Source organism: Pseudophryne corroboree, chromosome 2, assembly GCF_028390025.1.
Source record: "Pseudophryne corroboree isolate aPseCor3 chromosome 2, aPseCor3.hap2, whole genome shotgun sequence".
NCBI classification, from domain to species: Eukaryota; Metazoa; Chordata; class Amphibia; order Anura; family Myobatrachidae; genus Pseudophryne; species Pseudophryne corroboree.
The window spans coordinates 410,987,679-411,094,559 of NC_086445.1; the positions used below are offsets into that span (position 1 = coordinate 410,987,679).

Below are 106,881 nucleotides of genomic sequence, written 5' to 3' on the forward strand. Positions count from 1 at the left end.
AGGAAATGGAGGGTTGGGGTGACACAGTAAGAAGAGGGCCAGGGACCTGCACCCCTGACGATTACCAATGAGTCCCTTGTTGTGTCCTTACCTCCCTGAATCCAAATGATTCCGCTGCTACTGCCTCATGCATGCTGGAGGACACAGACGCCACAGACTGGGGAGGTATCAGCCGGGTACCGCAAAACCTCTGGAGTGTTGTCCACATTCCCTCTCTCTGCCCAGAGACCTGACCTGCTCTGCTGTGCAGCACAGCACTTAGAGCCATGACCGCCCGCTCTGGATCTGGCTCCTGTGTGTGCGCACGGCGGCCACAAGAGCGCGTTTCCTGAGTGAGCTGACGAGGTTTCTGTGGGCTTTCTGGCAGCCAGCCGCAGCAGCGAGATGAGGCACTGTGGCGTGATAGAGTGTGGAGCTTGCTGCTATCGCATGGGGGGAGTGTTGGGCAGGCAGGATTGAGACCACTGTGTTGGGACCACTGGATTGATTTTGTTAAAAAATATGTCGGATTGCTGCCGGCGCCGCTGCCTGTGTGATAGGCGCAGGGGTAGCTGGCAGGAGCAGTCATGTATAGAAGAAGGGATACGGAGCAGGAAGAGCGCCTCTCCAGGCCGGCGCCTACCTGCTCTGCATCCCTTTGCTGAGCGGTTAGCGCCGGCTCTGCCCTGAGGTAACAGAACCGGACCAAACTGCCATAGAGTTCTGTAAAACTTGAGTTGCACACTCATTTTGTGCAACTCTAGTAGAAATCTGAGAGATCATAGTTTTAATAGAGGCTAACCACTCAGGCTCCCTTGCTGGGACCTGCGCTAACACAGTGCAATCCTGATTACATGGAATGGGATCATCCTGAGAGGACATATCCTCTGCAGCATATGGACATAGCTTAATGGAGACCACACGCACACACACAGGGAAGGGCAGACAGAGTTTCCCCACTAAGTTTCCCCACTAAGAATGGCAAGAGAGACACAGAGATTAGAGCCAAACGCGGCTGTTATTTCATAGAATACGGGCATTCACTATTCATTCGTATTTGGGTGTTAGTTTCTAAGTGCTCAAGTGCGGGTCTGTTTTTTTTCGATTCGTTAAAAAAAGCAGCAATAAAATAGACCTGCTTTTTCCAGTTGAGTTTGGATAACCATGCACGGATCAGTGAGATCTGTGCATGGTTATCTATGGGAAAGGGTCTGTTTAGTGTAAAATCTGAAAAAAAAATTGCGTGGGGTCCCCCCTCCTAAGCACAACCAGCCTCTGGCTCTTTGAGCCGGTCCTGGTTGAAAAAATATGGGTAAAAAAATGACAGGGGTTCCCCCATATTTAATCAACCAGCACCGGGCTCTGCGCCTGGTCCTGGTTCCAAAAATACGGGGGACAAAAAGCGTAGGGGTCCCCCGTATTTTTGAAACCAGCACCGGGCTCCACTAGCTGGGGAGATAATGCCACAGCCGGGGGACACTTTGATATCGGTCCCTGCGGCCGTGCCATTAAAATCCCAACTAGTCACCCCTGGCCGGGGTACCCTGGAGGAGTGGGGACCCCTTCAATCAAGGGGTCCCCCCCTCCAGCCACCCAAGGGCCAGGGGTGAAGCTCGAGGCTGTCCCCCCCATCCAAGGGCGGCGGATGGGGGGCTGATAGCCTTGTGAGAAATTGTGAATATTGTTTTTAGTAGCAGTACTACAAGTCCCAGCAAGCCTCCCCCGCATGCTGGTACTTGGAGAACCACAAGTACCAGCATGCGGTGGAAAACCGGGCCCGCTGGTACCTGTAGTACTACTACTAAAAAAATACCCCAATAAAAACAGGACACACACACCGTGACAGTACAACTTTATTACATACATGCACACCAACATACACACATACTTACCTATGTTCCCACGAGGCTCAGTCCTCTTCTCCATGTAGAATCCTAGGGGTACCTGTGAAAAAATTATACTCACATAATCCAGTGTACCTTCTGTTCTTTGTATAATCCACGTACTTGGCAAAATAATAAAACGGAAACCCGACCACGCACTGAAAGGGGCCCCATGTTTACACATGGGACCCCTTTCCCCGACTGCCAAGACCCCCCCTGACTCCTGTGAAAGAGGGTCCCTTCAGCCAATCAGGGAGCGCCACGTCGTGGCACTCTCCTGATTGGCTGTGTGCTCCTGTAGTGTCTGTGAGGCAGCACACGGCACAGATACAATGTAGCGCCTATGCGCTCCATTGTAGCCAATGGTGGGAACTTTGCGGTCAGCGGTTGACCGAAAGTAACCTCACCGCTGACCGCAAAGTACCCACCATTGGCTACAATGGAGCGCATAGGCGCTACATTGTATCTGTGCCGTGTGCTGCCTGACAGACACTACAGGAGCACAAGCCAATCAGGAGAGTGCCACGACGTGGCGCTCCCTGATTGGCTGAAGGGACCCTCTTTGACAGGAGTCAGGGGGGGTCCTGGCAGTCGGGGAAAGGGGTCCCATGTGTAAACATGGGGCCCCTTTCAGTGCGTGGTCGGGTTTCCGTTTTATTATTTTGCCAAGTACGTGGATTATACAAAGAACAGAAGGTACACTGGATTATGTGAGTATAATTTTTTTCACAGGTACCCCTAGGATTCTACATGGAGAAGAGGACCGAGCCTCGTGGGAACATAGGTAAGTATGTGTGTATGTTGGTGTGTATGTATGTAATAAAGTTGTACTGTCACGGTGTGTGTGTCCTGTTTTTATTGGGGTATTTTTTTAGTAGTACTACAGGTACCAGCGGGCCCGGTTTTCCACCGCATGCTGGTACTTGTGGTTCTCCAAGTACCAGCATGCGGGGGAGGCTTGCTGGGACTTGTAGTACTGCTACTAAGAACAATATTCACAATTTCTCACAAGGCTATCAGCCCCCCATCCGCCGCCCTTGGATGGGGGGGACAGCCTCGGCTTCACCCCTGGCCCTTGGGTGGCTGGAGGGGGGGGGACCCCTTGATTGAAGGGGTCCCCACTCATCCAGGGTACCCCGGCCAGTGGTGACTAGTTGGGGTTTTAATGGCACGACCGCAGGGACCGATATCAAAGTGTCCCCCGGCTGTGGCATTATCTCCCCAGCTAGTGGAGCCCGGTGCTGGTTTAAAAAATACGGGGGATCCCTACGCTTTTTGTCCCCCGTATTTTTGGAACCAGGACCAGGCGCAGAGCCCGGTGCTGGTTGATTAAATATGGGGGTACCCCTGTCATTTCCCCCCCCATATTTTTTCAACCAGGACCGGCTCAAAGAGCCCGAGGCTGGTTGTGCTTAGGAGGGGGGACCCCACGCAATTTTTTTCTGATTTTTTAAGACTTTAATCAACTTTTTAAGGTACACAATGAAGCCCTGCACGGATCTCACAGATCCGGCCGGGATTCCTTGTGTTTTGTCAGGCAGTGTTTTACTCATCACTCCCGTAAAACACTGCCTGATATTACGAATCACATCGACATCGGAAAAAACGATTGTGCAAAACTCGGCAGCTTAGTGAATGATCGTATCAGGATTCAAAAAGTTGCAGTAAAATGCACCCGATACCATTCGAGTTCAAACACCCTTAAAAACGGCAAAAACACGAATATTAGTAAATAAACCCCCATGTGCTATAACGTGAATTACGGCTCATACCATGTGCTATAACGTGAATTCCGGCTCATACCATGTGCTATAGCGTGAATTTCAGCTCATACCGTGTGCTATAATGTGAAAGGGGCACTAGTACTAGATAGTATAAGGGGTCCTACTACACTGAATGACATGCCCCCTTTTGTGTGACCTTGCCCCCTTTTCCGGAGCACACGAGCATAATTGCTACCTTCACTTTTTCATTCATTCAAAAATTCCACTTCGACCACTGCGTAGCTATGTCGCAGAGTTTATGTCGTGCCAAATTGAGCCATATTGCTAGATTTTAGGGAAGGATTATGTGGACACATATGTATCCACCACCTGTTATATTATTGAGCTGGGCCACAACTGGGGTGGAGTGGGGCTAGGGGGGCATGTGCTCTGGGCGCCAGATTTGAGGGGGCACGGCTGTAACAGCAAGATGATTATTGCTGGGTCACAACCGCCGCCTGGATGATACCCCATATCCCTGGGAGCAGTGTGTGTGCAGGAGTAGGGGTGTGAGCGCAGCTGCAGGGAGCAGCAATGGGAGCACTGGCCGGGAGATGAGGAGAAGCTGTGACTGGGAATGCAGCAGCAGTGTGGTGCTGGATCGGTGGTGACACTGCAGCACTGTGTCACGTGGCTTCTGTATGCGGACTGTCTCTGTCAGCACTGTGTATTCTGTAGTATAGATCCTGCACCTGCCACACACCCCAAATCTCTCCCACCCGCACAGCCTACTCCCTGTTGCCTTACACTAATCACCCCCAATCTTCTGGGCTCCCCACCCACTGCTACCATACATATAATTGGGGGGTATGTACCATGGTCTCGGCCACTGCCGACCTCAGCGATGGGGTTCCTGGCATTGGGGAGGGGGGGTTCAGGTGTTGGGGAGAGGGGATCCTGTCAATATTGAAAGGGTGCAGGTATTTAGTGGGAACTGCATCATCATGGCCCCATACCGCTAGAAATCAAAGCATTGTAAAGCAGAGGGTGGGGCCATGATGGCACAATCAGACCATCACGGCCCCCCACACTGTCCACTTCTGCTGCTCCAGGTTCCTTGCCTCAATTACCTGGCTATCCCCAGTAATTCAAGTATGCACTGATTTTTGAATAGGTTTATTGATAGGTATCCGGTTGATAGATAGACAGTGTCTAGTTAGACAGTCAATAGATAGACACCATATGTTAGACAGACATTAGGTTGACAGGGTCAAAAAGTTGACAGTGTCAAATGGTCGACAGTGTCAAAAGGTCGACATGTTTTTAAAAAAGTTAAGTTTTTGGACTATTTCATACCTTCTCTATCCATGTTGGCATAGAGTTGGTTATAAACCTTGTGGCGAGCGCAGCGAGCCACCGAGCCTGAAGCGTAGTGAGCGGAGTGAGCCCTGTGAGCGTATGCCTTTCAACAATTGGGGTCTGTCGAAGTCAAAAATATTACATAGAAAGAACATACAGACTACACACATTATGAGTCGCTATGCTTGCAAATACGCGCAGCGAGCACAGCAATATATGGTAACACACGCATTTACACGGACATGCCACAGAGATGGATTCGACACTTATTTCATACAGTACATAATTATAATAATATCAAGCGCCAGACATCATAATGATTTAACATTATATAATGGAGTAATGTCATGTATGTGTATTATTGGAACGAAGCAAGTTAGGCCTGTCATATTTGGTATTAAAGCAAGCAGATTAATGTGTAGATTCATTTGATACTTGTTATTAAGTTGTAGGACATTGCAACAAATAGTTATGATTAAATGTATGAAAGCTAAAGTCATTTTTATTAGAACAATAGACATTTACAGAAACATGTAGTGGACAGGAAGCTCAGGCCAGCCCCTTTTGATGTCCTCAAGGCTGAACCTGTTTAGCATACGAACAGACTAGTGACTCATCATGAATGAGAAAGTTCCCTCCCCCAAAACTAGATAACACATTACAGAGACACACAGTTCCCAGTTGCTGTTTTGTGCCAGACGATGATGGCGGTGCTTCTAGATCAGTTCCTGTATTTATTTGCTGAGAGAGAGAGATATATTAAGAGGAGGATGCATTGAAAGATATGGTAATTGTATGCTGGCCTGTAACTGTATTTATTAACTGCTTACTGTATGAATTGTAACCATGTATACTGTACCTTGTAATATATTGAATCCATATATAACAAATATATACATCAATGAGCTTTGGAACTCAGATAATGTGTGGGTGTATTCTTTTCTCTTAAGGGATGTAGTGTTTTGAGATGTACAGCGCACTTTTATCGTATATGGTAATAAGATGCGTCTGGCGTCTGCAGTATATATTAGAGTGGGCATTTTAAATATTTGTTAGAAAGCAATTTGGTATTTACAGGTCCCAGATGACAAAACTATCCACACAAACCACAAAAATGCAAAAAACATGGTGTCTAAAAAAATTTGTGTCGACCATTTTCATGTCGACCTTTTGACCCTGTCGACCTAATGTCTGTCTAACATATGGTGTCTATCTATTGACTGTCTAACTAGATACTGTCTATCAACCCACACCCTTGTTGATAATGCATGTAGACTTCCCTCCTGCGGCAGGCAGCTCTGTCTCTGTGGCACTTCAAGCAGCGCTCTCTTTCTAGCACATAGCCATCCTCTCACGGTTATGGCTAAAACCAAGTTGGAGAAAGGACCTCTAACGTCATCAGGGGAGGAGCCAGGGGCGCTTCTAGAGAGGAGGAGGCCCATGTGCAGGATCCGTATGGGCCCCCTCCTCTCTGACCAGTAGCGCTATACAGCTCTGGGCAATAGGGTCCCTAGGGGACCCTAGCGCTGTCCCAGAACCTAGAGCGTGTGCTCAAATAACTGGGAAAATGGCGCGGCAGCCATTTTCCCAGTGATTTTCCTACTGCGCATGTGCGAATCACTGGGAAAATGGTGCAGCTGTTGCTGCACTGCAGGACGCTGGAGGGCAGGGGGTGAATGGGCGGGGCTTCAGGTGGCAGGGGTGGGGCATTGAGCACCTGCTGTGATGCGCAGAGCTTCAGGTGTCGAGAACATGATTGGGCAGGGATTCGGTAGTCCACAGGGAATGTGTGGGTGATTTGATAGCTGGGGTAGGACTTTGAGTAACTGGATCTAAGGGTCTGAGCTTTTAGTGGCACTTTGAGTGGCTGGGGGCGGAGCTTTGGGTGGCTGGGACAGATCTTTCAGCAACCAGTTTGGGTAGAGCTTCCGCAGTGCAGGGGAATGGGTGAGTCTACTGGTTGCTGGGAGTGGAACGTTGAATCTGTTTGACAGCACAAATGTTTGTGTTTTGGGGGTCCAGGTGGGATGGTCGGAGCTTTTTCTTTTTTTTTTTAAATGCCGGGAGTGAATGGGCTGGGGTTCTTTTGATGGCTGCTGGCAGTGACAGGGGAAAAAAATCCTATCAACACTGTATTCAGTGAATCATTTCATTGGGGGCCTGGAGCTGCAGCTCCACCCCCCCCATTGTTACTCCGATCCTGGCCACACAGCAGACATACAGACAGGACCGGGCACACTGACACATATACAGACAGGACCGGGCACACCGACACATATACAGACAGGACCGGCCACACCGACACATATACACACAGGACCTGCCACACAGACAGTACATGGATCAGCACTTTCATTTTCCTGAATTTATTAAATTTGTATTTGCACTAATGTAACACTTGTATCTATTTTTATATATAGTATCTTTACATATATAATGCTAACAGAGTTTTCTGCTAAAAGATTGTAAAGCTGTGTATTTCTTTTTCATTTAATACACATGTAAAATATGAAATGTTATATATAAAATTCATTGGTCTGTCTGTCTGGTTATGCATATGAAATAGCCCTGCACCGATTGGGATGAAACCAACGCGATGTGGTCTAGTTGGATCCTGGCCAGGTTTTAGGGGGGATAGGCTCCTGGTCAGACCTCCTGTTGGTGTACGCTGGGCAGAACTTTGACCCAGGGAGCCTGTTCTGAGCCTCCCACTGGATGGATTTGGACAAAAACTTTACAGAGTGGTAACACTGGATCCCAGAAGACATGCTAAAGAGTTGAGGTCCCGGTCAGACCCCCCATTGGTGAATGCTGGACAGAACTTTGACACGGGGGGCCTGTTTTGGACCTTCCACTGGATGGATCTGGATGAAAACTTTAATGAACTGTAATAACAGACAGAAATAACCATAATTCAGTTACCTGTAATAACTGACTGAAATAAACATAAATCAATAAACAGGGCCGGTGCTAGGGTATTCGGCGCCCCCCTGCAAACTATAAATTTGCGCCCTCCCTCTCATACTTTACAAAGGAACTAAGCAATAAAGCGTGAGCGGAAAAGGAAGCGGCCACCCAGTAGTAATCCTAGTTCAAATTATGTCACACTATCTGATTCAATCTTATTCACAAAGTGCCCCCAAATCATATTACACCATATAGTCGTGCCCCTTATACACATTACGCTACACAGTATTGCCCCTTATACACATTACACCACACAGTAGTGCCCCTTATACACATTACGCTACACAGTAGTGCCCTTTATACAGGGTGACAATGCACATTCTCCCTGTGCCTCCCCCCACCCCTTACAATCCAGTTTTGTCAGTCCCCATATTACTTTTCTTTTCACCTTATTAGCTACTGACCTGGCCTGCTGCCACTGCTGTTTTAACTGGCTGCACTTGGTCCTATCCTTTGTGTGCCGATCTGGCTGCGGTTTCTTACTGTTAGAAGTAGGCAGTGCCACACATGAACAGATGATGATGTTGGGGGTTAAGCAAGCCTGCAGGGAGGTGGTAGTAGCTGTTCCTCTCAGGGACATGACAGTACATGGCACAGGGGGAGGCAGTTACAGGGAGCAGGGGGAAGTTACAGGATGTCGGGGAGGGGTAGTTACAGGATGTGGGGGTGCAGTTGCAGGAGGGTGCCTTTATAGCATGTGGGGGTGTAGTTGCATGGGGATGTGGGGGTGTCACTTGCATGGGTGATAGTTACAAGGTGCACCAGTAGGAATTACGGGGGGGAAGGGGTAGGAGGTCACGGTGCAGTGGTAGGCGTCAAAGGGTGCAGGGAGAGAAAGTACAGAGTGCAGTTACAGGGTGAATGGGTGTCATTTGCATGAGGGCAATTACAGAGTGCAAAAGTGATAGTTACAGGGATACAGAATATACAGTGTGCAGTGGGGCACTTGCATGGTGCAGTTACAGAGGGGGGTAAATGGGTGCAAAGGAGGAAGTTATAGGATACAGGGGTCTATTTACTAAGCCTTGGACGGAGATAAAGTGGACGGAGATAAAATACCAGCCAATCAGCTCCTAACTGTCATTTTTCAAACCCAGCCTGTGACATGGAAGTTAGAAGCCGATTGGCTGGTACTTTATCTCCGTTGACTTTATCTCAACCCAAGCCTTAGTAAATAGACCCCTAAGGGGTGACACTTGCATGAGGTGAGGGGCATTTATAGGGTATGGGGAAGCAATTACAGTGTGCAGAGAAGGACTAGGGGGTGGGGGGTTGATGTCATAGTTGCAGGGGAGGTGCAGTGGTGTAAGGTAAAGGGTACAGGGTGTCCCTTGCATGGGGAGGAGTTACAGGTGCAAGGGTGGCATGGGTAAAGGGTGTAGTTACAGTGTTTAGTGAGAGCAGGAGCATGGTGCAGGTAGGTAGTTGCAGGGTGCAGGGATGGCAGGTGCATATAACAGGGGCTAAATGCACCTGTCACTCGGTAATCTCAGCAGCAACCCCCCCAGCCCTGCACTAAACTACTCCATCTCCTCTATGCTCCTTCACTGTATATGTTTGGGAACTAGGGGAGAAGGAGATATTTTTGCCCTACACTGCGCTGATCAGGAGGAGAGGGACAAAGCCAGAGATGCAGTCCGTCACCCGAGTGTGACCTGCAGAGCTAGTTTGTCTCGCCTGTAGAGTTCCTTCACTCTGCAGGCTGCAGTAAGAAAGAGATGGTGACGAGTGACTGGGGGCGGGACCACATACGGCAATTGGCCCTGCTAATTTATTGGCTAATGTGTGACTGGCTCTGGGTCCCCTCCGGCTGAACTGCGTACCTGCCCTCCGCCTTGTATCCGGGTGAGTACAGCCTCGATTCACACTGCCGGCTCCGCTGCCTGTTACAGACATGTGACAGGCGCAGCGGTGACGGCAGCAGCACAGACAGCAAGGGAATGCAAAGCAGGGTAGCCGAGCAGGGAGAGCGCCTCTCCTGGCCGGCGCCTGCCTGCTTTGCATCCCCTTGCTGAGCGGGCAGCACCGGGCCTGTCAATAAACTTAATTAACTGACAGAAATGGAGATGGGAATAAGAAATGTTGTGTACCCAAAAGCCTTGGAATAACAACATTTATAACAGAGGGAAAACTTTAAACCCATCACGCAATGTAAAAGGGATTATAAAACTGAACAAAACAGAAAGCTGGGGATCAGGGCTACTAGCGACACCTCAAAAAAAAAAAAACTAAAAAAAAAAACCCACGACACTGGGCAGCCACCTCATGGGTGTGTTGGAAGAGCTACTAATCTGATAATTATTTTTAAAATGTTGACAGTTACATCCAACTCATTAATCCCACGCAACGCCAAGTACTTCAGCTATCTAATACATAAAAGTGAAAAATTGTCCTGTCTTTCTATACAAATCCACAGTTTACAAGCGAAGACCATGACATTTTACATACAAGCGTATTAAAACATGGCGGAGGCAACTAAAACAATTTCAAATCCCTAGCACCCCTGGGGGGGCAGACAGCAGCACAGAGTATATCAGGAGACAGCATAACGCCGGAATTCCAGGAGCAATGTACTAAAAATTGGTACACATATGCCTTACAATCTGGCAACAAACACTGTGGGAGGAAGACACCCCTAGCACCCTTAGGGGTGAGGCAGCAGCACATAATATTTAAGCAGACAGCATAACTCTGGAATGCCTACAGCAATTTACAACAAACTTAGTACACATATTTATTTATTTATTTATTAACAGTTTCTTATATAGCGCAGCATATTCCGTTGCGCTTTACAATTAGAACAACAGTAATAGAACAAAACTGGGTAAAAACAGACAGACATAGAGGTAGGAAGGCCCTGCTCGCAAGCTTACAATCTATAGGGGCTTACACTCTGGAAACAAACACTGTGGGGGTCAGACACCTCTAGGGGTGGGACAGCAGCACAGAGTATGTCAGCAGACAGCAAAACTGTGGAAGGCCTGGAGCAATTTACACCAAACTTGGTACACATCTGACTTACAATCTGGGAACTACTGTAACTCTATGGGGGTTAGACACCCCTAGCACCCCTAGGGGTGGGACAGCGGCACAGTATTTCAGGAGCCAGCATAACTCCTGAATGGCTAGACCAATTTACAACAAACTTGGTACACATATGACTTACACTCGGGAAACAAACACTGTGGGGGTCAGACACCCCTAGCACCCATAGGGGTGGGACAGCAGCACAGATTATTTCAGGAGACTGCATAACTCCAGAATGCCTAAACCAATTTACAAAAAACTTGGTACACATATGACTTACAAGCTGGGAACAAACACTGTGGGGGTAAGACACCCCTAGCACCCCTAGGGTTGAGGCAGCAAAGAGTTTTTCAGCAGACAGCATAACTCTGGAATGCCTGAAGCAACTTACACCAAACTTGCTACACATATTGAAAAAGTGACAATCCAAACTGCGCTCACAATGTGAGGTTGCAGCCAGTGATACCACAAAGATAGCCTTCACCAACAAACTCATAGACATATGTTGCTACACATATTACTCAGGGCCGTTTCTAGCCAATTTGGCTCCCAGTGCGAGATTTAAAAATGCCCCCCCCCCCCCCCGTTCACATTTAAAAAAAAAATGCGCCCCCCCCCATAGATATAAAGAGTAAAAGCATGGGGGCGTGGCCTCATTAAAATGGGCATGGCTTTGTTAAGATGGGCGTGGCCTCATCTGATCTCATCATCACGGCCACCACAGGATAAAAAAATAAAAAGTCCTCATTTTACACATTACAGCAGGCACGCGAACCCATTTTACACAGCACGGCAGGCAGGTGTCCCCATTTTACACAGCACGGCAGGCAAGTGTCTCCATTTTACACATTGCGGCAGGAAAGTGTCCCCATTTTACACATTGCGGCAGGCACGTGCCCCCATTTTACACATTGCGGCAGGAAAGTGTCCCCATTTTACACATTGCGGCAGGCACGTGCCTCCATTTTACACAGTACAACAGGCAAGTGTCCCCATTTTACACATTGTGGCAGGCACGTGCCCCGATTTTACACATTGCGGCAGGCATGTGCCCCCATTTTACACATTGCGGCAGGAAAGTGTCCCCATTTTACACATTGCGGCAGGCACGTGCCCCCATTTCACACAGTACGGCAGGAAAGTGTCCCCATTTTACACACTGCGGCAGGCACGTGCCCCCATTTTACACACTGCGGCAGGCACGTGCCCCCATTTTACACAGTACGGCAGGAAAGTGTCCCCATTTTACACAGTGCGGCAGGCACGTGCCCCCATTTTACACATTGCGGCAGGCACGTGCCCCCATTTTACACATTGCGGCAGGAAAGTGTCCCCATTTTACACATTGCGGCAGACAGGTGTCCCCATTTTACACAGTACGGCAGACAGGTGTCCCCATTTTACACATTCCGGCAGACAGGTGTCCCCATTTTACACAGTACGGCAGGTGGGGGGGGGGGGGGGGGAGGGAGAGAGAGAGGAAGAGGGTCTGACTTACATTTGAAGCGGTTCTTCCCGCTCTTCAGCCGCCTCTCCCTCGTCTGTGCGGCGCCACCGCCGGCCGGCTTGGCTCCCCCTTCTCCCTCCTCCCGAGTGCCCAGCTCGGGGGGCGGGGGTTTCGTGGAATGACGCGATTGCGTCGTGACGTCACGACGCAATCGCGTCATTCCGCGAACCCCGCCGCCCAAGCTGGGCACTCGGGAGGAGAGGGAAGTCCTCAAGAAGTGCCGCGGCGGGCGCCCCGTGCGGTTGCACGGCTCGCCCGCCGCAAGAAACGGCACTGATATTACTTACACTCTGGGAACAAACACTGTGGGGGTAACACCACTAGCACCCCTAGGGGTGGGCCAGCAGCACAGACTATATCAGGACATGCATGATATGTCAGTGATGACAGGGCTGCATGTGACGGGGCCAGTGACATGATGTGAGGAGGGGAATGGAGGGAGCACGAACCCACACACTGAGAGTTATATAGTGGAAGTAGCACGGTCCCCCAGCAGCACAGAGTGTATCAGGAGATACATAATGTGCTGTGCTATTTTTAAATTGGGTTTTCATTTTATTGATGTGTATAACATTTGACATGCTTTTTTTATACTATGTTATTTATACTGTGTGTTTAATATTGAAATTAATTTTTGTAAACAAACATTCTTAAAATCCCGGGCAACGCTGGGTACTCCAGCTAGTAAATAATAAAACCAAACCACTGCTATGTATTTTTTATTAGGCATATATATTATCGGTATCCGTATGAATTGCCGGCGCAGGGGATCCCGGCTGTCATAATACAGACGCCGGGTTCCCGCTGATGAAAAGACAGACAGGGGTGAGTAAGGGGTTTTCTGCCCTCTCCCCACCCCCTAACCCACCCTTCCTGCAGTTTAACCCTAATCTCCCCCCTTAGTGCCTAACCTCCCTCCAGTGCCTAATCCTAATTAGGCGCTGCCTAATCCTAATCCCCATCCCCGCTGCCTAAACCTTAACCTTCCCCGGGGGTGCCTAACCCTAACGCCCCCTCACTGCAGCCTAACCTTAACCTTCCCCTCCACCCCCTCGCACCCTAACCCCCCTGCTTGACGGCTAAACCTAACCCCCCTCCCCCGGCCATAAACCTAAAATTGCAGGGATACTTAGGGTTGGGAAGGCGGCTGTCGGGATTCTGATTGGTATTGGTGTTTCAACTGCCAGGATCTCGACAGCATGCATTTTGACCGCATCCCATATTATCAGCACCACTAAGAATGAGAAGTTTATAATAGATTAAAAAAAAATAAAAAAATTATGCTTTGCATTTTTAACACGTTTAATTTTCCCCAATTACTCGATGGATTGCTGATCATCACTGGTCGTCGATCAGCGGTGCAAGTGGATTAGGGAATCTGGGAAATGGGCAGCAGATGTATTGGGGGTCTCTACTTGAAAGCATTTTCTTTGTCTTGCAGTTGCTTAAATTTTGCCTTAAGAAACTTTAATATAATTTAATATACTCCGATTAGAAAATCTAAAACAAAAGGCACATAGGGTATTGTCACTTCAATCATTTTTAGACTTATCATCTAAAAAAAATGAAAAATTATTTAGGACTGAGCAGCAGACAATTTGCATTTGATGCACAGAATAAAGAAGAACCTGCTGACCGATGCAGGTGAGTGTAAGGTAGCATATGTTGGGGACGCATTGAATTTACACCAGTTTGTTTCCTTTTCAAAGTACCTAGTACCTACAAGCACAAGCATTATCAAATAATGGATTTGCTTGTCTACCATTACAGTGATAAATAACAGTACACCTTTCATTTTCCAGAGATTAAACAATGAAATGAGCTGTGAAATCGTTAATAAAATATGAATCTTGGCACACTCAAAAATGTACTTTGTCCTGAGAACACTGTGTTTGATCTTTTATAGGCATTACAATAATAATGGTTTTCATTGTGAAACTATAAAGCAGAACAATGTGATCTGATCGCTGAAAATACTAAAATCAATGGGCTGTTTTCCATGAGGGGAGCCAAAGGAAACACACCCTGAGCATATATACATTGTATCGCTGTCCGCAGTGCTCATCTTCATACACTTGAGCGGTGAGGCTAGTTGGAAAATAGGTGTGACCCCAAAAAATGGATTTGGATTTGGTGAATTGCGTGTGGTTTATGTGAATCTGTAGCTTCATATGATGGCTTAAGTTATTCCATTTTTTCAATCGTAATGCCGGTCCCCCCTTCTGCAACATTTATGCAAATGGACTCCTATGTGAGCAGTTGAGTGTCTATGTATGCAACCACTTTCAGCGACACTCCATAACAAGCCCAGACGCCGCACTATCTCTGTGTGTGTACCCAATGATTTAAATCCCTCCACCTCTAAATCAGACCCTCAGTGATGTCAAAGTCGAAAAATATCACGCTACACGTTGCCATATATTCACCCCATGCGCTTGCCCGCTGCACGTGCACATTCTCTCCCGTGCGTGCGGATACTCGCAGCTGCGTGATGGCACTTCCTCGGCCATGCGCTCGAGCGCGTGGTATGTGCATTTACGGTAGAGTTTGTGTGCGTCTAGTCGGCGACTCAATCGTTACATAGTAAAACCAAATAGTATGTTTTATAGGTAATGTTCCCCTTAATAATAACTGTAAGCCTGTTTAGTGTAACTGGTCGCTGGACAGAGGAATTCCTCTTTGTATGATACGAAGGGTCAGACAGGGTTTGAGCAGTTGTGTTTGGTACCTAACTAAAGAACATTTTATTAGAAACAATCCGGTGCTGGTTAGGTAAAGATTAATCGCTCCTGCGTATAGTTATGTCTATTAGTAGTTTCTGGACATTTACTATATTTGCGGTTCATTATCCATGCGGCGGGAATCCTGAGATTCCCTCCCACCTGAGCAGTTTGATATAGTCACAGCCCACCTGTTCAAACTAACCTATGACCTTTTGTTATGGTGCGAGGAGACATTCCTGTGTCCAATGAACAATGAGATTATAGGTCCCTTTGTAGCGTACTGTACGCAGTGTATATAAGGACAGCCAGCCTGGCCAGCTCAGTCTTCTCTCCACAAACGGTTTTCATCTTGACTAACTCGGAGCTGGTACCAGGACTGCGCAGCGAATCATTCCCCAGTGTGTGTAAGTTATTCTCTGTGACCATTCTAAAACTCTGACTGTATTTTGCCACGTTCTCTCTCTCTCTCTCATTGTATGTTATTGTTAGCGATTGTGCCGCTATTGTATAATTATGTGTAGTTATTCTGCTTAGATATTGATGTTAGCCTGTAGTGTATGAACTGTTAACTGTTTTCCCCTTTTTACATAGCTAGATATTGTTAGTAAAGGTGTTGGAACCTTAGCAAGGTATTGTGTGTTTATTACATTGCAGAGGGTAATCGGAGCGTCTCAATCGCTCAAGCAGCTTTAGTGTTAACAAGGTTAAGCAGCGTTATATCGCTACAGTATGTCAGTAGTAAGGTTTACAGTACAAACTCAATCATTCAGTGTGTTGCATACAAGGTTTACTGAGTGTCATCCCGTGAGCGTCTGCGCCGCTCGTGTTCCCCTCGTGGTCACGAGCGTCCGCTACGCTGGTAGCGTAGCATTACGGTAGTCGGCCGCCTATAGCGTGCTCGTCACCAAGCGTTAAGCTGTGAGCGAGCGTGTCGCATGTGCGTCTCGACCACGGATAAGCATCTGCTACGCTAAGTGCGTACCCTTACGGTACCCCATACGCCAATTGCGTACTGAGTCTCTTACCCATTTATAGTGAATGTTATAAGGTAATCAATCGGCATTATCAATTGGGGGCTCGTCCGTCCTCCACATATCCGCACTAGCGAACACAGACTTTATCTATCAGCAAAGGGCGGGAAAGTAGTATCCCTTCGTATCCGTATTAGTGGTGAGGGATACAGCAGTGCTGGCTAGATAAGCGTCTGTTTCGCTACGCTGTAGGAGTGCTGGTGGAATCCGGAACCGGAAGGTAAGAACAGTACGCTATTGTCTTTTAAAACTGTTTATTTCTGTTTTGCGTACGCACACACGCACGCACACACCTGTATTTCTTTTTCCATCCGTGTAATTTCACATCTCGCCTTCCTGTTTGCCATTTATCATTGATAACGTGCTGAGAAAGATTTGTTGCTGTTGGTAATTAAAAGTCAAAAAAAAATAATAATACATTAAAGGGTAATTTGTAAAACACGCACACGGCTTTGCCTAAAGATACAAGGAAAGACCTGTGTGGTGGTCGGTAGATGATTACAGTTAAAGATCATCTACATTGATATAAACGTGTTAGTTGTATTTCTGTGGATATACCTGGCTTGCGTACACGTGTCTCTAACAAAGGGTGGGACTAGCGTACGCGACGCAAGGGCCGACGCACGAAGCATATATTACGCAACGGAGCATCTGGGTACGCCCACGTGATACAAATCACACGATAGTATTGTTTTAGTTAGGCGATAAGGAGGCAACGCGATAATAGCGCAAGTCAAATCTCAGTGTCCTAAATTTTAAGCTAATAGATCCTTCTCTAGTTGTAACTCCTTTCGGGATTAGCCTGCGATACTGAATGAAAGGGATTTCTGCGCAGAAACGAAAGTAAAGAGTATATGAGGTGAAAGTGTGTGTATACATATATATAAGTTTCTAATTTTGGGTGGAACCACAGAAAATCATCGAGTTCTCGTGAGGTACATACGTGTAAGTGACGGCACTGTGGCTTGGGAGGCATCCCTTGTTAAACATATTAAAAGAAGAGCATTAGAGTATAGCAGACCAAGAGGTCTACTGTAGTACAGACCAGGAGGTCACGGACCAGGAGGTCCAGGTACAGCAGACTAGGAAGTCCGCTATATAAGAGTCAAGAAGCACAACACCAGGAAGGGTTGGTGCGGAACCCATATAGGCCATTAAGCTCCGGCTGAAGGAATTCACAGCCACAATTTTCGATTCCACTGGTCGCTCCGCACATAAGATTAGTTGCTTATGTGCAGAACGATTGTACCGCATGTAATTGTGTGCATTAGTTAGTAACTTGATTCAGTACCATTTGCGTACGCTAAAGGGGTCATAAACGCTATTTGTACATTCTAACGTGATTTGTGTAATTTTTTATTTTATTTTAAGGGAGGTTCGCTGGTCACTCGGGAATTCTCTAACAACCAATAGTTACTGGAAAGGGTTAAGTGCTCTTCGGATCACACCCACATGTTCCAGTAAGTAAAGGTTTATAGGGGCCCTAGGTTGGGTACAGCAGCTCTGAGTCAGTGATTGCAGTACTGGCCAACGTGGGCGAGAAGTGAGTGGAGGTACTCGGTAAACTTTCACCGTCAGTCTACCCCGGACATCTTGGTTTTTGTAAGGGTTCGCTGAAGACCCTTATTTGAAGGTCAAAGGTAGCAAAAGCAACACCTGCAAAGATGGGGGCCAGTTGTTCAGGTAGGGGGCGATCAACCCTGGTCCAAGTTGAATCAGTAAACCGACCAATCGGGTCGGCAAGGTATATCATGTGTGAGAAATACGGTTCACACACAGAGGTTTTGTGCGATGAATGAGAAAGAATGACTGTGCATGACGGGGAAAAGTTCCCACGGGTAGGCAGTTTTAGTCCCGAGGTGTTACAAAATCTAAGGAGAAGGATATGTCTCATTAAATCTGCAAAGAGACGGATCAAACATTATGATTATTTACAGTTATGGCAACAGGAAGGTGAAATACAAAGAGGATTGGCTCAAGCGGCTGGATCTAACCCTGTCAGAAAACTGTAAAGAGTAAATAGAAACTGGCGCTAGATGTTTCCCCAACAATAAAGACTGTGGATGAATTCCGATAAACTAACATATATTTATTAATTAACTAGACATCACATATTAAAAAAATAGGAAATAATTCCAATAAAAACATATATTGAAGGGCATTGATGGAGCTCAAAAATGATTGATAATAGCTGCTAACAAGTGTCCACAAAGGATCCCGGACTGAGAATATGCAAGGTTCCCAGGGGAGAAGAAATGCAAACAGCTGGTGTTACCCTTAGCGATGGAGACTTCCAGAGAAATGTAATTGCCAGCAGGCAAGCTGTGCAGTTCGTATGAGCACTGGGTCTCTCCAATCGGTGCTGTATAATGGAATCCCACAGGGAAAAGTTCCAAGGTAGCTGATTCAAAAGTCCATATCTGGATCCGTTTGAAATGCAGGACACTGATGTGATGGCAGCATGCCATCACATCAGTGTCCTGCATTTCAAACAGATCCAGATATGGACTTTTGAATCAGCTACCTTGGAACTTTTCCCTGTGGGATTCCATTATACAGCACCGATTGGAGAGACCCAGTGCTCATACGAACTGCACAGCTTGCCTGCTGGCAATTACATTTCTCTGGAAGTCTCCATCGCTAAGGGTAACACCAGCTGTTTGCATTTCTTCTCCCCAGGGAACCTTGCATATTCTCAGTCCGGGATCCTTTGTGGACACTTGTTAGCAGCTATTATCAATCATTTTTGAGCTCCATCAAAGCCATTCAATATATGTTTTTATTGGAATTATTTCCTATTTTTTTAATATGTGATGTCTAGTTAATTAATAAATATATGTTATTTTATCGGAATTCATCCACAGTCTTTATTGTTGGGGAAACATCTAGCGCCAGTTTCTATTTACTCTTTACAGTTTTCATTGGGACTGACAATTCCTACTGGCAGCTTTGACAGCGCGTCTGGGTGTGTTTTTCTGTTCCTGTCAGAAAACTGATAGCCACTGCTCCCCCACCACCATACATAACAGGAGAGAAAGTGGTCACAGAGAAAGGCACACTGGTGTATGATAAACAAGCACTTAGTAACTGTATAGATGTTAAGAATAATGTAACTAAGATTGTTGATGCTAATACTAACCCGTGCAAGCTGTCCCCTATTTTAAACTTTCCCCAGGATTGTGACCAAGAGGATGAGCCCACAACAATATCGGCACTCTCTCTAGCAGCCACCATAGCAGAAACAACAGTGGGCACGGCCCAACCAGTAAGAGCAGTATCAAAGGCCCCTAGTGGAGGGACAGGTGAGGTCGTATCAACTGGTAAGTACGGCACTGTACACTATGCTGAAACCATTACACCACATGTTATAGAATCTACTCAGAATGATGTTATTGAACTTAATCCCGTTAGGGTAATTGCAGTACCAAATGGGAAAACTGACACTTCAGGAGTCACTCCTGTCAGAAACATCGCCATGCACTGCCCCTTTTCCCGAACGGAATTAAGATCAATGGTGTCTGAATTCCCTGATCCTAGGATAGATCTAGTTGCAAGCCAGAAGTACATTAGAGAGCTAGGACATACTGTAGAGCCCAATAACAAAGATTGGCGGACATTGCTGAGGGCATGTTTACCCTCCAATGTCGACTCAGCGAGTTTTATAACTGACTGTAGGCTAGATGAAGAAGTACCCCTTACTGAGGAGTACAATCAAGATAATGTGAAAAGAATTAATTTGCAGCTGGGAGTATATTTCCCAGCTGTTGCTAAATGGAACAAAATTTTCTCCATCAAGCAAAAGGAGGGAGAAACAGCGGCTGATTATTTTCATCGGGCACTACAAGAAATGGCTAAGTATACAGGCATAGAAGACATTAAGACAAATGTGAATCATAGAGAAGTAGCAGTATCTGTGTTAATGGATGGTTTAAAGGAAGTATTGAGGACGAGGGTACAGACCACCCAACCATGTTGGCGAGGTCTGTCGGTGGCTACTTTGGGAGAGGCCGCTATTGATCATGATAGGAACATCACCAGACACAGGGAGTCACAGAGTGATAAGTTAATGGCCGTAAGTATACAGGCCCTGACCACAAGGCCACCTCAGTATAAATCTCCGACCCCTGTGGGTAAGTCAAATGTGGTAACTTGTTATTACTGTCATAAAGAGGGACATTTTGCACGAGACTGTAGATTGAAAAATGCACAAAAATCATATCAACCCCCTAGACAACGACATGACACACGAAATTGGGATCAAGGACCGCAGAGACGGAGTTATGAACCACACGCAGGGGAAACAAAAAGGTATCCCCCAAAAAGAGACTGGCAAGTTTCTGATAGTTCCCATTTACCCCCTTCACAGGTAATAGCTGCCAGCGCAATACAGGGAGGTCACCACATACAATAGGGGTGGGGCCACACCTGTAATCTGCAGCCAGTGAAATTAATTGCGAGCCTTGGAAGTGAACCCGAGGTCACAATTGATGTAGCTGGTAAATCTCTAAATTTCCTTGTAGATACGGGGGCGGCCAAGTCAGTGATAAATTCGACCGTGGGCATGAGAACCACTGGTAAAACAATTCCAGCCATGGGAGTAACAGGAGTAGTACAGCACTACCCTTTAAGCAAACCTGCAGAGATTACGATAGGGCATTTGCATACCAAGCATTCTTTTCTGCTGGCTGCATCGGCTCCGACTAATCTCCTAGGGAGAGATTTACTGTGCAAAATGGGATGTGTCATATATTGTACTCCTGAAGGTGTGTTCTTGGACATACCCGAAAACCACGCTCAGGAAGTGCAGGATATGCTAGACTCCCCAACAAGATTAATGTCCCACACTGTTGTTGTAAATAGGTGTCCGTCCAAGGTAGAGGAAATGATTTCCCAGATACCGGAATCACTTTGGACCAAGGATGGACAAGACACTGGATTAATGGCAAACGTAGCCCCAGTAGTTGTACAAGTAAAAGATGGTAGGATAGCTCCAAAAATCCCACAATACCCTCTGAAGCCAGAGGTGGAGTTAAGAGTTTACCCTGTAATAGAGCGTTTGCTACAACAGGGCATTCTGGTAAGAACGTCCAGCACTGCCAATAGTCACATCTTCCCTGTTAAAAAGAGTGGGGGGATAGGTTACAGATTAGTGCAGGATCTAAGAGGGATCAACAAAATAGTTGAGAGTCAATTCCCCGTAGTGCCAAATCCAGCTGTCATCCTTATGCAAATCCCTCCCACTGCCAAATTTTTCACTGTGATTGACCTCTGCTCCGCTTTCTTCTCGGTACCTCTGCACCCTGACAGTCAATACTTATTCGCATTTACATACAGAGGAGTTCAGTACACCTGGACTCGCTTACCACAAGGTTTCATTGACAGCCCAAGTATTTTCTCTCAGGCCTTGCATGATTGTTTACAGTCTTTCCAACCTGAGAGTGGATCAGTATTAATACAGTACGTGGATGATTTATTGCTGTGTTCTGATTCACTAGAAGCGTCCCTGAGAGATACGAAACAACTCCTGTTTCATCTTTCAGGCACAGGACACAAGGTTTCCAAAGATAAGTTACAATTATGCCAGACCAGGGTGAAGTATTTGGGACACTGCCTAACACAAGGACTGAGACACCTTACCGCTGATAGAATTCAAGCAATTCGTGACATGACCCTGCCGCAAACCCAGCAACAGATTAGAACGTTCTTAGGAATGTGTGGGTATTGCCGTAACTGGATCCCAGGTTTTTCCATACTAGCCCTACCTTTACAGGAGATGGTCTCATCAAGCAAACCTGATCGGATTTCGCACACAGACGAGTCTGAGATGGCATTTAAAAGACTTAAACAGTGCCTAACACAGGCACCAGCATTAGGTATGCCAGATTATGGAAAACCCTTTGAACTGTACGGAACAGAGAGTGCTGGGTGCGCAGCAGGTGTCTTAACCCAGAAGCATGGTGATGCCAGCAGGCCGGTAGCCTACTATAGCGCTCAGCTAGATACGGTAGCGTGATCCCTCCCCACATGCTTGCGAAGTGTTGCAGCAATAGCATTGCTAGTAAGTAAAAGCGAAGATGTAGTGCTAGGACACAATCTCACAATTCATACACCACATGCAGTGTCAGCCTTACTGAATTCGGCCCAAACCAGACACGTCTCATCAGCGCGGTTTACAAGATGGGAATTGGCATTGATGGCCCCCGTAAACATCACCATAAGGAGATGCAGCACATTAAATCCTGCAACGTATCTCCCAGGTGTGCCTGGACAGGCACAAAGGGTGGAGGATGAGAGTGATGGTGAAGGAGGATTTAATACAGGGGATGACACGCATGATTGTATGGAATATTTGACCCAAAATTTCACGGCAAGGCCTGACATCAGTGACAACCCACTGGAAGATATAGACTTTACTTTCTACACTGACGGTAGTTGTCACAGACAGACGGACTCGGGAGACTTGTGTACTGGATACTCAGTCGTAGATGACCAAGGTACCATAGAAGCAGAACCGCTAGGCCCACCACACTCAGCACAAGTTGCTGAACTGGTTGCCCTAACCAGAGCATGCGAATTGGCTAAAGGCAAGTCAGCCAATATCTACACAGATTCTAGGTACGCCTTCGGAGTAGTCCATGATTTCGGGGCCCTATGGCGCCTCAGAAATTTCATGACGGCAGCTGGCACACCCGTAGCGCATGCAGCCCACATCAAAAGACTTCTAACAGCGATACAGGAACCCGACAGAGTGGCTGTTATCAAGTGTAAAGCTCACACATATAGCCAAGACCCGGTATCACTTGGTAACAGCCGAGCAGACGAAGCTGCTAAATCAGCAGCCGGTAACCCCATACAGACAGACAGCACACAACTGATGGTATTTAATACTGTAAACACACAGAAATTATATGAAATGCAAAATTTGTGTTCACCACAAGAAAAGGCAGTTTGGAGGTCAAAAGGATATGGCCAGGATTCCTCAGGACTCTGGACAGATGGACAGGGTAAGCCAGTGGCACCCAGAGCATACCTTCCAAGTCTAGCGGAAGCGGCACATGGGCTGACTCATCTAGGTAAAGAAGGAATGTGTAAATTGGTAAGAGCTTATTGGTGCGCCCCAGGATTTTCTTCTCATGCGGGTAAAAGAGCAATGACATGTCTCACCTGCTTGAGGAAGAATATCGGAAAGGCAATACCAACAGAGCCATCCCACATCCCTCCTACAGATGGCCCTTTTCAGGTAATACAAATTGATTTCATACAATTGCCACCTTGTAGAAATTTAAAGTATGTATTGGTTTGTATTGACGTGTTCTCAAATTGGGTTGAAGCATTTCCCGCGGCCACAAATACCGCTGTATTTACTGCAAAGAAAATTGTGCAGGAATTTGTGTGTAGGTATGGTATTCCTAGAATCATTGAAAGTGATAGGGGTACCCATTTTACAGGTGAAGTCTTTCAAACAATGTGTAAGTTGATGGGAATTAATAGTAAGCTGCACACTCCGTACCGCCCCCAGGCGAGTGCGAAGGTGGAAAGAGTAAACAGCACTATTAAAAATAAATTGAGCAAGGTTATGACTGAAACAGGACTGTTATGGCCTGAAGCTTTGCCAATCGTATTATACAGCATCAGAACCACTCCCAGGTTCCCTCTTAATCTGTCTCCTTTTGAAATCTTGTTTGGTCGACAACCCCATGTTATGATTAACCCCCAGGATGATTTGAAATGTAACAATGAAGTAACTGTAAAGTACTTGGTTAAGATGAGTAAGCAATTGAGGAATCAAAATGATAATCTAAAGTTGGTGATTCCTGATTTGCCAGACAGTAATTGTCATGACATTGAACCTGGGGATTATGTAATGATACGGAATTTTCTACGCTCAGGTTGCCTTATTGACAGATGTGAAGGACCATATCAAGTCCTATTGACCAGCACAACAGCATTGAAGGTTGCCGAGAGAGAGACTTGGGTCCATTCGTCTCATTGTAAAAAGGTTGCTGACCCAGAGAGGTCCCGTGATAAAGAACAGACGGTAGAGGTTGTATCACTAGATTGTCTGTTCAGGGAGGATTGAGACGACACCTGAGCGCTGAGAATAATAAGACCAGAGGCGTTTGTCGAGCCGGATTTCTTTTTCCCATTTGTTATTTTCTCCAGTTCCCATCTCCCTCCTATTTCCCTTCCCCCTTCTTATTTTTCTCCTTTTACTCCTCTAAGATGGACTTGCCCCAAGAGACTGTGATACGGATTTTCCTGTTGACCATGATGTTGACCAGAACAGTCTGTTTCGGTGAGAGTACCATGGAGGTCGAGAGAGGATCTGGAATGGGTTCTGATGACCAGGATGGAGGCGTAAATTTCCAAGAGCAACATAATCACCAAGTATAAAGACATCCGCTTGGAAGAAGAATTTGACAACCTCTTTTATACAGACCATTGATGGACTATGCCACAGACCCCCAATATCCCTAGTGACTTTAACTTTTACGATAGCCCAATACTTTAGAGACTGTAATTTTATGGACAATGGAACAACTTTTGCTCGCTATTTATAGCAAAAGCACCGAGAGACATCAGACAACATGTACATCAAGACAAGACATCAGACAAGACCTCAATCGGCGACTGTTTATTTAAACTCACATAGTTTACGACTGCATTTATAACGATTGTTTCTTATCTTCATCTCTACAACCTTCAGGTAATGACACACATAGTCGATAGGGAATATAGACACATATATATCAGCATTCACATGTTCCCCCCATTCATGTATCATCAACTAAAATGTGCTCCCCATTTGTTGCAACCAAAAGCCGAAAAGAGCTCGGTAAAGTTTGACAGCCCATCCACAGACCCTTAATACGGGATAAGAAGGATTCAAATGTATACTTCGCAATACCTCGAAGCTTGATTTTAAACACGTACGGCACGATGATACATGACCCCTCAGACATGGATTCATACACACATGCTTCTACTATTTCACTAGGTCATACTTTTCCCACCTTCTCCTCTCCTCCCTTTACCCAATCATAAAATGGTATTTACATGATGACATATATTTTTCTTTTTTGAACTGTTTTAGGAAGTGGCAGTTATTGATGACTGCCAAAGGGTGGACTGTCAAAGTCGAAAAATATCACGCTACACGTTGCCATATATTCACCCCATGCGCTTGCCCGCTGCACGTGCACATTCTCTCCCGTGCGTGCGGATACTCGCAGCTGCGTGATGGCACTTCCTCGGCCATGCGCTCGAGCGCGTGGTATGTGCATTTACGGTAGAGTTTGTGTGCGTCTAGTCAGCGACTCAATCGTTACATAGTAAAACCAAATAGTATGTTTTAAAGGTAATGTTCCCCTTAATAATAACTGTAAGTCTGTTTAGTGTAACTGGTCGCTGGACAGAGGAATTCCTCTTTGTATGATATGAAGGGTCAGACAGGGTTTGAGCAGTTGTGTTTGGTACCTAACTAAAGAACATTTTATTAGAAACAATCCGGTGCTGGTTAGGTAAAGATTAATCGCTCCTGCGTATAGTTATGTCTATTAGTAGTTTCTGGACATTTACTATATTTGCGGTTCATTATCCATGCGGCGGGAATCCTGAGATTCCCTCCCACCTGAGCAGTTTGATATAGTCACAGCCCACCTGTTCAAACTAACCTATGACCTTTTGTTATGGTGCGAGGAGACATTCCTGTGTCCAATGAACAATGAGATTATAGGTCCCTTTGTAGCGTACTGTACGCAGTGTATATAAGGACAGCCAGCCTGGCCAGCTCAGTCTTCTCTCCACAAACGGTTTTCATCTTGACTAACTCGGAGCTGGTACCAGGACTGCGCAGCGAATCATTCCCCAGTGTGTGTAAGTTATTCTCTGTGACCATTCTAAAACTCTGACTGTATTTTGCCACGTTCTCTCTCTCTCTCTCTCATTGTATGTTATTGTTAGCGACTGTGCCGCTATTGTATATTTATGTGTAGTTATTCTGCTTAGATATTGATGTTAGCCTGTAGTGTATGAACTGTTAACTGTTTTCCCCTTTTTACATAGCTAGATATTGTTAGTAAAGGTGTTGGAACCTTAGCAAGGTATTGTGTGTTTATTACATTGCAGAGGGTAATCGGAGCGTCTCAATCGCTCAAGCAGCTTTAGTGTTAACAAGGTTAAGCAGCGTTATATCGCTACAGTATTTCAGTAGTAAGGTTTACAGTACAAACTCAATCATTCAGTGTGTTGCATACAAGGTTTACTGAGTGTCATCCCGTGAGCGTCTGCGCCGCTCGTGTTCCCCTCGTGGTCACGAGCGTCCGCTACGCTGGTAGCGTAGCATTACGGTAGTCGGCCGCCTATAGCGTGCTCGTCACCAAGCGTTAAGCTGTGAGCGAGCGTGTCGCATGTGCGTCTCGACCACGGATAAGCGTCTGCTACGCTAAGTGCGTACCCTTACGGTACCCCATACGCCAATTGCGTACTGAGTCTCTTACCCATTTATAGTGAATGTTATAAGGTAATCAATCGGCATTATCAGTGATATAGTATGGCTTGAGGTTTATGGACAAAAGACCTCATACAGAGTTGGATACACATACCTTCCCCATAGCCACACACGCACACGTTGCCCCAGAGCCGCATACACACACACACACACACACACACACACACACTTCCCCATAGCCCACAGAGGCATAACTATACCTTGCAGCTCTTGATTGGCTCACGGCTGTCCCTCATACTCGTCTGCCAGTGGTCCCAGTCAATCAACACTCCTGCCACCCGGGCCCCCTCACAGTTCAGGCCCGGGACAGAAGTACCAGCTACCCCCCACTTGATGGTGGCCCTTTTAGCAGCAACTAACCCTTAGCTATGCCGTAGAAAAGATTAAGCAGCTACAGTACTAACATCATATAAAGATCAGTAGATAATGAAAATTTTAAACACAAAAAAATATATGTAATACATACATTATGAGACAATACTCCACCGTAATAATGTCTAACACCAATATGATGTCTATGTTGTGTGAACATAAATGTGAACATTCTTGTACTGGAGCCTTAGTTTTTGTTTTTTTATTATTACATACAGACATAAAATGGTACATACAATATTCCAATGACTAAAAACAACAACATGGATTTATACTACAGTTGTAAACCCTAGTATCCAAGTAGTCTCTAAATGAAAGTAAAGGCCCAAACACACTAGAAGATATTTTCCAAAGTTATGAGCGATAACGACGATTGTGAACAATCAAATCATTCTAGTGTGTACACAGCAAACGATTAACGATGCGCGCACCCGTGGACGTTGGAAGCAGGTTGTTAAGTGGGATACACATGGAGAGATCAGTGCTTAAATTCTAAGCAGTCTGACTAGATTTCTTAGAAGTTAAGCACTGATCTCTCCGTGTGTACCCCCCGCAGCAATAGCGTCGCTATCACCGGTGCTAGATTGACCTGCATGCAGGCTCAATCTAGCACATCGCTCATTTCACCCGCTGGTTGAAATGAGTGGCCCCCCCGTCCATCCCCCTCGCTCAGCACACATCGCGCTGTGGTGAGCAGGGGGAGAGATGTGTGCTGAGCGGTCTGTGTTAAGATTGCTCAGCATACATCTCTCCCATCAGTACTGGCCTTTAGTCATCCATGCAGGCAGCTCAATCCCAGCAGAGCATATTGTTTGTTGTTCAGATCATTTGTAAAGGGCCATACTGATGGGGAGATTTCCCCAGAGATGTGTGCTGAGCGATCTAGCACAGACCACTCAGCACACATCTCTCCCCGCTCAGCACAGCGCGATGTGCTGTGGGAGGGGGGGGGGGGGGGGGGGGGGGGAAGCGTACACGGGGGGGGGGGGGGCACTAATTTCACCCAGTGGTGAAATGAGCAACCTGCTAAATTTTGCATGCATGCAGGCCAATCTAGCACCGGCAATAGCGACACGCGGGACCACGCATCGCTGTCGCCGGCACCCCTACACACGTAGCGATGTTCAGCTAATTTCTAAGCAATCTAACCAGATTGCTTAGAAATTAAGTGGACATCGCTCCGTGTGTACACTCAATCTCATTTGTCAGGGAGTTCAAAGAAAATTGCTTATCTTCCACATTGTTTATCTTTCACATTGTTCAAGTCTTCTAGCATGTATATGGGCCTTTAATTTGTTTTCTAGATGTTTACTTTACATTGCATATGTAACTACTCTATTTATAGGCCCCTTTCAATATTTTATAAGATTGTTTTGCTTTTCGAAGAAACTTGTCCCTTGGCAAATGCAATACTGTGTGACCAGATTGTTAAAAAGACAGTCACACTCTACTAACTGCAGGGATGTAGCTCCATCACCTGTCTATTTGTTGAAATTACTACAGTCCAAAAACATATTTAGACTAATTTAGAGTTTTAAAATGCTACTACTTTATGTTACTGCACACACAGAAAAGCAAGAGGGAATTTATATGTAAGAGAAATTTTCACTTCATGATACACGGGCATACAGGCAGAGGTTATTCCAGGTGGCATGAAAATAGCAGAATCAGGGTATACAGAGAGTTTGAACGGGCCAGGTGGAAAGTAAGAAGCAGAGACTGAGGGCCTAATTAAGGCCTCATCGCTGTCGCACGAAATTGCAAGCGGACGATTATCGAACAACTGCGCATGCGTACGGATTGTAATGTGCACGTGCGGGGCCAAACTGCAAAAGAAATCAGCATCTTTTTTGATAGCTAGGCGAACGCAGGAAGTGGACGTTAGGGGATGGTAACTGCCCGTTTTCTGGGTGTTAGAATTAAATGTTAGGAATCACCAGCCATAATGGTTAGCAGGTGCATTGTAAGACAGGGTTAAATGCTGGAGTAATTACTGCAGAGTAGACAATCTAATAATCACTGGATACGAAGTGTCCTGGTTCTGGAACAGAATAGCTGGGAACAACCAGAATTATGATATGCAGGCTATGAATGTGTGGCTGTACCAAGGACATAAATGAGAGTTCTATAATGCTGCACAGCACTAAAACACAGGCGACTGCAGCTGGGGAATTAGTGCGCATCTCTGAATTAGAATATGGATGCAGCACAAAAGTAAAGACAAAGGGGGTCATTCCGACCTGATCGTAGCGGTGCTAAATTTAGCACCGCTACGATCACTGACACAGACATGCGGGGGGACGCCCAGCCAGGGACGGATCTAGACTTTTCTTTAGGGGGGGCGATTTACTGTTTAATCTTGACTCCTCCCTCTACAGTCCCAACTCCTCCCATCTGCAATCCTAACTCCTCCTCCTGTCAATTCTGACTGAACTTTTTGAGTGAGACTGAGATAGTGCTTTGTGATTGTTCTATGTATATGTGACTGTGCTATGGGGTAATTGTATTTATTAGCCCTAGTACCCACACACCAGCAAGAGAGGGGCAAATGCTCTGTAACCCTTGCTTTCCTGGCTCCTCTATGCTGCTGTGGTATAAGCTGCAGCACATCGTTCTGCCTCAGGCTCTCCCCGAAGAGCTCTCTTCTGCTCAAAAGTGGGCGTGGCTATGACTGTGTTAGGGGGGGGCGGTCGCCCCCTTCGCCCCCCCCTAGATCCGGCCCTGCGCCCAGCACAGGGCTAATCTGCCCCGCACGTCTGGCCCAGCTCCACCGCACAAGTACAAAAGCATTGCCTCTTTAGTACTTGTAGAGTAACTCCCAGGCAGTGCAGCTCCAGCGGCTGGCCGGGAGTTACTTGTCCCTGCCAGGGTCGCACGCAGCTGCTGCGGTCCCCCTTCCCCCGCACAGTCCGGCCACGCCCCCAAAACAGCTGCCAAACATCGCTGTGCCGCCCCTACCACCCAGCGACCGCCTCTGCCTGTCAATCAGGCAGAGGCAATCGCTAGGCAATGACAGCTGTCGGCCATCTGGCATGCACTGGCACACTGCGGCACCAGCGCATGCACAGTTCTGACCCGATCGCACTGCTGCGAAAAACTGCAGCGTGTGATCGGGATGGAATGATCCCCTATATCCCTTGCTCTAAATAGTGACCCTCCACAGGAATGATGAAGTTTGTGATGATTTAATTAACTGCAGAATCTATTTCCAAGTAGTGATCCTTCATATCATGGCAAAAACAAATAAAGCACAAAAGTAAGATGAGAGCTTGCAGAGGTTAATAACTTGAGAATCCACAGAGCATAGTTTAAGTCCACAGTAACCAAATAAATGCAGTGTTCTCAGCATAGAGGAAGTTCTTGAAAAAATCCTCAAGGCATAGGTAAAGTTCGCAAGACTTAACTAACATAGTCCTTGAAACATGATCAGACAAATACAGGAGGGCATTGACCGGCAACCCAGACTTTCAGTATGAACTAGAGCTTGGACTCAAAGAACCAGGCAATCCAGGTTGCTCTTGGCAGAAAGTAATTCTAATCATATAACCGGCATGGGAGATCTACACTGGCTGGTTTATAACAGCTACACTAACCAATCAAAAAAGCCAGGCTGGGAGTGTTAACTCTAAATTACAAACCCTGTGCACCTGTAGAGCTGCATGTACACAGAGAGCCTAAGTAACAGAAACCACAGGAAGACACAGATGGATCAGCTGACACCGGGGGCAGAGGCAGATTGGCCATAGGGCTTACAGGGAAGATTACCGGTGGGCCGACACACCCGCGGGGCCTGTTTTGTTTGAGGACATGTGGTCCTATTTATAGACATAATGAATAAGATGCAAAATAATTTGCATATATGAAAATGACTTTGCCACTTAGCCTGTGATTGCAGATGATCTAGTGCATAGGTTCTCAAACTCAGTCCTCAGGACCCCACACAGTGCATGTTTTGCAGGTAACCCAGCAGGTGCACAGGTGAATTAATTACTCACAGACACATTTTTAAAGGTCCACAGGTGGAGTTAATTATTTCACTTGTCATTCTGTGAGGAGACCTGCAAAACATGCACTGTGTGGGGTCCTGAGGACCGAGTTTGAGAACCACTGATCTAGTGTATGCTATGTCTGCCTGCTTGGCTGACATATAAGATTGAGTGAATAGTGATTGGGATACTGTTGGTGTAATAAGCAAGAAAATATACCTTTCTAAAGTATTTTATATCGTTTCCTAAATTCTAAAGGTGTATCATATAATGTGCTCATAATATTTAATTTTATTTCCTTTTAACTTCCCCCTTGATGCTGGACATGCCCACTATCTGGAAAGTCTTGGGGGGAGGGTGCTGCTGCCATGGCCCATGGCTAGACCTTACACCTCTGGTGCTGCCCACGTGGGGCCACTAGTACAAATTTTTCCAGGGCTGCTTTTTGTTCCCAATCCGCCCCTGACCGGGGGCCTACTGAATAGTTAGTCATCTGACACCAGGTGCTTTCTGAACAGAATTATAACACTGGGAGAGTCAGGAAAAATGCAGGCATGGCCAAGCTTTTTCAGGAAGGGTCTGTGACGTCAGCTCCGGCCCCGATCAGCCTGTTTCTTTCGCACTGTAGGAGTAAGTCCTGGGTTATGCACAGAGTGGAAAAATCATTCGATGGTGAGTGAGTTGCAAACGGATTTGGCAGCCGTGTGCAAAGCTTTTCGTGCGGCGTACGCAAACTTGCACAGGGCGGATTTTCACTCTGTCTGGTTGGTGACTATCCGATCGTATACCTCTGCAAATTCATAGCATTCAGTTCTGAATTAGGACCCGAGTTCAGTCAGCAGTCAGTTCAGGCAGCATACAAATGTGTATCACAGTAGCTATTAGGAATCAATTACACCTGTAGTAAACAAATAACTATAATGCATAGTGATAAATGGGAACTTTGATTACATTCCACCCAGATTCCCAGACACTATGTTAATGGCACATGCACAACTTTTAGCTTTTTCTATCAATGTACTGTGTAGAGCAGCTAGAAACTTGCAACAATATACACAATTTATTTGCTTCTGAATGTGAAAAAAATCGGGTGCAAGAGCAGTTATTTATTATATTTTATATAAAGTACTGTATATAGCACTGCAAATTGTTCACATCACTGGACAAAGGGCTAAATATAGAAACATTGCAAAATAACAGTAACAGCGCAAAAGTACAATACACAACAGCAAACCATAACATAGTAGCATTACAACCCAGACTGGGAAGGACAAGAAACAAGACAGGGGTAGTGCACACTCTGTTGTTAGAAGGAACATGCAGTGGTGTGTCAAAGGGGGAAGTAAATTCAGCACTTGATAATACTGTACCCAACATATGGGTGAGCAGTGTCAGAGTCATTGAAGGGGATATGTTCTAGGGTGAAGATAACAGGACACTGCCCATAAGCGCTTCCATACTAAGGGGTTAACAGTTGAAGGTTGACGTTGGAAAAATACATGGTGTATGGGTATAGGAGATGAAAGAGGATTATTAGGAGCAGGGTCATCGTAACATATAGGGTAGCTGTCCAGGGCCCCACAATTCTGGGGGCTTTCCAGCAGGTGCAGGTAGGAGTCAAACAAATGGCAGTACGGATGGTGTAATGGTTAGCATTACTGCCTCACAGCACTGAGGTCATGGGTTTGATTCCCACTACGGCCCTAACTGTGTGGAGTTTGTATATTCTCCCCATGCTTGCGTGGGTTTCCTCTGGGTACTCTGGTTCCCTCCCACAATCCAAAAATATACTGGTAGGTTAATTGGCTCCCAGCAAAAATTAACCCTAGTTTGTATGTATGTGCATGTACATGTGGTAGGGAATATAGATTGTAAGCTTCACTGAGGCAGGGACTAATGTGAATGGCCAAATATTCTCTGTAAAGCGCTGCGGAATATGCACTATATAAATAATTGATGCTACTACTACTACTAACAATCAGAGCAGTGAGGCAGCATTCTCTACCTGCCTTACAGCCTGCAGCCACACAGTGAATGGCTAGAGCTATCCCCCAATCACAGTGCTGACAGCCATTCACTGTATAGAAACACATGGAGATACGGCGTAGGACTGCAGGAGGGGCATGTTATGATTTTTTGAAATTAGTTCCAGTGATTGGGTGGTCAGGGGCCCCAGTGCATTGCTTTGTCCAGGGCCTACAATGCTGTTAAGACGGCCCTGATGAGACTCGCTGGGAAGCTTTAACAAAAACTGCATCTTTAGGGCGCGTTTAAAGGTGGAGAGACAGGTAGAGAATTTGACTAAGCAAGGGAGTGAGTTCCAAAGGAGGAGGCATAACAGGTGAAATTTTGGAGTTGAGTGTGGGACGAAGTAACCAGGGTGGAAGAGAGGTGACAGTCGGAGTGGATAGGGAGAGATCGTGGACAACACTGAGGTTGGGTGGGCCTGTAGGATTCTGAGGGAAGTGGGGAGATGATGAAGCAGGGGGAGGCCAATGCCGTACATTTTCTGCACTAAAAGGTGCCTTTCTCTCCTTCACTTGTTTTATGTATAAACTATGCTGACTTCACATGCATTTATAACACTTTATTGATAGCATCAATTTAGTTTAAAATACCTGAATACTCAATTGAGACAGAGGGCATGTTTAACCTATTTAAAAAAAAATATACACTGCTCAAAAAAATAAAGGGAACACTAAAATAACACATCCTATATCTGAATGAATGAAATATTCTTATTAAATACTCTGTTCTTTACATAGTTGAATGTGCGGACAACAAAATCACACACAAATTATCAATGGAAATCAAATTTATTAACCCATGGAGGTCTGGATTTGGAGTCACACTCAAAATTAAAGAGGAAAAACACACTATAGGCTGATCCAACTTTGATGTAATGTCCTTAAAACAAGTCAAAATGAGGCTCAGTAGTGTGTGTGGCCTCCATGTGCCCAGGCTTGGACTGGCCCACAGGGGTACAGGGGAAACCACCGGTGGGCCCCACTGCCTGGGGGCCCACCTCCTGCTCTAAGGATTAGGTTCCAGACTGTGCACTTGAATTATACATTATACATATCTTACCTTATACTGGGCTATGGTATATTTTCTACAGTGCATTGCTGTTATTAATCTGGTTCATTATCATGCATTAAGCAGCTGAATTTACTGTATATATTTATGAAGGGTCCAAGATGTTGCACTCTCTAATGGTTAGTCAAACCAATGAGGTGGCAGGCCACACCCCCTCCGCGGACTTACCACACCCGTAAACATGGGCCCCTACCACCGCATTCCCCAGTGGGCCCTACATGCCCCAGTCTGACACTGCACGTGCCTGTATGACCTCCCTACAACGCCTAGGCATGCTCCTGATGAGGTGGCGGATGGTCTCCTGAGGGATCTCCTCCCAGACCTGAACTAAAGCATCCGCCAACTCCTGGACAGTCTGTGGTGCAACGTGGTGTTGGTGGATGGAGCGAGACATGAAGACCCAGATGTGCTCAATTGGATTCAGGTCTGGAGAACGGGCGGGCCAGTCCATAGCATCAATGCCTTCGTCTTGCAGGAACTGCTGACACACTCCAGCTACATGAGGTCTAGCATTGTCTTGCATTAGGAGGAACGCAGGGCCAACCGCACCAGCATATGGTCTCACAAGGGGTCTGAGGATCTCATCTCGGTACCTAATGGCAGTCAGACTACCTCTGGCGAGCACACAGAGGGCTGTGCGGCCCCCCAAAGAAATGCCACCCCACACCATTACTAACCCACTGCCAAACCGGTCATGCTGGACGATGTTGCAGGCAGCAGAACGTTCTCCTTGGCGTCTCCAGACTGTCACGTCTGTCACGTGCTCATTGAGAACCTGCTTTCATCTGTGAAGAGCACAGGGCGCCAGTGGCGAATTTGCCAATCTTGGTGTTCTCTGGCAAATGCCAAACATCCTGCAGGGTGTTGGGCTGTAAGCACAACCCCCACCTGTGCACTGTCAAAGTCGAAAAATATCATGCTTCACATTGCTATATATTAACTCCATGCACATGCCCGCTGCTCGTGCATATAGTCTGCCGTACGTGCACATGTCCGCAAATTGCGTACGCTCGCTCCAGCAAGTACGCGCGGTATATGCGTATTTTCAGTAGAGTTTATGAGCTTGTAGCGGGCGACTCGGTTATAGTATATTTAACCCACATAGCGTGTTTTGTAGGTAATATTCCCTTTAATAATATCTGTAAGTATGGTTAATGTAAATGGTTCAGGGACTTGGGAATTCCTCTTTTCATGATACGAAGGGTCTGACACAGGTTGAACAGTGGTGTCTGGTACCTAACTGAAGAGTATTTTATTAGGCACAATCCGGTGCTGGTTAGGTAACGATTGATCGCTCCTGCGTATAGTTATGTCTATGAGTAGTTTATGGACATTTACTGTATTTGCGGTTCATTATCCATGCGGCGGGAATCCTAAGGACACCTCCCATCTGAGCAGTTTGAAATAGTCACAGCCCACCTGTTCGAATCCACCTATGACCTTTTGTTATAATGCAGAGAGACATTCCTGTGCCCAATGAACAATAAGATTGTAGGGCCCTTTGTAGTGTACTGTATGTTGTGTATATAAGGCAGCCAGCCTGGGCCAGCTCACTCACTTCTCTCCACAAGGTTTTCATCATTGACTAACTGAGAGCTGGTTTCCAGGACTGCTCTAGCGATCATTCCCACGTGTGTAAGTTTCTCTGTGACCATCTTTGTTCTCAGTCTGTGTTAGCCATTTACTCTTTCTCTTTGTATGTTCTTGTTTGCGATTGTGCCGCTATTGTATATTTATGTATAGTTATTCTGTTTAGGTATTAATGTTAGTTTTGTAGTGTATAAGCTGTAACTGTTTTCCCCTTTTTGCATTCTAATTATTGTCAGTAAAGGTTTTGGAACCTTACAAGGTATCGTGTGTTTATAATTACATTACTAAGGGTATACTGAGCGTCTCAGTCGCTCAAGCAGCTTTTATATTAACAAAGGTTAATCAGCGTTACATTGTGATATTACAGTACTAAGGTTTACAGTATAAGCATATTCTGTGTTTAAAGTTTATAAAAGTACTGTCTGTGTGTACGCTCGCTGTGTGTATTCCGTACACTCAGCGCAGCGTGTGTACGTAACTTGCGTACCACGTGCAAGGTCTTTGTACGCAAATAGCGTACGGAGTGCGTAGCACGTGCACGTGGTTTAGCGGCCATTACGGCTTAAAGGTATTAGTAAATAGCTTGTGTTATAAGATAAATAATTAGCTTTATCAATTGAGGGCTCGTCCGTCCTCCACATATCCGCACTAGCGAACACAAGCAGACTTTATCTGTCAGCAAAGGGCGGGAAGGTAGTATCCCTTTGTATCCGTGTTGGTGGTTGGGGATACGGTAGTGCTGATCAGATAAGTGTCTGCTTCGCTTAGTTGTAGGAGTGCTGGTGGAATCCGGAACCGGAAGGTAAGAACAGTACGCTATTGTCTTTTAAAACTGTTTATTTCTGTTTGATATACATTGCGTATGAAATACACGCACACACCTGCATTTTCATTTGTGTACGTTCACATATCTCACTTTCCTGTTTGCCATTTATCATTGATAACGTGCTGAGAAAGATTTGTTGCTATTGGTAGTTAAAAGTAAAACTAATACGTAAGGGAGTCATTTGTAAAAACACGCACACGGCCTTGCCTAAGATACAAGGGAGATCTGTGTGGTGCTCGGTAAATGATTACAGTTAAATATCATTTGCATTGATAGAAACGTGTTACTTGTGTTCCTGTGGACGTGTCTGGCCTGTGTACACGTGTCCCTAACAAAGGGCAGGACAAGCGTACGCGACGTAAGGGTCGACACACGTAGCGTATATTACGCAACGAAGCGTATGGGTTCGCCCACTTAATACAAATCACACGATAGTATTGTTTTAGTAGGCGATACGGAAGCAACGCGATAATAGCGCAAGTTAATCTCAGTGTCCAAAATTTAAAATCCTTCTCTAGTTGCAACTCCTCTGGGACTAGCCTGTGTTACTGCATGAAAGGAATTTTCTGTACAGAAAAGAAAGTAAAGAGTATATGAGGTGAAAGAGTGTGTGCATATATATATAAGTTTCTCATTTTGGTTGGAACCTAGGAAATCGAGTTCTCATAGAGGTACATCCGTGCGAGTGATAGCACGTGGTGGCTTGGGAGGCATCCCTTGTTAGTCTTGTAATAAGAGCATTAGTGTATAGCAGATTAGGAGGTCTACTGTAGACATAGACCAGGAGGTCACAGACCAGGAGGTCCAGAGATACAGACCAGGAGGTCCAGGTACAGCAGACTAGGAAGTCCGCTAGAGATAGAGTCAAGAGGCACAACCCCGGGAGGGTTGGTGCAATACCCATATAGGCCATCAAGCTCAAGCTGAAAGGAATTCGCAGCCGCAATTATCGATTCCGCTGGTCGTAAGGCGTATAAATAAGTTATTTATACACAGTGCGACTGTACCGCATGTAATTGTGTGCATTAGTTTGTAACTTGACCCAGTACCATTTGCGTACGCTAGTGGGGTCATAAACGCTATTTGTACATTCTAACGTGATTTGTGTAATTTTTTTTATTATTTTAAGGGAGGTTTGCTGATCACTCAGAAATTCTCCAGCAACTGATATTTACTGGGAAGGGTAAGTGCTCTGCGGATCACACCCACATGTTCCAGTAAATAGAGGTTCAGGTCGCAGGGGCCCTGGGTTGAGTACGCCAGCGCTAAGGCAGTGTGTGGGCGTATTGGTCGACGTGGGCGAGTGTGTGAAGGTACTCGGTAAACTTTCACCGTCGGCCTACCCCGGACATCTTGGTTTTTGTAAGGGTTCGCTGAAGACCCTGATTTGAAGGTCAGAGGTAGTGAAAGCAACACCTGCAAAGATGGGGGCCAGTTGTTCAGGTAGGGGGCGATCAACCCTGGTTCAGGTTGATTTAGTAAACCGGCCAATAGGGTCGGCAAGGTATATCATGTGTGAAAAATACGGGTCACACACAGAGGTTTTGTGCGATGAATGGGAAAGAATGACTGTGCATGATGGGGAAAAGTTCCCACGAGTAGGCAGTTTTAGTCCTGAGGTGTTACAAAATCTAAGGAGAAGGATATGTCTAATTAAGTCTGCGAAGAGACGGATCAGACATTATGATTATTTACAATTATGGCAACAGGAGGGTGAAATACAAAGAGGATTGGCTCAAGCGGCTGGTTCAAACCCTATCAGGAAACTGATAGCCACCGCACCACCACCATACATAACAGGCGAGAAAGTGGTTACAGAGAATGGCACACTGGTGTATGATAAACATGCACTTAGTAAATGTATAGATGTTAAGAGTAACGTAAATAAGGTTATTGATGCTAATGTTAACCCGTGCAAGCTGTACCCTGTTTTAAACTTTCCACCAGGATTGCGACCAGGAAGATGAGCCCACCACAATATCGGCACTCTCTCTAGCAGCCACCATACAAGAGACTACAGTGGGCACGGCCCAACCAGTAAGAGTAGTATCAAAGGCCCCTAGTGGAGGGACAGGTGAAGTCGTATCAACTGGTAAGTACGGCACTGTACACTATGCAGAAACCATTACACCACATGCTGTAGAATCTACTCAGAATGACGTTATTGAACTTAATCCTGTCAGGGTAATTGCGGTCCCAAATGGGAAAACTGACGCATCAGGAGCCACTCCCGTCAGGAACATCGCCATGCACTGCCCTTTTTCCCGAACAGAATTAAGATCAATGATGTCTGAATTCCCTGATCCTAGGAAAGATCTAGTTGCAAGCCAGAGATACATTAGAGAGCTAGGTAATTCTGCAGAGCCCAATAACAAAGATTGGCGGACACTGCTGAGGGCATGTTTACCCTCCAATGTCGACTCAGGGAAATTTATCGCTGACTGTAAATTAAATGAAGAGGTACCCCTTACGGATGAGTACAACCAAGATAATGTAAAAAGAATCAATCTGCAGTTAGGAGTATATTTCCCAGCTGTTGTTAAGTGGAACAAAATTTTCTCCATCAAGCAAAAAGAGGGAGAAATAGCTGCTGATTATTTTCATCGGGCACTGCAGGAAATGGCTAAGTATACAGGGATAGAAGACATTAAGACAAATGTGAATCATAGGGAAGTAGCAGTTTCTGTGTTAATGGATGGTTTAAAGGAAGTATTGAGGACGAGGGTACAGACCACCCAACCATGTTGGCGAGGTTTGTCGGTGGCTACTTTGAGAGAGGCCGCTATTGATCATGATCGGAACATCACCAAACACAGGGAGTCGCAGAGTGATAAGCTGATGGCCGTAAGTATTCAGGCCCTTACCACAAGGCCAACTCAGCATAAGTCTCAGACCCCTGTGGGTAAGTCAAATGTGGTAGTTTGTTATCATTGTCACAAAGAGGGACATTTTGCACGGGAATGTAGATCAAGAAATACACAAAAATCATATCAAACCCCTAGACAACGACATGACATACGAGATTGGGATCAAGGACCGCAGAGACGGAGTTATGAGCCACACGCAGGGGAAATAAGAAGGTATCCCCCGAGAAGAGACTGGCAAGTCTCTGATAATTCCCACTTACCCCCTTCACAGGTAATAGCTGCCAGTGCGATGCAGGGAGGTCACCACACACCATAGGGGTGGGGCCACACCTGTAATCTGCAGCCAGTGAAATTAATTGCGAGCCTTGGAAGTGAACCCGAGGTCACAATTGATGTAGCTGGTAGATCTCTAAATTTCCTTGTAGATACGGGGGCGGCCAAGTTAGTGATAAATTCGACCGTGGGCATGAGAACCACTGGTAAAACAATTCCAGCCATGGGAGTAACAGGAGTAGTACAACACTATCCTTTAAGCAAACCTGCAGAGATTACGATAGGGCCTTTGCATACCAAGAATTCTTTTCTGCTGGCTGCATCGGCTCCGACTAATCTCCTTGGGAGAGATTTACTGTGCAAAATGGGATGTGTCATATATTGTACTCCTGAAGGTGTGTTCTTGGACATACCCGAGAGCCGCGCTCAGGAAGTACAGGATATACTAGATTCCCCAACGAGATTAATGTCACACACTGTTGTTGTAAATAGGTGTCCGTCCAAGGTAGAGGAAATGATTTCCCAGATACCGGAATCACTTTGGACAAAAGATGGACAAGACACTGGATTGATGGCAAATGTAGCTCCTGTAGTAGTACAAGTAAAAGATGGTAGGATAGCTCCAAAAATCCCACAATACCCTCTGAAGCCAGAGGTGGAGTTAGGAGTTTACCCTGCAATAGAGCGCTTGCTACAACAGGGCATTCTGGTAAGGACGTCCAGCACTGCCAATAGTCCCATCTTCCCTGTTAAAAAGAGTGGGGGGAGGGGTTACAGACTAGTGCAGGATCTAAGAGGGATCAACAAAATAGTTGAGAGTCAATTGCCCGTAGTGCCAAATCCAGCTGTCATCCTTATGCAAATCCCTCCCACTGCAAAATTTTTCACTGTGATTGACCTCTGCTCCGCCTTCTTCTCGGTACCTCTGCACCCTGACAGTGAATACTTATTCGCATTCACATACAGAGGAGTTCAGTACACCTGGACTCGTTTACCACAAGGTATTATCTCACAGGCCTTGCATGATTGTTTACAGTCTTTTCAACCTGAGAGCGGATCAATATTAATACAGTATGTAGATGACCTACTGCTGTGTTCGGATTCGCTCGAATCGTCCCTGAGAGATACGAAACAACTCCTGTTTCATCTTTCAGACACCGGACACAAGGTTTCCAAAGATAAGTTACAATTATGCCAGACCAGGGTAAAATATTTGGGACACTGTCTGACACAAGGACTGAGACACCTCACCGCTGATAGAATTCAAGCAATTCGTGACATGACCCTGCCACAAACCCAGCAACAGATTAGAACATTTTTAGGAATGTGTGGGTATTGCCGTAACTGGATCCCAGGTTTTTCCATACTGGCTTTGCCTTTGCAGGAGATGGTCTCATCAAACAAACCAGATCGGATTTCGCACACAGACGAGTCTGAGATGGCATTTGAAAGACTTAAACAGTGCCTAACGCAGGCACCAGCATTAGGTATGCCAGATTATGGGAAACCCTTTGAGCTGTACGGAACGGAGAATGCTGGGTGTGCGGCAGGTGTCTTAACCCAGAAGCATGGTGATGCCTGCAGGCCGGTAGCCTACTACAGCGCTCAGCTAGACACGGCGATCTCTCCCCACATGTTTGCGAAGTGTTGCAGCGATAGCATTGCTAGTAGGTAAAAGCGAAGATGTAGTCCTAGGACATAACCTCACAATTCATACACCACATGCAGTGTCAGCTTTACTGAATTCTGCCCAAACCAGACACGTCTCATCAGCGCGGTTTACAAGATGGGAATTGGCATTAATGGCCCCGGTAAACATCACCATAAGGAGATGCAGCGCATTAAACCCTGCAACATATCTCCCAGGTGTGCCTGGACAGGCACAAAGGGTGGAGGATGAGAGTGATGGTGAAGGAGGATTTAGTACAGGAGATGACACACATGATTGTATGGAATATTTGACCCAAAATTTCACGGCAAGGCCTGACATCAGTAACAACCCACTGGAAGATGTAGATTTTACTTTCTACACTGACGGTAGTTGTCACAGACAGACGGACTCGGGAGACTTGTGTACTGGATACGCAGTCGTAGATGACCAAGGTACCATAGAAGCTGAACCCCTAGGCCCACCACACTCAGCACAAGTTGCTGAGCTGGTTGCCCTAACCAGAGCATGCGAATTGGCTAAAGGCAAGTCAGCCAATATCTACACGGATTCTAGGTACGCCTTCGGAGTAGTCCATGATTTCGGGGCCCTATGGCGCCTCAGAAATTTCATGACGGCAGCTGGCACACCCATAGCGCATGCAGCCCACATCAAAAGACTCCTAACAGCGATACAGGAACCCGACAGAGTGGCTGTTATCAAGTGTAAAGCTCACACGTATAGCCAAGACCCGGTGTCACTTGGTAACAGCCGAGCAGACGAAGCTGCTAAATCAGCAGCCGGTACCCCCATACAGACAAACATCACACAACTGATGGTATTCAGTACCGTCAATACACAGAAATTGTGTGAAATGCAAAATTTGTGTTCCCCACAGGAAAAGGCAGTTTGGAGGTCAAAAGGATATGGCCAGGAGTCCTCAGGACTCTGGACAGATGAACAGGGTAAGCCAGTGGCACCCAGAGCATACCTTCCAAGTCTAGCGGAAGCGGCACATGGGCTGACTCATCTAGGCAAAGAAGGAATGTGTAAATTGGTAAGAGCTTATTGGTGCGCCCCAGGATTTTCTTCCCATGCGGGTAAAAGAGCGATGACATGTCTCACCTGCTTGAGGAAGAATATCGGAAAGGCAATACCAACAGAGCCATCCCATATCCCTCCTACAGATGGCCCTTTCCAGGTAATACAAATCGATTTCATACAATTGCCACCTTGTAGAAATTTAAAGTATGTATTGGTTTGTATTGACGTGTTTTCAAATTGGGTTGAAGCATTTCCCGCGGCCACAAATACCGCTGTGTTTACTGCAAAGAAAATTGTGCAGGAATTTGTGTGCAGGTATGGTATCCCTAGAATCATTAAAAGTGATAGGGGTACCCACTTTACAGGTGAAGTTTTTCAAGCAATGTGTAAGTTAATGGGAATTAATAGTAAGCTGCATACTCCGTACCGCCCCCAGGCGAGTGCGAAAGTGGAAAAAGTAAACAGCACTATTAAAAACAAATTAAGCAAGGTAATGGCTGAAACAGGATTGTTGTGGCCCGAAGCTTTACCAATCGTATTATACAGCATCAGAACCACTCCCAGGTCCCCTCTTAATCTGTCTCCTTTTGAAATTCTGTTTGGTCAACAACCCCATGTTATGATTAACCCCCAGGATGATTTGAAGTGTAACAATGAAGTAACCGTAAAATATTTGGTTAAGATGAGTAAGCAATTGAGGAATCAGAATGATAATCTGAAGTTGGTGATTCCTGATCTGCCAGACAGTAATTGTCATGACATTGAACCTGGGGATTATGTAATGATACGGCATTTTCTACGCTCAGGTTGCCTTATTGACAGATGGGAAGGACCATATCAAGTCTTATTTACCAGCACAACAGCATTGAAGGTTGCCGAGAGGGAGACTTGGGTCCATTCGTCTCATTGTAAGAAGGTTGCTGATCCAGAGAGGTCCCGCGACAAAGAACAGACGGTAGAGGAAATTGTATCGTTAGAGTGTCTGTTTCAGGAAGGTTGAGATGGCACCTGAGCACTGAGAATAATAAGATCAGAGGCGGTTGTCGAGCTAGATTTCTTTTTCCCTTTTGTTGTTTTCTCCACTTCCCATCTCCCTCATTTTTCTACCTCCCCCCTTCTCATTCTTCTCCTTTTCCTCCTATAAGATGGACTTACCCAAAGAGACTGTGATCCGGATTTTCCTGTTGATCCTGTTGTTGACCAGAGCAGTCTGTTTCGGTGAGAGTACCATGGAGGTCGAGAAAGGGTCTGGAATGGGTTCTGATGATCAGGATGGAGGCGTAGATTTCCAAGAGCAACACAATCACCGAGTAAAGGCGAGTATCAGAAAACGATCTGGTAGCATTGACAATAGAAGGAATTGTGAAGGATTGTTAGCTGAAGAGAACTGCATCTGCAGGCATTGTGACAATATAGTTGAGGATGGGTGCATCAAGAAATGTCAGTCCAGTTTTAATATCAACATGGACCGGCATCCATTGGGTGACTATCACTCCTTAGTGGGTAAAGTGTTAAACCAGACAGACTGTTGGGTATGCTCTCAAGTACCTCAAGGTCATAGCAAATCAGGACTAGTACCATTCCCTTTAATTGTAGGAGAGGTACTTGAGTTAAGTGGTGGGAGGCCGGTGGACAAGAGGTTTAATATCTCTAGTCCTCCTAGTTTGAAGCTCCACCAATATCATGTGGATAGGTCCTTAGTATGTTGTAACATTTCCAATCCCCGAAAGCCGGGAAATTGGGAAGTGTCATGGAGTAATCAAACCATGACATTTTCACATAGAGCCAATAGAATGCCCATAGATTCAAAGCTTATACGCCAGATAGCCGACAGTGTAAATTTTTTCCGGTATAGATATACTCTAGGAAGTAGGACCATGCGAGTTGGAGAAGTATCACCAGGATACTGTGCACATGTCATACAGCCTGATACGTGTACTAGACAGATGGGAGAGTTAGGGTTAGGAGATTTCACATGGAAAATTTGTAACATGGTTATGTCATACTCCGTCCCATATGTTCTCCCCGATGATGCATATTTCATATGCGGGAGGAAGGCGTATAAGTGGCTTGCCCCAAACTCAGAGGGATTGTGTTACATTGGAAAAGTACTGCCTGAAGTAATGACTGTATCCCATATCAAAATGAAGGACATTCACCGCGGGGCCCAAGCTCCTTATACTCACTCTCATTATGAGCACGTCGTTAAAAGGCATCTGATAGAGAGGACAGAGCATCCGGCCTCTGATCTGATCCATGAATCCACCGGGATTCAATTCCTACTCGCGTTAGATATCACTCGTACCGCCAGAGGAGTGATAAATTATAGATATATATCTGCGCTAGCGAACTTGTTAGACAATATCACCGAAATGTATGACGACACGTTCAGGTATACTGGGAGAGAGTTACAAGCTTACAAAACAGAGCTGGTTCAGCATAGGATGATTCTCAATTATCTCACAGCAGTGACAGGCAGGTATTGTGTTACCCTAGCAACTCAATATGGTGTAAAGTGCTGCACGTATATTACAAACAGCACTGAGGACCCGGCCGAGGTCATAGACCAAAAGATGGATGACATTTTGCAATTGAAGTGGGAGTTTCGAAGGAGGCATAATCTCACTCTCGCTGCTGTGGGTAATGAGCTGACCGGTTGGGTGTCATGGTTGAACCCACGAAATTGGTTCTCTGGTTTAGGAGAATGGGCCCAAGGCATTATAATGGATGTAGGGAAATTTCTCTTGTATATTCTGGGAGTCGTCATATTGGTTGGTCTGATATTTAGATGCGTTTGGACTTTAACGAAGTGTAAACGTAGTACCAGAGTGATGAGTCTGAGGAGCGAGGACCCTGTAATAACAACAACTAATTTAATTTATGACCCAACGATAGAGACAATGTTGTGATGAAAATGTGATTCCACGGTCCGTTTCTTTCACCCGTTTGTACCTTGGAGGAAAACAAAGGAGAAAGACATCCGCTTGGAAGAAAAATTTGACAACCTCTTTTATACAGACCATTGATGAACTGTGTCACAGACACCCAATACTTTTAGTGACTTTAACTATCTACGGGAAACCCAATACTTTAGAGACTGTAATTTTATGGACACTGGAACAGCTTTTGTTCGCCACTTACAGCAAAAGCACCGAGAGACATCAGACAACACGTACATCAGACAAGACATCAACAAGACCCCAATCGGCGATTGTCTACTAAAACTCACATAGTTATATGACTGCATTTATAACGCTTGTTTCTTATCTTCATCTCTACACCCTCCAGGTAGTATCCCACATAGTCGACAGGCGATTCTCACATATTAGCATCCACATACTCTCCCCCTTCATGTATCATCAACTAATGTGCACCCCATTTGTTGCAACCAAAAGCCGAAAATAGCTCGGTAGAGTTTGACAGCCCATCCACAGACCCTTAATACGGGATAAGAAGGATTCAAATGTATACTTCGCAATACCTTGAAGCTTGATTTAGAACACGTACGGCACGATGATACATGACCCCTCAGACACGGATTCATACACACATGCTTTACTATCTCACTAGGTCATATTTTTCCCACCTTCTACTCTCCTCCCTTTACCCAATCATAAAAAGGTATTTACATGATGACATATATTTTTCTGTTTGAATTGTTTAGGAAGTGGCAGTTTTTGATGACTGCCAAAAGGTGGACTGTCAAAGTCGAAAAATATCATGCTTCACATTGCCATATATTAACCCCATGCACATGCCCGCTGCTCGTGCATATAGTCTGCCGTACGTGCACATGTCCGCAAATTGCGTACGCTCGCTCCAGCGAGTACGCGCGGTATATGCGTATTTACGGTAGAGTTTATGAGCTTGTAGCGGGCGACTCGGTTATAGTATATTTAACCCACATAGCGTGTTTTGTAGGTAATATTCCCTTTAATAATATCTGTAAGTATGGTTAATGTAAATGGTTCAGGGACTTGGGAATTCCTCTTTTCATGATACGAAGGGTCTGACACAGGTTGAACAGTGGTGTCTGGTACCTAACTGAAGAGTATTTTATTAGGCACAATCCGGTGCTGGTTAGGTAACGATTGATCGCTCCTGCGTATAGTTATGTCTATGAGTAGTTTATGGACATTTACTGTATTTGCGGTTCATTATCCATGCGGCGGGAATCCTAAGGACACCTCCCATCTGAGCAGTTTGAAATAGTCACAGCCCACCTGTTCGAATCCACCTATGACCTTTTGTTATAATGCAGAGAGACATTCCTGTGTCCAATGAACAATAAGATTGTAGGGCCCTTTGTAGTGTACTGTATGTTGTGTATATAAGGCAGCCAGCCCACTCACTTCTCTCCACAAGGTTTTCATCATTGACTAACTGAGAGCTGGTTTCCAGGACTGCGCTAGCGATCATTCCCACGTGTGTAAGTTTCTCTGTGACCATCTTTGTTCTCCGCCTTTGTTAGCCATTTACTCTTTCTCTTTGTATGTTCTTGTTTGCGATTGTGCCACTATTGTATGTTTATGTATAGTTATTCTGTTTAGGTATTAATGTTAGTTTTGTAGTGTATAAGCTGTAACTGTTTTCCCCTTTTTGCATTCTAATTATCGTCAGTAAAGGTTTTGGAACCTTACAAGGTATTGTGTGTTTATAATTACATTACTAAGGGTATACTGAGCGTCTCAGTCGCTCAAGCAGCTTTTATATTAACAAAGGTTAATCAGCGTTACATTGTGATAATATTACAGTACTAAGGTTTACAGTATAAGCATATTCTGTGTTTAAAGTTTATAAAAGTACTGTCTGTGTGTACGCTCGCTGTGTATTCCGTACACTCAGCGCAGCGTGTGTACGTGCGAGGTCTTTGTACGCAAATAGCGTACGGAGTGCGTAGCACGTGCACGTGGTTTAGCGGCCATTACGGCTTGAAGGTATTAGTAAATAGCTTGTGTTATAAGATAAATAATTAGCTTTATCAGCACGTTGGGCCCTCATACCACGCTCATGGAGTCTGTTTCTGATCGTATGAGTAGACACATGCACATTTGTGGCTTGCTGGAGGTCATTTTGCAGGGCTCTGGCAGTGCTTCTCCTGTTCCTCCTTGCACAAAGGCGGAGGTAGCGGTCCTGCTGCTGGGTTGTTGCCCTCCTACGGCCTCCTCCACGTCTCCTGGTAGCGCCTCCATGCTCTGGACACTACGCTGACAGACACAGCAAACCTTCTTGCCACAGCTCGCATTGATGTGCCATCCTGAATGAGCTGCACTACCTGAGCCACTTGTGTGGGTTGTAGACTCCGTCTCATGCTACTACTAGAGTGAAAGCACCGCCAGCTTTCAAAAAGTGACCAAAACATCAGCCAGAAAGCATAGGAGCTGAGAAGTGGTCTGTGGTCACCACCTGCAGAACAATTCCTTTATTGGGGGTGTCTATTCCATTTGCACAACAGCATGTGAAATTGATTGTCAATCAGTGTTGCTTCCTAAGTGGACAGTTTGATCCCACAGAAGTGTGATTGACTTGGAGTTACATTGTGTTGTTTAAGTGTTCCCTTTATTTTTTTGGGCAGTGTATGTGTGTGTGTGTGTGTGTGTGTATATATATATATATATATATATATATATATATATATATATATATATATATGATAGTTTTCAATTAGTGCCCTTTTTTCGACCAGTAGAAAAAAACGGCACTTGACTGAATACCCCCCATAGGCTACTTTTAGTGTCTTAAATTACTAGCTGGTTGTGGGAAAATTTTAGATGGTGCTCTTAACCGATAGGTTTATTGAGCATGGGATCTGTCAAGGCTCCCATGCATCAGCGAAATATTGCCGCAACGTCCCAATCCCCAGACAGCCAGGTCGGAGAAATGGGAATATTAAATGTTTACAAATGTTGATTCCCGGTTTGGATCTGTAAATTAGGGGTTTTTAATATGAAGAATTTCCCTGATGGGTCGCTGTTCATCGATCAGTGGCTCTGGTTGAGACAGAGAATCCGGTTTTGGATGCATGGGGGACTTAGTTACATAGCCACAGGAAGGTGAAGATCCTCCCTCTGGTCAAAAAGCTCTAGTTTTGACTCATCTGTCCAAAGAACATTCTTCAAGAATCATTGTGGCTTGTAAATATGCATTTTAGCAAATTCCAGCCTGGCTTTTTTTGTGTGTTTTTTCAAATGTGGAGTCCAGTTACTCAAAAGCATCAGATCTTGTGATAAGACACAGACATAGCCTTTACCTTGGGTATAATTTTCAACCAAACAGCAGAGTGATTACTTTTCTCCATTTAAATATGCTAAATCAGGGATGGAGAAACTTTGGCCCTCCAGCTGCTGTTGAACTACACATACCAGAATGCCTTGCTACCGTTTTACTATTTGGCTATGCTAAAGCTGTTGCAGGGAATGCTGGGATGTGTAGTTTAACAACAGTTGGAGGGCCGCAGGTTCCCCACCCCTGGCCTAAATGATTGATTAGAAGATTGAAGATGTGCGATTCTAAAAACAGGTCTGAAATAATAGGATTTTAATTACCTACCGGTAAATACTTTTCTCATGGTCCGTAGGGGATACTGGGAATCCATTTAGTACCATGGGGTAGAGACGGGTCCACTTGGATCCATGGGCACTATAGAAGTTTGATAACGTGTGCTGGCTCCTCCCTCTATGTCCCTCCTACTAGACTCAGTCTAGGAAACTGTGCCTGAGGAGACGGACATACTTTGAGAGGAGGAAATAGACAAGGAAAGTGGTGAGATTTCGAACCAGCACAACCAGAACAAGAGGAAAGCCATGCTAACCAAACTTGAAAACAGGAACAGCAACAGCTGAACCAAACAGTGAAACAAGTAACCGTGCAGGAAGAATGAAGCACCGGGCAGGCGCCCAGTATCCCCTACGGACTACGAGAAAAAGGATAAGGTAATTAAAATCCTATTTTCTCTTACGTCCTAGGGGATACTGGGAATCCATTTAGTACCATGGGGAAGTACCAAAAGCTCCCAAACTGGGTGGGAGAGTGCTGAGGTTCCTGCAGAACTGATCGACCAAACTGAAGGTCCTCAGAGACCAAGGTATTAAACTTGTAAAACTTGGCAAACGTGTTTGAACCTGACCAAGTAGCTGCTCGGCAGAGCTGTTATGCTGAGACACCCCGGGCCGCTGCCCAAGAGGAACCCACCGACCTAGTAGAGTGGGCCTGTACAGATTTCAGAATCGGCAAACCTGCCGTGGAATAAGCATGCTGGATAGTGACCCTGATCAGCAATTAACTGCTTTGAAGCAGGACATCCAATCTTGTTGGCATCATAGAGAACGAAAAGAGAGTCCGACTTCCTGTGACAGGCAGTTCGCTTTACATTAACCTTCAAAGCCCTTACAATGTCCAAGGACTTCAAAGTAGCAGAGGTGTCAGTAACAACAGGAACCACAATTGCCTGGTTGATGTGAAACGCCAACACCACCTTAGGAAGGAATTGCTTATGAGTCCTGAGTTCAGCTCTGTCCTCATGGAAAATCTAATAGCGGCTCTTGTAAGACAACGCCCCAAGCTCTGATACGCGCCTTGCCGAAGCCAAGGCCAACAGTGTGACGGTCTTCCACGTAAGATACTTTACTTCTACCTCCTGTAATGGCTCAAACCAGTCCGACTGGAGGAATTGTAGAACCAAATTGAGATCCCAAGGTGCCGTGGGAGGCTGGATATAAAGGACACGTTTGAAAAACGTCTGGACCTCAGGGAGAGAAGCCAATTGTTTCTGGGAGAAAATAGACAAGGCCGAAATCTGAACTTTTATGGTACCTAGGCGTAGGCCCAAATCCACTAGCGACTGCAGAAAATGCAGGAAGCGTCCCAGATGAAATTCCACCGTAAAATATGGTCTGCTGTCACACCAAGAGACATATTTCTTCCAGATACGATGGTAATGTTTAGACGTTACCCCCTTCCTGGCTTGGATCATAGTCGGGATGACCTTGTCAGGAATCCCTCTCCTGGCTAGAATCAGCTGTTCAACTTCCATGCCGTCAAACGTAGCCGTGGTAAGTCTTGATAAACGAACAAACCCTCCTGTAGAAGATCCTCTCGAAGAGGCAGAGGCCACGGATATTCGTTTTGCATCTCGAGAAGACCTACAGACCAGGCCCTTCGCAGCCAATGCGGAGCAATGAGGATTGCTTGAACTCTTTCCCTTTTTATTCTTTTGAGAACTCTTGGGATCAGAGCAATGGGAGGAAACAAGTACACCAGCTAGTAGACCCATGGAGTTGTCAGGGCGTTGACCGCTACAGCCTGTGGGTCCCTCGACCTGGAACAATACCGCTTGAGCTTCTTGTTGAGGCGAGAGGCCATCAGGATAATTTGTGGATAACCCCACGACGTGTCAGCCACTGGAACACCTCCGGATGGAGTCCACATTTCCCCGGGTGCAGGTCGTGTCTACTGTGGAAATCTGCTTCCCAGTAGTCTACACCCGGAATGAAGATCGCCGACAATGCCACGGCTTGTTTTTCCACCCAGAGGAGAATTCTTGACACCTCTGACATTGCTGCTCTGCTTGTTGTTCCGCCCTGTCTGTTTATTAAGTCACCCGCTGTCACATTGTCTGACTGAACTTGAATTGCCTGATTCTGAAGAAGAGAGGAGGTCTGCAAAAGGGCGTTGTAGATAGCCCTGAGCTCCAGGATGTTTATTGGGAGGACGACTTCCTGACTTGACCACCTTCCTTGAAACTGCACCCCAACCTCTGAGGCTTGCGTCTGTGGGTAATAGAATCCAATTCTGAATCCCAAACCTTCAACACTCCACAAGGTGAGAAGTTTGTAGCCCCCACAGGAGGGAGATCCTGGCTTTTGGCGACAGACGAATCCTCTGATGCATGTGAATGTGTGATCCTGACCATTTGTCCAACAGATCCAGCTGGAAGGGCCTCGCATGAAACCTTCTGTACTGAATTGCCTCGTAAGAAGCCACCATTTTCCCCAGAAAGCGGATGCACAGATGTACTGAGATTCGGGTCAGCTTCAAGACAGCCCGAACCATCGGCTAGATTACCATTTCCAAGGGAGGGAACACTCTCCTAGACTCTGTGTCCATTATCTTTCCCAGGAAATGAAGCTTCTGCGTTGGTTCTATGTGAGATTTTGGCAGGTTCAGAATCCACCCATGATCCAGGAGTAATCTGGTCCGGAGACCAATGTTCTCCAACAACTGCTACCTGGACGCAGCCTTTATCAGAAGATCATCCAGGTAAGGAATTACGTTCATTCCCTGTTTGCGGAGTAGCATCATCAGCTTTGCCATTACTTTGGTGAACACCCTCGGTGCCGTGGAAAGACCAAATGGCAGGGCCTGAAACTGGTAGTGACTGTCCTGCAGTGCAAACCGTAGATAAGCCTGATGAGGCAGCCAGATCAGAATGTGAAGGTACGCATCCATGATATCCAGAGACGCTAGGAATTCCCCCTCTTCCAAACCTGAGATCACCGCTCCCAGAGACTCCATCTTGAACTTGAACACTCGTAAGTATGGGTTCGATGACTTGAGATTCAGAATCGGTCTTACCGAACCGTTCGGTTTCGGAACTACAAACAAGCTGGAATAGTATCCCTTGTTTTGTAGATGAGGTGGAACTGGAACAATGACCTGGGTCTTTAACAGTTTTTGAATGGCTTCTTGAAAGGTTACTCTTGCTTCTTGTGAAACTGGTAAGCCTGATTTGAAGAATCTGTGGGGTGGGAGATCCTGGAACCCCAGCCTATAGCCCTGGGATATAAGGTCTATGACCCAGGGATCCTGGCAAGATCTTGTCCAGGTGTGATTGAAGAATTTTAGCCGGGTTCCCACCTGCCTGTCTCCCAGGCATCACGGCCCACCGTCATGCGGAAGGCTTTGAAGAGACAGAGCCGGAGCTCTGTTCCTGAGAACCAGCAGCCGCTGGTTTGCGTGGTTTACCTCTAGCACCTCTGGCAGCGGTAGAAGAGCCTTTGGCTTTGCCCCGAAACTTTGCAGTCCGATAGGACTGTAAATTGGGTCCTGAGTAGGCCTTCCCAGCTCGTGTAGCTGCAGAAGGTAGATAGGTGGATTTATCCGCAGTAGCTCGTGAAATCTACTTGTCGAGTTCATCGCCAAATAAGGCCTCACCTGTAAAAGGCAGGCCTTCCACACCTTTTTTGGACTCCGCATCAGCAGTACACTGATGTATCCATAATCCCGTGTGCGGACACTGCCATAGCTGTGGTGCGTGCATTAAGCAATCCTATCTCCTTAATGGCTTCAACCATAAAGTTTGCAGAGTCTTGTATGTATTGCAGGAGTAAAACAATTTCCTCTTTTGGCTCGCGTAATCTACCCACATGCTATAGTGGGTCTCTGGGCCACCCCTGCAGCTGTATACAAAGATGACTGTAGTCTCAATCTTACGATCAGCTGCATCCTTTAGGGAGGCTGTACCAGGAACAGGTAATACTATTTTATGTGTTAGTGGATACGTCAGTCTCCAGGCTATCAGTGGATTTTCCCATTTTTTCCTATCCTCAGGAGGAAAAGAAAAAGATGATAATAACCGCCTAGGAATTTGAAATTTCTTATCTGGATTAACACACTGTTCTTCAAACAGGGTATTTAGTTCCTTTGACACAGGAAAAGTGGCTGAGGTTTTTTCTTCACATTAAAGAAAGACTACTCACACACCTCTGTCACCTTATTAGGAATATTTAGGACTTCCCTGATAGTCTATGAGAGCCTCAACACCTTGCAAGAGTACCCTCCCCTACCTCTATGTCCACCTCACCTTCCTCCATTTCTGACCCTTCATTATCAGAGTCAGAATGCAGGATATGGGCCAAAGTACGCTTTTGCGGACAAATGGTAAAAGGACTGAGATTCTGGTCTGATTACGGAGTCCTTTTGCATCAACTCAGTCATAGACTGAGTTAAGTATTGCGTCTCCTTCTCATTAACGAGATAATTTAGTAAAAATGGTGGAAATCATCCCCCGAATGGAGTTCAGTCCTGCTGGCTCCGTCCCACTAGCATGAGAAGGGATACTACACTGAGTACACACTAGTGAACCCCCTGGAGAAGAGGGACACTGTGCCTTGCATGATACACACTATTTCCCTGACATTAAAAGCACAATTAAGCCACAAAAAGCCCTTCCCAAGAGACACAGAGAGAAAACAGAACCAGCATACGGCACCCTTATCGCTAAAGCCAAGTTTAACCGAGTCACAGACTAAGTACCTAGATTAGGGACTTAGTAAACAAGTATAAAGCTTTCCCCCTGCTATGACACCCTGGTACCGCTGAGGTAATCTGTAGTCTCTCCGGAGGAGTTGCACTTCTCAGTCAGCGTCTGTGTTGGTGCAGTGAGGTAAAATGGCACCTGTGAGCTGCTGGATCTGATCATAGTGAAGCCCCACCCCTGCAATGGCGCGCGGTCTTCCCACTCTTCTTTATACTATCTTTATGTGTCTAAGTGCATAAAATGGAGTAAGCCCCCTTTTAAGCTGCAATGCCAGTCTGGGTACCGTGTACACATACTGTGTACTAAGTCTGGAGACTCAGTCCGCCCCGTAGAAGCCGTGCATCTCCGTTCCCTAATGCCGCCATAATGGCTGGCGACCCGCTAGCCGGGACGCCGGCTTAGTACTCACCACTCTTTTGGCTCTGTTAGGGATGGCGGCATGCTGCGGGAATGTACGATCGCCGCGGTGGGGCTTGCGAATAGTTCCCTCAGGAGCTAGCATCCTGTCAGCGGGGAACAGGACCATGAACACTTAGAGGGGGGGGGGGGAGAAACAGCCCATCCCCACTAAGTCCTACAAAGCAGGCAGACTGTCAGTCCTGTCTGAAAATAACAAACTTTAAAAATAAATGCAGAAAACTCTTCAGGAGCTTCCAGAGATGTGACCGGCTCAGTCGGGCACATTTTCTAAACAGAGTCTGTTAGGAAGGGCATAGAGAGAGGAGCCAGCACACGTTTATCAAACTTCTATAGTGCCCATAGCTCCAAGTGGACCCGTCTATACCAAATGATACTAAATGGATTCCCAGTAGCCCTAGGAGATAAGAAAATCACTATGATCCAATTATGACTTCTAAAGGGTACCAACATGTCTGTTCAGGCCATTTTAGAATATATTTGGAAAATAAGCAAGTATTTATCTCTTTCAGTTTATTTGATTTTATTTGTGGCATAGCAAAAGGTGTGCAGGTATACAGAAGACAACAGCTTTAATTTTATCAGTTTTCATGAGTATTGAGGTGTTGTTCCAATGAACTATAGGGTGACAACAAATGTATCCTCATCAGTATATTGTCCCAAAGTGTATTCAATGCTTCTGACGGATATTTGACTGCAAATGAAGTTGGTGACTGATGAATAAATAAGATTTTACTCACCGGTAAATCTATTTCTCGTAGTCCGTAGTGGATGCTGGGGACTCCGTAAGGACCATGGGGAATAGACGGCTCCGCAGGAGACTGGGCACATCTAAGAAAGATTTAGGACTATCTGGTGTGCACTGGCTCCTCCCCCTATGACCCTCCTCCAAGCCTCAGTTAGGAACTGTGCCCGGAAGAGCTGACACAATAAGGAAGGATTTTTGAATCCCGGGTAAGACTCATACCAGCCACACCATATAACACGTGATAGGAACCCCGGTTAACAGTATGATAACAAATGGAGCCTCTGAAGAGATGGCTCACAACAAAACCCGATTTTTGTAACAATAACTATGTACAGGTATTGCAGACAATCCGCACTTGGGATGGGCGCCCAGCATCCACTACGGACTACGAGAAATAGATTTACCGGTGAGTAAAATCTTATTTTCTCTGACGTCCTAGTGGATGCTGGGGACTCCGTAAGGACCATGGGGATAATACCAAAGCTCCCAAACGGGCGGGAGAGTGCGGATGACTCTGCAGCACCGAATGAGAGAATTCCAGGTCCTCCTCAGCCAGGGTATCAAATTTGTAGAATTTTGCAAACGTGTTTGCCCCCGACCAAGTAGCTGCTCGGCAAAGTTGTAAAGCCGAGACCCCTCGGGCAGCCGCCCAAGATGAGCCCACCTTCCGTGTGGAATGGGCTTTTACAGATTTAGGCTGCGGTAAGCCTACCGCAGAATGCGCCAGCTGAATAGTGCTACAAATCCAGCGCGCAATAGACTACTTAGAAGCAGGAGCACCCAGCTAGGTGGGTGCATACAGGATAAACAGCGAGTCAGTCTTTCTGACTCCAGCCGTCCTGGAAATATAAATTTTTAGGGCCCTGACTACGTCCAGCAACTTGGAATCCTCCAAGTCCCTAGTAGCCGCAGGCACCACAATAGGTTGGTTCAAGTGAAAAGCTGAGACCACCTTTGGGAGAAACTGAGGACGAGTCTTCAATTCTGCCCTATCCATATGGAAAATCAGATAAGGGCTTTTACAAGACAAAGCCGCCAATTCTGAAACCCGCCTGGCCGACGCCAAGGCCAACAGCATGACCACTTTCCACGTGAGATATTTTAAATCCACAGTCTTAAGTGGTTCGAACCAATGTGATTTCAGGAATGCCAAAACCACATTGAGATCCCAAGAGGGCACAAAAGGAGGCTGAATATGCAGTACTCCTTTGACAAAAGTCTGAACTTCGGGCAGTGAAGCCAGTTCTTTTTGGAAGAAAATCGACAGAGCCGAAATCTGGACCTTTATGGACCCCAATTTGAGGCCCAACGTCACCCCTGCTTGCAGGAAGTGCAGGAATCGACCCAGTTGAAATTCCTCCGTCGGGGCCTTCATGGCCTCACACCAAGCAACATATTTTCGCCAAATGCGGTGATAATGTCTTGCGGTGACATCCTTCCTGGCTTTGATCAGGGTAGGGATGACTTCCTCCGGAATACCCTTTTCCTTCAGGATCCGGTGTTCAACCGCCATGCCGTCAAACGCAGCCGCGGTAAGTCTTGGAACAGACAGGGTCCCTGCTGCAGCAGGTCTTGTCTGAGCGGCAGAGGCCATGGGTCCTCTGTAAGCATCTCTTGAAGTTCCGGGTACCAAGCTCTTCTTGGCCAATCCGGAACCACGAGTATGGTATTCACTCCTCGCCTTCTTATTATTCTCAGTACCTTGGGTATGAGAGGTAGAGGAGGAAACACATAAACCGACTGGTACACCCATGGTGTCACTAGAGCGTCCACCGCTATCACCTGAGGGTCTCTTGACCGGGCGCAATATCTTTTCAACTTCTTGTTGAGGCGGGACGCCATCATGTCTACCTGTGGTTTTTCCCACCGGTTGACCAGCATTTGGAAGACTTCTGGATGAAGTCCCCATTCTCCCGGGTGGAGGTCATGCCTGCTGAGGAAGTCTGCTTCCCAGTTGTCTACACCCGGAATGAACACTGCCGTCAGTGCTAACACATGATTCTCTGCCCATCTGAGAATCCTTGTGGCTTCTGCCATCGCCATCCTGCTTCTCGTGCCACCCTGTCTGTTTACATGGGCGACCGCCGTGATGTTGTCTGACTGGATCAGTACCGGCTGGTTTTGAAGCAGGGGTCTTGCCTGGCTTAGGGCATTGTAAATGGCCCTTAGCTCCAGGATATTTATGTGAAGAGAAATCTCCTGATTTGACCACAGTCCTTGGAAATTTCTTCCCTTTGTGACTGCTCCCCAGCCCCGAAGGCTGGCATCCGTGGTCACCAGGACCCAGTCCTGTATTCCGAATCTGCGGCCCTCTAGTAGATGAGCCCTCTGCAGCCACCACAGCAGCGACACCCTGGTTCTGGCCGATAGGGTTATCCGCTGTTGCATCTGGAGATGGGACCCGGACCATTTGTCCAACAGGTCCCACTGGAACGTCCTTGCGTGGAACCTTCCGAATGGAATTGCTTCGTATGAAGCTACCATTTTTCCCAGGACTCGTGTGCATTGATGTACCGACACTTTTCCTGGTTTTAGAATGTCTCTGACCAGAGATGACAATTCCTCGGCTTTTTCCAGTGGAAGAAACACTCTTTTCTGGTCTGTGTCCAGAATCATTCCCAGGAACAGAAGACGTGTCGTCGGGACCAGCTGTGACTTTGGAATGTTTAGAATCCAGCCGTGCTGTTGTAGCACTTCCTGAGAAAGTGCCACCCCCACTATCAACTGTTCTTTGGACCTCGCCTTTATCAGGAGATCGTCCAAGTACGGGATAATTAAAACTCCATTCTTGCGAAGGAGTATCATCATTTCGGCCATTACCTTGGTAAAGACCCTCGGTGCCGTGGATAACCCGAACGGCAGCGTCTGGAACTGATAGTGACAGTCCTGTACCACAAATCTGAGGTACTCCTGGTGCGGAGGGTAAATGGGGACATGCAGGTACGCATCCTTGATGTCCAGGGATACCATGTAATCCCCCTCCTCCAGGCTCGCAATAACCGCCCTGAGCGATTCCATCTTGAACTTGAACCTCTTGATATAAGTGTTCAAGGTTTTTAAATTTAAGATGGGTCTCACCGAACCGTCCGGTTTCGGTACCACAAACATTGTGGAGTAGTAACCCTTTCCTTGCTGAAGGAGGGGTACCTTGACGATCACTTTCTGTGAATACAGTTTTTGAATAGCCACCAACACTGCCTCCCTGGCAGAGGGAGTTGCCGGCAAGGCAGATTTTAGGAAACGGCGGGGGGGAGACGTCTCGAATTCCAGCCTGTACCCCTGAGATACTACTTGAAGGACCCAGGGATCCACTTGTGAGAGAGCCCACTGTGTGCTGAAAAACCTGAGACGTGCCCCCACCGTTCCCGATTCCGCCTGAGCAGCCCCAGCGTCATGCTGTGGACTTACCGGACGCAGGGGAGGACTTCTGCTCCTGGGAACTAGCTGTGTGCTGCAGCTTGTTCCCCCTTCCTCTGCCCCTCGGCAGAAAGGATGAGCCTATAGCCCGCTTATTTTTCTGGGGCCGAAAGGACTGTACCTGATAATACGGTGCTTTCTTTTGCTGTGGGGTAGCCTGTGGCAAAAAAGTCGATTTCCCAGCAGTAGCTGTGGAAACGAGGTCTGAAAGACCTTCCCCAAAAAGTTCCGCCCCTTTATAGGGTAAAACTTCCATGTGCCGCTTGGAGTCGGCATCACCTGACCATTGCCTAGTCCATAACCCCCGTCTGGCGGCAATGGACATAGCGCTTATTTTTGATGCCAGCCGGCAAATATCCCTCTGTGCATCACGCATGTATAAGACCGCGTCTTTTATATGGTCAATCGTTAGCAAAATATTGTCCCTATCCATGGTATCAATGTTTTCCGACAGGGAGTCTGACCACGCAGCAGCAGCACTGCACATCCAAGCTGATGCAATAGCGGGTCTCAATATAATGCCAGTGTGTGTGTATATAGCTTTTAGGGTACTTTCCAGCTTTCTATCAGCAGGTTCTTTTAGGGCGGCCGTATCCGGAGACGGTAGTGCCACCTTCTTTGATAAGCGTGTCAATGCTTTATCTACCCTAGGGGGTGTTTCCCAGCGTGACCTATCCTCTGGCGGGAAAGGGTACGCAGCCATTAACCGTTTAGAAATGAACAATTTCTTATCTGGGGAAGTCCACGCTTCCTCACACACCTCATTTAATTCGTCAGAAGCAGGAAAAACTACTGGTAGTTTTTTTCTCACAAAACATAATACCCTTTTTTGTGGTACCTGGGGTATCATCAGAAATGTGTAATACATTTTTCATAGCCTCAATCATATAACAGGTGGATCTATTGGAGGGTACACTCGTCTCATCATCGTCGACACTGGAGTCGGTATCCGTGTCGACATCTGTATCTGTCATCTGAGGTAGCGGGCGTTTTATAGCCCCTGATGACATTTGAGACGCTTGGACAGGCACAAGCTGAGTAGCCGGCTGTCCTATGTCGTCAAACCTTTTATGTAAGGAGCGGACACTGTCACGTAATTCCTTCCATAAGTCCATCCACACTGGTGTCGACCCCGCAGGGGGTGACATCACATTCACAGGCATTTGCTCCGCCTCCACATCATTATCCTCATCATACATGTCGACACAGCAGTACCGACACACAGCAGACACACAGGGAATGCTCTTACAGAGGACAGGACCCCACAAAGCCCTTTGGGGAGACAGAGGGAGAGTATGCCAGCACACACCAGGGCGCTATATAACACAGGGATATCACTATACAGAGTGTTTTCCCCTATAGCTGCCTATAATATATATATACTGCGCCTAAATTGTGCCCCCCCTCTCTTTTTTACCCTTTCTGTAGTGCAGGACTGCAGGGGAGAGCCAGGGAGCTTCCTTCCAGCGAAGCTGTGAGGGAATAATGGCGCCAGTGTGCTGAGGGAGTTGGCTCCGCCCCTTTTTCGGCTGGCTTTCTCCCGCTATTTTATCGTTTCTGGCAGGGGTTAATATACACCTATATAGCCTCTGGGGCTATATATGGTGTTAGTTTTGCCAGCCAAGGTGTTATTATTGCTGCTCAGGGCGCCCCCCCCCCCCCAGCACCCTGCACCCATCAGTGACCGCAGTGTGTGGTGTGCATGAGGAGCAATGGCGCACAGCTGCAGTGCTGTGCGCTACCTTGGAGAAGACAGAAGTCTTCAGCCGCCGATTTTCCAGACCACCTTCTTGTTTCTGGCTCTGTAAGGGGGACGGCGGCGCGGCTCCGGGAACGGACGACGAGGTCGGGTCCTGTGTTCGATCCCTCTGGAGCTAATGGTGTCCAGTAGCCTAAGAAGCCCAAGCTACCACCACTTAGGTAGGTTCGCTTCTTCTCCCCTTAGTCCCTCGTTGCAGTGAGCCTGTTGCCAGCAGGTCTCACTGAAAATAAAAAACCTAAACTATACTTTCTTCTAGGAGCTCAGGAGAGCCCCTAGTGTGCATCCAGCTCAGCCGGGCACAGAAATCTAACTGAGGCTTGGAGGAGGGTCATAGGGGGAGGAGCCAGTGCACACCAGATAGTCCTAAATCTTTCTTAGATGTGCCCAGTCTCCTGCGGAGCCATCTATTCCCCATGGTCCTTACGGAGTCCCCAGCATCCACTAGGACGTCAGAGAAAATAATATTAACCCTGAAACTGAATCAATCACTTGAGATCCAGTTACAGCGACCAGTCAGCATTTATATTGTGTAGATCACTTGCTGAGCTCTCTAACAAGAACTCTGACCATCAGGAGAGAAGGCCAAGAAAGAAGATGGTAGGGATGGGATTTGCTGACAAATCTACATGCCGCAGACATATCACATTCCATGTTAAAAGAAAATAAGCCAGCTCAATCATTCTTTGTGGTTTTGGATAAAGATAAAAAAAAAAAAAAAAAAAAGGCAGACGAGAGAAGAACTGGGATGCAGATAGACAGATTTACTCAGGGAATGGCCACCATCTTCCTGAAACCTGTACATTTTCTGCAACATTTATACCAGGGGTTCTCAACCCTAATCCTCAAGTACCACCAACAGGTCCACTTTTGAGAATTTCTTTCATCATGCACAGGTGCGTTGATCTATTTTGCTGGGTCAGTAATTATACCTCCTGTATCCACAGCTAGGAATCCAAAAACTTGACCTGTTAGTGGTGCTCGAGGATAGTGGTTGAGAACCTCTGATTTAGACCATAAAATGGAGGGATATGTTACGGTAAAACACAGTCATTTTGATGGCATATGTTCACAAACAAATAGTATGGGAAAAATTCACACTTTATTGTATTAAAAAAGTTTTACAGTTCTGGAAGCATTTTATCATCTTTATAAACTCTTTACAGTCAACTATAACTTTAGTTAGTTATCATGGCAAGATATAGAACAGAGAACAGCTGGACCACACTGCTGTGCTGAAGTAGCAGGAAGGGATTCAGTTGTGTTAGTGACAGGTGGTCATTAAAAGTAAATAGCCACATTAACAAAGGTAACTTTCCAAACTGTGTTGGTAGCTCCAAATGAAATGTAAAATGGTTTGCTAATTAATAACATAATGAAGTTTGACCTGCATAACGTTATCAACCAGTTATGGTGTTAAACGTTACCTTTCTCTGCTTACATAGTAGCTCATTCAGCAGCAGTCGTAACTGCTGCGCACATGCAGTTAGGCAGATTTCTAGCGAGAGTGGGCGGGACTTGGCATGCTGGGCGGCCCCCAGCATATAATCAGGCATTTGCAGATTTTGCTTTTTAGCAGAATCTGCAAATAATGCCGATTAGGGTCCACAGTTAGGGTGTGAGCAGAAGGACCAGTTCCAATCTCTTGATTTGCATGTACAGTAGCAGCCCCTGTGACTTGAGAATTGTACAAATCTTTGGTAGTGCAACTTTTAGATCCACTGTGATTTTCAGTAGTCTTAAAATAAGATTTGGAGTAAATTATACCAAATTACAAATTTTGCAGCTTTTCCAAATTTAACTAATAGTGTTTCATTAGTGAAATCGGTCACTGATAAACAATAGTGGTAAATGACTTAACTGTAACATACACAGAATAATACGCCTTATTTATTTGATGGGCTTATTTAGCCAAATTTTCCAGAATTGGTTAGTACAACATAAAGGCAAGAGCCATTCAGCATTATTACTTTATAATTCATTTTTATATATTATATTATGTTTCGCTTTATCAAGTAATACTACTTAATGATTCTACTGTACAATCATTATTAATATTTAGATACCGCCATCCACCCTTTCATAAGTTGCTACAGTATATGAACAGTATAGGGCATAGGTTCTCAAACTCGGTCCTCAGGACCCCACACAGTGCATGTTTTGCAGGTAACCCAGCAGGTGCACAGGTGTATTAATTACTCACTGACACTTTTTAAAAGGTCCACAGGTGGAGCTAATTATGTCACTTGTGATTCTGTGGGGAGACCTGCAAAACATGCACCGTGTGGGGTCCTGAGGACCGAGTTTGAGAACCTGTGGTATAGTGTTTTTTCCCCTGATTTTCCAAATAGTTAATAGAGATCCTCAAACTCGGTCCTCGGGGGCCCACACAGTGCATGTTTTGCAGGTCTCCTCACAGAATCGCAAGTGAAATAATTAGCTCCACCTGTGGACCTTTTAAAATGTGTCAGTGAGTAATTAATACACCTGTGCACCTGCTGGGTTACCTGCAAAACATGCACTGTGTGGGCCCCCGAGGACCGAGTTTGAGGACCTCCGAGTTAATACATGCTATTGCTCAGTGACCGCATTATGGCCCTCATTCCGAGTTGTTCGCTCGCAAGCTGCTTTTATAGCAGCTTTGCACACGCTAAGCCGCCACCTACTGGGAGTGAATCTTAGCATAGTAGATTTGCGAACGAACGATTAGCAGATTTGCGAATAGACAGTTCTTAGCAGTTTCTGAGTAGCTCGAGACTTACTCTGCCACTGCGATCAGTTCAGTCAGTTTCGTTCCTTATTTGACGTCACAAACACACCCAGCGTTCGCCCAGACACTCCCCCGTTTCTCCAGCCACTCCCACGTTTTTCCCAGAAACGGCAGCGTTTTTTCACACACTCCCATAAAACGGCCAGTTTCAGCCCAGAAACATTACGATCAGCAGAACGAAGAAAAAACCTCGTAATGCCGTGAGTAAAATACCAAACTTCTTAGCAAATTTACTTGGCGCAGTCGCACTGCGGACATTGCGCATGTGCATTAGCGACTAATCGCTCCGTTGCGAAAAAAATATAACGAGCGATCAACTCGGAATGACCACCTATACACATAAGGGATGCAGGACAACATAGGATATCCAGGAAGGGAAATCTTGCCTGTTTTAGCTCACACTCCAGAGGTGTAAACAATATTGCTGCTGAGTTTGTGTTTTCCCAGCACTATGGCACCTTGTGCTGGATTCAATCAGTCTAACACACCGGAAGAGCAAGGGTCTCCTCCTACAGTCACTATGAGAAACAGTGCTAAACATGGCAGTGTAGAGGAAAGTAGAGGTCATTTTAAAGATACAGAATTCTTATCACTGAATAAATTACGGTAAAGTCAAGTCCTAACTTGTGGTTAAACAATAGTAGATTTTAGTGAAGCAGGTAGCCCACTGGAGATTCAGATCCTACAAACAATGAAACGATTGCTATGTCTGTTGGGAACTGCAAGGCAGGCTGAGTCAGAACATGCCGATCTTGTGCCCATTACTGCAAGCAACGGCGAGAATAAATAATAAATCCGTATCATTAAAAGGGGTCTCTGAAGAGTGGCGTGTGACAAATTATAATGGGAGCTGAAACCCTTTAAAACAATTTGTCAGAGTAGTTAGTACCTCTTCCAACACAACATAAACAAATCTACAAGACAGGGGTCCTTGTTGCATTCAGCAGCATGGCCCCGCTAACAACATGCCCCGTTGGCCCTTGTTTTAGACTGAGCCTCTCACACAAAATGATTTGGGGCACAAGAGTAGTAGTGGGGAGGGGGGGGGGGGGGGAGAAGCAAAACACAGTCTTATGTTGTATTTACGTAATGCACTAGATGCAGCGCAGCAGATTTACATTTTTTACTGTACAGCATATTGGGTCAATTCTGTTAGTTGTTGGCCTCACTGTACAAGTGGGAACAGCACCTAAAAGGGAGGGGGGGGGGGAAGAAAAAAAGGAGAGAAGAAAAACACTACAGAACTGGTTGCACATGAAGACTAATGATTGGTTCCTGGCCCTTGTTACTTGTTGCACCCCTTAAGGTGCATACACATGGTGAGATTTTGGCTATCTTCGATTTTGACTATGTGCGATTGACTATACTTTAGTGTTAGACAGCCAAAACTAACTTGCCTGCACAGTCAGTGGCGCACCCAGGGGGGGTTTCCGAGCACCCAGAAACCCCCCTCCACTAAAAAAAAAAAAAAAAACCATTTTTTTTTTTTTTGTTTAGCTGCATGAGTATTATTAATGGCTGTCTAGCGTCCTCTGCAGCCTGCTGTCTTCCCGGTGGCACTTGTAAGTGCAGTAAAAGTTTACTTTATCTTAATTATAGTACATATATATACACATGCATACATATAAACACTCACACATATGATATATACATGTGTATATATATATATATATATATATATGTTACCAGTAAACAAGAAGAAGCGCTGGGAAACTGGATACAGTAGTCTAACAATTTAATAAAGAATTAAAAATTCATATATACTGTTTGCAACAGATAATAAAAACAGCTGTGTAAATGGTTGAAATTTAGGGCATAGTATAGCACTGCATAGAGTTTAAAAAGTCCCATATATTTCGTATGAATAGAATACTATTGGCCGGTACTCAAATAAGCCAATTAGTCCCCAAAAATTAATGCCTACTACTGACTAATTGGCTTATTTGAGTACCGGCCAATAGTATTCTATCCATACGAAATATATGGGACTTTTTAAACTCTATGCAGTGCTATACTATGCCCTAAATTTCAACCATTTACACAGCTGTTTTTATTATCTGTTGCAAACAGTATATATTAATTTTTAATTCTTTATTAAATTGTTAGACTACTGTATCCAGTTTCCCAGCGCTTCTTGTTTACTGGTAATTTGTTGTGGGGGTCTCACTAACCCCGTTTAATTAGCTGCTACAGGAAAAGCAACTCACTACGAGCGCCAAAGGTAATTACTTAGTAATTCCAATTTTTTGCACATATATATATATATATATATATACCCCCTTGTAGTAGCCGGCACTCGGAAGGCCTCCTTGGGCTTTCTGGCTCAGGTGCCATCCTATGAGGTTTCCACCTCCATCACTATCCCATGTAAAGAAGGTGGCACTCAGAGACTTGAAGGTGCAAAAGAATATTTAGTAAACAAGCTGCAGAGTTACATCAACGTTTCGGGGCGCGCAGCCCCTTCATCATTATATATATATATATATATATATATATATATATATATATATATATATATATATATATATATATATATATATATATATATATATATATATACATACATACATACATACACACTAGTTTTACGGACCCAGCATATACTGGGTCACCACAGTCCCCACCCCCGTGATTGGCTCCACCCAGTTCTGGAAACCCCCCCATGCAAATCCTGCGTTTGCCACTGTGCACAGTCTATCTAACCTTGCATTACCAACCCCACGGGAGTGTGCATTGGGATTGCATCGGTATCCGAAGGTGGCTAACAACTTGTGATTTGCACGAACTTTCCTTGCGATTTTTACTACATGGTCAAAATCGCAAGGCAATATCTCACCGTGTGCACACACCTTTAGATTATCTGCTTGGGTGCCTTGTAATAGTTTGTACTTGTAACATTATAATGGCTGCACTACGGCTTACCTACCCTCTCTTGTCAAGTCCTGGAGAGCAGTGAGCCTGTTATTTTTTTCATTTCTTTTTTTTCACTTAAAAATGTTGCACATGTATTCACTTAATTGTTAAGCATCAGCCAGTTTCGTCATTGGAATTAGCTGTATAGCTTTACACTAACAATGCAAATCCCAAATAAACAAAACATTATTTGACAGCCCACTAGATGCAGTTTTTGTCAGAGGTAATAATGCCACAAGATCTGTCTTGTCTCAACTATGCTATATTCAGGTGCAGATTGTATTATTTATTATAAAAAATATGGACTTTTTTTTTTCTCTTTCAAGTGTTATGTATTGCATTCCTCCTTATTGGAACCCTTCATTTGCAACCCCAACACAGAGATCACCCATAGTTTTAAAGCACGGATGAAGTTTAAAAGAATACAAAAAAAAACCCAAAAAACAAAAAAAAACAACACATTGAAAACAGACAAACATAAAAGTCACTGAATATCAGTCCTCATCTGAATCACCATCTTTGTTTATGGCACATGAACTCCTGATTGAAGTTAGTAGCTGGTCCTGGATTTGTTGTCGGGGGTTTTCCTCAAGCTCTGTCTTGATAGCGCCAGACTCCGATAACTTCCACTCTAATTCTATAAAGGACAGAAGGGGGACTGTTACCTCACCAAGCATTACAGATGTAAATTACATATTTTCTTATAAAATAAATACCAACATAAACACTGTATATTTGGCGGTTTTGTTCTCTTTCCTACTGCACTTCAGACCTTCACTGAGCTCATATATTCAATTTTAAACATTTATATTTTGGATACAAATCCTCTGACTTGCCCATCATTAAATTATTTCAAATATTATGCTCGTCTTACAAAAGATCACATTTTGAAGTCTGACGACAAGACTTGGGTGTGGGTCAGTAGATCAACAATGTTAGTCATCACCAAATGGTTGGCATGTTTTTTTAGCCAAATCTTGTCTATTTCATATTATGTGACCACCATCAGTACAAACGTGTACACTGGCCATGCTTCGGGCAAGGTGGCTTGCCAAAGGTTACTATTCCCAATGTCCACATGGAAAGTAAATCAAGCAAATGTTGAAAAACAAAACGTGTCGACCATTTGTGAGTCGACCATTGTCAACATTTTGAACCTATCGACCTTAAGTACTGTCGACCTTTGGTACCTGTCAGCCAATACATTGCCGATGTTGATCTATCATCCGGATACCACTACATTTGAAGGTCTAATAACTAAGAACCCCAACATGAAAGAAAACCCATGTTATTTGCAGAATACTATAATAATGAGTGGAGAAACGTGTTCAAACGACAAACCCAAAAGTGAGAGCACAATTATGCTTACTAAGGGCCTATTTATTAATTACAGTTTGTGTTCAATACACAATATTTAAGTATGAGGCTATTTAAGAAGGGAGTGTTGCAGCAGATATCACAGATATACTGTATGCAATAGTCCTTCCATTTCTGATTGCAGCAATAGTCCCCATACCCCTCAGTAGAAATTGCCCAATTTATCAGGCTCCAAAGTAGCCTTGATAGCCAGCATGAACTTTAGATCGCATTAGCCACTGTATTGTATAGCCTACACTTGAGACCTATTGCACACACAATAGAAATATACCTATAGGGACTGTTTATGAACTATATGAACCATAGAGACAAACAAATTATCACAGAAAAACTACTGGAAGAATTTGTATCGCGTTTTCAGTATTGTATAGCTTAGTGACCTAGAAAGAAACAGAGGTATGTATGATCTTAACGCGACATACGGGAGAGTAAAAACCAGATGCTTGACACTCGGTTGAACTGAAAGCTGGTGTTCCAGACATGCTTCTGTGGAACTTTACTCCACCAAAGTTAGACAACAGAATCCAACTTAAAGTGACTGCCCTGCAGAGGAACCTAATTAGGGCAGAGATTCTAACGGGATGTGGTGCAGAAGAGACTGTGTTTATATCACAAATAGCCCTTATGCCCAATAATTTTCCTATTCAATTCAAGCGCCTGCAGTTTCCTGTAAGCATCTGCTTCACTATGACGGTCAACAAGTCGCAGGGGCAAACGCTCAGGGCTACATGCGTAGATCTCAGGACCAGCTGCTTCTCCCATGGGCAGCTTTACGTGGCTTGGTCAGGAGTTCGTAGCCTCAAGCATCTTTTTTGTAAATCCCTGAAGTAAAAACTGCAAATAATTGTTTACAAAGTAATTTTGTGATCAATGTGTACAATATAAAATCACACAATATTAGATAGCACTACTGTTTTTGTAAAATGAGTTCCGCTAAGCAATAACACACATCCATGTGAGTGAAGATGCAGGCAAACGCTAGTTAATTATAAGCAGCAGTGTTCCCAGAAGCCTTGGTTTTTGTTTAAGATGCGTGAAATACTGTGGCCAAATCTGAGCTTTAACATTACAAGTAGATGTTAACCAAAGAAGTCACCAGCCAACAACCACTGTTCACTTACCATCTTGTGTTAGATTCATACCACCAAATACTAGCGGCCCTATAAACTGAGCACGGATTTCACCATCACGGTACACAAAAATAGTGGGTAGGTTCTTGTCAGGATAGTTTGGTATACACGTGGTAGAAATGGACTTCAGGAACTTCACATCTTTACATTTTCTGGCAATTCCAGCTAAGTGCTGGTTTATCAAGGTGCACAGTGGAATTCTAGAAATAAAAAAAAATGCAATGGCATTAATGACTTAGTAATTGGCAGGGGAGTTTTAAACAGTTGAAAAGGAGTAGTTGCTTATAGGCGTGTGACAGGATATGTCGACATTCGGAATGTATATGGCTCAGCGAAAGATCTGAGACCATACACTATAAGTCAAAACTATGAGGAAACCTGAACATCACACCCATATGTGCTTGTAAAAAAGCTCATTCATAAACCTTGGGTATTAATATGGGCACCGACGTTTGGGCAATAGACTGCCTCTCAGTTGGTATTCCAACACATTCCCAGGGCAGGTCAAGGCGTTGTGCAAGCTTTCCCCCTTTCCACACCAAACCATTTACCATAAAATAAAATAAACATTGCTATAACAGGAAAGAGCCTTCTCCGAAGTGTTGCCAAAAAACTGGAATCACAAAATTCTCTAGGATGCCTTTAAATACCATAGTACTTAGATTTATTTCACCGACACAAAGTGGACCAGAGCAGACCAATGACCAGCCCCAGTGTTATTCCTCCTCCATCAGTTATAGTAGGCAGGACACATCCTGCAGGAAGCATTCTCATTCCGTGCAGCTGAGTCATATTTAAGCAGTAAGCTTCATTTAATGCGCCAATTACAAATAAATCATACATACTATGGGGGATAGCCAATAAGCAGCAGTAATTTATCACTGCTAATGGATTCCCCCGGGGCTTTCCTATTAGCCCTGCTGCCAGCGTCGCTTACCCCCCAATGCTGTCATTTAGCAGAGACTTGGACACCTCAGGCATGCGAAACCTAATCCACGATAAGAGACCCTTTTTTTATCTGCGATAACACATGGGTCTAGATACTTATCCAAGATCCCATGTGTTATTAACTGAAAACAGTGCATTTTTCGGCCAACATAAACAGATTACAATCGGTAGCCACATATTATTGGTCAAAAAGCACCCATTTTTTAGTAGCTAAAAAAAAATAAAAAAATATTGGGGCTAATTAGATACTAGCATAATTAGAAAGCGTGCCCACATACTTTTGATGTACTTGTACTGTATATATGTAATACAGTATCATCCTCATAAAGCATTCTCATTCTCTTATACTACCTGTAACCACTGTCTGGTCAAGTAAGCCCTTTTCATTTCTCCAGGAGCAATCACCACAATAAGCCAGGAAAGATGAAAACATTTACTGGTCCTTTAGGTGATGTTTACAGTTGTTTGAATTAAAGAAAGACTTAACACAAAGATAATGGCATACGTTATAATACAGTTATAAAGACATACCCTTGTTTGTAAAGATGTAAAATCACCCAGAGATCCTTGCTAGCATTTGTTACTTCTTGCACATAGTCTTGTCCAGAAATCTCTAACACTTCCCCAAATACATTCTTTAGCTGGGTCGCCTGCCACTGAGCCAACCTCTGCTGCCTGTAATAGAGAACCACACATCAGAATACAGACAGCAATATTGAATTGGTATGCAATTAGGTTTATTTCAGTTTTTCATGGCCAGTGTGCAGTTTCTCCCCAGCTCTGTACAGAGTCTGCAACCAAGATAATGCCTCCTAAAAACCACTTAGTCCAGAGTTGAGGTTTGGGATGTATGGAGGCCTCAATATAAAAATACAGGGCAGTGTGCTTTGAATAAAGTTTGAGGTATCTTTCTGGGTATAAAAAGACCATTTAGCTTCACCTACCACACACTAAATTGCATTAGGTTTAGTTCCACTTTGATCTCTCAGTCGTATCTGATTCTAGCGCTACAGTATGTTAGCTGCAGAGTCACATGTATTTCATCACACCAAGCATATAAGTTTTGTCACTTCAGTTGTAACAGAAGTCTGAAACCCACTATAGATTAGACATATAATAAGGGGGGGGGAGAGCTGGAGAGATTGTTTGACCTTTTTTTAGCACAGAAGAAACCTCCTTCTTTTCCAGGTGCACGGACATGCTACATAGCATATTAAGTATTTATGGAATTTGTAGACAAATAAATCACCTGTACAGTTCGATGGCTCTTTCATCGTCTTCACTAAACTCGTCCTCATTCTCCTCCAGCTCTTGCAGAGTCATGTCATCATAGGTTTTCACTTTAAAAAAAATAAATAAAATAATAATAATAATAATTATTAATAAATAAATAAATAAATAAATAAATACAGAAATGAATGAATGAAGGTCTCAAAATAAAACTCAATGCGTGATGAAGGACTATCAGGGCTGTACAGAATGCGGAGTCAAACGCAACAATACTTTTGATGCTCCTTGATCTACCTTCCACTGTTTTTATTAGTAATATACATGTAAACCTCTCTGACTGCAAAAATGAAAAGCCACGTCTCTGTAATCTTGTAGTGTTTGATTCTAAATAAAAACTACCATTTAAAAAAGCAAAACAAAAAAACCCCCAAACAATGTTCGTGAGCAGAAATGTACGACGATATATCTTCCTGTCAACTGAATAGACCATATTTCGTTTACTGATCGGCGGGTGTAAACAATTCATAGGTCTGTTAAGGACATATTTCATAGATATATTGGGTAGATAGAGAGATAGCACACACATCTGTGTATCTGGCTGTGTGACTAAAGTCAAAGCTGGGTGGGCAAATTCAAATGCCCGCCCAGCCGACACATCAAGCGGCCGATCGATAAGTGTATATGTATACCTGGATCGATCACGCTGTTGGAGCGACATGTCAGCCAAGTGTTTACCCAGCTATAGGTTGATGATCACAAACATAATTCGAGTGCAGGCCTGGCCATCTGTGGCTCTCCAGCTGTTATAAAACTACAAGTCCCATCATGCTTTGCCCCAGTTTTGCTATTAGGATATTAGTTTGCTAAAACTAATAGCTAGTTTGCTAAAACTGTGGCAGGGCATGCTGGGATGTGTAGTTTCACAACATCTGGAGAGCCACAGGTTGGCCAGGCCTGTTCTAGTGCATTTTATTAATTATTATTATTATCCTCCTTTATTTATATGGCGCCACAAGAGATCCACAGCGCCCATTACACAGTACATAATCAAATGAGCAAATAAGAAAACAGCACTTACAGTACAAGACAATACAGGACAGGTATAGAAAACCCGGGATTAGGTGCCATCAAAGGGAGTAAGGAGTATAAGATTGAGTAAGTAAGAAAAGGAAAGGAAAGGCACATGAGGAAAGAAATCCCTGCTCTTGCGAGATTACAATTTAAAAGATTGAATTTTATGGGAACACTCTGTTCAAAGACATATGCGGCCATCCCAGGCACTACAATGAAGCCAAAAGAAATACTAAATTTCATGGTTATAATAAGAATTTACTCACCGGTAATTCTATTTCTCGTAGTCCGTAGTGGATGCTGGGTACTCCGTAAGGACCATGGGGTATAGACGGGCTCCGCAGGAGACTAGGCACTCTTAAAAGAAAGATTAGGTACTATATCTGGTGTGCACTGGCTCCTCCCTCTATGCCCCTCCTCCAGACCTCAGTTAGGGAAACTGTGCCCGGAAGAGCTGACATTACTAGGAAAGGATTTGGAATCCAGGGTAAGACTCATACCAGCCACACCAATCACACCGTACAACTCGTGATAACTATACCCAGTTAACAGTATGAACAATAACTGAGCCTCTCTCAACAGATGGCTCATACAATAACCCTTTAGTTAAGCAATAACTATATACATGTACTGCAGAGAGTCCGCACTTGGGACGGGCTCCCAGCATCCACTACGGACTACGAGAAATAGAATTACCGGTGAGTAAATTCTTATTTTCTCTGACGTCCTAGTGGATGCTGGGTACTCCGTAAGGACCATGGGGATTATACCAAAGCTCCCAAACGGGCGGGAGAGTGCGGATGACTCTGCAGCACCGAATGAGCAAACTCAAGGTCCTCCTCAGCCAGGGTATCAAACTTGTAGAATTTTGCAAAAGTGTTTGAACCCGACCAAGTAGCAGCTCGGCAAAGTTGTAAAGCCGAGACCCCTCGGGCAGCCGCCCAAGAAGAGCCCACCTTCCTCGTGGAATGGGCTTTTACTAATTTAGGATGCGGCAGTCCAGCCGCAGAATGTGCAAGCTGATCGTGCTACAGATCCAGCGAGCAATAGTCTGCTTTGAAGCAGGAGCACCCAGCTTGTTGGGTGCATGCAGGATAAATAGCGAGTCAGTATTTCTGACTCTAGCCGTCCTGGAAACATAAAGTTTCAGGGCCCGGACTACGTCCAGCAACTTGGAATCCTCCAAGTCCCTAGTAGCCGCAGGCACCACAATAGGTTGGTTCAAATGAAACGATGATACCACCTTAGGGAGAAATTGGGGACGAGTCCTCCATTCTGCCCTTTCCATATGTAAGATCAGATATGGGCTTTTACATGACAAAGCCGCCAATTCTGACACACGCCTAGTCCAAGCTAAGGCCAAAAGCATGACCACTTTCCACGTGAGATATTTTAGCTCCACGGTCTTAAGTGGCCCAAACCAGTGGGATTTTAGGAATCCAACACACGTTAAGATCCCAAGGTGCCACTGGAGGCACAAAAGGGGCTGAATATGCAGCACCCCTGTAACAACGTCCGAACTTCAGGCAGTGAAGCCAGTTCTTTTTGAGAGAAAAAGGGATAGGGCCGAAATCTTGGCCTTTATGGATCCTAATTTTAGGCCCATAGTCACTCCTGACTGAAGGAAGTGCAGGAATCGACCCCCCTGGAATTCCTCTGTAGGGCCTTCCCGGCCACACACCAAGCAACCTATTTTCGCCATATACAGTGAAAAAGTCTTGCTGTCACGTCTTTCCTAGCCTTTATCAGCGTAGGAATAACTGCATCCGGAATGCCCTTTTCCGCTAGGATCCGGCGTTCAACCGCCATGCCGTCCAACGCAGCTGCGGTAAGTCTTGGATCAGACAGGGTCCCTGTTGCAACATGTCCTGACTGAGAGGCAGAGGCCATGGGTCCTCTGAGAGCATTTCTTGCAGTTCCGGGTACAGAGTCCTTCTTGGCCAATCCGGAGCAAAGAATATTGTTCACACTCCTCCGTTTATTACAATTCTCAGCCCTTGGGTCTGAGAGGAAGAGGAGGGAATATATAGACCGACTGGAACACCCACGGTGTTACTAGTGCGACCACAGCTATCGCCTGAAAGTCCCTTGGCCCAGCGTAAAACCTTTTTTATCTTTTTATTGAGGTGGGACGCCATGTAGTCCACCTGAGGCAGTTTCCATCAATTTGCAAAACTGCGTGAAGACTTCCTGATGAAGTCACCACTTTCCCGGGTGGAGGTCGTGTCCACTCCCGGAATGAACACTGCTGACAGTGCGCTTACTTGATTCTCCACCCAGCGAAGAATTCTGGTGGCTTCTACCCTCGCCACCCTGCTCCTTGTGCCGCCCTGGCGGTTTACATGAGCCCCTGCGGTCTGACTGGATCAGAACCGGTTGGTCGCGAAGCAGGAACTCCGCTTGACTTAGGGCGTTGTATATGGCCCTTAGTTCCAGGATATTGATGTGAAGGAAAGTCTGTTGGCTTGACCACAAACCCTGGAATTTTCTTCCCTGTGTAACTGCCCCCCACCCTCGGAGGCTTGCATCCGTGGTCACCAGGACCCAGTCCTGAATGCCGAATCTGCGGCCCTCGAGAAGGTGAGCACTCCGCAGCCACCACAGGAGAGACACCCTGGCCCTGGGGGATAGGGTGATTAACCGATGCATCTGAAGATGTGATCCGGACCACTTGTCCAGAAAGTTCCATTGTCCTTGCATGGAACCAGCCGAAGGGGATGGCTTCGTATGATGCCATCATCCTTCCCAGGACTCGAGTGCAGTGATGCACTGACACCTGTTTTGGTTTTCAATGGATTCCTGACCAGTGTCATGAGCTCCTGAGCTCTCTCTATCGGGAGATAAACCCTCTTCTGGTCTGTGTCTAGGATCATGCCTAGGCGAGGCAGATGAGCTGTAGGAACCAACTGCGACTTTGGAATATATAGAATCCAGTCGTGTTGCCGTTTCACTTCCAGAGAAGGTGATACGCTGTCCAGCAACTGCTCTCTTGATCTCGCTTTTATGAGGAGATCATCCAAGTATGTGATAATAGTGACACCTTGCTTCCGCAGGAGCACCATCATATCCGCCATTACCTTGGTGAAATTGGTAATGACAATCCCGTACCGCAATTCTGAGGTACGCCTGATGAGGTGGATAAATGGGGACACAAAAGGTATGCATCCCTTATGTCCCGATTCATTTCAGGCTTGCAATGACCGCTCTTAGCGATTCCATCTTGAACCTGAACCTTTTCAGGTATATGTTCAGGGATTTTAATACAATATGGGTCTAACCGAACCGTCTGGTTTCGGGATTATAACATGGTCGAATAATAACACCCTCTTGTTGAAGGAGGGGACCCTTGACCACCACCTGTTGAAGATACAATTTACGAATTGCAGTTAACACTGGCTCCCTCTCTTGGGGGGGAAGCCCGCCGGGTCCTCGGTGAGGGGGCATCTTCTCACAGTCCAGCCTGTATCCCTGCGATACAATTTCTATTGCCCAGGGATCTAACAGGGAGTGAACCCACTTGTGGCTGAACTTATGAAGGCGTGTCCCCACCGGGCCTAGCTCCGCCTGTAGAGCCCCAGCGACATGCGGTGGATTTTTGTAGAGGCCGGGGAGGACTTCTGTTCCTGGGGACTAGCTGTGTTGTACAGCTTCTTTCCTCTGCCCCCGGCTCTGACAAGAAAGGACGCACCTCAGACTTTGTTTCTTTATTCGAAAAGCTGCATTTAATAATGTCGTGCTTTCCTAGGCTGTGCAGGAATATAAGGCAAAATATCAGAATTACCAGCTATAGCTGTGGAGACCAGGCCCAAGAACCTTTCTCCACACAATCCTCAGCCTTCCATATGCCTCTTAAGTCGGCATCATCTGTCCAAAGTATATTCTACAGGACACGTCAAGCAGAAATCGACATAGCTTTTGTCTCTAGGACCCAGTATACTCATGTCCCTTTGGGCATGCTTTATAATTATATATCTATCACTTAAGACAGCATCTTAAAATATTTATATGCATACTAGGGTCTCAATCTCTGCTGATAAGGTACCTGTCCACGCTGCCACAGCGCTATAAACCCATGCCGACACAATCGCTGGTCTGGGTAGTATACTAGAATGTGCACACTATCTGCAGGATCCCTGAAAATAGCTAGTGCAAACAGGACACCCAAGGGGAAGATTCTCAGCACATCCTGGCCCTAGTGGGGAAAGGATACAGCCTGAGAATTCTCTTGTGGGAAGCTGCCGTCTCTTGTCTGGAGATTCCCGCTCTTTTTCCTCATGAGAGGAGGGAAATTTACCTCAGCATTCTTCCCCTTAACATGTGTACTCTCGTGTCAGGGACAGATGAGTCATCAGTGATATGCAAATCATCTTTTATTCCAATAATCATATATTGAATATCTTTTAGCCCTCTTGGCTGTAACTTTGCATTATCGTAGTCGACAGTGGAGTTAAACTCCGTGTCGATACTTTGTTATTTTGGATAGTGAACATAGAGAGACTCTGAAGGACTCTGTGACATAGGGACAGACCAGGGTAGATTTCCTTTCTGTTCCCTAACCTTTTGTGCAAGGGCCCTCATTCCGAGTTGTTCGCTCGCAAGGCGAATGTAGCAGAGTTACACACGCTAAGCCGCCGCCTACTGGGAGTGAATCTTAGCTTCTTAAAATTGCGACCGACGTACGCGCAATATTGCGATTACAAACGAGTTAGCAGTTTCAGAGTAGCTCCAGACTTACTCTGCCTGTGCGATCATTTCAGTGCTTGTCGTTCCTGGTTGACGTCACAAACACACCCAGCGTTCGCCCAGGCACTCCCACCGTTTCCCCGGCCACTCCTGCGTTTTTTCCGGAAACGGTAGCGTTTTCAGCCACACGCCCCTGAAACGCCGTGTATCCGCCCAGTAACACCCATTTCCTGTCAATCACATTACGATCGCCGGAGCGAAGAAAAAGCCGTGAGTAAAAATACTTTCTTCATAGTAAAGTTACTTGGCGCAGTCGCAGTGCGAACATTGCGCATGCGTACTAAGCGGATTTTCACTGCGATGCGATGAAAAATACCGAGCAAACAACTCGGAATGAGGGCCAATAATTTTACCTCAGCACTTACACATATCCAAACAGGTGTCGGCGTTGTCGACGGAGACACCCTCCCACACACATATCCGCTCTATCACCTCCTTAGAGGAGCCTTTTACCTCAGACATGTCGACACACGTACCGACACACCACACACACAGGGGATGCTCTATTTGAAGACAGTTCCCCCCCACAAGGCCCTTTGGAGAGACAGAGAGAGAGTATGCCAGCACACACCACAGCGCTATATAATACAGGGATGTACACTATACTGAGTGATTTTTCCCCTATAGCAGCTTATATACACAGTTTTTGCGCCTAAATTTATGTACCCCCCCTCTCTTTTTTACCCTTTGTGTACCAGGATACTGCAGGGGAGAGCCTGGGGAGCTTCCTTCCAGCTGAGCTGTGAAGAGAAAATGGCGCCGGTGTGCTGAGGAAGAAGGCCCGGCCCCCTCAGCGGCGGGCTTCTGTCCTTTTATGTACTTTAATGGCGGGGGTTAATGCACATATACAGTTTATCAGACTGTATTATGTGCTTTCCGCCAAGTAAGGTAATCTAATTGCTGCCCAGGGCGCCCCCCCCCCAGCGCCCTGCACCCATCAGTGACCGGAGTGTGTGGTGTGCTAAGGGAGCAATGGCGCACAGCTGCAGTGCTGTGTGCTACCTTAATGAAGACCGGAGTCTTCAGCCGCCGATTTTCAACTTCTCTTCGTTCTTCTGGCTCTGCAAGGGGGACGGCGGCGCGGCTCCGGGACCGGACGACCGAGGGCTGGGCCTGTGTTCGATCCCTCTGGAGCTAATGGTGTCCAGTAGCCTTAGAAGCCCAAGCTAGCTGCAAGCAGGTAGGTTCGCTTCTCTCCCCTCAGTCCCACGTAGCAGTGAGTCTGTTGCCAGCAGATCTCACTGAAAATAAAAAACCTAACAAATACTTTCTTTTCTAGGAAGCTCAGGAGAGCCCCTAGGGTGCATCCAGCTCTGGCCGGGCACAGATACTAACTGAGGTCTGGAGGAGGGGCATAGAGGGAGGAGCCAGTGCACACCAGATATAGTACCTAATCTTTCTTTTAAGAGTGCCCAGTCTCCTGCGGAGCCCGTCTATACCCCATGGTCCTTACGGAGTACCCAGCATCCACTAGGACGTCAGAGAAATATTTTTAAGGGAAAAATACAGCTACCAGGTAACAATGGGAAATGATTGCATGTAAAAGTGTTACCATGTAATGCAGGCTATTTTTTCCTTTTTCCAGCACTCACCAACAGATTGTAGCTTAAGGATTTGGGCTTCTTCTTCCTCTTCTTCTTCTTCCTCCTTTGGAGTCTCCTTGGGAGGAAGGATGCCTTTTTTACGCAAGATATCGTTCCATTCTGTGTCTGCATTGGGGTCCTACAACACAAAGGATTTTCTTATATGCAATTTTTTACCCAATTGCAAATATAATACCAGCAAATAAGGGAAATGTTAAAATTGTGACAGTGTGCAGATTGAGAATTTACATCTAGAAGCATGATAATGGAGGAAATACTACTTCTTATAGTATGTTTGCACACTTAAAGAAATATGTCAAAACTTAAATGTGAAATGATTTTGAGGAAATGCGTTTAATGGCTTCATATTAAAATACAGGCATATGTGCTGCACTACTCTTTAGCATGTACAGTATACACACGCGGTGACAAGCAGGGTCCTCTCTACACTCAAGGCCTGACTCAGAGGTACAAAGATATATTATATATATTTGCTTTCTACAGATCATTACACTCCTGAAAATAAATTGTATCGGCATTTTTCCACCTTAGCCAAACGCAATTAGTACAATTATCTTATAAATATTTTTGGTGGATTCACTTTTTATGAATGTACACTACACAAATTGTGAGTCACTATTTTATGGATGTCCTGCACAAATTGTAAATCTCTATTTTGTTTGGTCTAACTACCCCTCCATATGGTCTAACTACCCCTCCATAGGGCTGACAGACATCTAGGTAGTATTTATGTACTGGTGCCCTCAGGAACATACATACATAGCTCTAAGTGATTAGTGTATGTATAATATTCATACACACACACACACACACACACACACACACACACACACACACACTAATCACTTAGAGACACCCACTGCCAGCATCTCGCATCTGCTGCTCATGTACCAAAGCAGAAACATCGGACACACATCAGTCAGACTATCGGATCTCCGAACAACCCCATGCTGTCTCTGGCAGAGCAGCTCTCCTCAGATGTTGGGACAGCTCCCAGAAAATGATGCCGACTACCAGTCACTGACTTTGTGAATAAATCCTCTGTGTCAGCAATCGCTGTACATACGCTGCGAGTGCGCAGTGTGGGTTTGGAGCATGTGGAGTGACGCTCCGTTGCGTTGAACATTGACATTACATGCACCGCTGCCCCAGGCCCTCTGTCTGCACCTTCACTTTCAGCCTTGTAGGTTTTGAGGCACCATATAAATAAATGTGGATTATATATATCACGGATCTCAATGCTTCCGAGTCAGTGACACTGGGCCTAATTCAGATCTGATCGTAGATGTGCTAAATTTGCACATCTACGATCATTTACTCTGACATGCGGGGGGACGCCAAGCACAGAGCTAGTCCACCCCGCATGTCAGGCCCTACCCCCACAAGGGTGCAAAAGCACTGTACAGTAGCGATGCTTTTGCACCTGAGTAGCTCCCTGCCAGCGCGGGCTAATCGGCGCTTCCTCGGTCGCAGTGGCTGCGCACCTGCCCCCACAACAATCCAGACGCGCCTGCTTTCTCAGTACCGTGCCACGCCAATGGCGTTCTAACGTCAATCAGGCAGAGGCGATTGCAGCCCTGAGATGCTTTTAGTATCTCACTGGCCTCCCATGGTGCACGTGCGCACTCCACAGAGGAATTCAGACTGCGATCGCTGACGCTGCAGCAATCCAGTCTGAATTACCCACACAGGCCTCACAAACAGCAAACAAGCCAGACGACAATGTATACTACTGTACAACGTTCTTTATCTATAAAATCACTGTTACATACTTGCACTTAGATCATGTCATAAGTAACTTAACCCAAAAAAAAAAAAAAAAAAAAAAAAACCACACTAAAAATATCATTCACTAAAAAAAAAAAAAAAAACTTATTTTTTTTAATTGTTATTGAAATACCGTTTTACAAAAACATAGAAATATAAAAAAAAATCCCTGCCCATATAATACAATCTATTTCTCATGATCCTGGGCAGCGTGAATAGAGCGCTGGGAATGCCCCGATAGATGCCATGTACGGGGTTGCTGTGGGCACACATACAGGAGGCGATCCAGCGATGTGGGCACACTCACCTGCATGATGCCGGGTCCTGGGCACTACCTTACCGCTGCTCCCTCACCCTGCGGAGACACACAGGGCACACACTCAGTAACGCCGCACACACAAGGCCTGTACACACTGATTATAATGGCACTAATCGGACATTATTACCTGGGATCCGGAGACAGATCACACACTCAGCGTGACAGCAGGAGGAAGCTATTTTCTGTTACACCAGGCGCAGCTTCCTGCCCCTCACTGTCTCCTTATAAGGAAGCTGAAGCTGAGCCCGTCCTGTGTAACTGTGTGTGTGTGACAGCTGGGCTGTGCCGGCCCGGGGTGTATGTACACTACAGCTGTGAGCTCTATGGCAATACAATGATATGCTCTGCAAGGAGGCATACACACGTTGCATTACCCATTGTGTGCTGCTGTAGCTATAGCCTGCGAAAGAAGTGAAACCTTGAGTATCAATAGTTATAAATATTATCTTGTATGAAAGCTGTATAGTGCATACCTAATTATAGACACTTTCAGTTAGTTCCAGATTGTGTTTACTCTAGGGCACAGGTTCTCAAACTCGGTCCTCAGGACCCCACACAGTGCATGTTTTGCAGGTCTCATCACAGAATCTTATATTCAAAAAAATAGGGATAAGGCCGCATACTTGCTTACCTGACCCTCTCAATGAGGGAGACAATGCTCTGTTCCTGGACTTTCCTGGTAATGTTGGATTGCCATCACCTGTGGTGAGCTAGGTAATGGATAAGAAAGGTGTTTCACCACAGGTGATGGCAATCATACATTACCAGGAAAGTCCAGGAACAGAGCATTTTCTCCCTCATGGAGAGGGTCAGGTAGGTAAGTATGGATAAGGGGGAAGGGAGAGTTCTGTTGCACTGGAAAAAATAGTACCTTACCTAAACAGGTGGTATTAGGAGACCCCTTTTATTGATAAGTACACAATTGTTTAATTCAAGAGTGGGGGTGCAACCACAGATCATATATGGTACAAGCACAAACACAGAGAGAGAAAGCGATCTGTTAAGTGGTGCACAAAAATTAAAATATAACTTTTATTAATGTCCTAAAAGTGGATAATATATCACACTGGATAAAAGAACATTTATGCGAAATATTACAAACATGTATTGTGAAAAGATAACGACAATGTGAGACTATAAGGAGAAGAATAAATGAAAAAATAGAATTAAAACAGCCTTGGTGTCTTTATTGTGTCCGTTTGTTATGTACCTATTGTGTCTTTTTATTAGTGATTAAATGATGGTACAATCTGTGTTACTTAGTATATAAAATAATTGGTAACTAATGTTACTATTAGAGCCCAGCTCTGGTTCTTGGCAGTCGGCCTGGTTAGGTTTTGAAACAATTTTTACTGCAGCAGAGCAGTGTCATTGCTAATGAAATCTTAGTAGGGAGGAGAGTATACAGTAATAATTTCCTGCATTGTAACTTATCAGAATTCGCATCTTCTCATCAATTATCAATGCTATTGAGGAGTACACAGTGACAACAGATATCTCAAAAATTAGGATATTGGGTTCAATACTACCAGTTTATATGAACTAGCAATATCCTGTAGAATTAAACAGTCTCCTTCTGTTCACTGATATGGTATAGTATAGCTTAAAATTCTCCCCTACCCCACAGGGTATCCGTTAATACTGCTGTTACTTTATAGCAGGTATGGGGATATTAGCGCTACTAATCCCCTACCTGCTAATACAATAGATATACATACCTCCCAACATGACCCTCTCCAGGAAGGACAGAATGCTCTGCTCCTGGACTTCCCTCTTAATTTATGATGCCATCACCTGTGCTGAAACACCTTTCTTATCCATTACCTGTTCAAAACAGGTGCTGGCTATTATACATTAAGAGAAAAGTCCAGAAGCAGAGCATTATGTCCCTCCTGGAGAGGGTCATGTTGGGAGGTATGGATATATAGATTGTATACTGGATACGTAGATAATGTAATATCTATTTTTACTGCGCATTAGGTTAGCTGCATAAGCAGCTACAGATCCCTCACGTATGCCATGAGTAAAATGGTAGAAATAGGGGATATTATAATGTGAGCCCGTATTGTCAAATATATTAATATTATTTGTATTAAGTAGCTCTCATTGGTAGGAGATTCCGTACCTGTGTCAGTAATTGAGATAGATCAGATTAGGGGCCGGAGAGGGATGTTTTTGTACTCTGATATTATAGTTTGTTTATTGCCCAGTGTTAGTCTCCTCTAAAGCAGACTACACATTTAATTGATAGTCCACAATGGTTTTCTGTAGCACGGGTTCTCCTATACTCAGTGCATAGGTCATTCGGCGTCTATTTATATCACACATAAATGTGACTATGATATGTAGCTGCCTGTCACTCCCATACGGCATAAATGGGATGGTAGTTATAGGGAGCCTTCTGATGTAAATCTGGGTTAGTAATATACTTTGTTCTCATGATCTATAACTCACAATGTTAATAATCTCCATATCTGCATCCATAATTCGGAGAAGTCCGTCAGGGAGAGCACTGACACAGAGTATATCCCCGTAACCCCAGTATTGAATACACTAGTATTCCAAGTTTATTGTAACAAAGTGTAGTGCCTTTTAAATCAGAATACAGGGATCCACAGTATAAAATATAAGATGATATAATCACATATGTAACAGCACAGTGTATTGATCCTATATGCAAAGGTTAGCTTCCTTTGTAGTATGACTTCCACTGAACATTTCTATAAATTCTTATCTGACTGCAGTAGAAATTCGACAGGATAATTGTATTAAATTAATATAATGTACCCTGCCTGTTGTACATATATACTGGCTGGACTAATAATAGATTATAGATTTAAGCGTAACACATTTGTTATCTGGACAGGTAGGACACTAGGCTGAGGTCATACGTACGTTTCGCATACAAGCTTTATCGAGGCTCGTTAAAGCTTGTATGCGAAACGTACATAGGACCTCTAGTGTATTCAATACTGGGGTTACGGGGATATACTCTGTGTCAGTGCTCTCCCTGACGGACTTCTCCGAATTACGGATGCAGATATGGAGATTATTAACATTGTGAGTTACAGTTCATGAGAACAAAGTATATTACTAATGCAGATTTACATCAGAAGGCTCCCTATAACTACCATCCCATTTATGCCGTATGGGAGTGACAGGCAGCTACATTTTATAGTCACATTTATATGTGATATAAATAGACGCCGAATGACCTATGCATTGAGTATAGGAGAACCCGCGCTACAGAAAACCATTGTGGACTATCAATTAAATGTGTAGTCTGCTTTAGAGGAGACTAACACTGGGCAATAAACAAACTATAATATCAGAGTACAAAAACATCCCTCTCCGGCCCCTAATCCGATCTATCTCAATTACTGACACAGGTACGGAATCTCCTACCAATGAGAGCTACTTAATACAAATAATATTAATATATTTGACAATACGGGCTCACATTATAATATCCCCTATTTCTACCATTTTACTCATGGCATATGTGAGGGATCTGTAGCTGCTTATGCAGCTAACCTAATGCGCAGTAAAGATAGATATTACATTATCTACGTATCCAGTATACAATCTATATATCTATTGTATTAGCAGGTAGGGGATTAGTAGCGCTAATATCCCCATACCTGCTATAAAGTAACAGCAGTATTAACCGATACCCTGTGGGGTAGGGGAGAATCTTAAGCTATACTATACCATATCAGTGAACAGAAGGAGACTGTTTAATTCTACAGAATATCGCTAGTTCATATAAACTGGTAGTATTGAACCCAATATCCTAATTTTTGAGATATCTGTAGTCACTCCTCAATAGCATTGATAATTGATGAGAAGATGCGAATTCTGATAAGTTACAATGCAGGAAATTATTACTGTATACTCTCCTCCCTACTAAGATTTCATTAGCAATGACACTGCTCTGCTGCAGTAAAAATTGTTTCAAAACCTAACCAGGCCGACTGCCAAGAACCAGAGCTGGGCTCTAATAGTAACATTAGTTACCAATTCTTTTATATACTAAGTAACACAGATTGTACCATCATTTAATCACTAATAAAAAGACACAATAGGTACATAACAAACGGACACAATAAAGACACCAAGGCTGTTTTAAATTTTTTTTTTTTTTTATTATTTATTCTTCTCCTTATAGTCCACATTGTCGTTATCTTTTCACAATACATGTTTGTAATATTTCGCATAAATGTTCTTTTATCCAGTGTGATATATTATCCACTTTTAGGACATTAATAAAAGTTATATTTTAATTTTTGTGCACCACTTAACAGATCGCTTTCTCTCTCTGTGTTTGTGCTCCTCACAGAATCACAAGTGAAATAATTAGCTCCACCTGTGGACCTTTTAAAATGTGTCTGTTAATAATTAATACACCTGTGCACCTGCTGGATTACCTGTAAAACATGCACTGTGTGGGGTCCTGAGTACTGAGTTTGAGAACCACTGCTCTAGGGAAAGAACAGTGGCACATTGGTTCGTATTGCTGCCTCATACAGTAGAACTGAGGCTTATGGGACAGTATACTGTATTAATTTTTTCTTATAACCTTTCTATTATGCCAGTGACAGTTTGGGTAGCTAAATTATGGGATTGGCATACGATCCCAGCAGACGGGATGCTGGCAGTCACAATACCAACGCCGGCATCCTGATGGTCAAGATCCCCTTCCCCCTGGGTGGTGAATAACCTTAACACCCCCTCCCGACAGCCCAACATGCTCAAACCTTATCTGTCTCCCCCTCTTCCCTAGATAGTGAGCTCCTAAGAACAAGGACCTCTTCCTTCCTGTTTTCACAGCCCTCTTCTCTAGCACTTCAGTGACAGCCTTCACCTACTTAGCAACCATTTAGCCCAGAATTCACTTTTCTCAGACTGTAGATGTCAGGCTCCACTCCTGCTAATCATGCCATCACTATTGGAGACAGGTTCCACCCTTCACCGGTTACTTCCTCTGTCAACTTGCTTCCCAGCTGTATTGTATACTGAGAAATGTGGGGCTAATTAGGGAAGACCATCGGTGGGTTACTCAGTGATGGTCACCATTAACGGTACCATTGATGGGTAACCTAGATGGTATGAAACCATCTGCAAGGGAACCATCAATGGTTTCACCCAGAGATGATCACCTCTGCTTTACTATTCATTAATTCAATTCAATTACGGCCCGGGGGAGGAGTGTTTGGGGCAGCGCTAAGATATGTGTCCTGCTACCTTGGAAAAAAAAAAACATTTGGTGGTTTGTATCATTGATGGCGGGGAACCACCTGGTTGTCCCCCATTGATGGAAAAACTATTCCCTAGTAGTGCTAATTGTTACTTTGTGTTCCCTTTATGTTTTGTCTACTGAATAGTAATGTTCTCTGTACCCTGTACTGTCCTACTGCTACCTGATGTACGCCACTGTGGATCACATATGGTGCCTTATAAATAAAATGTAATAATAAAAGAGAAGCTTTACGGTACAGTGGTTGTACAGACTGTTAAGACTATTGAAGCTGCTCCATGTCTGTTGGACTCAGTTACCCATTTTAATGAACACCAATAATTTTTTCCATCACCTGTTTTGTATTTTTCTAAATTTTATATAATCCTATATAACATGAAAAACAAAGTGGCAAATTAAATTAGCTGCTAATTGTCAGCTCTAAGCAATTCGAGTGACTGCTGCATCCCTGCCCATTAAACCCCATAGGGTGCATATACTGTAATGTGGAATCTTCCTTGCAGCCTCAGGAGCTGTGAGGAAAAATCTGTGTTAAATGCACCTACTGGGACATGGGGTAACCCATAGATTCCTGCACTCAATCTATGGGTTATCGAGCGTTACCTGTTAATGTAAACAGAAAATGCGTATACTCCCTTTAGCTAGTTGGGATGGATGAATATAGATGATCACTCTTTTAGAGTCATGGATAGTCCATAGGTATAAAATACCTCCTTTTGTCTTACACGGATGACAAAATTAAAAGGAGAGATATTAATCAATGTGTAGTAACTCAGGGGTAAATGTATGATCCTCCGATATGGGGGAGAAGTGGTATCAGCGCACGTTATGTGCACTGATACCGCTTCCCCCCATGTATGACTCTGACAGTGCGAGCAAGGTGACAGGGGTGCTATTTATCCCTGTCACTATCAGCGCTGCTATCTTTTACATAGCGCACTGATATGCACTGGCCTTTCCGACACCTGCAGCTATCGATTTTGACAGCTGCAGGTGTTGCTGCCAATACACCACAGCCAGGGACAGCACTGTCCCTGGCTGCGGCGAGTGCCGGCTCCGGGCTACATGTGAGATCTCGCTTGAGTAGCGAGATTTCGTGCATGCGTACCAGAGCAGGGCCAAAGCTAGGATTTTCATCACCCGGGGCAAGGCAGTAATTTGCCACTCCACTCCCCTCCCCCCCCCCCCCCCGAAAAAAAACACAAAAAAAACACACAAAAAACAGCAAAATGACCTCTGTCAGACTAAAATAATCAGATTATAAAAAAAAAAATTTGAAAAAAGGAGATACTATTGGACAATTTTCCCCTATGTGCCTCAAATGTTCTAAGTGTCACATGCCCCACCAGCGTGTTCAACTACATGCTCCTTTCTGTCCCCATACATTGCATTATATCATAACACTTCATCACTGCCCTACATTCCCCTATCCACTGCACTACATCACTATACTGCATCCCCTACACATGCCCCTATGCACTGCACTACATACCCTATACGCTACACTACATTACATCACTACACTACATCCCCTTATATGCTACATCACATCAGTGCACTACATGCCTCTATTTACTGCAATACATTACTATACTACATACCCTATATGGTACATTACATCACTACACTACATCCCCCTATAAGCTACACCAAATCCCTCCATCTGGGAGGCAAAGTGGAGGTTGATATTGCTAACTGGGAGTACAGTGCACTTCTATAGCTTGTACAGTGCACGCACGCTAGTTGCAGCACTGCATGACAAAGAAGAGAGTTTAAGACAGTAGCCGACATAGGAGAGATCCCAGGTACTGGAGCTCACCCGCACAGCATCAGAGCCAGCTGCGGGCAGACAGGTGGGTCAGAGACATTGCCCCGGGTGCTGTCTGCTATCTCAGTGGAGCAGCACAGCACTGCCGGTGAAAAACAAAACAAAAACCCTGCTCCTCTGTAACTCCTTTGCGCCCCCTCCAATCCTACACCTGGGGCGCATGCCTCCTTAGCCCGTCCCTAGTTACGGGCCTGACCAGAGCCAGCCGGGCAGGGAGACACAGCGCATCAGCACTAAGCTAATGTGCTGTGTTCTCTAGTATCTTGTCAATGTAGCTTCCTGCTTCACCCCATTAGTGAGGTGAAGCAGGAAGTGCAATAGTGTCACGATCCGTGCCGCTATAATACAACTTCCTCTTAGAGTCGAGAAGTGTTGAATACACCATGTGTACAATAATCAGTGGCGGTGTTCTTGTAAATATTTCCCTTTGCCTATTCTCATGAGGCAGGATAAAGAACATACCATACTCACAATACATATACGGATGGAGTAGGTGTATAAAGGGAATACATATGGAATACCGGCTTTCACTATATTGACATCGGGGTCCTGTCAGCCGGAGTTCTGGATGCGAGACAGTGAGTCCCCTCTTTGGATGCTCCCGAAAATCGCGTGGCTCTCCCGGTCCCCCAGGGAAGAGGGCAAGTCTCCCGCATCCCGCTTCTTCCAGACGCACCCCTCTGCTCAGAAGGGGGCATGGCGATGATGTGATTCGTCACTACGCCCCCGTACTGCCTCCTCCACGCCTCCCTCCTGTGTGACTCGGCTGCTCCCTCCAGTAGGGCGTAGCCAAAAAGTAGGAAAGTACGGTATAAGTTAACTATCCATTTTATTTGTAGCATTTCTAAGTACACAGGAATTTCTTTCACTTTAATTCATAGTTTTTCATTTCACTACATGTAGGTAAAATAGGCAAAAGCTAGAATTGTTTTAAATTATTGTTCTTAGGTTTTCTTTGACAAAGTCGGGGGCATGCTTGGCAAGTGCCCATCAGGCTGAACCCTATTCTTTGTTTTGGCCGGCATCTAGACAGATAAGCAGGCTTGCTGAATCGTTTTGATTGGGTCCTACAGTATGCAGCTGAATCATTTATTATTGCAGCATTTGTCCTATGGGAGTCGGATAGGATCAATGTTGTTAGAATTAATCGCAAGGCAGCACAAGCCGCAATCGATAGTACCTGCTGCACGGGAGCCTTTTGTCAGTAGCAGGCTTCCATATACAGGAAAAGAGAAACCAATAAATAAAAAGAAAAGGGAAGGATTACATTAACCCTTATAGTACTCTTCCCAGATTTAAAAAGAAAAACAGGCAGCATTATGAGGTATCCGGGGGGACAGTGGACCGGGCGTGGGTAAGTAGGGAGCGGTGGACCGAACCCTATTGATCCCTGTCACAGGGCGTAAGCAGCAGCTCACTGTGCACCCTCCCGCCAGACATCTCATATACTGTTTGGCAAGCTCTGGGTATGAGATGGGGAGGCTGTGTGTCTGCAATGCTGTTAAGGTCACATAGCTGAAGGAAGGCTTCTCTGTGCATATACAAACCACCGAACATGCCCAGAGATGCACAGCGGGGGTTATAATCTGAAGAGCGTGAACCATATATTTGCAAATGTGTGCAACGAATATCTCTGATTTATATTACAATATGGGCCCTCATTCCGAGTTGATCGCTCGCTAGCTGCTTTTCTCAGCAGTGCAAACGCTAAGCCGCCGCCCTCAGGTAGTGTATCTTAGCTGAGCAGAAGTGCGAACGAAAGGATTGCAGCGCTGCTACAAAAAAAGATTGTGCAGTTTCTGAGTAGCTCGAGACTTACTCCTAGCTAGCGATCACTTCAGACTGTTTAGTTCCTTTTTTGACATCACGAACACGCCCTGCGTTCGGCCAGCCACACCTGCGTTTCCCCAGGCACGCCCGCGTTTGTATCTGACACGCCTGCGTTTTTACAGACACTCCCCGAAAACGGTCAGTAACCTCCCAGAAACACCCACTTCCTGTCAATCACTCTGCGGCTAGCAGTGCGATTGAAAAGCATCACTAGACCTTGTGTGAAACTGCATCGGCTGTTGTGAAAGTACGTCGCGCGTGCGCACTGCGCCGCATACGCATGCGCAGATGTGCCGCTTTTTTACCTAATTGCTGCGCTGCAAACGAAAACATCTAGCGATCAACTCAGAATGACCCCCATAATTTTCATGTACTGTTGCAAGTATTTGTGCAGGGGATATCAGGGGGGAAAAAAACACCTCCCTTTCTGTTTGTTGTGACCCCTCCCTTTTATGCACCTGATTAGTACAGCTTCCACTGTGTGCATTTGTGAGAGGCATTGTATGCATTGTCCGGACCTCACCCCCCCTATCGCCGCTATGACGCCCCTTTAACAACGCCGCGCCTACCCCTCCCACCCCGCGAATGCCTCTGCCTGTCATCCTGTTAGCTTTGCATGAAGTACAGAGACCATGGCTATAATACTAAAGGTGTGGCAGCCATTTTGGGTCATCCGGGGTATTCATCCTTCCCATGAAGGGTCCAGGTGAGGCAGCCATTTTTAGGCCTGCTTCACAGGATTACACTGGACAGACTAGGCAATGCCTGGAACTGATGACACATAATGGAAGCCTAGTGAAATACTACCTTTTCTTGTTGAGAATGTGGTTGTGGTAATTCCATGAATATGTCAACCAGAACATCTTTTCCTGAAAGTGGCCACAATTAATCTTGTAGTGAAAATGTATATTCTCTGAAGTGAATATTTTGTAAAACCAAAGGTGATAAACACCTGATTTTCATAAATCATAAGTTGGCAGCATTGTTTATTCAAGAAAGCTGTGGTGATTTTGTGCCTTATTTGACAACTGTTTACAGGTATGTAATTGTCCTTATATTAACGTAATGTTGTAGATAACTAATAATTTAAGTCTTATAGATTTAAATGATAATAGGCTTAAACTGTATTTTCAAGATGATAGCTTTGATAATGATGTAGTTTAATTGACCGATTTAAATGGTTTTTGCAAGTATTTTGGAACATGTCATGTCTGTCACAATTCCTATGTCGTGTCTGTCACAGGAATAATGTTTAATAAAATATTTACAAATACTTGAAATTTCTTATCTTCTTTACCCAACCAAGCCAACAACTCTATCATTCTCAGTGTTAAGTCATGGAACTGTAGGTTTCATATTTTGGAAGATCTGGAAGGAAGTTATACTCATCCTGAATTTGTGTTCCCGTTCAGTGTCGTGTCTGTCACATAATATTTGTACCTGTATAATTCTGATAATTACAGAATTAAACTTCCCTGTTACTTTAACAGTTAACTGAATGATTATAGTTTAAAACTAGCATAGTTTGCAGAACTTCTGATATTTTATTAATGAAAAAAATAATCATCATTATTCTTGCAGTGAATAATTTGTCGTGTCTATCACAAATGGAATTGCCCTTGTATAGATGGGGGCCAGTCATCCCTCCACTTGAGAAAGAATGCACCTTGTTTTCTTGATATTCTCTTTGTAACCGCTGCTGGCTGATTAACCGTCTTACACTTCACTAATCTGTAATTATGTCATGCTCATATGTATTTTCAAACTTCCCCTCCCTTGCTCCTTTTCCCTTGCCTTCTGATCTTCCATTCCCCATGCCTCTTTCCTTACAGCCATATTGAAAAATATTTAAATAAAATTTGATACGTAAAAAAGAGAAAGAAGCTGCGGAAAAAAATGACCATTCTATGAGAATGGATACACCCAACCCCTACGCAATCCCAGATCTATCATAGCATGTGTCTGATCCGGTGGTATGAAACTCGCATTCTTCTGGGTGATCCTCCTATAACATTGCTCGACAGGTAAGTGCCAAACACCGTTTTCTGTTTTTTATTGTGTCTTTCACTTCCATGTATATCCAAGCATTATCTACATGTCTGTATTTTTTTGACACAAGTCTTGGGCTATATGAACACCTATACATATAGTAAAGAATGCCCATGTAAGTGCACTGGGATATGTTTATTGTATGTTGCTTATCACTGCCTATGTCTTCCAAATGTGGCTACTGTTTCTTTGCTTAAAAAGAAAAGAAAAGAGAAAGAATGCACCGGAGGGTGGGAGCTGCACAGCTCTACCACATGCCCAATGTCCTCTTAATTTGGTCGACTGTCTTGTTTAACTGAGTGGACATACAATATGTTATTAATGGGTGGACTGGACCTAATAACGTATCAAATGGGGGTATCAGGCCTCTGGCCTTTGCATCAAAAGGCTCATGCTTAACCCTGCCTATTCACAAGTCTGGCAACCTGGGCCTAAAGCACTTTCTTTACAATTGGCCTCAGGGAATGCAGTTAGCTATGATTGCCATCTTGCCACGGGTTGGGGGGGAGGGGGGGGGGGGGGTTAGGTTTAGGCACCAGAATGGGGTTTAGGCTTAGGGTGCAGGCACAGGAAGGTTAGGGTTAGGGACCTGGGAGGGAGGGAGGGTTAGGGTTAGGCACATAGAAGGGGAGATTTGAGTTAGGCACCAAGCGGGGAGGGTTAGGTTTAGGCAGCGGGGAAGGGAGGGTTAGGGTTAGGCACCACCGGGGAGGATTATAGTTAGGCACCCATAAGGGAGGGTTAGGGTTAGGGTAGGGAAAAGGTGAGGGATAGAGGGCTACATGGTGGCCTGTCGGAATTCTGATGAACAGGGTGCCTGACCGCTGGCATCCCGTTCATCCAGTTTATGTAGCATAAGGGACCTCAGCCTAGTAGTTGCACTGTGACTGACCTAGGCCTAATGCCTAGGCTCACTCTGAAGAAGGGGTGGCAGGCCACTGGCTCCTAACTGCTCCCAAGCCTATTACCTATATATGCCCCTCAGGCCTAGTGCTTGGCGACCCTGGTGCTCTAGAGAGGATTATATGAATGTGGTGGTGATCCTACCAGTATCGACGGGAGAGACTGCTGTGTGGAGCGTCACAGTACTCTTTTGATTCCCTTCACTTCAGGTCTCTCTGGTACTCCGCTTCTGGCTTGTCTCCTGCCACCTGCCGCTGAACTCAGTGCTCATCCGCCATATGCCACCGTCCTCAATGCTCAGCTGCCGTCAACTGGCTCGATCCAGCCGGCTTCCGCCCTTTTCCGTGGCTGCTGGAGCTCTTCTCTTGAGGTCTGTTTTCATCGGCCTCCGCCGTCAGACTGTACCCTCCTGCTCTGTGGTGTCTAATATGTGGTGTCCATGATTGGCTTGCAGCCAGCATCAAATTCAATGCCACAGGCCAAATGGATGAGCTTGAATCCTTGCAGATGCAAGTTTCTACGCCATTGCCATATAGCTGCGCCTCTTCTAAAAGAAGAACGCATCAACCACTGGGCCAGCCCCTGAATTTTATACATAAAACTGCATTTTAGGAATAGACCGTAGGTCATATACCAGTGCTGGGTACTTTCCCCCCAAAACTAATATTGGCCTATTGACTATAAAATTACCCTGAAATGTATTTCCTTAATGCTTGTGTGCATAGCAATAGTGAATATGTACGATTTCCTTAAGGTCTTAAGCTAGTTATACACTGGTGTAAAAAAATCATGTTTTTATTAATGATTATTAATGCTAATAATAGCGTGTAATATGTATAGGGTTGAATCTTACTGCTGTGCTCTCCATTAGCCCACTCTCACTGCTGATGGAAGTGCTGGTTACACAATGCATGTACATTAATTAACAAGAATATAAATACAGGGCCGGTGCAAGGTCTCTCTGCACCATTGGCAAAGCTTGAACCTAGCGCTCCCACACCTGCAAACCCCCCCCCCCACCACCACCACCACCACTCCCGCCACCATGTAGGTGGCCACTAGGTGTAACTGGGGTGAATTACATCATTATACATATACAGAGAAAAGGGACATACTGTAGGTGCAGGGGGTGCAGTTGCTATGGGACCCAAAGCTGAGAGGGGCCCACCTCCCGTGTCACAGTTATATGTGTTATATACATTTTTTATCATTGGGTGGTACATGTTGCCTTGGGCTACAATATATCTTGTTATGCCACAGACATGCTCATTGTAATATGGTATAATATGAACTGGGGCACTGTAACGTTATATAATATGAACTGGAAACACTATGTCATAATGAGAATTGGGGGTACTCTATGACATGTGTTCTAGCAGCTCTACAATGTGACAACATGTGAACTAGGGCACTGCTAGCAGATGCATAACTAGGGTAGGTAGAGCCCTGGGCGCTATGCAGACCTGAGAACGGGAGAGGCGCCACTAGCGCAGTTTATACAAGAGTGTGATTTTTTTATACTGCCCTCCTGTTGCTACTGTGGCCCCCGGTGCGCCTGCAGGAGCTGTTGGAGGACGAACAGGTTGTAGTGCGCATACGGGCCTCCCAGCTGAAGATGAGTGTGCGTGCGATGCTGAAAGGGGCAGGTGGCACTCTCTCTCCCAGTGTGGAACGTTGGCTTCCTCTGGTACCAGGTCAGGAGCAGACAGTTGGCTGCGCCGAGCTCCATCTCTGCGGCGGCACTCTTCCCAACCGGCCTCAACCCTGGGAAAAAGGTGGTACTGCTGCTACTAGGGGCCTGCTTCAGACTGGTCAAGCTGTGGGTGGTCGCAGCCTTCCTCAACCCCTGAGGTAGTGCCTTGGGGCCAGCAGGGCCCAGAGCCTCATCACCAGCCCTGGTCTGTCTAATGTGTGTGCGTCATATACTTTATGTATTGTGTATGTGTGTCATGTATGTATTATGTAATCTGTGTGTGTGTGTGTGTGTGTGTGTGTGTGTGTGATGCATGTATTATGCACTGTGTGCGCGTGTCATTTATGTATCATGTACTATGAGTATCATTTATGTATCATGTACTGTGTGTGTCATTTATGTATCATGTACTGTGTGTGTCATATATGTATTATGTACTGTGTGTGTCATTTATGTATTATGTACTGTGTGTATCAGTTATGTATCACGTACTGTGTGTATCATTTATGTATAATGTACTGTGTGTATCATTTATGTATCATGTGCTGTGTGTGTCATTTATGTATCATGTACTGTGTGTATCATGTATCATGTATTGTGTGTGTCATTTATGTATCATGTACTGTGTATTTCATTTATGTATCATGTACTGTGTGTGTCATATATGTATCATGTACTATGTGTGTTTGTATGTGTGTTATGTATGTCTCATATATAGGGTGCTGTTCCCCATACTGTACACTGTAGATCTGCAATAGTGTCCTATGGCGGCTGTTAATGTGTATAATACACCTCTGTTACTGTACCGTATGTCATATACATATGCTGACACCTATACTTTCACCGACATACCTACGCTGACACCTATACTTACACAACTATTTATACACCGACATACACACGCTAACACACTGACATTCACACGCTGACACTTATACATACACCGATATATAAACATTGACACACTGACATACACACGCTGACACTTATACATACTGTATACCAACATACACACGCTGACACATACACACCGATATACAAACGCTGACACACTTACATACACATGCTGAAACTTACACATATACCGATATACACACACTGACATATACACGCTGACACATACATATATACCGATATACACATACTGACATACACATGCTGACACTTATAAATACACTGATATACACACACTGACACACTGACATACACACGCCGACACTTATACATACACTGACATAAACACGCTGACACTTGTACATACACCAACATACACATGCTGACACTTATACATACATCGATATACACACGCTGACACACTGACATACACATGCTGACACTTATACATACACCGATATACACACGCTGACACACTGACATACACACGCTGACACTTATACATACACTGATATACACATGCTGACACACTGACATACACACGCTGACACTTATACATACACCGATATACACACGCTGACACACTGACATACACACGCTGACACTTATACATACACTGATATACACACGCTGACACACTGACATACACACGCTGACACTTATACATACACTGATATACACATGCTGACACACTGACATACACACGCTGACACACTGACATTCACACGCTGACACTTATACATACACCGATATACACACGCTGACACACTGACATACGCACGCTGACACTTATACATACACTGATATACACATGCTGACTCACTGACATACACACACTGACACACTGACATACACATGCTGACAATTATATATACACCAATATACACACACTGACACACTGACATACACACGCTGACACTTATACATACACCGATATACACACGCTGACACACTGACATACGCACGCTGACACTTATACATACACTGATATACACATGCTGACTCACTGACATACACACACTGACACACTGACATACACATTCTGACAATTATATATACACCAATATACACACACTGACACTTGTACATAAACCGACATACACACGCTGACACACTGACATACACATGCTGACAATTATACATACACCGATATACACATGTTGGCACTTGCACATACACCGATATACACATGCTGACAATTGTACATACACTGACATACACACGCTGAGACATTGACATTCACACACTGACACCTATACATACACACCTATGTATACACTGACATGCACATGCTGACACCTGTTTATATGCTGACACCTATACATACACTGACATACATGCTAACACCTATACGTACACAGACATAAACACACCTACATCTATACATACCTTGACATACACACCTTGACACCTATATATACAGTGACAATTATTTGTGTGTGAGATGATGATGTAGCAGAGAGATACAGGGGAAGAGATGATGTGCTGAGAGACGACGCAGGGAGGAGATGATGGTGTGACTGAGAGACGCAGGGGGGAGATGATGGAGTGCCTGAGGGACGCAGGGGAAGATAATGGTGTGCCTGAGGGATGCAGAGAGAAATGATGGTGTGGCTGAGAGATGCAAGGGGGCAGGATATGACACAGAGGGCAGGATGTGACACAGGGGGCAGGATGTGAATCTGGTTGAATTATACCCCTTTTACACTAGCACAGCCGGGTCACTCCCGGGATCCTTTCACACTGCACTAAGACCTGGGATCGACCCGGGACAGCCCCATTTACACTGATCCCGGGATATCCCTGCAAATGCATATGTATGTCATTAGAAATGGCCTTTTTTTGGCTCACATAGATGAGGTCACAATAGTCAACAAAGGGAGGGGTGGGACCTGCACACAGCATTGCTGCAGTCATGGCCGACGGAGTACCAGTGTGTATGCCTGAGCTCGTGATTCTTTCTGCTTTGCAGATGTTTCATGCAGCCAGTGAGAGCATGATGCAGCTTGTCACACTGTGCAGTATACTGCACATATATTTTATGAGGAGGAGGAGCGCGCAATTTATGGTGAATAGGGACGCTAGTCGCCGCCAATATCTGCGCAGGAGGAGAGCCCTCATATCATCCAGGATGAGTACCGTCCTGAGCGTGAGTATGGGGCCTAACCGCTCATTTTGGTCCAGAGATCGCCGGCACGGAGAAGCCTTTATGAGGACCGTGGAAGCTTACCAGGATGAGGAGTGGATGGCTAACTTCCGTGTGTCTCGTGCAACCTTTGACTACATCCTGGAATTACTTACCCTAGCACTTGACATGCAGACCACCAGGCTTAGGAGACCCATCGAGGCACGCAGGAGGCTAGCTATTGCATTGTGGTGGTATGCTACCCCAGGAGAGTACTGCTCAGTCTCATGCTTGCTCGGTGTTGCGATCTCCACCTGCTGTGTCATAGTCCACCAGGTGACTAAAGCAATTGTATCTACCTTATACAAGCGCTTCATATCTCTACCACAAGGACAGCGCTTACAGGATACCATCAAAGGATTTGTGAAGCGAGGCTATCCGCAGTGTGAAGGAGCGGTTGATGGGACACACATCCCCATTATTGCCCCACGTGACAACCATGCTGACTATTTTAATAGGAAGGGCTGGCACTCCATCATATTACAGGCTGTTGTGGACCACAAATATTGGTAAGTGTTTATTTTTGGGGTGGTGGGATGAGTTGCAAGTGTGTGTTTTACAGTCTAACTTTTTTAAATTTTACTGTTCTGTTCTGTTTTACTGTTCTTTAGTTTCCTAGATGTGTTTATTGGCTGGCCAGGCCGATCTCATGACTCCCGAGTTCTTGCCAATTCTGACCTGTACAACATCGTAGAGGAGAAGCAGGGTGGCTGGCTGTACCCCAAAGAGTGTGCAAAGATTGTGAATGGGGTGGAGATCCCTGTCCACATCATCGGGGATGCTGCATACACTTCACGCCCCTGGATTATGAAAGGCTACACCCAACAGGTCCAGTTAACCCCAGAGCAAGGATGGTGGTTGAGAACGCCTTTGGCAGGTTAAAAGGAAGATGGCGTTGTTTGATGAAGCGCAATGATGTTGACCTAAAGAGCATGCCTGATGTAGTAGCTGCGTGCTGTATACTGCACAACATCTGTGAACTGAAAAATGAGGTATTCCTCCCTGAGTGGACTGTGCAGGACCCAGAGGTTATAAACCCACCTGTGGAAGGTGCTTTGTTTGGGACTGCCTCAAACTCCGCTGCAGAACAAATATGTCACACTATTACATCCAACCTTGCAGCACTGGTGCAAGAGTGTTTAAGAATCAGCACAACATGTTTGGTGAATTAAAATTTTTTTATTTTGTATTCCACCTTTGATCTTTGGTTTAATTTTTTATGATTTCCCCGCAAAAAAAACACATTGCCAGCAATTGTGTATATCTGGAGAAACAATGGCCCTCATTCCGAGTTGTTCGCTCGCAAGCTGCTTTTAGCAGCTTTGCACACGCTAAGCCGCCGCCTACTGGGAGTGAATCTTAGCATAGTAAAATTGCGAACGAAAGATTCGCAATATTGCGAAAAGACTTCTCTGTGCAGTTTCTGAGTAGCTCGAGACTTACTCTGCCAGTGCGATCATTTCAGTGCTTGTCGTTCCTGGTTTGACGTCACAAACACACCCAGCGTTCGCCCAGACACTCCTCCGTTTCTCCAGCCACTCCCGCGTTTTTCCCAGAAACGGCAGCGTTTTTTCACACACTCCCATAAAACGTCCAGTTTCCGCCCAGAAACACCCACTTCCTGTCAATCACATTACGATCACCAGAACGAAGAAAAAACCTTGTAATGCCGTGAGTAAAATTCCTAACTGCATAGCAAATTTACTTGGCGCAGTCGCACAGCGGACATTGCGCATGCGCATTAGCGACTAATCGCTCCGTTGCGAGAAAAAAATAACGAGCGAACAACTCGGAATGACCCCCAATGTTGTAGAAAACACTGAAAACATGGTCTACTGTTACGCACATTTGGGTATGTTATGCATAGATTTGCAATCAAGTTTTGATTGACATTAAAAAAAAAAAAACACTGGTAGGCTTGTAGATACAACACCATAATCCACAGTGTCCCTGCAGTATATTATTACTGTGTAAAAAATAAATAAAAAGTGCTTGCATGTAGACAGTATACAGAACAGAACATAGAAAAACAATTAAAGAATGCACAAACAGTTGTGCATAAACACTGACCACACTGGTTATTTAACAACAAATAACAACAATAAGAAATTTCACTGTGTTTCACGGCAAATTGCGCAATACAGTAAACTCTGAGTTTTGCGCGCTAGATGGTGCAGTATTTGGGGCATAGTATGGGCCAGGATTAAATGAGAAAAAACCCTGCTCAGGGTATTGTGAGTTGTGGTGTTGGGTTGGTGCTCTTGAGGTATTGCTCATACGCTCATAGAACGCCATGTTCATTTGGTGCATTTCCCTGTGACAGTCATACTGCTGTCTACTCATGCATTCCTGCATTGTCATGACTTGGGAAAGAAATGCATCATGCATTTGGCGTTCTGCCTCTAGAAACCTGTTGAGCCTTGCATTCTGTGCGGACATTGCAGCGTCCATCTCTCGGAGTTGGTCAACAAGGACATTTGACATGGCTTTAGCCACTTGCTCCGCTCTACTCAGTTTCTTCCTTCTAGGCGGTACGGTGTAAACTGTGAAGAGAAGTAACACAAAATGAGCGTATATAAAAATAGCAGCGTTAGCAAACATGTGTTTGTGGCATTAATCCACCTACACACTAGCTACTCTGCAACATTGATCTATATATAAAAATGCAAAGCCCCCCTGGGTGGGGGCAGAAATGACAAAGCGTGCCACCGTGCCAGCAGCGTGGCGAGCGCAGTGATCCCGCAAGGGGCTCATTTGCGCTTGCCACGCTGCCGCCACACCGGCCACTCATACTACCCACATAACCAGATGATTAACAATTGTGGATTTGTGCTATGTGTGTTAATTTCTAAACATGTACTTACTGTTTTTCTGTAAAGTTGGGGTGACGGCACTTTGTACAGTCCCACTGTCACTGATCTGAGCATCCACGACGTCTTCAATGGTTGCAGTTATGCTGTCGTAGTTTCTAGATGTGTTGATGGACGGGTGGGAGGATGTGTCGCTGTCCTCAGGTGTGTCGTCAATTAACAAGGGTCATGACGGGCAGACGTCACTGCTTGTCTGTGTCTCTTCTGGAGTGACTTCTGTAGCAGTGTACTGTGAACTGGAAGACAGACTCACCAGACTGCATATAGCTGTGTTTCCGAAGATATTTGCACAGATATCATAGTACTGCCAGTCAATACGGCCAAGCCCACTCTTTTTCCGGTTGTAGTCATGCACCTTCAAGAACGGCTTTTTTCAGAGTCTTCATTTTGTTTAACACTTGCTGCTGTGTGCGGATGATTCCTCTGGCTTCCAGCATCTTGGAGATGTTTTTATAAATGACTGCATCTTTAACTGTGCCTGTGATCTGCCTCATTATTTCCTCCTCTCCCCTAATGCTCAGCAACTCTCTAACCTCCTGGTCTGTCTTGGTCGCTATGCTGCCTTCCTCACACGCATCCAGGACGCTCCCCAGGGCTCTGAAAGATGACATCATCTTTTCTGAGCCCAAGAAAGCTTCAAGCGGAGGCCTTTTAACAGTCCCGGGTAGTGAATCCCGGGATGGGCCCTTTCACACTACCCAGCTTCCCGGGACGGTCCCGGATTCAACCCAGGTCAAGACCTGGGTTGAAATTCTGGGATGCTCGTCCCGGGAAATTGTCCCTGTATCTTTTCACACTGAGAAAAATCCCGGGATGATGCGCGTTCACGTGCAATATCCCGGGATTTTCCTGCGAGTGTAAAAGGGGTATTACTGTCATATGATGGTGGCCTTGTTAATATTCCTACACAAACAGGCATCTTCTGGACGATGTGATATCCTACATGAATAGTGAATACCGACTGAAGACACCATCTGCCTTAGCAGGGCCAGATTAACAATGGGGCGGATGGAGCTACAGCTCCAGGCCTGGTCACAACACCTCTCCATCTCAGTAAAGGCCCTTTAAAATTTTCAGCTCCAGGCCCATGTGGCCCTTAATCCGGCCCTGTGGCTTAGAGGATACATTTCTTCAGAGGTTCCACATTGTGAGAAACCATCATATAGGTAAGGTGCATGTGGGATTGAAAAGAATGTGTGTGATGTGAAACAGGTGGTGTGTGATGTTGACACACCCCATTTTCAGTGGCTATGTCCCTTCTTTTTCCCCATAATGTACTGTGCGGGTCTCATATGTGTGTGTGTGGGGGGGGGGGGGGGGGGGGCGGATGCCATCTTGCCATGGGCTCCAAAAACTCTAGTTACGCCTCTGGGCACTGCTATGGTTCGGTAAATGAAAAAGGACTCCGTTATGGGGCATAACATTAGCACATTAACACCTGTTGCGGAGAAGGGTCTCTCTAAAAGCATTGGGACAGGGGAGCCTTCAAAATGTTGCTATGGGTCTCACAAAGTGCTGGCTACAACACTGGGCAAGGTAACGGGGCATCGCACACCAGTTGTCTGGTTTCATACTATTCTGTTGACTGAAAACATTGGTGCAGTTTCTGTTTAACATCATTAGACAAAAAAAATCAATAAACCTGCCCCAAATTTGAAGAAAAAAATCGGTACTTTTCTCTTTGTGAATCGTGGCCTCCAGCCAATCCATGCAGAAAGCATAAACCAGTTTGGCCCTAAACAAAGACATGGTTCAGATTGGCTTTTTGGCACCATGTTGCATACTGGATAACTCTACATGTGCTTTTAAGTTTAACCCCAGATTATCATTATTATATTCTACTAGATGTCCCCAATGCTGCCTGAGTTTCTCTTTCTCTCCCTATCTCTCTTTCCTTCTCTTTGAGCCCTACCCCTACTCTTTTTCTTATCCTTTGGGAGGTAGAGAGCGGAATAGTGAACCTGAAATGAAGTGTCTTTCTGAAAAACTTCCTGTGCGTTTTTTTACACCAGGATTCTTTACATCGGGTAACGACCGAGTAAAGGCCGAAGCGGGCTGAGCTTACTGTATGGTGGCATTGAATAGAAGCGAATGCTGGTGGGGGGAGGTGGTGAGCCATACAGAGAGGTCAGTGGGATTTAATAGTAATGAGTGATGGTTGGGGGAGGTGCTGAAGCATACAGTGACTTCCATACAGTATTCATGAACAATAATGGAAGCACACTTCTGTTACTGTTTGTTGAACAGGCTGCTACTGTATTGACAGTTATTCAGATGCATGACTTGTACCGGCTTTGGTTTGTGGGGAAGGGACCCATGTTATCAAACACAGGAGGCACACACCAAAAACAGGTTTGAATTCTTTATTCATTTCTGTATTGATGATAAAAATATTAATATAACACAGTTGCCTCATCTCTGCCCGGGCCTCTAACCTGGAAGGCTTGCTACACAGTGTGCTGGCTTTAACCGCTCGGCCACTCTAACCAGTGGTAGCAGCCTTGACACTTATTGGGAATATGAGGTGAAGCAAGTGCCTTATACCACATAGGATGTACAAAATACAATATCATAGATACTGTAGTACTGAAGTTATGAATAGCGACTTAGAGTGTAATGCTGCTGGGTGGGAGGTAGAGAGCGGGTATTTTCGGAATAGTGAACCTGAAATGAAGCGTCTTTCTGAAAAACTTCCTGTGCGTTTTTTTACACCAGGATTCTTTACATCACGTAACAACAGTTTATGGACGGTCCAGTAAAGGGTTGAATACAACGTCCAGAGTGGTTTAGCGTATTGTTAGTAAACAAAGGATGCACGCACCAAATGACTGAATTCTTTATTACACGGTCAACTGCAGCTCTGCATTCATGTCAAAACGCAGTATTAGTGTACAGTGCACTGTACTGTAGCATACTGTAGAAATGAAATTTAGGAGGAGGTGCCGAGTACAATGACTGTTTACACTGCCTGACTGTGATTAGCCGGCTTATCAGGGATCATCGTCCATTGACACAATACTGTATTGTTATCAGTACTGTAGTTTTCATCCATGGAGCATTCGCCACCCAGTGGTTAAACTGTGTATTGCATGGCGTGGATTCACGTCACACCATGACTTATCGGTACTAAGACGCTACACCATGAAATGCCGGGATTTGGAGGCCCGAATGCCACATTCAGAGCAAAGATGCAAGAGGTCACATCTGTATATTGTATTGTTTTAATTTGTGATAAGCCTGTACATGCTTTTGTTAGTTAATGACATGTTTGAATCAATAAAATAAAGTTACAAAGAAAATAATGTTTTTATTTCTTATTCCGTATGCTTGAACATATCTATTGTTTTATTCTGCTGGGTCTCATATATATATATATATATATATATATAGATAGATGTGATGGCGGCACTCTCGGATTTCTACAAAGCAGTAACGGAGACCACTCGGTTCTGCTTAGACTAACGTTTCGGTTTTAATCAACCGTCATCAGAGGATACAAAATACAATATAAAACAATCTTACCTTTATACTCTAAAGAACACCCTCGTGCACCGTCCCCGGCTTGCGCCGCCGGACTTACTTCCGGGTACGTCATCACACAGAGACCACAGGGTCAACGTGACGACGTTTGCCCGCCCAGTGAACAAAACCATCACCATGGTAACAGTAAAACATAACAGGATCATTTGCGGAGCTGGAAATTAGGTTACAATCATAATTTAGATACTTTGTGAAATTCTACATACCGCAATGTTGAAAAGTCATGTAAACCTAACTCAACCATGCTTATAGTCGACGAGATCCTGTACCACTATGCCTCCCCCTTTATCTGCGGGGCGCACAGTGATATCAGGATATGTCGAAAGATGATGTAGAGCCTCCCGTTCAGCTGGTGTAATGTTAGAGGCATAATTTTTACTGTTAACATCACAGGTATCTATACAATCAGATAGAGTTTTAGTAAATACCTTAATGGCCGCATTGGTGGAGTATGGATCAAAGGTTGATTTTGGCCTCACGGGACAATCATCCAACTTTGATACATCAGGCTTAGAATTAAAGAATTCCTTGAGGCGTAATTGCCTGTTAAATCTACATAGATCCACCTTACTATCAAAAGTCTTGTGTGGATTAGTGGGCACAAAATTCAGTCCTTTAGATAGTATGCTGACTTCAGCATCAGTTAATGTCCGTGAAGACAGATTGTATACTACTTCTTGGACTTTGTTCCTCTTCCTCCCTTCCCTTTCGCATTGCCTGCCTCGTCTGGTTCTTGTTCGACCGGTCCTTCTCGTTGTGCCCTGGTTTTCACTCCTAAAGGGACTTGCTGCGTTCGTGGACGTCGCTGTGAAGAGGCAGCGTCAGATTCGCTGTTAGAGGTGCCACTGGAGGTTTCCCCTTCCAGCGGGAAGCGACGAGATCTTCTGTATGGCCGTTGTCGATACGGGTGGGTTTTAACTGATGGATTATTGGCCCACATGTAGACTTTATTTTCCACATAGTCCTTTGTGACAGTAGCCAGCTTCTTGGTCTTAAATTTAATAAGGTCATTTTTGTATTTCTCCACCTTCGGTATAAGATGTTGGAGCAGGTCCCTTTAACTAAACGAGGGGGGGATAGACAGAAGATACTGTTGCAGAAGGAGGCACGTTGGATACACCGGCTTAACACGGTGGCTCCTAATGGCCTCAATGAGACGTTGTCACTTACTTGTTTCCTGTAAAATTATATATATGCATTTCTTCAATAACCATCATAACTGTAATTTTGGTATGGTTGAGTTAGGTTTACATGACTTTTCAACATTGCGGTATGTAGAATTTCACAAAGTATCTAAATTATGATTGTAACCTAATTTCCAGCTCCGCAAATGATCCTGTTATGTTTTACTGTTACCATGGTGATGGTTTTGTTCACTGGGCGGGCAAACGTCGTCACGTTGACCCTGTGGTCTCTGTGTGATGACGTACCCGGAAGTAAGTCCGGCGGCGCAAGCCGGGGACGGTGCACGAGGGTGTTCTTTAGAGTATAAAGGTAAGATTGTTTTATATTGTATTTTGTATCCTCTGATGACGGTTGATTAAAACCGAAACGTTAGTCTAAGCAGAACCGAGTGGTCTCCGTTACTGCTTTGTAGAAATCCGAGAGTGCCGCCATCACATCTATCTGTATAGCTTTCTTAAGCTTGGAGGGCACCCGGTGAGGTGAATTTCTTTACAGGTACGAGTGCCGAATATTCCTTTTCTACTATATATATATATATATATATATATATGTTCTCTCCAGTGATACTAAACATAAATCACATAATTTAACAATAAAATATGAATTTGGAACTAAGAGTTTTATCAAGCAGCTGGACATGTCTTGAAACCATGTTCAGTAACAAAGGTTGGACTCGGGTTATTGGTGTGAAAGGTGTATTAGTCGTCTTCTGTCTGTTTAAGGCTCAATTACCTGCATCCTTCTTCCAAACATACTGAGCTTCTTAGTCCTTAAGTACAAGTTCATTGATGATTATTTGATGGACGTCTTATGTCTTCTCTTCAGCCAATAACTGTAAATATATTTTATTGGACAGAAAAAAACATCAATAGTCTCTATCCTGTAAGACATGTTCTGTCCCAAGTCAACATAGCTAATATGGTACTGTGCAAAGCAACAACAGTAGGAACTAATGAAATATGGATGTTAGGCACTCTGCAGCTTAAAACAGTCTATATAAGATTACTTTTCCAGTAGCGTCACAACACAGGTAGCAGTGTTAGCAACAACACGAGCCCTGGAGGAAGCCAATTTGCAACCATTATGTTACATGGCCTCAGTGGAGCATGATTCTTTACCTCTCTTTGCGGTCTCAGAAGCAATAGATTGCCCAGGTTAATAATAAATAAGAATTTCCAAATACAGTGTAATACGCAATGACATCACTCCTGCAAGGATTCGAATTAGGTTATCTGCAAATGTCTGTGGGGCTCTGGCTTCGATGATGCATCATTGTGTGGATTCCCTGCATCATGTATATGTAACACTGTCATTTTTTTTTTAAGTATTTGCAAATATTATACTGGATCAAATCCTATTAAACTCTAGCCCCTTCCCTGTTCCCCCCACCATCACATGTGTAATCTCTTAACTTTTCTGATTCTGTAACTGTCTGAATCCAAAAATATACTGGTAGGATAATTGGCTTCTGACAAAATTAACCCTAGTATGAATGTTTGTTTGTGTACATGTGGTAGGGAATATAGATTGTAAGCTCCACTGGGGCAGGGACTGATGTGAATGGCTAAATATTCTCTGTAAAGCATTGTGGAATATGTGTGCGCTATATAAATAACTGGTAATAATAATAATAAAACGTTTCTGTCCTCGATTGACTAAAGATAACAAACTAAGAGCCTGATTTAGATGTGGTTGGAATGATCTGTTGCTTACTTGATTACTGCGACACAGTCTATAGAAGCCGGGGGCGTTGCCCATGTGCAGTCGCACTGCGGCGTCTGCGCAGGTGCAGGGACTTGGACTGGCTGTTTCCTTTCTGTGCACAGGGGTAAAAATTAAAAGAGCCGCCGCTGCTGCTTGCAATACTGGCTGAGTGACTGATGAGGTTATGTCGAATGGCCACTGCAGCTACGTCCAAAATGACCCTGCCCCACAGTGGAGGCGACAAGCATATGTTTTGTGAAACGGCTGCCATCGCTGACCCCTACCCGCATCCAAATGGCTGCAGACTGTCAATCACTTGGCGTCTGCAGCCGTACTGCATACAACAGCACAGGGCCCATACTGCACATGCGCAGTATGTGTACGGCACATGTGCACAGTACTGGCCATTGGTACTTTATGTACTTTTTCAAATTGTGTTGGGTCCTGAATCACACAATTTAAATAGGAGGCCGACTTACAAATATCCCTAACAGATGGGGAATGGGAATTGTATTTTTAGTATTTAAAATGTGTCAATATCTTAATCATTCCAAAATGTTTAGAAAAATATTGTACACAGGCTGTATCAAATGGATATAAAACATAGGTGGAAATCCACAAGTGGCAGGTCAGAGAGCAATTACCGGCTATCAATGCGATGGCAGTTCTAATCGCACTCAGTCAAACGGTGTCCTGGGCTCCCATACTGTTCCTGAAGTATGCAGGTGGATTCCGTATCTCGTCAGTGTCTCACCACAGAGGATCACCACACAAAACAACCAATGCATTTCTACCCCATCTAGGGTCTTTTTTAAGGTCCTAAGTCCTGTGTGGTGTCAGTAATAAAATAGTTCCAATAAATACCAAAGCAATCCAATCCGCTAACGCCGAACGCAGCTGATTCCTATACATTTATTCACTAGAAGTCCCATAATCCATTGAGTTCGGCCAGGACTCCCGATACGTCATTTCCGGATGGTTAATTGTCTGATACCATGGTAACTAGAGCCACGTCCCGCTCTCTATTCTAGTTCACGGATCGTCACTTTCGGGCTCATATATATAATGAATCAGAGCGCTGT

At 45.1% G+C, this 106,881-nt stretch overlaps 1 protein-coding gene and 1 long non-coding RNA gene across 3 annotated transcripts; both read right to left on the bottom strand.

Annotated features, from left to right (window-relative positions):
• Nucleotides 1-7,421: 7,421 nt before the first annotated feature.
• PDCL3 (phosducin like 3) lies at nt 7,422-80,095 on the bottom strand. Of its 2 annotated transcripts, XM_063953455.1 has the most exons (8): nt 79,989-80,095; nt 79,850-79,897; nt 77,764-77,893; nt 70,377-70,467; nt 69,659-69,802; nt 68,171-68,379; nt 66,187-66,309; nt 7,422-7,809 (listed from the first exon to the last, which is right to left on the bottom strand). In XM_063953455.1, the coding sequence occupies exons 2-8, from the start codon at nt 79,853-79,855 to the stop codon at nt 7,802-7,804; spliced, it is 711 nt and encodes a 236-aa protein (XP_063809525.1). In that variant the 5' UTR covers nt 79,856-79,897; nt 79,989-80,095; the 3' UTR covers nt 7,422-7,801. The 2 variants fall into 2 exon arrangements, with proteins under 2 accessions (XP_063809525.1, XP_063809524.1); XM_063953454.1 differs by lacking the exon at nt 7,422-7,809 and having other exon boundaries at nt 65,303-66,309.
• On the bottom strand, nt 61,073-64,507 carry LOC135024364 (uncharacterized). The gene is made up of 2 exons (XR_010221194.1): nt 62,544-64,507; nt 61,073-62,365 (listed from the first exon to the last, which is right to left on the bottom strand). It is a non-coding gene; the product is annotated as an uncharacterized LOC135024364 (long non-coding RNA).
• Nucleotides 80,096-106,881: the final 26,786 nt, after the last annotated feature.

Excerpts from the sequence above, each read along its gene's own strand:
- PDCL3 (XM_063953454.1), bottom strand. Across the intron at positions 69,803-70,376 it reads AGAGCCATCGAACTGTACAG|GCAGCAGAGGTTGGCTCAGT; the intron begins GTGATTTATTTG and ends TCTCTATTACAG. Across the intron at positions 66,310-68,170 it reads TATGAATCTAACACAAGATG|AATTAGAGTGGAAGTTATCG; the intron begins GTAAGTGAACAG and ends TGTCCTTTATAG.